The 144,179-nt window shown below is 34.7% G+C and overlaps 5 protein-coding genes across 8 annotated transcripts in view; 2 read left to right on the top strand and 3 right to left on the bottom strand.

The window, feature by feature from the left end:
• The window catches only part of LOC111052053 (C-1-tetrahydrofolate synthase, cytoplasmic), a 61,068-nt gene extending 7,878 nt beyond the window's left edge, over positions 1 to 53,190 (top strand). For both annotated transcript variants that reach the window (XM_039425793.1, XM_039425792.1), the window contains exons 4-19: positions 424 to 560; positions 3,056 to 3,148; positions 4,312 to 4,453; positions 4,851 to 4,962; positions 6,514 to 6,748; positions 10,383 to 10,556; positions 12,891 to 13,027; positions 17,780 to 18,112; positions 28,133 to 28,350; positions 29,642 to 29,852; positions 30,848 to 30,996; positions 39,113 to 39,216; positions 40,874 to 41,032; positions 46,805 to 46,931; positions 47,849 to 48,001; positions 51,677 to 53,190. In XM_039425793.1, the coding sequence (XP_039281727.1) occupies positions 424 to 560; positions 3,056 to 3,148; positions 4,312 to 4,453; positions 4,851 to 4,962; positions 6,514 to 6,748; positions 10,383 to 10,556; positions 12,891 to 13,027; positions 17,780 to 18,112; positions 28,133 to 28,350; positions 29,642 to 29,852; positions 30,848 to 30,996; positions 39,113 to 39,216; positions 40,874 to 41,032; positions 46,805 to 46,931; positions 47,849 to 48,001; positions 51,677 to 51,766 (2,574 nt within the window). In that variant the 3' untranslated portion in view covers positions 51,767 to 53,190. The remainder of the gene's footprint in view (positions 1 to 423; positions 561 to 3,055; positions 3,149 to 4,311; positions 4,454 to 4,850; positions 4,963 to 6,513; positions 6,749 to 10,382; positions 10,557 to 12,890; positions 13,028 to 17,779; positions 18,113 to 28,132; positions 28,351 to 29,641; positions 29,853 to 30,847; positions 30,997 to 39,112; positions 39,217 to 40,873; positions 41,033 to 46,804; positions 46,932 to 47,848; positions 48,002 to 51,676) is intronic.
• A 17,288-nt stretch (positions 53,191 to 70,478) lies between these two features.
• Positions 70,479 to 80,022, bottom strand: LOC111061192 (probable methyltransferase-like protein 15 homolog). The gene is made up of 2 exons (XM_022348878.2): positions 79,744 to 80,022; positions 70,479 to 72,991 (listed from the first exon to the last, which is right to left on the bottom strand). The coding sequence occupies exon 2, from the start codon at positions 72,428 to 72,430 to the stop codon at positions 71,213 to 71,215; it is 1,218 nt and encodes a 405-aa protein (XP_022204570.2). The 5' UTR covers positions 72,431 to 72,991; positions 79,744 to 80,022; the 3' UTR covers positions 70,479 to 71,212.
• LOC120348769 (probable RNA-directed DNA polymerase from transposon X-element) lies at positions 72,721 to 74,912 on the bottom strand. The gene is made up of 2 exons (XM_039427021.1): positions 74,230 to 74,912; positions 72,721 to 72,991 (listed from the first exon to the last, which is right to left on the bottom strand). Exons 1-2 carry the CDS (start codon positions 74,910 to 74,912, stop codon positions 72,721 to 72,723), a joined length of 954 nt encoding a protein of 317 aa, XP_039282955.1.
• On the top strand, positions 79,979 to 117,498 carry LOC111052051 (transcriptional adapter 2B-like). Of its 3 annotated transcripts, none has more exons than XR_005571056.1 (12): positions 79,979 to 80,094; positions 80,205 to 80,293; positions 80,959 to 81,018; positions 84,267 to 84,408; positions 94,276 to 94,523; positions 101,636 to 101,711; positions 102,826 to 102,973; positions 107,536 to 107,734; positions 110,318 to 110,362; positions 111,351 to 111,558; positions 112,723 to 112,785; positions 116,017 to 117,498. XR_005571056.1 is itself a non-coding variant. In XM_039425813.1 (12 exons), exons 1-12 carry the CDS (start codon positions 80,082 to 80,084, stop codon positions 116,095 to 116,097), a joined length of 1,380 nt encoding a protein of 459 aa, XP_039281747.1. In that variant the 5' UTR covers positions 80,030 to 80,081; the 3' UTR covers positions 116,098 to 117,498. The 3 variants fall into 3 exon arrangements, 1 of the variants encoding a protein (XP_039281747.1); XR_005571055.1 differs by having other exon boundaries at positions 80,030 to 80,094; positions 110,315 to 110,362; XM_039425813.1 differs by having other exon boundaries at positions 80,030 to 80,094; positions 110,310 to 110,362.
• On the bottom strand, positions 116,346 to 121,661 carry LOC111052050 (UPF0691 protein C9orf116). Its single transcript, XM_022338667.2, has 2 exons — positions 120,853 to 121,661; positions 116,346 to 118,517 (listed from the first exon to the last, which is right to left on the bottom strand). The coding sequence occupies exons 1-2, from the start codon at positions 120,959 to 120,961 to the stop codon at positions 118,327 to 118,329; spliced, it is 300 nt and encodes a 99-aa protein (XP_022194359.1). The 5' UTR covers positions 120,962 to 121,661; the 3' UTR covers positions 116,346 to 118,326.
• Between the last annotated feature and the right edge of the window lie 22,518 nt (positions 121,662 to 144,179).

The raw sequence follows: 144,179 nt of genomic DNA, 5'->3' as shown, positions 1-144,179 counted from the left end.
TAATAGAGAAGTGTCACTTTTTCACTCTCGATACTAAAAACTGAAAAACTCCCTAGGGACTAAAAGTAACTCCATTTTAAATTACATGGGAAGAATCTCTATTTTAAAATATTACATTGGATAGGGTGGAAAGTCGGAGCTCATATGAGAAACCATGATGTAGAGTTGTCATTGAGCCAAAATTCAAGAACTCAACCAGAAATTTGATCAATTTATGAAAAAATTATGTTTGTATGCAGTGCAAGCCGGTCAGCTGAGATAATTGTAAACTTTTTAGGTTACGTTGTAAAAGATTGACACCTGTCAAGTATTTAAACTTACGGGGATCAAACTATCTCATGGAGAAAAACCTGTATTTTTCACTCTAGAAAACAAGTATTATTGTTTGATTGTTAAATATTGAAAAAAAAATTGTTTTTGCAGTTGCTAACGAAATTGAGGAAACTGAATGATGATGTGAACATTCACGGCATCATTGTCCAAATGCCACTGGACACCGTCAATAAAATCGATTCACATCTGGTCACCGATTCAGTTTCGCCTGAGAAGGATATTGATGGGTCAGTTCCTATTAAATTAAACGTTCAGTGAGATTCAATTCAAACTGGTTGAATTTAGAGAATAAAATTGGTGTTATTTATAAGGAGAGTCAGCAATAACATGAAGTTTGTGCTTGTGTGAAATGAAATGAAAAAGTTCTTTACTAGACGGAGTTAGGACTTTCTAGTTCTCTCTGTCACTTAACCTTGTGTAATGACTCATATCAGCTGTTAACTGCTAGACTGGTCAAACAATCACACTGGGATTATTCAGTTCAGTATTTATTTCCTAAACATGATAATTTGGATATCCATCTATATAATAAGAGAGAGTAGGGTTGTGTTTGTTCGTTTGTTCGCATCAAAACATGTCAACTTGTGGATTGCATACCGGAAAACCGGGAATGATTTAGATCTCTAAATTTTGAACATAGATTCTAAAAATATCAATCTCGTGCACCTGGAAGCCCAAATTTCAATTTTCCTTCTAGATTTTTCAGAATTAGTGTTCAAACTTCATTAATCTATACTTATAAAATTCTTATCTCACTGACTCACTGATCACGATTTCTGGAAAACTACTGGATGGATTGCAACAAAACTTGGAATATAGCTTCCTTAAACGTCCTAGGTGCTCACTAAGAAATCTTTTGGAGATATTTCAACTCTAAGGGTGGTTTTTAAGGGTTTAAAGTTCGTCTTTTAGCATGTATATTCTCTTCTCCCAATCTCCTTATTATAATAGAAATGTCCATATCATTATGTTATTATAGATCTATAATCTAGAGAGAGAGTACCTCTTCGAAACAGTTGTTGACTGGCAACTTAATTAATAATTTTGACAGGTTGACATTAAGTTGAGATGACTTCATTAGGTTGACACCAAGTTGAAGAACGAATCAAAATGCATTTATCGAGAACAAATTGATTGGGCACTGCTGCTTCAATCAGAGCTATTCCTGGGAGATAGTTTTTATTTTTCATAAAACAAACTTTTATGACGGGAGTTGCTTTTATCAAGTGATCCTATTCTATCAAGACTAATTTAATTTTGTTTGTATATCCGATCGCGATAACTGCTTAAACAATTTCGATGAAATTATATTAATTCGGTATGATATATGGAGGGTATTTTCAAAACTTCAGAAGTGTCCGTTGTGGAATCTGTTTGCAAAGAATGAGGGAATTCGGACAAATTTAACTTGGGCGGAAGAAAGGGGTCATTTATTAAAACGGCCAAATAGCTGTTGTTCATTTTCCCAATATTCTACAAAATTCGCTGCAATTGGACTACTATTCTACAGAGCACTTCCAATACATCAATGATTAATCGAATGATTTGACTCAATAGTTTTCATGCCAAGTTGTGGCCTAATCTCAAAAACGATTATAACAATGTTGGTAGAATTTAGATTAATGGTTCACAAAAATAATCTTATCTTTCAATTCCCGAAGCGAAGCACGGGTGCCCTGCTAGTGATAAATAAAGAATTTCCTTCAATCTTCTCGAACATCAACAACACATAGAACTCTTAACAATACACTGATCTCATATTATCTAATACCTCGTTTGAACGTTATATGGCTTCTCTAGCATATCTAAATTGAATAAATTGTACAATAAATGAATCATTGTATTCAAATAAAATTCTACAATGATTCACTTGAATCATTTTATCTCCAGAAACGAACGATAATACTTCATCTTCAGACATTTCCCATGAGAATTTTCAGTTGATACTTTATGGATATTGTTAAAATTTCTTAAAACCCTTTGAATATTTTATGCCAATTCCCTTCAAGAATTATATCCATATTGCAGAAATATCAGCAAACTTTATTTTATGGAAATTAACTATCTAAGGTACGTTTTCGTTTGTGCGTAAATGCCTTCGTCGACCATGACAGGGTGGGGATCTCAGATTGAGTAGATTAAAATAATTTGTCTAAATAACCTAAAAGATTATGTTCAATGACGTTTCAATGGAGGAGGTTAAGTTTATAATGTTAAATGGCAATAAGTTGAAATATTTTGATTCTTGGATGATGAACTCAAATAACGAAAAGTTATTGGATCATCAGTTTTAGCACACATGAAATTTGGACAATATGAAAGTCTTTCGACAACAATACCTGTCGTCATCGACTGCGGATGTTTACGCACAAACTGAAACGCACCTTAACAATGTCTACATTACTTTGGTTTTATAAGTGGTAATGAAGAAATTTCAATTATTGGTATTCATTATATATTATTCATTATTAGTTAATCTATTCATTTGAAGACAGAAGTTTGTTTCTGCTATATATTTTTGCTATAGATGGTTCAGCCTCAAGAAAAATGTCGGCCTGCCTTACACCGCTGCAATATCAATCTTTTTTGTGACTGAATAATCTATAGTGATAGGCTATGTGGTGTCTATATATGTTTTGATAATCATTGCCTGTGTTTTATTTCGAGGTTTCTTATTCACTTTGTCATTAGTTGTAGATATATTTCAATGTTTGCTCATCAGGTTGAACACTTTGAATGAAGGACGAGTGGCGATTGGAGACTTTTCAGGCTTCATGCCTTGCACACCCAACGGAGTCATGGAACTCATCAAAAGGTAAGTTCCTCGAAAAGGTTTTCTTAGTATATTGCTAGAATGAGATTCAAGTTATAAAGTCAGCAAGTTATAAAGTCTGATTAACATTTGTTTGGTATACTTTGTCCGTCATCATGCAAAGTAAATAGCTTTCTCCCTTTCCAGCTTCGCACTTTTTCCAGATTGTTTTTAAACCTTTTAGATTATATTGATTACCGAAATATTCAATCTCAATAACTACTAAATGTACTATTGAATCATTAAAAAATATATTTCCTTGACATATTAAAATATAATTCATCATTATCAACTAGAATAAACAATTAATATTATATCTGATATACTGGGATGACCTGAATCGTGCTATCTACCATAGACGGCGGAAGAAATATGAAAATTGGCAAACCTGTAGTTGTTCAATTGGATACAATCAGGACCTATCACCTATTACTAATATCTCTATATATTTTTTAACTACTGAACATATTAGATTTTGTAATATCAAATAAAGCATAATTTGTATAATTTGATAATTCCATATCCATACTCTTTCGAGTCATTCATGGATCATAAGCTTTGCACACACCTACACAGGATGAATACACTAGACTTTAGCCTACTATTTGACTATAATTGAAAATGGTGCATCAAATAATAATAAAGAACACGTATAGTTTCTCCAGAATGTCAAAAATTTCAAATTCCAAAATGAAGACTATAACATATTTTCACTTACTCTGGAGCAAAATTGACCAGCCGGTGGACTGTTCATCGAAAAAATGGTCAACAATAACATGAGGTTTGTGCTTGTGTTCGTATAGAAGTAATGATTTAGCTGTTAATTGCTGGACTCGTAAAAACCAGTTTACAATGCTTTTATTCCCACTAAATCACGTACTATTTATTCAGTTCAGTGTATTACAAATATTTTAGGTGGCTATTGTAAATTGGTTTTGCTGCTCCAAGAACCACTCTCTTTCATGCATGTTGCTTACGTCGTCTCTTGGGTCCTAGAATCTAATGTAGGTCAATGTCAATATAACTCCAAATATCCACTGTTCCAATGTATTTTATACTATGTAACTCCTTTGTTCTTATATTATGTGTGTAGTTTGTTTTTTTATATTCTTGTGAATTTTTTATCTTCTCGTAAATAAATTATGTGATGTTTTTTTTTGTTACAGGAGTGGCGTTCAAATAGCAGGCAGCGATGCAGTGGTATTGGGTCGCAGTAAAATAGTTGGCACGCCTGTGGCAGAATTGCTGAAATGGCACAATGCCACAGTCACCGTCTGCCACTCCAAGACCAAGGACATTGAGAAGCATGTGAGTAGAATTGCACTTGGAAGTTTTACTGATTTGCCTAATACTCGATGCATAAACAGCCATTCTCGTGATCAATCAACCATCTAGAATTTTAGATTAACTGATGTGGTCATGTTACTGTATTTTATTTAACTTATTTTGAATCCGACTCACATTCTATGTGAATCATTGCTTAAACAACAGCCATTCGCATAGTCAAATAATCTTATAGATTGTGTTTTTTTTATTTAATCGATTTTCAATTGAATACTATACAATGCATTTTTTCATGTAATTTATCCTCATATGCTACGGCTTTATCATATTTTCTTCATATATCCATCTTGTTCCAATTTGTTTTACATTCCTTTTTGTTACTTCAGTTTTATTTTATTTTGTTATTTTTATTTTGGTTTAGACTTCTCGTGCTGACATTCTAGTGGTAGGAATCGGTCAGCCTGAATTTGTAAAGGGGAGCTGGATAAGGCCGGGTGCTGTTGTCATTGATTGTGGCATTAATTCCATTCCTGGTGAGTTTTAAAACCCTTATAATTCTCCCCAGAATTATAATTTTAACCTCCATAATCTCAATATTTATGTATATTCAAATCAATTCTTTCTGTATAAACAATTTTTCCTTTTAAAAGAAAAATTTTAAGAACAATACAGCTAAATCTTTTTCTATGAATTATAGCAAATTGCAGAAAAATACGACGATGATGATTACAATGATTATGAAAAATTGAAAAGAATATTATTCTATTTTCAATTACAACAACAATATAAAGCGATAAAGTTCGTCCCCCCTTCCATAAAAGTTGAAATCACTATACTGATCAAACTGAATTTTAATTTAACGTGTTTTGTTACTATTTATCTACGTTTCCTACTATCATTGTTATACTAAAGCTGATTATAAATATTATCAAGGATTAATAAACCTTGAGGCCAGCCTCTAGCGTGATGTCTCACCGGACCTCTAGAACACACAAACAGCGGTCTTCGCCACCTGTGCACCTGCGGTGACCTGTCCTGTGGAACGCTATGTTTTTGACTACTTCTACTATGATTATAATATATTATTCCTTCATTATTCTTGATTCGTTATCATCTCTTAGCTATTGGATAAAGACATCCAAAGTTTAACAGATTGCCATACAATCTTTCTAACTCGAAGAAGTTAGACCAGTGAATAATTATTTTTACAGTTGAGCTAGCCACTGACAAGCGTTTCAACAAGCCAACATGTCACTCAGAATGTCCTCCGAATGGCTAATAATTCTCATCAGCAGCTGATTCTCAGCCAATCGTAGAACTTTCTGGGTGTCGTTTTAGCTTGTTGGAACGATCATCAGTTGCCAGCTTTACCACAAACGACTTATATCTTAAAATCAAACAGACGATTGAATAAGAGTAGTGATTATTTCACGATTTATAAAATGTTCATCGAATATACAATTGAATGAATGCTTCACAATTACTTTCCTGAGTAAATGTGGTTATTTATTGCAGATCTCAACTCCAGAACATTACTTATATTCCTTACATTCAGCTGATTTTCAATCACTCTAGGCCCATTACACTGAGAATCAATACCGTTTGAATAACTATTTTACAATTTCTTTCCTCCACTGATTGTTGTCATATTTTGCAGACCTTTTTGCCGTTTTTTCGTTGAATTGTCTGATTGCCAGTGACTGGTTTTGGTTACATTTTGGAGTCCTTATGCAAAAGTTGTATGCTATTATACGACTGATTTCTTACATACTTCCATTACTTCTGAATGCTTTCTTTTTATATTGTTTAATTCCCTTCACTTTTTCACTCCTTATTCTTACTTGACTTAGTTTCTTTCCCAATTATGATCTTCATTGCACCATGACATTCTTTCTACGTCTTTTAGGTCAGTGTCTAAAAGTGAGATTCTCTGCAACTGTCAACATTCCTTAGCATTTATAATATCACATTTTTCCAACTGAACTAATGCTGCCACTTGGTAGTGAATTTCACAAATGTTCATGAATAAATAAAATTTTAAAAAACATAAAATAAATTTAATATATAGTGGTTGTGGTTTACAGACGCAAGCAAGAAGTCTGGCTACCGGCTGGTGGGCGATGTGGCGTTCGCGGAGGTGGCAGCAGTGGCGGGGGCGGTGACTCCGGTGCCAGGGGGGGTTGGACCCATGACGGTGGCCATGCTCATGCAGAACACAGTGATTGCCGCCAAAAGAGCCGCCTCCCGTCACTTTGGCGCCGCCTCCACTTGGCAGCAGTTCCAGCCTCTCACACTCAACACCACCACTCCTGTGCCCAGGTAATCAGTCCTTCTAATCTTATACTGTATAGTAAATCTTGTATAGTATTGCAGTGATATTATTATAGTAACTCTTGTATTTTTTTGTATAGTAACTCTATTCATATCGATATAGTATCACATAACAACATCATTCCATAAACTGTTCAATTAACCAGAGCAAATGGCTTTGAATTCGAAAATTATTCTGAAAAATGTCAAGAAAACATACAATTTCAAGCTAAAATATAACAATATTTATTAATTTATTTATTCATAGACAATAGATACAATCCAGGTGTAAACAGCAGGCAATCGCCCAAAGCTACTTTTAACTTTAATTTAAAATAAACAAAGTATTAATTCAAAATCCCTTCAAAATTTGATTGCTTCTAACAACTAATGACAAAATATTAACTCTGCAAGTATAAATTATAATCGAACCGATTTTCGCAAGTGAATACATTTTTGAGTTCTTCAATGTTTGAAAAACGTAAATAATTAGAAAACTATCCGTCAAAATATAATTCAAAAAATTGTTCTTTAATTTTTAAAAAATTCAATAACTAGAAAATCACCAGTCAATATATAATTCAAAGGATATGGTTGAAAAGAGGACGAAATTTCCAATAAGGTTCACAAATTTTGTTTTTTGTTTTTATATAATTTAGTCCTTCTGTGTTTCAAATGGCTAGTTTGATCTGCAAAATATCCTGTCAATGTGTAAACAGACTCATATGTACCAAAAGTGAGCTTATTCGTTTTCTGCCTACCAGAGCAGAAATTCGTTGGAAAACATTCAATACAATAACCCTTATACAGAAAAAGTAGTAGAAAGTATGCGCACTGTGATGGAATCTTCTATAGATAATATAAAAAATACTATACATTAAAAAAAGCATTCAACATTTGTTCAAACAAAAAGATAGCCTCAACCAAAAAGCCTCCCATCTTTATTTAAAACTGAGCTCAGAACTACGTCACATAGAATTTAATAAAATCTTATCACGCACTTAAGAAATAATAGATTCCATGAAAAACAAGTTGAAAGCCAAACACAACCTAAAGCTAGCTCAACTTATGAATACCCAGAACCCAACTGTAACATCCACACATAATTTTCACAAAAGAACAATCAACAACACTGAAATAGAATTCACAAAAACAGAAATGAAATTATCAAACAAAGGATTGAAACACAACATTAAAACAGACAATCCTAATTCACAATCCCAATTATTCATTACCATAATAGACACAGAGACTGCAATACAAACTACCTTACCTGACCAAGAATACTTGAGACAAGACATGACAAGAAACAGAAACAACTTCAAGTCATCATAACAAACCAACCCAGAACACTCGATATTGAAAAGCATAAAAAACAAGCAGAAACAACACAACTTAAGCTGGGTTTACACCAAAGTTATTAACAAAATGTTAATAGCTTAATCCTTATAGATTCTATTACTTTGAGCGCAACTTGACAAACACATATGTTTATCATATGTATGATAAGTTATGTTCAATCTAATAGAATCTATAAAGATTAGGTTATTAACATTTTATTAATAACTTTGGTTAAAACGCGGCTTAAGTCATCACTAATGCTGACAAAGGCAACATCACAGTTATAATGCAGAAAACAGACATAGACCAGAAAGTAGACAAATTCATCAATGACAATAACATAGTCAAACTTTCAACTGACGCAACTCACACATACCAAACAAAAATAAATGATGCCATCAACCAAACCAAGCACATAATCCCAAACTACCAGAAAAAGTTTCTAAAACAAATCAACCCACAAGCATCCAGACTCAACGCCCTCCCAAAAATTCACAAACAAGATTTACCAATAAGACCACTGATCAATCACGCAACAGCACCTGTCCACAAACTAGCCAAATTACTAGATACCACCATAAGAGACAACATAACTTTTCATAATCATACTGCAGTGAAAAACAACATTGATCTCACCATAAAACTTCAGAAAATCCAAATACCACAAAACTCCCCAATAGCTTCACTGGACATTTAAAATTTATACACCAATGTACAAATTCCCGAAACTGTAAAATTCCTTAAAACAATGCTGGAACAGAATAATATACCACCTGAACATATCAAAGAAATTGTAAGTCTCACCAACCTAGTTACCTCACAGAATTACTTCTGTTAAAATATCCAATATTATTTCCAGCCAAACGGTCTCCCCATGGGAAGCCCTATTTCTTGCATTTTAGCAGAGATCTTCATCCACAACATTGAACAAAAACACATTCTCAATCAGTTTGACAAAATCATCAGCTGGTTTAGATATGTTGATGATATTATTTTTTTATACAAAGGAAACACCAAACTGAAATATTTCATTCTAAACTGAACAAAATACACCCAAACATGCTCTTCACCATAGAACTGGAAAACAATAGTACAATTAGACATCACCATATTCAAACAAAACCATACTTTCAAAATATTTAAAATATACAGGAAACCTACCACAACTGACACAGTAATTCACAATTCCTCCAACCACCCAACCCAACATAAACTTCCAGCTTTCCACCACATGATCCACAGACTATTGAACATCCCCATGACACAACTTGATTACAATCAAGAGCTCAACACAATCAAACTCATTGCCCAACAAAATGGATACTCATCCACTCTAGTCGACAACCTACTCCACAAAATAAAAACAAAATCATCAATTAAGAATAATATGGAAAATGACCAAATATTCATCACACTTACATACTACAACAAAAAATCACAAAAAATAGCATCATCTTTCAAAAAACTTAAATAGAAAATTGCCTTTAAAATAACCAATTCACTGAGAAAACATTTCCAACATCACCAAACAAACAAACAGAGATTTGAACAACCAGGCATCTACAAATTGAAATGTAATGATTGTAATAAACTGTACATCGGACGTGACTTTCAAACAAGATACAAAGTGCACATCAGAGCCATTAATAAACCACTTAGCCACTCAAACTTTGCTGACCATTATATCAACAGACCACACATACACTGACATAGCCACCAATCTTGAAATCCTCCACATCTCACAAAAAAGCAAAAAACTCAATGTATTGGAACAATACGAAATTTACAACCACACAAAACAGTTTCCCAACAGTCTCCTAAATGATCAAATAAATTTATCTTCCCACACACTCTTTGACAAAATAGCCTACAGTTCAAAATTACCGCCCTACTAAAGCATCCACCAACCCCCAAAACCACCTATTCCTCCACCTTCATCCCTTACCACACATAACCATGACATCTGAGTAAATTCCTATAGTCTGATGATGACCAACAACAGGTCGAAACGATCGTCACTACCAATGTAAGTACATTTTCACTCCAACAGTGTTTTTTAAAATTCAAGTTTAATATAAAAAACTATCATAACTTCTTAAAAGTTCCCGACGTTCAATTGAGTTGAACTTTCACATATCAGAGTCTGTGTCCGGTTAAGTAAAAATATTCTTATGAAAATCAGTGAGTTATATTGATCCAAACCACCGACCAACCCTTTTGGTAAACCCTTATGCCTTATTGTTTATTTTAATTATACCGTTAGCAATTCAGACTGTGTAAAAAAGAATTAAATGTGTTTCAGCGATATTGAGATCTCTCGGTCGCAAGAGCCGAAGCAGATCGGCGAGTTGGCAGCAGAAGTGGGCATTCTGCCTTCGGAGGTGATTCCCTACGGATCGACCAAGGCCAAGGTCAGTCTGTCGGTGCTCGACCGGCTCAAGTCCACAGCCACCGGAAAGTACATCGTTGTCGCTGGGTCAGTGTCCGCTCTAATTTCATAACAAAATTGTTCATTTACCTGAATATGTTGTATTAATTAATACTATCGGTTAACCTGGTTACTTATGTTTTGTGTTATTAAAGGCAAACGGAGGAAAAGTGATCGAATGTTGCATCATACACAGATGTCAATCTGTCAGCATATGTCTGATCACGTCTGTATGCAGATTGCTGACTTTTGATTTTTTTCTATATTCGTCTGTCTATTGTGTGCGTTCGCTTTAAATTGGGATTAAACAAATATTCTATAGTCCTCAGAATAGTCGAATGAACAAGTTCAGATGGATTCTATCACCGATATTCATGTATTCTACGTTATATATATTTTTTAATATGTCTAAATTTCTCTAAATGCGGTTTTTAAACATCCTGGTGTCCTCAACTTGATACCAACCTAGTAAAGCGACAGCCCCTGAATCTTACTTGGAATTCATCCTCAACTTATCACCAATTTCACAAAATTAGATCTAATCTTGTCTGTTTTCTTTAGGGCTACTTTTAATACAAATAGAAATATAAATCTCAGTACCCTTCTAAATTATTTTGTTACAACATGTTTCTTTAATTTAAAAGGGTACAGAGATTCATATTTTTATTTAGATATAATCTTGTTTGGTACAGTAGCCATAACAACTTTTATCCACGGTAGTATTACATCTCGATGGCTACAACATGCCATGCATTTTAACTTATCTTGAAATTTCAACTCGCTTTTCACAGCTTTTAACAGTTCACAGTTGACTAAACCTATTTATACAACGTTGTCATATCTCTAGGCCGGCATCCAACTAGATAAGCCTCCATATATAGAGTGATTACTGGGAAACGCATGTTTTTGACTTGCGTAGTATACAAGGAATGTCGATTGGCGGCGTGCGGGAAGTTGTAGTGCTGTGGAGGGGGAAGCGTGCAGTTTCAGTTGTAGCCGAGATGTGGAACCTAGAGCATCGTACGTTCGTCATGCGACGGTTTTACGCAAATGGTGAATCAGTTACTCAGACTTAGCGAGACTTTTGTGCACATATTAACGTTGCACGGCATGGTGCTATCCCTCCCTGATCGTAACACGATATTGCGTTGGATACATAATGTTAACACAACTGGATCTTTGCTTAAGAAGAAACCTCCTGGACCTGCCAGGACAGTTAGTACCCCTCAGGCTGTTGAAAGAGTGCGCGTTGCAACAGTTCAGAGTCCTAGCCGCTCAATCCGGAAGCGGGCATCTTCACTCGGACTTCGCCCATCAACAGTGAGAAAAATTTTGGTCACAGATCTTAAATTCCATCCTTTCAAGCTGGCAGTATGTCATCAATCGAGTCAAGCAGATAAAAGACAGCTTGTCAATTTTTGTAACAGAATGAGTGAAATTTTGGAAGAAAATGACAATGCAGTTATCCTTATGATTGATGAAGCGCATTTCCACTTGGACGGAGCAGTAAATAAACAGAATTTACGATTTTGGTGTGCAGACGATCCTCAAATACTGGCAGAGAGACCTCATCATAGCTTACGTGTGGCTGTGTGGTGTGCAGTTTGTGAAAAGGGGATCATTGGTCCTTATTTTTTTTAAGACAACGATGGCAGAACAGTCACAGTGAATGCACAACGGTACCTGAACATGTTGGAAGAATATTTATTGCCTGAACTGCGCCGTCAACGTATAGAGATATGTAATGTATGGTTGCAACAAGACGGGGCAACAGCACATACGGCTTGCATTAGTATTGAATTCCTTTGGCGAACATTCCCTACAAGAGTGATCTCGCGTTTTGGTGATGTCACTTGGCCTTCTCGCTCACCGGATCTAACAATTCCAGATTTCTTTCTGTGGGGATTTTTGAAAGCTAGAGTGTACAAAAACAAACCATGAACAATACAGGAACTTAAAGAAGCTATTCGCCAGGAAATCAACGGCATTCCTAGAGACATGTTAGCAAAATCCGTAGCAAGTTTTAAAGAACGCCTTCAACAATGTATCCAAGCAGCAGGCGACCACCTTACAGATGTGATTTTTAAATAATAAATTGTAATTTTATTTTGAAATTGCATATTGTGTACACTGCTGTATTTTCACTAATAAATGCATTTTTTACTCTGATTTGCAACAGTTCTTTTTATTTGAAAAGCATGCGTTTCCCGGTAATCACTGTACACGTACATAAATAAATCTGAATAAATAGCCTATATATGATACGAATACTTAAGATATTTCTATATATACATCTGATAAATCATCTTTTAGTGTCTATAACTTTTATCGATTTATGATAGTCGGGTTAAATTAGATTCTAATTTATTAATTGGTTTTCAGAATAACGCCAACACCTCTGGGAGAAGGCAAAAGCACTACCACCATTGGCCTGGTGCAGGCGTTGACCGCTCATAAGAACAAGAACTCCTTTGCCTGTGTCAGACAGCCTTCGCAGGGACCCACCTTTGGAATCAAAGGTAAGCTGCCGCCTATAGTGTACAAGAGGGCTCCCTCAATAAATAATTCAAATGGCAGTCATGTCAAAAACAATCTGAATTTTTCATAAAATGAAACTAGAATCTAATCCCTTGGATGCTGCAATAAATTTTCATTTGAGCTTCTTTGTTACAAAACTTCTTTCATGAAAATAAATAATTATAGTACATTTATGGTGCTTCATTCATTCGAAAGCTTTCTTGTTTATCATTTGTCTTCAATTTTGTAGACCTAGAAGGATCTGAGGATTCAACGTTTCTGTCCTGTCTTGTATATTGTCTTTAAACTCCATTGTATACCTGAATGTATTTGAAATAATAATAATAATACGTTATTGCCAAAATTAATAGGTGTTACAATTCATAGTAGATATAGTAAAAAATTATCCATTAATTCCTTAGAAATAATTCGATAATGAAGATCAAATTAAAAAAAAATAAAACAAACCATTTTAAATACACTATTGGCATCACCCAGCAAAGGAATAATCCTGTCCGCTGAATGAGAGCATCAATTCAAAACAAAATCAAGCTAACATGAAACAAAAAATAAACCAAAGGAGTTAATAGTGAATAAATAAAATACAATATACTACTGATGTCAAAGAAAACGTTTTCAACGATCCAGTCAATGACTTCCGTTCCCACAGGGGAATAAAATATCAATTCTGTTACCGGGAATGAGATTTATTAGTTTAGTGTTAAGATAACTTATGTACTATTGTCAGATTAGTGTAATTGATGCTAAATGTGTTATGTGAACTCAATCTCTTATACAAAGCAGTATTATCTCTCAATTGGTATTAGCGAGTCTTGGTTGAAGCCTTCTTTGCCTGATTCAATATTCGAATTGTCTGATTACAAATTATTCCGTAATGATAGGCTAGGGAAGGGTGGAGGGGGTGTCGCTGTATACATACGATCTTTGCTTTCACCGAAACTGTTGCATTCTTCTCCGCAACCCTATTCCAAGTCACCAGAATTTCTCTTCATTGAGATCTCGTCGGATGATTGTAAGATTCTCATTGGTGTAGTATATCGTCCTCCTAAGGCGGGAAGGCTGTCTCTTTTTGAGAATGCCTTACTGAATTATATGCACTTATATCAGCATATAATATTGCTTGGTGATTTCAATTGTGATTTATTGAAAGATGGCTTCGAAAAGAATCAACTTATGACTTTGATTAACTCTTTGGATCTTAAGGTTATAAATTCATCAACTCCAACTTATCTTCTTCCCAATTCTAAAACACTTTTGGATCTGGTACTTGTTAGTGAAACTAATTTTGTTTCTCATTATGGTCAGTTTCCTGCACCTTGCTTTTCTCATCACGACTTGATTTTTGTTATTTATGACCTATCGGTACAATCAACTGCTGGGGAACATTTCACATACAGGAATTTCAGGAACTTTGATATTGAAAGGGTATTGAATGAGGCAATTGATATGCCTTGGCATCAAATTGGTCTTTTAAATGATATAAATGATAAAGTATCACTATTTAATCAAATGATTGTGGATGTTTTCGATAAGCATGCACCAATCCATGTTGCTCATACTAAACATAAACCAGTGCCATGGATTACTAGGGAGATTCTACAAGCAAGGCGTGAAAGGGATAGGGCAAAAAGGAAGTTCAAAAGGTCTAATAGTGAGGCTGATTTCAACAGTTTCAAAGTATTGCGAAATAGAGTTAAATCTTTATGCCGTAATGCAAAATTACGATTCTACCACAATACATTCAATTGTAACAAGTCTACTTCTTTTCTATGGGATAATGTCCGTCGTCTGGGTGCTCATCGGAATAAGAAGCAAAATATTAGCATTGATCTCCCACTAGATGAATTAAATGATTATTTTGTTGAACCCATCAACCCAACTACCCCTATTAATAATGAGGAGATAGTACAAAACCAATTAATCAACCAGTTTCTTCATGTCCTTCCAGATGAACCATTCTTTTTCTCATATGTTTACCCGGCAGAAGTATCTCATATTATCCTCAACTCAAATAAAAATGCTTAAGGGGTGGATGGTATTCCAATTCTTTTCTACAAAAAGCTACTTCCCATTCTGCTTCCCACAATCACCCACATCTTTAACTTTTCTCTGCAGTCAAGTGTTTTTCCTGACTTATGGAAGTGTTCATTGATTAAACCTATCCCTAAAACTAAAAATGCATCAGCTCCCAATGATTTCCGCCCAATCAATATTCTCTGTTCGATATCCAAAGCACATGAGAAGATAGTTCATAGGCAGGTGGTTGAATATCTGTCTCGTTTCAATTTCTTTGCCAAGTTTCAATCTGGATTCAGACCTCATCATAGTACAAGCACTGCTTTGATTAAGATAACTGATGATATTCGGGCTGCACTGGACAAGAGGTTGACTGCTGGTACTCTTTTGGTACAGTTTGATTTCAGCAAAGCTTTCGATAATGTGAATCATCTCATACTGTTGGGAAAGTTGAAAAATCAATGCAATTTTTCTCTCCCCACATTGGCATGGTTCAAATCTTACCTGGTGGGTCGATCTCAGGCTGTGGTGGGGACAGCTGGTGACGTCTCCTCTTGGCGTATTATCAATCAAGGAGTCCCACAAGGCTCGGTGTTAGGTCCTCTTCTATTTTCAATTTATATTAATAATGCTCCAATGATTCTCAACAATACCTCTTATCATCTATTTGCTGACGACCTGATAATTTATCCACATTTTCAAAAATCGCAGTTCACACATGTCATTGATCAAGTGAACAACGATATAGCATTGCTTGTTGAGTGGACTTCTGCTCATAGGTTGACGCTTAACCCTTCAAAAACCCGAAGTATTGTCATTGGACATCCTGGGCTGTTGAACCAATTGGACGTTACTAGTGCACCTCCAGTGACCATAAATGATACTAATATTCCTTATTGTTCCAGTGTCAGAGTACTTGGCTTATTAATTGATTGCTCATTGAGCTGGCGAGAACAAGTTACTCATGTTTGTAATAAGGTTTTTGGAGGAATGCATCAACTTGAAAGGATAAGAAGATTTCTGCCCAGAGCTGTTCGCACTACCCTTGTCATGTCCTTGATAATGCCATTCTTTGATTATTGCTGCATCCCTTATAACGACATAACAAATGAGTTGAATGGTCGGCTCCAACGCTCATTGAACTATGCAGTCAGGTTCATATTTGATGCAAGGCGTTTCTCGCGAATCACTCCATTCTTCATGGAGTTGGGTTGGCTCAAATTGGATAAGCGTAGACAGTATTTTCTTCTTTGTCAAGTATATAAAATTCTGGTCATGAGGGAGGGCCCTACTTATCTAGCAGATGATTTCATCCGTCTTGTTGATGTCAATCCAGATCGCAACACGAGATCTCATTTGTATACCGTGCAGATTCCAATTCATCGCACTGCAAGATACAATTCTTCGTTTGTGGTCACTGCTGCAAGACTTTGGAATGCTATTCCTGAACATGTCATTTTTTCTGCTTCACTAAGCGTTTTCAAGATGAGACTTTTCAAATTACTTTTGGAGGGCAACGAGTAGTTTTTTACTTTGTTTTTTTTCTCTACAGTATTTTATTTCAATTTTTTTTGAGTTGGGTTTTCTTTGAGCGCGCGCGCGTGTGTATGTGTGTGTGTGTGTGTGTGTGTGTGTGTATCTGTTAAGAAAATTTAATTTGAGTTATTTCATTTACTTTGTATTGATAGAATTTCATGTGTATTCCTCATTTCTATTCTGTAAACAAATAGGTTCTACTCTTTGTTTCTAAAAGTTATGTACTCTCATCTACATATTTATTTTCTGTTCTGAATATGTTAATTGTTCATTTTTTCCATTATAATGTAGTGCTAGTATGCAATGGGTCTTGCAAGACCTGGCAATACATTGTCATTTGTGATAAACAATCAATAAAGAATCAATGTAAAACTCGTTTTTATTTACCCGTATGTACTGTAACATTTTCTGTATATGTAGTTGTCGAATACTAATCACCCTGAATTGGTCGAAAGTGTCTCTACTGGGATATATGCTCGGTGTATTTAGGATTGTTTTAATTATCATTTTTTGCAATATAAATAGGCTATTTTTTTTAATGTAAACATCATATGCTCCACCCCATATCACCAACCCATACTGCAGAACCGACTGAACTTATGAAAAGTATAGACTCTTCAATTCATTAATATTCAGTATTTTACGGGTTTTATAGAATGAAATTGATATAAACTTGAGCTTTCTACAAATGAATTCTTTATGATGAAATACTTTTTGATCGGGCCAGGAGAACTCGCTGGTGAACTACTAATTTGTTTATTGGCAGCTTGATCATTACTCTGGTTCGTGCTTCTTGAACGTTTGGTTGCCTATCTTCTCCAAGATACAATTGATCAAGTAATTATTGTGAAGTAATGTTTGCGCATTAATCAATCAATCAAATCATTTTATTGTAGAAGGCTCTTGATATCGTCAAGAGTATTACAATAGTCAAAATATGTATTCAACTAGCTTTTACATGGCTATTATAAGAATTTAGCATAATATCTATATTATTTATTTAATCAATCATTCATTCAACATAACACAACTTCTAGAAGCACCACAGGCTTGAGCCCAAAACGGTTCCAATTCTAATTCATATGACAGTCCAAATGGAGCTAGTTTATGTGTTTCACATTTTTTCAATTACACACATTGAATTGACTAGTTTTTAGCTAGAATGTTTTGTTGTGGGCTAGGCGGAGCAGCCGGCGGCGGCTACTCGCAGATTATCCCGATGGAGGAGTTGAACCTGCACTTGACGGGCGACCTGCACGCGGTCACCGCCGCAAACAACCTGCTCGCCGCGCAGCTGGACGCGCGCATCTTCCACGAGCGCACACAGTCGGACGAGGCGCTCTACTCGCGGCTGGTGCCGCGCGGCAAGGACGGCCGCCACTTCACCAGTGTCCAGCTCCGGCGACTGCAGCGCCTCGGCATCGCCAAGACCGATCCGGACTCGTTGACGCCTGAAGAGTACGGCCGGTTTGCCAGGCTCGACATCGATCCCGACACCATTTCCTGGACTAGAGGTCAGTGTTGATCATATATTCATCCATTTTCTTTTCTTTGACTAAGTATTTGATATTTAGATGAGTAATGCATATCTGTACTACCATACAGAAAAGATCTGTTGTATGTGATTTACATTTTATAATATAAAACTAGGTTGCACAAAAGCCGGTTAAATTTTAATTATAATTAGCTTTACGATAACCAATCAGAGAAGGCTTTTTCAAAGATAAGGCTTCTCTAATTGGCTCTCGTGAAACTAAATCAAATCAAATTTATTTCCTCAAAAAAATACAACAAAAATATCAGCATTAAAAAAATATGCAATCGATATTATTATTATTATTATATAAAAATAAAATAAACGCTGAAATCAATTTGACTTGACTAGATAGAACTTAAAACAATGCTAGGTTTATGAATTAATAACAAGTTACTGACTGTAATAATAAATAATAACGAGAAAAGTTTACATAGACAACATATTAATAACGATTAAAATTTAACCGGCTTTTGTGAAACCGGCACATGGGCTTATGTTTTTGTTTTCAATTCTTCATTTTATTATTTTGTTTATTTATTTGCCTCTATTCTAATTTAATTTAAATCAAGTCAAGCTCACGATAATCTTATCTTTCTTCTACTCCCACTGGCGAACAAGGGTCATCTTATAATTTTTCACTTACCGTATATCATTAATTTTTAGTTGTATTATAATGCTGAACTTAATTTTGATTTTTGTAAATGTATGCATGTGTGTGAAATAGATTTGAATTTTATTCTGAATATGCACCATCTCAGTTTAAACAGAGATAAGTCAGTTGATCGCTTAAACCAGGAATGTAACACATGAATGCGATCATAATAATATTAAGTAATCGTGGTTTAGCGTTCAACTTATATCGTGCATTGTTTGTTGCAAATTTCATGTAGAATGTATGGTGCTTACTTAAAAACTTACATTAGAAATGGGTGAAATTTTCGGAGACTGTGTCTCCTTTCTCAACCGAGAAGACTGCAGTTTTGAATCCAACGGTTGTGTCTATAATGAATGAATATAACGTAACGTATATTAATGAATTAATATAACATAATGAATATAACGTTATATATATATATATATATTGTATTGTATCAACTTGAATTATAAAGCATTCTTTCTATTCGCTGTAACATATTAAATCTGGGCAGATAAAAAGCCCTAACAGAAACAGTAATAGGTCTGAAAATAAAGTAACTGGCTAATATCGCCAAATAGATAATAACTAAGATTAGATAGCATCAGCTTGTTCTGGCTAAATGGTACAAGAACCTAAAAAGGATTTGAAGGAAGTTTATTGCTCATAAATAGATTATTATATAAAATATTTGAAGATTGAGGTTATGTACATGTATTCACGGATCGGTGACCTAGAGATCGATCAAACCGAGGAACGTAGAATCTGACCAAAACCCTTGGCAGAGCTTTATTGCAATCAGATGGTGTGCAATATGAAAAACACCCGTCCACGTGGCTAATTATTAGGTAGCATGGAATTAATATTAATGTATAGAATATTAACTAGCATGCAAAGAGCATAAATAAAAAACCAAATAAAAATAATTTAATGTATTCAGGAAATAAGAGTTACCAGGCGCATGAATACCGAATAAAATTTGCATGCACCAATAGTAAAACGGCAGTTAATAGGCGGCAACTGTAGGCCAGTTCAAAAATATTTCTATATATTTATATAAATGTACTAGATTTTGTGTAAAAATTTGTGTAATCTATGTTATCGATATGGCTCGAATGCAAAGAAATTATTAATCATATAATCTAAGCAATATTTTGGTATTTTTTGTAAGATCTATTTGAACCTAAATGGCGGAGGACTAAGATATTTAAATTTTATGCTAATTTGAAAGTCGGAAAGAGGATCTGTAAAACTTGAGAAGGAAGAACCGGCACTCGCCAGCCAAATGCCACCATAAGAGGACCCCAAATATTTTAGAGCGTAGTACCTTACTAATGATTTTGTAAAAGTTAAAGTTAAAGTAAATTATTAAATTTCTTAAAAGACTTCGTGATGCTATTGTGAAGCAGAAGTCATTTTCATTTTGAATTAAACTTATAACCCTTTGGAGGAGACGATTCCGGCTACCATATTCCCGGACCACATGGAGTTGGATCGACATCGGCGGCTTACAAGAAGATTTTCGACACGTGAGTGATTAAATTTGAATTAGTGATGGGCGCCCTAGTGCTTTGAATTAATCTGATGATCAAAGCTAGCTCGCCGAAAGGGTTTTATTATAAATTGAGAAATTAATAAGAGTAATACTTGCGCAAGTAAAATTAGTATTAAAGGTATTTATTTGAAAGCAAAATATAGATCAATATTTTAGAAATTCTATTAAATCAAAGAAGTACGAAATCTAGGCTATTAAAACATATGCATATAATATTTAATTTTTTGCAATACAATTTGCGATAATTTATTATAGTTCTAATTCACTAGATGAATGGCTCTACCTATTCCGTCAGGTGCCGAATCTTGCACCCTGAGATAAAAATATATATTCGATACAAATAAATCTACTAAATACTAGAGATTTTAATATATATATATATTGGATTATTAGTGGCTAATTTATCAAGCTGATCTTAGAGCACACATTTTTGATTGAATTATCCAAGTCGACAAGTATTAGCAAGCGCATATCGCAACTACATGCAACAGAATGCATATGATTTTTAAGATAAAGGCACATGGTAATAATTCGTGCCATAAATCTAGAATATAAAGTTTAGCCTGTGATATTTTTATTGATTTCAATTATTGTTCTATTTTTATATTATATTTTTTATCGCTCTATATATATTTTTTGCCTCGATTGATCTTTGCATTATTTGTGTAATATATGTATGAAACTTCATGGTGTGCAATTTATTTTTATTCCTCAACACTATAGTATGAGTATCATATTTTTATATATACTTATTATTTATTGAATTACAAGAGTTACAGGAGAAGCCCATATCTAGGCCTATCAAGATTTTTTAAGACTGAATACTATTAGAAAACCACGCCCTAATTATATTAAATCTCATGCTTTACCGACTGATGCCAAGCAGGAGGCTAATCGTTATTTAAATATAAAGAATAACGTGACACAAAGACATGGCGCCCAACGTGGGGCTGATGATGAGAGCCAAGCTCATCGAATAATTATTCGAAATTAAGTCAATAACCATATTGAAAATTATAGATAACTTATACGAGTTGTGAGGAAAACTGGCGAAGGAAAATTTGTATTACTTTTTGGGGAAACAAGAGCTTTAAATAGAGAGAAATTATATGTTTTAAAGAAAATTTTATATTATTAGTACTGTGAAAAATACATGTCTGTAGAGAGAGATTATATTTTACAAGCCTAAACTGCTATTACTTTCTAGTCAAAAATATATTATGTGTTTAAGCCGGTTGGAAAATAAGTCGCAGCCTGTAAACTAGCCAAGAATAAATCAACAAAACATTGGGGGCGCTAGAGCATTATAAAAAACTTAAGTATAAATACCTTGTTGTAAGAGTATCCAAACACTTTACACATCACTGTTCACTGTAAGTCCCGGTTTGTGTCTCTTTTTTAAGCATTTTCGCTTATCATTTTTATCACTGTTTAATTAGCATTTATCATATTTGACATAATGAATCACACTCCCGCAAACTCTGAAGTTTCATATATGTACGGCGGTTGCACAGATCCCAATTTGTCGACTCCAAGCACATCAAACCCCACCACGGTAGATGCCAATACGCCACGAGAAAGGGAACCAGGAAGCGTCGGGTCGATAGTCTTCGATCCACCAGGTCTGCAACCTCTATCATCCACTCGAATCGACGCCGCTGACACACCATTGAATCAACGGATAGTAGAGATCAACTTTGAAGGGGGCGAGGAGCAGCCTGCCGAACCCGCATCTCCAGAGGCCGAGTCACATCTGAGCAAACAAAGTCTATTTTCAGTCACAGAGCTAGATCCTTTTCAAAAGGTAATGATGGAACAAACTAGCAGTATGTTCAATATTATGCTACAAAACACAATGGACAAAATGATGCAGGAGATTAAAAAAGAGAATGTGGAAATGAAAGAGGCAAATAAGCAAACAATGGAACAGGGCATGAAAGAGACAGCGGGCGCTATAAAATCAGTAGAACGACGGTTGGATACTATTGAGGCTAAAGTAGAGAATCATAGGGAAGAATTAAAAGCAATGATAAATCTACAGAAAGAAAGTCAGGATAAAGTTACGGCAGGATTATCGGAAAGGTTGGATACGGTTACATGTGAGCTCAACGAAAGGATAGATAACCTAACCATACAAATCACTACACCCATTCAGGATATAACCAATAACATTAAGGCCGATTGCCACCAAGAAATCCACAAACAAATTACCGTTGCCAATCAAACATTAACAACTACAGTTGACAAAAATATTAACAGTATTAAAGAAATACAAAATAAACAGATTAATATGTCCACAAAAATGAACCAACTGCAAGGTAGCATCAATCAAAATACTGAAACCTGTAAAGCTTTAAACGGAACTCTACTAATTCAAAAATCCACTCTGACTCAATTAAATCAAGAAGTAAACGCAAATAAAATTACACATAATAGTCAATGGCAGATAACACAGGAAAAAATAACAGCATTAGAAAATCATATTCAACAACGACCTCAAGGGATTCAAACAGACAACCTCAACGTACATAGTATATTACAAGGACTAGGAAAATTTGATAATACTGATCGCCATTTGCAACCTCAACCATTCATTGATCAGATAAAATTAGTACAAACTCTTGCACCTACCTCTTGGAATTTTTGGCGTCTTCGTTTGACTAATTTATTGATTGGCGAACCCCTGATGTTCTTTCGGAGTAGAGCCCATGAATTTACATCATTGGATGAGTTTGTAGCTGTCTTCCTGGAACAGTATTGGAGCAGAAGTAAACAGTTGGACGTGCTAGCGGACATCATATCATGCGAGTTCAACCCTAACTTAGACGGTGCATGTACCACTTTCGTCACTGCCCTACAGTTTAAAAATTCTCAATTGAGCGAGCCCATTAATGAATCGGCATTAGCAAGTATTATTTTAAAGAAGCTACCGTATCAAGTTAGAATGGCACTCGCCACACAACCCATTACTGATTGCAAGCAGCTGATTAATCATTTATATGGCATACAGTCTGCAATGGCAATATCAAACCACCGCTCAGACCAGAGATATGCATCAAATCAACATAATTCAGAATTTAATCCGCATAACAGCCAAAAATATGAACCGGTATCATATGATCGCTACCGATCTGCTCCTCAATTTGAACGCCGCTATGAGCACAGGCAAAATGGTAATTGGAATAATGAAAAATTTCAAAATCGTACAACCAACCACTATGCCCAGCAGAGCAATCGTAGGAATCACTATGATGGCCGTGATCGATTAAACTCACATAATAATCACACACAAAACAATTACAACCGAAATTATAAACCGCCACCTCAACAAGTAAGTACAAATTATACATTAGCACATGCAATAGGATTGAATCAACAAAAAACCCGGAACCCAACACCCAACGACCCGCCACCAGATATACAGAAAACTACAGCTAATAAACCAGGACTATATGATACCCCCGATATAACAAGCACAAGCTCAAATGAAACAAACCAAGAAAAGCAGGATATTTCAACGTCATACACCACATTCAGAAGTGATTTACCTAAAATATTGTTAGAAGAACCGAAGCCCATACAAGACAGCCTACCACCAAAAACCGCCGCCTACCATGCAATTAAAACCAGCCGTAAGCAACAACCCATTTTAAGTATCCTGTTCCCCAACGAAGAGCAAACCGCCACCGAAGAGTCACTGCTAAATATAAACAGCCACCAGGATCATGCTATAATTAAGGAGTTGATGAATATAGAACAAATTGAAAATGTAACAGATCCGCACACAGAGTCTACACCCGCGCATCATTCCACCACACGGCAAACCAAGGACCCCATGGAAGAACGAGAGGACGGCATCCAGGACAAGAGGGGCGACCACCGTAAGGCCCGGAGACGAAGGCGCCCGAGGACACCCGACCGGCATCAGGACGAGGAGGACGGACTAGCGGACACAAGAGGCATGCATCATAAGGCCCGGAGAAAGAAGCGAAAGAAACGGAGGAACCACGCGCGCGCATACCGGCCGCATGCACGGTTCAAACGCCCGAAGAAGACACCGGACCGAGACCATGATGGAGGACAGGAGCGGACCGACGGCGTGCATCCGCGGCACATACGCTTCAAGAGGGTAAACCAGCGATGTGACCAGCAAAATGGACCAAATGAATGGATTAAAAATGGAGCTGCTCATGAAACAAATATGGAATCATGCCTGGATAATAAGGAAATGGATTACTTGTGGAGATTGATGGACAGAAAGTGGTTGATAAAATCAAGAGAAATAAGGAATTATATTAAGAAAGTAAAAGTACCTGGATATTATATGATGAGAGATAATACTATTAAAAAGATGATAAATGTTTTGTTATGGTGTTTAATGTTTGTAATAATGGCTGTGATATTAATAAAAGAGTGTGTTGTAGATATGAGGGAAAATATTGTATTGTTGGTATTGAAAGAATCTAGTATTGATAATTGGAAATTTAATATTATAAAAATGTTTATTGTCTTGAGCCTACTAATTTATAATGAACCGAAATCAAGAGTATTAAATGAAAATGAAAGGAAGGATGAGTTAAGAGTACAGATTGATTGGAAAAAGAATGGATTAAAAGGAACTACCATTAATGAATCAAGGAATTATTTAAAAAAGTACACCAGATATAAGGGCTTTAAATTTATGATGAAAAAATTATCAATTAGGACAGCCTCACAAATCAACAGCAGATAACCTAGCCAGCCTACAACATCTACAAACAGAATGCAAGAAGATGCAAGTAAACCACGGGATTTTTACATGCAATATCGTCAAATTTGAAATAAATATGATAAGAAATCAAGGAAAACATTATTATCAAACCGATTACTAACCTTCCTTAATAAATCTAAGCTTGGTAGGACCGCGTGGCAACAATCCAATGTTTTAATTCCTTCCAACCGTTAGAAGCCTGCAATAAGAAAAAGAATAATTTTTAAATGTGTAATTAAATTAGCTACATCCACTAAAAAAGGACACAAGCGGGGATAGTAAAATTAAAATTTGTTAATTACCTTTTTAAGAGAAAAAATTGAGCAGTTAGGTTAATAATTATGAAATTCGACAGCAAATTATGTAGAACCAGTGACCAGCTGGGCAAGGCCACCTGAATCAAATATGTAATGCCTGCAAACATATGATTATGAAAAAGTATGGTAACCCAAAATTGTTATTTATTATTGTTATTTATTATATTTATTAATGTCGGTATATTTATTTATATGTTTTATATTTATTACTTTTAATTATGCCACGTTTGTTACCTGAAAAGAGTTAAAGTGAATACAAGCTACCAAAAAACCAAAGAGCCATTAGCAAAAGAAAAGTATTGTACCTGATGTATAGAAAATTATTTATATTAAGACCTAAGAAATACTATAAGACATAAGCCCAGAAGTTTGTGAATCGAAATTATTGTCTAAAAGGAATCATTTGTGAGAATTATGAAATGTGTGTAGTTAGGTTGGCGGCCCTGCAAGCGGCGAATTTAAAAATTACTATGTTTTAAGTGTTGTCAGGAGGAGTACGTTTAGAAGTTTATATTTATGATATTTTATGTGTGTTGAGGAGGAGAATTTGTTATTGTATTTGATAAAGGTATAAAGGAGATGCAGCAAATATGTCTGCGAACTGTGATAGAAGTATGAGAGTATAATTTATAAATAAAGTATAGTGTATATCGATGTATTGAAGGGTGGGTTTTCATTAAAAACATTGTGATTCTCAAATATTTTGAATTCAAACCCAGGGGCGCGTGTAACATATTAAATCTGGGTAGATAAAAAGCCCTAACAGAAACAGTAATAGGTCTGAAAATAAAGTAACTGGCTAATATCGCCAAATAGATAATAACTAAGATTAGATAGCATCAGCTTGTTCTGGCTAAATGGTACAAGAACCTAAAAAGGATTTGAAGGAAGTTTATTGCTCATAAATAGATTATTATATAAAATATTTGAAGATTGAGGTTATGTACATGTATTCACGGATCGGTGACCTAGAGATCGATCAAACCGAGGAACGTAGAATCTGACCAAAACCCCTTGGCAGAGCTTTATTGCAATCAGATGGTGTGCAATATGAAAAAACACCCGTCCACGTGGCTAATTATTAGGTAGCATGGAATTAATATTAATGTATAGAATATTAACTAGCATGCAAAGAGCATAAATAAAAAACCAAATAAAAATAATTTAATGTATTCAGGAAATAAGAGTTACCAGGCGCATGAATACCGAATAAAATTTGCATGCACCAATAGTAAAACGGCAGTTAATAGGCGGCAACTGTAGGCCAGTTCAAAAATATTTCTATATATTTATATAAATGTACTAGATTTTGTGTAAAAATTTGTGTAATCTATGTTATCGATATGGCTCGAATGCAAAGAAATTATTAATCATATAATCTAAGCAATATTTTGGTATTTTTTTGTAAGATCTATTTGAACCTAAATGGCGGAGGACTAAGATATTTAAATTTTATGCTAATTTGAAAGTCGGAAAGAGGATCTGTAAAACTTGAGAAGGAAGAACCGGCACTCGCCAGCCAAATGCCACCATAAGAGGACCCCAAATATTTTAGAGCGTAGTACCTTACTAATGATTTTGTAAAAGTTAAAGTTAAAGTAAATTATTAAATTTCTTAAAAGACTTCGTGATGCTATTGTGAAGCAGAAGTCATTTTCATTTTGAATTAAACTTATAACCCTTGGAGGAGACGATTCCGGCTACCATATTCCCGGACCACATGGAGTTGGATCGACATCGGCGGCTTACAAGAAGATTTTCGACACGTGAGTGATTAAATTTGAATTAGTGATGGGCGCCCTAGTGCTTCGAATTAATCTGATGATCAAAGCTAGCTCGCCGAAAGGGTTTTATTATAAATTGAGAAATTAATAAGAGTAATACTTGCGCAAGTAAAATTAGTATTAAAGGTATTTATTTGAAAGCAAAATATAGATCAATATTTTAGAAATTCTATTAAATCAAAGAAGTACGAAATCTAGGCTATTAAAACATATGCATATAATATTTAATTTTTTGCAATACAATTTGCGATAATTTATTATAGTTCTAATTCACTAGATGAATGGCTCTACCTATTCCGTCAGGTGCCGAATCTTGCACCCTGAGATAAAAATATATATTCGATACAAATAAATCTACTAAATACTAGAGATTTTAATATAAATATATATATTTGGATTATTAGTGGCTAATTTATCAAGCTGATCTTAGAGCACACATTTTTGATTGAATTATCCAAGTCGACAAGTATTAGCAAGCGCATATCGCAACTACATGCAACAGAATGCATATGATTTTAAGATAAAGGCACATGGTAATGATTCGTGCCATAAATCTAGAATATAAAGTTTAGCCTGTGATATTTTTATTGATTTCAATTATTGTTCTATTTTTATATTATATTTTTTATCGCTCTATATATATTTTTTGCCTCGATTGATCTTTGCATTATTTGTGTAATATATGTATGAAACTTTCATGGTGTGCAATTTATTTTTATTCCTCAACACTATAGTATGAGTATCATATTTTTATATATACTTATTATTTATTGAATTACAAGAGTTACAGGAGAAGCCCATATCTAGGCCTATCAAGATTTTTTAAGACCGAATACTATTAGAAAACCACGCCCTAATTATATTAAATCTCATGCTTTACCGACTGATGCCAAGCAGGAGGCTAATCGTTATTTAAATATAAAGAATAACGTGACATCGCTATTCTTCTCTATTCAGTGATGGACGTGAACGACCGTTTTCTGCGTAAGATCACGATCGGCAAGTCGCCGACTGAGAAGAACCAGACGCGCGACACAAGCTTCAGCATCACGGTGGCCAGTGAGATCATGGCCATTCTGGCGCTGGCCACGGATGTCTCCGACATGAAGCAGCGGTTGGCCAGCATGGTTGTCGCCATGGACACCAAAGGCAATCCCGTCACTGCTGACGATCTGGTCAGTTCATTCATTCAACATTATTACAACATAGGCTATTTTATCGAAACAAACACAAATACAAAATTATTATATTAAACATAAGATAACAAATAGAAATCAACAATCTACACCTTACAATATATTTTTAGCTACATTATAGAATATGTGAATTTTTCAAATTCATTTATTTGTAATAAAAACACAAATTGCATACAATTGAACAAAGTTAAATATATTTCATAATTTATTAATAATCAGAATAATAACAAGTTGAAAACGAGTTGTTTGCAACTGGTGCACAGCTATCAAGGCTAGTAGCGGCGGACTCACATTTGCGTCCAGTTCTACTCTTGTTACACCTGATGTGTACACTCGCAGTCTAGTTACACACACACACACACACACACACACACACACACACACACACACACCACACACACACACACACACACACACACACACACACACACACACACACACACACACACACACACACACACACACATCATTCATTCATTCATTTATTTACGATACAAAATGTGTTTGCCAAGCTCGTTCAAACTGGTAAGCCCTGCACATACACATCGATTTTTGTTGGTACGATATTTTGCCGTCGTTATGAATTCTATCAGATTAAACGGAACTTGACAAACATCATCTATTCAATCCAATAGCCGAAACTTAGCCGCCTTACTTGAGTCTCCCGCCAAGTCCTATTTTTTGAAAGCAAAAGGCAATAATTCAGCGTAAATCAAACGAAGAACTATACTATTTCACCCAGTGATTGATGATAATGTAGTCTAAAAATTAAAGATGTTAGTTGAAATGAATTGCGGAATCATGATCATTGACAACTCTGCCTCACAATGCTGGTGCAACCAAACCGCTTCTCAATCTAATGGGATGATTCCGATTATACACCATACAAACTCGACTTGACCACTAGTAACTTTCACTTTTGCCCAAACTCGAGACATGACTTTGAGGGTAGATCTTACAAACTAACGGGGAGCTCTAAAACAACGATATAGCCCACTTAACCTAATCTGGCGGCAGCATTTTGTTAGTTGTGTTTTGTTAGGCTGGTACACTGGTATGATAAATAACTCAACTTTCACAACCTTCGACAATAATGTTGAATAATAATCATAAGTGTAAGTAACTTTTAGTGAAAAAATTATTCTTTTATATGCACATTCATGTTTTATTTATGGTCAATCGTAGGTTGAAAAAAATGACCGTCGTAGATTACATGAAAAAATGGGTAATGGGATTAAAAAAAATAATTAATGGATTGATTTACATTCAGGCAATGACAGGTGCGATGACAGTGCTGCTGAAGGATGCAATTCAGCCGACCCTGATGCAGACGGTGGAGGGGACGCCGGTGTTCGTGCATGCGGGTCCGTTCGCCAACATCGCACACGGATGCTCGTCCATCATCGCCGACGCCATCGCTCTCAAGCTGGTTGGCCAAGACGGCTATGTCGCCACCGAGGCTGGATTCGGATCTGATATCGGTCAGCGCTTAGTAAATTAGATGATAATAATATTATATTTAGTGGCCTGGCTGATTCAGTTCTGGTGTCAAAGTTTTCAGGTCGCACCAGATCAATTTCAGGACCTCTGAGATAACCTAACGACGCCTTAACGTGTCCATCCTAAACACGGGAGTGACCCGAGAAAAATATCTTGCCCGAATCCGGGCCTTTGGATTATTAAGCCAGCATTTAATCCACTCAGTAAATTAGATATAGTTGTAATATTATGGTAAATATTTATGAACTATAGTGAGGTTCACATGAAACTGTCCGCATTTGTTAAATACGATTCCATGTTGTCGAATTTAATTTTGTTGGGATTGCACTGGTCTTGGGTAAATTTCATTTTTGAAGTATATTGATAATATTTTATTCGACTTACAACCTTGTCATATCCATTAGTCCTTTTAGAGGAGGTTATTGGATGCAGTAAAAATGTAAAATAAAAAAATAATAATGATTAGGAATATCTCAAAATTTTTACTCTGATAACACTAGCTTTTAATGTATTTCAAATGCAGTCCTAAAGACGTAGTTTTTGAAGTACCAACAGGAGTAGAGCGGCTGCATGATATGCATTGTGTATCAGTCACCTTTAAATTCCATGCCATAGGGAAAATGACATGGTCGCTAATGCCGCATCTACAAGTTGGCCCAATGCAGGCCAATGTCGACCAGCGCTAGTGTGTGGATGGGTGGTTTGCCAGCGCTGGCCTTCACTGGCTTCATTTGCCATCATTGGGTTACCATGCTGGGCCAGCTTACTGGGCCAACATGTGGATGCGGCGTAAGGGTTAAAACAAAGTGGAGTAGAGCGGCTTAGGTAGAATGTAGCATGTTGTAGTTGAATCACAAACTTGGGGGAGTCGTAGTTTTACTTGATCTGACAACGCTAATACTCTGTCGGATTTAGTCTCAACTTATTCTGCTCAGACTCTATATATAATTGTGGAATGTTTGTGGCGGTTTGGCAGGCATGGAGAAGTTCTTCAACATCAAGTGTCGTGCGTCAGGCCTGGTTCCCGACGCCATTGTGCTGGTGGCAACCATTCGCGCCCTCAAAATGCACGGAGGCGGACCTGCTGTCACCGCCGGACAGTCTTTGAGCAAGGAGTACACACAGGTGAGTGCAATTCACAACTATTCATCTTTTTTTCATTTTATTCAACGATACATTGCTATCCAGTCTAGGGACTAATGAGCAACTTTTTCTGTCCTATAATACTAATAAATATTTCATACAAAATAATCCTCCATAGGGTCTCCTTTTCAAATTGTAATATTATTAGTACACTGCTTATGACTGTACTACACAGGTGGGTTTCACTCATTTCCACTGCTCTGCTTTTCACTGGACACAAGACACTTGAATCAGCACTAGACCAGTTCAAATGGCTTCTTCCTTTTCAGCCTCCTCACCAATCCTTCATTTTCCAGCAGCTGGATTGCTTCGATGTTGTCGTGTTGGTGGAGTCGGGCCTCGTGTTTCTCTGCATGCCTCTGGATTTCGCTGCATACCAGGTCGACTTGCAGGTCTCTGTGAAGGTCGCTGCTTCTGACGTACCAAGGAGCATCAGCAATGTTTCTCAGCACCTTGTTTTGGAAGCGTTGTATGACTTTGATGTTACTGTCTTTGGTACACCCCCAAAGTTGTTTCGTAACGGGCAGACGACAGAATTCACTTTAAATTAACATTTGTTCTTATGGTAGTGTTCACCCATCGGCAGAAAGTTGAGCAGAAAAAAAGAACTGTTCAAATCAGAGACGAACTGTCGTTCATTTCGCCGTTCATTTTAAGGCCTATCATCACAATGCTATTTTGCTTCGACCGATCACTGCTCGTGAACCGTTTTGTCGAAAAAGAACTAATATCGGGATTCTGTCGACGGGAACAGACAGCTTCGAAATATTTTTCTGCTCTGATCACGTGACACCGGCAGAAGAATCTTTCTCTGGATCAGACGCCATGTTCTTTTTAACCTCAATCTTTAATTTTTGGATGGTTTGTTTTGATATATTATTTTGCTGTTGGTTGTCAGATTTCGGATTGCTACTATTATACTGTGAAATTAATTTGTAGTAGAAAATTGAGGTATAAAATATTTCCATTGGTTTCTTTATTCTTATAATTTTTACAAGAGAAATTGAAAATGGATTTACAACCGAAAGGCGTAAAATTCGTTATAAATTTGATGCGACAGTTCAAAGTTTTGTACTTTCCAGACCTGCACAACGAATTACCTATTTGAAAAATAGAAAATGGTTAAAAATTGCTGATGTGATAGAGGATTCAAGTAAGTAGACTTAAATTTCTCATAATAAAGTAGGCTAGATCTACCGTACACAATTTAATATAATTTTTATAAGTAGCCTACCAGCATGTTTACAATTTTTATTCAGGTAGTCTACTTTAGTAGGCCTTTAATAACCTAGTCTCTAGGTCTAAATTGCTATCTTTTTCATTTTTCAAGAAGTTAGAAGTTGACGAATTTTTATTTATTTATTTGAAGTATAACTTCTAGTATTTAATAATAATGTAAAGCCTAGACTAGCCAGTTTGTGTATGGTAGAGAATTATCACAAGAAAGAGAGAAATCTAATCAACTATTTAGATTTAAACTCATTCAAGCTTGCTTGATTAAATTAACATGAAATGATCAGATTCAAAACATTATTCAACCAAGATAACATTTTGAATTTTACATGATAAGATAAGATAGCATTTCATGCTAACAATCTTTTACACTTTCATTGAGTTGGCCTAATCACAAAATACATTTTTATAATGCAGCTAGTAGTTTTCACAAACCGATTTATTGAAAATAACATCATCATTTGACTTTGAAGTATTTCATTACATTCTAAGTCCTAAAATTCCATTATCATTGTTGCACCTCAAAATATTTCAACCCATAGTTTATCAATACAATAACAAAACTAACCTGACTATGAGAACATTTACTTTGTCTTTGGTACCTATCCATAAATTAATCTTCTTTTAGTTAATTTAAATTCACTTGGAAACAAAATTACATAGATTGTTATAGAAATAACTTGATCAGAGTCAGTGTAATTGAATATTGAAAGACTGCCATTGAAAAAAGATGAAATAGGTACTATTTTTCTGGTTGACCATTGCTACCAAACTCATTTAAAACTAAAATAGTAATGTATTTGAAACACTTATTCATGCTCTATTGATCAATATATTGCGTGATCTCAGGTATATCAATGTAAATAGTATAAATTAAAACAGGAGACACACAACATAGATGGATTAAAAACACTGAAAAACTTACATTAGAATCGGAAATTTTCGAGGAACTGTGTCCCTTTTCTCGACTGAGCAGAGAGTGTGTAATGTAAGTTTTTTAGTGTTTTTAATCTATCCATGTCATGTGTCTCCTGTTTTAATTTATATTATAAAACTTTAAAGTGTTTTCTGTTATGTGCTACAAATGTAAGTAGGCTATATACTTGTAAGTAGGCTATAGTATATAGCCTAATGTAAGTAGGCTATAGTATACTATACACTATGTAAATAGTTTATTGAGGCCCAGTTCACTTCTAATTTATTCAAAGTCCAAACTATGTATTATCATTGATGATTAACTTCACTTTATCTCCAAAATGGATATATGTTGAAAGATTAAATATGTTTCTTTTTTCAGGTACCATTTACAAACAAAATATTGAAGAGAATGTGCTCGAAAGGAAATTCATATGAATTCTTTTTTGTTGACCAGGATGGAAAAAGTCATTTCAACCCATAGTTTATCAATACAATAACAAAACTAACCTGACTATGAGAACATTTACTTTGTCTTTGGTACCTATCCATAAATTAATCTTCTTTTAGTTAATTTAAATTCACTTGGAAACAAAATTACATAGATTGTTATAGAAATAACTTGATCAGAGTCAGTGTAATTGAATATTGAAAGACTGCCATTGAAAAAAGATGAAATAGGTACTATTTTTCTGGTTGACCATTGCTACCAAACTCATTTAAAACTAAAATAGTAATGTATTTGAAACACTTATTCATGCTCTATTGATCAATATATTGCGTGATCTCAGGTATATCAATGTAAATAGTATAAATTAAAACAGGAGACACACAACATAGATGGATTAAAAACACTGAAAAACTTACATTAGAATCGGAAATTTTCGAGGAACTGTGTCCCTTTTCTCGACTGAGCAGAGAGTGTGTAATGTAAGTTTTTTAGTGTTTTTAATCTATCCATGTCATGTGTCTCCTGTTTTAATTTATATTATAAAACTTTAAAGTGTTTTCTGTTATGTGCTACAAATGTAAGTAGGCTATATACTTGTAAGTAGGCTATATACTTGTAAGTAGGCTATATACTTGTAAGTAGGCTATATACTTGTAAGTAGGCTATAGTATATAGCCTAATGTAAGTAGGCTATATACTTGTAAGTAGGCTATATACTTGTAAGTAGGCTATAGTATATAGCCTAATGTAAGTAGGCTATATACTTGTAAGTAGGCTATAGTATACTACACACTATGTAAATAGTTTATTGAGGCCCAGTTCACTTCTAATTTATTCAAAGTCCAAACTATGTATTATCATTGATGATTAACTTCACTTTATCTCCAAAATGGATATATGTTGAAAGATTAAATATGTTTCTTTTTTCAGGTACCATTTACAAACAAAATATTGAAGAGAATGTGCTCGAAAGGAAATTCATATGAATTCTTTTTTGTTGACCAGGATGGAAAAAGTCATTGGAACCCATAGTTAGAATAAGAATAAGTTAGGTAAGATAAAATTCCACTCATTTTTTAAACTTTATATAGGCGATGTCATTTTATACAGTTTCACATTTTTTTAAAAAGTTTATCCACTTCGATGTTTTATTATCGATCTGATGTTAGTTATTCAATTAGTAAGACATAAAGCTATGGTATGTGACTAAAATAATTAAAAAACTGACTGAATTTTGAAATCATTAATAGCTTACAGTATACAATATTTCAAAACAACGTGAAACCACATGAGATCAAGATGGACAGTTGAGAAGAGTGTTTAAAAAACAATGTATTCACTTATCATTCAGGGAATAGAGCTGTTCATAATATTTGGGATTCCTTCCATAAAGAAATAATTTATGTAACAGAATCTAATAATGTGATAACATTAAATACATAATTTGATGTTAAAATGTTATCACATTATTAGATTTTGTTACATAAATTATTTCTTTATGGAAGGAATCCCAAATATTATGAACAGCTCTATTCCCTGAATGATAAGTGAATACATTGTTTTTAAAACAATCTTCTCAACTGTCCATCTTGATCTTGAGTGAATTTTGAACTTTATGAATGACCATACATTAGAACTATGAATAGATGACTTCAAAAATTCACTCAGCAAGTGCTGGTAGAAAACACTGAATAATAGCTTTAATGACAGTGATTCCACCTTTTAAAATTTATGATTGAATTCATGAAATACCTGCATTATTTTGAGAGATTTATGTATTTACAGTTTGGTATTTATTTTCAAATCACTTAGTTCTACTTATAATGTTGTAGATAATCATCATTTCAGATTAAGCAATTAATTTATTGATTATTCCCATTTGTTTCATTAAACTTGTTTCTCTGAATGTAGAACTAATAATTACTTCATGCAGTACATTTTGGAAGAGTTTAGTAAACCAAACGGTTGAGAAGTAGGCCTACTGACCACAGAAATAAATGAATTGTTCATGGTATCCAAAAATATGTTGTTCACCAACAAGTTCTTTTGACCTTGGGGCACACTGATTAATCCCAATTCCTGCATGGAGATTTATTTATTTATTCAATCAATCATTCAGAATTACACAACTTACAGATTGATGCCAATAATAATTCAACTGATTGTTGGTTTATTGGAATTTCTCATATAATATTACTTTGTCATTATTGGGGGATTTCTTCCCAAGAAATATAATTAAAAACTTATACAGATTACAAACAATCAATTTCAGAATTCACTTTGCAAAGTTTTTTTTATAATGAATAATAAATAATTATCAATAACTTTTTGATTTCAGGCCTAGAGGTGTACCAGCCAGAAGTAGAGGATGACAAAGAAAATCAACTATGAATAATATTCCATGGATATGATTCATGTATGATGTAGTAGCCTACAGAAGAAAGAGATGGACTAATCTAAGAAATATATTCATTTTTTCAGTACATCTTGATGTTTTTATTTCATGTTATTCATAATAATATCTTCTTCTTCTGATCGCTCCTGCAAACTGCTTCAATTCAGGTAGTTTTGAATAAAACAGCAAGTGACATGAAGCTAATAAAATGAGTTTTGATGGTTTATACTTGAGGGATTTTTAAAATTATATTCAACCCAACAGCATCGAACTCTTATTAACAACTTTATTGGTTCTGTAAGGCTTCTACTTTTTTGGAAATAATAACATTATTTAACATTGCTGACTAGCAAATGCTAGAGGTAACGTGTAGTTAAATAATAGACTTGAATTGGATATAAAATAGGGTATCACAATTATGTATTGCATTAAGAATTAAGTAATAGTACTTATGTACTGCATTGAAGGGGTAATAATTCTTTGAATATGAAAAATAACTCAAGCAAAAGTTGAAAATATTATGTTCCAAGCCACATCAAATATAATGACTTTCAATTCTACCTTCTAGGCTATATTTCCAAGGCTTTGATTAAAATTAATAAGCTTTTAGAACATTATAGTAAATAAGGAGTTTGAATGGCTACTCTAGTTCTAATTAATACCCTAATAGAGTATTAATTTTGATAGGGCAACTTTAATGTTTAATTATAGAAAATAACTAGTAGGCCTACCCTAAAATATTCAAAATAAGCATGAGCATGCAGTTTCTAATTATGTCATTGTCAAGAGAGTCCTTATTGAACAAGTCGAAACTAATCATGTTTCATTTTGGAATATCACAAGGGTACTAGTTACCTTTTATAATTAATAGATATTTATCCATTTTAAAATAGGCTATGTGTTTTTTAAAGTAGGTACCATAACAGAACCTGTTTATTCTAGCAATATATAGTTATATCAACAATGATTATTAGAATTAGTTCGCCTGTTTGAATACACTTTGTACATGTCATATGTGTTACAGTAATCTATAATAATAATAATTTTTAATATTCGTATAGCTTTTACTGGTGAGGAGTCCCTAATTCAACCTTGCCTGAAAAGGCATATTGATTTAGGCAGGCAATGGGCCTCACGATTCTTATTTAAGTATATCAGCCGGGACCGTACCTATCCAATGATCAAAAAGGGGACTGCTAAAATAAAATTGCCTAAAAAACGTTTACAATATTTATTTCTCTTGGTGTAATATAACCCGTAGATTCCAAAAATGCCAAAAGTAAAACACTCATTTATTAATTTGATTTTTTTTCGATAGAGCTTCAATAGGCCTTTGAAGTTGAATACGGTACTCATAGTAGGTAGGCCTACCTATACACGATGTGATTCAAAGAACATGCATTGACTCTGAAGGCAAATGATTCTAGTTAATAAAATAATATCTTATTAATGATGAAGTCCATACTATGGCATTCGGACACCATTCTCTTTCACGTAAAAGGAGCAATGATGATGAAGATGAAGATGAACTATCTGCAAAAAAGCTATGCCAGAGTGATGATGAGGAACACCTATCATTGGAGAACTGAACAATTGGATAGATAAAGATGAGCTCATACAGGATGTACTTTGGAAACTGATAAAACACTTATCATCGATATAAATAGACATTGACGTCATTGAACTCATGAGATTTGTATAAAAGGAGGAGACATCATTTTATCATATTCATTCGATGAAAGTTGCGAGGTAAGCAAAGCAGTGATTGTGTTTAGTGTCTGCAATAACAGTGATTGTGGTTAGTGTTTGCAATGGCCGGTGATCTATCGCATGTCTGGGATTATGAACTTCAAATACTGAGATCATTCGAAAAATGGAGGAAGACTTCACCATTACTTTCTGCGGAGAATCTTGCTGCATAAGGCTTCTACTACACAGGTGAGGGTGATACAGTTTGCTGCGCATTTTGTAACATTTCTATTCATGATTGGAAAGATTCTAATAATCCAATACAAGTCCACAAATGTGCTAGTCCAAATTGAAGATTCATGTGCAATAGACTAACACATAATTCATTCATTGCCAATGAGATGAATGATTGTATGTTTCGTATGATGAACGTTTAAAGTCATTCGATGAGGGTGAGGAAAAAGCGTGCACACTAACTGAAAAAGGATTTTTTCTACACAAGCATGGATATGTGCAATGTGCTTTTTGCAGAATAGTTCTAGATAGTATCAGCTGCAAGCCTTTTCACATGGAATTCTGTCCTAAACGGCGTGAACAGAAAAAAGCAGAGGGAATGAGGAAAAAGACACGTTATCTATTGTGTGGAAGGAAGTAATAGTATAAAAGGTTGAGGAGGCGGCTATCAATCATCATTCTGTAATCTTGACGCCTACAAGCATCTACCAAGCAGCGCTCTGCCTCATGCAGGTACTTGGTGTCAGTGCACTGGATTCAAAGTACAAGACGAAGGAATTCCTTACATCAAGGGTGTATAGTCTGGATACATCAAACATCTTTCATATGCGGCAGTGCCTGCTAACATCCGTAAAGTTCAATCACAACATTCCATCAATGTACAGTGATGTCAAAGACTGGTACATGAAAATGGCGGGAAAACGAGATATGTAGGGGGCTCTCTGTCAACGAGTCCACTGCGCATACAATCTGAACATCTGTCTCACAATTGTACAATTGTTGTACATCTTATTCCATACAACCTTCAACTTCTAGAGTAAGCTTCATTTTTGAGAACCGGTATTTTCACTAGTCAGAGCTTGTAGATAATTCGATTCTAAAAGAAAAATGTTGACTATATATATATATATATATATATATTATATATATATATATATATATAATTCTAGAAGACATCTTTCTTTACATACTGATTTCACAAAATATGCCATTTTTATGAGTTGTCTCCTCTTAGTCATGATTTCTGAAATGTAGTTCTGGTACTATGCAATCAGTCAGTGGTAGGAATAAAATAGCCTACATTTTTTATTTTTTCAAATAAAGTTTAAGGTAATTTTCTTCTTCAATAATAAAATTATGCTATTCTGTTGTTCAATGTGATGAAAGATTTATTTTGTTAGGAAAATGTGGAGCTGGTAAAAGCTGGAGTTGCCAACTTGGTGAAACACATCAGTAATGGACAGAAATTCGGAGTTCCTCTGGTCGTTGCTATCAATAAATTCGAGTAAGTAGTCATTTCATTTCGTATCCTATTTTCACGCATCAGTTTAATTCGAAAAATCAATACTGTATTGCTATTTTTTCTGGATACATTTCCTATGAAGAAAATCAATTACAATTTTTTTGCATATTTTTTTCAGTTGACTCATGATTGTTTAACTGTTAGTTGTTGATTAGTTTAACTTCATGTAAACTTACAAAATATCAATTTCTGTTCTTGTGTTGTCCTAGTTGCACTTCTGCAGTGTAAATTCAGAAGCGGTGCTATAGCTTATAAACAGTAAATAAACATAAGGTTAATAAACCTGCTAACCACAGAACGGTGGGATACGCTGACGTTGCTTGCAAGAAGTTTGTAATGTTTAAGATCAAACTGAGCATCAATGTATCAAAATAGTATTAATGTTGAATATAAGGCTTTTCTTATCAATAAAAGAAATTTGGATTGTGTAAATAGAAACTGACACTTCTATACTGAGATTTACTTTGAATTGTTAGCAGTGGTTCCGAATCATTGGGTTAGTTGATCACCCGTCTAACTGGAGAATTAATTAAAACTAGCTGGCCCGGCGAACTTCGTACCGCCAAATAGCTAATGCACCTCATGACAAACTTTAGCTTGATACACACCTGAGGAGGCGCGATGCGGCATTTTGCATTCAGGTGCTTCTTGCTTATTGGTTTGGATGGAAGAACTCACACACACTGAATCGGGCAATCTCCGTAAGATCAACACTTTGTATCACCAAGCCGCGCCTCCTCAGGTGTGCTTAGCCTTAGCGTAATCTGATGCACTATATTTTTATGAAAATTATCCAACAATCAATATTTACATTTATATCTCAATATGGACTTCCTATGTGCTTAGTTAGTTGTTCAGCAGTTTGTATTTTTAGATATAGTTGAATGCAGGCAGCATGCTGGGAAATTGAATATGGCACAATTATCTCCTTGCTGCTGATTTTCCCGTGCATATTCTAAATTTACTGCATTTCGAGTTCTACGACCCAAGTTTGGTCGTCGTTCGTACCGCGGCATTATAAGAATTAGAATTTTGTGAATCTGTAGAAAGAAAATAGAAAAACAGATCTACCGACGGCTGTTGGATGACGCAATGATTATAACAGCTGATTTTTATTTCTGTGTGTGGCCAGCTCACAAATCTTCTCCCATAAGGATTACATGTAAACTTTGAAGGACCGTAGAAAATAGTCCTGAAGTCGGATTATGAATTTGATAGGTCATAAACCTGGTCCTGAACATAACGAACACAACTAAAGAAAATCATCAAATTCGGAGCACACATAAAAAAGTTATTGAATGTCAAAATTTGAGGCTCGATTTTTATTTATATAGATAAGCATAAATAAATATTAACTTTTTTGAGCGATTATGGAGCCAACTGCTCACCCTATGATTATTATTATCATTATGATAGTTCAATGATAATCAATTTTATACCTTGATTAGTCGATTACATTCTCATTACACGGAATCTTTCACCTTTTTTCTACTTCTTTTAATTTCCTATCATATAAAGCAACCTGTTCAGACAAGTTCTGACTAATCAAACTATTGTGTGAATAACTGTTTATCACTTTTTGTATAATTGAAACGAGCTCACTTTGTGAACAGTTGATGAGTTATTTTCGTGTGTCTAGGACTGACACAGAGGCGGAGATAGAGTTGGTGCGTAGCATGTGCGTGACTGCGGGTGCGGAGGCTGTCGTGGTGTGCAGCCACTGGGCAGAGGGTGGAAGGGGGGCCGGAGATCTTGCTGACGCCGTCATTAAGGCCTGTGAACAACCTAAATCCTTCAGGTGAGCCTCAACGTCTAGAAATTGTTCTCTATTTCTCTTGCACTAGCCAGCAGGGCAGCCAATTTGACGTACCTTTTCACTAGTCGACCTTCTTCTCGCGACTGAACCACCTTTAGTGATTTTTATTCTTTTCATTTTTCAGCATTCTACTGACTGAACTTCTCAAGGGGTAAATGGCCAAGTCCCAAGTTATCAATCTCCTATTTATTTTGTGCATTTCACAATACAAAAATAATCCCTCACTACAGTAAGGGCACACATCTATCAACTCTTCTTTCACTTCAACTCTACACATCTCATCATAAGGCTAGCAATAAGTTATAAAGCCGAATTCCAGCACTCTTCACTCTCCTCTCCTACATACTCGTTCGATGGATCTCTAAGGCTCTGTCTATTCCTAGTATTGTACGAGTGAACGACTCGGCTGTATTAAAATGATCGTTATTTCTGTCAATGAAACAAAGGTCCTCTAAAATTTATAGACCAGGAAGTGGGAGAATATTGAAATAAGTTCTACAACTTTTAATAGATTTACCCATTTTTGAATTCTAAAAATATGTATTGCATGACTTGAATTGCCTCAAAATACAACACAGTATGACAGAAGAGAATGTGACAGAGCAAAATAAACAAACACTTCTAAGGGCCGGTTTCCGAGCTCGGGATGTATAAGTTCTGGACTTACAGAGTCCAAGACTAAAATAAGCTTTCCGGTCTGAATTGACTTTCTGAGTCACGATTTTATCTTCTAAACTTCGGAGTCTATCTAGTTCTCGACTTATTTGAGTCCAGGACTTAAACGCAGTAAACATGAGGGAAATTCACAATATTTTGCTGTTGTATTGTTGGCATTATAGCAAAACGGAAAGAGCTGATTGAAGCGGGACAATTCAAATGAGCATGCTCTCCAAACTATTTTGTAAAAAAACTAAAAATACGTTTCAATTTCTTTGTAGGCCTATTCAAAGCAAAACCTTTGAAAGGTGAATGAATAAACATTTCATTTTACGTTTTGCTATTATTGATCATTGATCCTAACCAGTGATTTAGGAATAAAAATTTCATTAGGCTATTGAGTTTGAAAACGTATTTGTTAAAAAAACTGGAATAATAATTTATTATTGCTATATTATTATTATTAATATGTTGAATATGACATTGATTAATAACATTCAGATTGGAATATAAATTCCAAGGCAATCCTTGTATTATTTTGCTTGAACATTGAACATTTTTAGGTTATCTCACAGTCGTAAAATGAGGTTAGGTTTTTACGCATAATTCTGATACAATTTTATTCCAAAATGAACTTGCTAAGTATAATTTATGAATTTAGATGGACTAATCCAAATAATTTAGGTATTCCATGATATCTATTTGGCTTTTTATCTACTCCAAAACAATAACTGAATTGTGTTTGCTCAGTTAAGTCTAGAACTTGAATTTAAACCCTACCCCAGTCTAGGGTTTAAAATCACGCTGTTTCAAGTCCTGGACTTGACGATTTTTGATAAATCCTTGACTCGGAAAGAGGCGAGAATCTAATTCAAGTCCTGGACTTATAAGCCCTTCACTCAGAAAGCGAAATTATAAACTCCAGGGTCTAACGTGATCTCTAAACCCAGAGTCTATTTAAGTCCTCAACTACGTTAACGCTATGACTCGGAAAGCTAATTTTCTGACTTCAGAGTTCAAAGCCAGTTAAAGTCTAGAACTTAGCTAAATTCCGAGCTCGGAAACCGGCCCTAAGCGTTCCAGTATTTATCAATTTCTTCAAGTTTCTAAGACCAGATACTGCCCAGTTTAATTTGTTTTTTTTTCATGTAGTCGAAATGAGGTCTCCAGGAGAGTTCAGAGTCCTACATAATCAAATCAAATCGGTTTTTATTTTGACAAAAAAAACACAACTCAGTGAAATAAAGATATAAACTTCTATACAGTTAGTTCCTGTCAAAATAAAAATACTACTTGCCAAATTATTTACAATTTGTATGCAAGTAGGAGGTCAGTGAAAAAAGTTTTTAATGCTACATTCACACACACACTCACACATCTTTCTCTTTCAAGTTGGTATGTGCAAAAAAGGTAAAAGAAGTATTATAATAGAATGGGAATCAGATAATTACAGAAAAATAACTCTCAATAGTTTCAGGCAGACATCCAGTAAGCCATTTTGATATTTGTTTTTTCAAAAGAATTTGATTATCAATATTTCTTATATAATCAGGTAGATAGTTGGAAAATTTTGGCCCCAAAAAGACAAAGGATTTCTGAAAAAAGTGTTATACACTCTGGGGTGTCTAGCTAAATTTTCAACTACTCTTCTAGTTCTGTATACATTATCATTCTCGAACATTTGCCGACTTCGATTGCCTGATAACATGTAAAAGGATGATAAGACTTTGAAAACATATTTATAGCGCAATGGCAAACAATCGAAAAATTGAAAGAAAGGAAAAGAGTGTTCGTTCCTGCTCACACCCTTGATACACCGTACTATGGCTTTTTGAAGCACAATTAGAGGTGCTAGATGGTTTTTGTAGGTGGATCCCCAGCAACTAATGCCATAACTTAATTTGGAATCCACCAGAGCAAAAATGAGATGCCTGAGCACAACTGAAGGAATGAATTTTCTAAGGTGGTAGAATTTTTTTAGAATATGGCGGAGATAATTTTTTAATTTACAAATGTGATGAGACCAAGAGAGTTTCTCATCCACTACCAGACCTAGATACCTGATGAAATCAGTTTGTGCCACAGTACCACAATCACAATTGATTTGACTACAAGAAATTGTATGAAATTTTAATGGGTGAAGGAGTTGCCAAGGAGTAGACAATGTAAATAATATATATTTAGTTTTAGAGAGGTTTAGGGCTAGGCCATTCTTATTGAACCAGGAAAGCATTCTATTCAGATCTTCTTGCATAATTTTATTTAGGTTTTGCACGTCTGTATTACAATAAGAGAAAGCAGTATCATCTGCAAAGGAAACTGGAATACCATTAAAATTACCCGAGAAAAGGTCATTTATAAAAATGAGAAATAAAACTGGTCCGAGTACTGAACCCTGCGGGACCCCACAGTCCACTTCCAGGATCTCACTTTTGGCATCCCCCAGGGCAACATACTGCACTCTTTTACTCAAATATGATCTGAACCAATTCTGAGGCACACCTCTTATACCAGCCCTGGATAGTTTGTCAAGCAGTAGCGAATGTTTAACTGTATCAAAGGCCTTTCTGATATCTAAGAAAAGACCAGATACCGGAGGAGCAACTCTGGCATTCAGGCTATTATATAATGTTGACATGAAGCTCTCAAGAGCCATTTCCGTATTACAACCTTCACGGAAACCAAATTGACGTGCATAAAAAAATTTGTTGAATTTAAAAAGCATAATATTCTTTTTTTGACTACCCTTTCCAGAAGCTTGGAAAAAATCGATAACAGTGCGATTGGTCTATAATTATTGTTTAATTGAGATTCTGAACCACTTTTAAAAATAGGAATTACCTTGGCTAGTTTCATTGCTGTTGGAAATTCACCCCTTGATAAACTATAATTGAAAATATCAATCAGAATGGGAATCACAACAGTTGCAATAGACTTTATCATTTTTGATGGTACACCATCATCCCCTGGAGCCTTTCCTTGCTTCAAGTCGTTCATATACAAGAGGAGTTCATCATATGTTACTGGCTCAAAAAAATAGAATGTGGGCAGTGGGGAATTTGAAAGAAATCGTCAGTCTCTCCCAACTCCTGATCAGCACCGTTTGTGACTGAAGATGCTACTTCTTTAGAGACATCAACAAAAAACCTATTGAAAAGATTGGCCAAATCACAAGGATCCGTTATAATATTATTACCATGTTCAATTTTAAATTTATTGTTACTACTTTTCTTATTAGAGTTACCACATAATTTATTCAAGATAGACCACTTTTTTTGAGGTGGCAGGTCATTAATTGTGGAATAATATTTCTCTTTTTCTATTCTGATCCAGGATTTGATTTTCTTGGAAAATGATTTCAATTTGGCTTTTATTTGAGTATTTTCTGGATTTCTTCTAACTTTTTTAATCAATTTATTTCGGGAATGGATTGCTTCACATAAACCATTTGTTATCCAGGGTTTAAGTTTTCTTAAATGCGTCCCTCTTGCCACTATTATTCTAGAGGATTTAGAACATTCAATATATTCATTCAAAGTGTTTAGAAATGTATTAAATTTGAAATCTAAGTCATCACTGAAGAGAACATCACTCCAGTCATGAGAGCGCAACATTTCCTGTAAGCGCCCATAGTCTAGAGTAACCCTCTCCCCAATAACACATTTATTATCTAGCCTATTATTTTGACTGAGCGTTATGGCTACAGCTTTGTGGTCACCTATTGATGTTTCTATTACAGTACCTTTAACAAAATGGGAAACATTTTGTGATCTGAAATATATATGGTATATGCATGTGGAAAAAGAATCTGTTACTCTGGTAACATGTTTATAATTTGCTCATGACCGTAAAATCTCAATATATCAAGATAGCCATCAACTTTATAATCATTATAGTCATTATTTAGTATGTTCAAATTTATATCACCAATTATGATGGAATCGCCTGCCGGCAAGCTTTCTAGTACAGCGCTGAAACTTGTTAAAAACCGCTCAAAGTTGAAGCCATGCCAGCGATAGAGACATAAAATATTAAATTGGTAGTTAGAAAAGCTACATCGCAGAGTTATCAAATCCGCACCCTCGATGTAACCATCTACACTTTCACATACAAAATCAGACAATTCAATTGAGTAGTAAGCTATTATACCAGTAGCAAGAGTAAAAAAGGAAATACTGGGAATTTGCTCATAACCATCGATGTAGAATTGAGATGCCTCATCACTTGAGTTCAACCATACCTCGGACAATATCAGAACTGCAGGCCTGCGACTCCAACAACTGATATAAGTTAACAAGCTATCAAAATTACCTCTAATTCCTTGTATATTCTGATGAAATACGGTCAAATTGAAGCCACCCGAAATATGAGAGTCATTTACTTCGTCAACAGACTTTAGTAATATACAATTATTATTTAATTCTTCCATTCAGAAATTAAAAAATTAATACATTATTTAATAACTCCCAGTACCTTTGCATCATTTGCTGAACCTAAGTTGTCATCTCTTGTCTTTAATACTGTTTCACTGGCCGTTCTGAATGGCATATGCTTAGTTTTATTATAATAATTTAGTACAAACATATCGGAAGCTAGCAGCCATTCTACTAGTTTTTCAAGAGTTCTTCTTTAAAGGTAAGTCATTAAAGGAGGAAACACTCCCGTGTTTCGGATAGACACGTTGAACCGTCGGTCCCGGCTGCCTAAAAAGCAGTCATTAGGTGATGTCAGAGGCCCTGAAATTAATCAGTTGCTACCTGAAAACTCTGACACTAGAACTGAGCCAGCCAGGTCACTCGATATTATTATTATTAAAGGAGGAAAAGCAATTTTGCTAACCATTCGCCCTCCATCCTTGATGTTACAATGGTGTTACTTCCCATTTCTATTTAAATCCTTCTAAATGAAATAAAATTCAATTAGAAAACACCTTGTTCACATAGAAAGAAATTAATTTAGATGTAAGGTGACAAAAGTATCATTCGACCTAGTCATAGAACTATTATAATGTATGACTTTTATGTGACTGTAAGGTCTAACACGCTTCATTAGTAACAGGTAAATTGATTAAATCATCTCTGTTTCTTGTTTATACAGATTCCTGTACGATTTGAATTCATCAATTGAGGAAAAAATTAGAACTATTTCGGCTGAAATGTATGGAGCTAGTTCGGTTGAATTCACTCCAATTGTACGACAGCGTATGCAAGAGTATGAGAAGAAGGTGAGAAAATTCTCCATTTCTTTCGAAAATACTTTTTTTTAAATCTTTTGAAATAACTAGTATTAACCCCAGCGCAAAGCGCCGCTTGAAAAGGAACTCTGCAAGTAAGACTAAAATTCTTGGAAGTGGAAAAATTCGCAATTGAAATTTGGAATCTAGAATATGAGAATGTGGAAAAGGGGAACAGTTTTTGGCTGAGCCTCTTGTTTTCTCCCAAGCATTTTATAATTTGAGACTGTTTCCATAGATAAATAAGTAACTGCTCTAGGGAAAAAGCAAATCATTCATTCAAGTCTTCAGTTTTCAAAAATGATCAATAAGATTAACTCAGGTTGCAATAATGATTTCCAAATTTTGGCCTGTGTTGAAAACCCCTTGCTTGAAAGATCACCATATTGTATTGGTCTGTAATGTACTCCCACGGGATCTGACAAACACTACTAATCTATGAAAAGTTTGGAGTGTTGTTGAAAATGATGTTAATTGAAGGGTTTTTTGCAGCACTACTGATAGTGCACTACTGATAGTTTCAAGGCATAAATAACAATTCCAAATTCAATTATATTATAATCCACCGTCTGTTTTACCGTATATTCTGGGTATAATAGTGTAATGGATACTTGTTTTTTTTTTTACTGTGGGTGATGGCCACATGAGGTCGTGGGTAATGAGGCGAATGATAATTAGAGATGAGTGGATATACAGTTTAAGGTGGGTTCCGAACCAACGGGAAGCAATTTTACAACTTATGAATCATATTTAGAGAAGTTGGCTGAAGCAGTCAAAGAAGCCCTTCTAATGGGAGTAGCAGGCGCATGATTCTTAACTTATCCAAGCGATAGCTTATCAGTGAGTCAAACCGCTCCCTTATTCTATTCTTCCTCTTCCTCTTTTTCATTCTCTTGTTGTTGTTTTAGGGCTTTGGTAAACTGCCAGTGTGCATGTCGAAGACAGCGCTGTCGCTGAGCGGAGACCCGGCGCTGAAGGGAGTCCCCACCAACTTCGCCATCAACGTGTCGGACATCTACCTATCGGCCGGCGCCGGATTCGTTGTCGCTATGGTTGGCGAGGTATCTAAATCATTCCATTAATTATTTTGCTTTCATTTGAAGGGGTTCTGCTCAGTCGTACAGAAAAAAGTATACCATTGCTTCGTATGAGAGTGTTCAATAATATCGACAGAAATTCTGGCTGAGAAAACAAACTAATTTTGCTACTCAGAGAGCGATCTGCGATCCTATATTTTGATATGCGTAGAGAATACGTGCATTTCGCTTTTTATCAGCTGATGTTCAGCATTATATATATCTGTATTTTTACAGGAATAGTAAGATACAGATATAATATGCATCAGGTTATGGAAAGCGAAATGCACATGTTCGTGACATATAAGGCCGGTTGCAGACGAACCACAATCGCATGTGGAATGTGGGACTGACATACCACAGAACAATACGACTAAGGTCGGTTGCAGATTAACCACTATCGCATGTGGGAGCGATTATTTTCCATCTGTGGTACCACAAACGCAGCGCATATGGAATACATTGGCAGGCATGGCAGTGGCACTGATCTTCCACATGGCGTTGCGCGCTGTAGTATGCGATTATTTTCCTTGCGTTTGTCGTACCACTGGTTTGAGCACTACCAGGACCTCCTAAATACCGGACTTGCGCCTGTGTGAAAATCTAGGTAAAATGGCGCCGATATATGGTGGAGTATCAACTCAGCTGACACTGATATACTGTTAGTCCAGTCAAATGGTCGTTTTTCAGGAAACAGCCCCGAAAGAATTTTTCTCGACGGTTCTATATGTATTTTGGGGCGCTGAATTCGAATCCGAAATTTGCTGACACGCCAGAGGGCGACATTGAGTTTCTCAAGAAAAATCATTCTCGACAAAATTAAAGAAAATAGAATTTCCAATAAATTGAGTGGTCGCGCAGGACTCTACCGTTTTTGGTTCCGGAGCTAGGAATTTTCAAAAAGGGGTATTTTTAAGGGTTTTTCAAAATTATGCAAACTCACCACTTTCACCCTATACAACTTGGATATTTCATAGTAATGATGAAAAACCACACATCACCCGGAAATAATGGAATTGAGTGTATCTAACGGGTGATTCTCATAGAAAATGACCCTCTTTTGATGATTTCAGCCGAAATATAGTGTTTTCTGTTAGGAAGGCCTTGAAAAGGTATTATAATGAACAATTTGTATTTTACTGAGTGATTTGTTTTCTATTTTTGGGTGTTCCCACCACCCCCTCTACTAGATTTGAAAATTCCCAAGTAATCCTGTTCAGAATTAATTGCTCTTTCACGTGATGTGTGGTTTTTCATCATTACTATGAAATATCCAAGTTGTATAGGGTGAAAGTGGTGAGTTTGCATAATTTTGAAAAACCCTTAAAAAATACCCCTTTTTTGAAAATTCCTAGCTCCGGAACCAAAAACGGTAGAGTCCTGCGCGACCACTCAATTTATTGGAAATTCTATTTTCTTTAATTTTGTCGAGAATGATATTTCTTGAGAAACTCAAGGTTTTCGAGATTGAATGAGAAATTCGAAAAAAAGTCCGAAATTTTGGGGGTTTTGGGGGTGAAACCGCCCTCTGGCGTGTCAGCAAATTTCGGATTCGAATTCAGCTCCCCAAAATACATATAGAACCGTCGAGAAAAATTCTTTCGGGGCTGTTTCCTGAAAAACTACCATTTGACTGGACTATGTCATCTCATCAGTTTTTAGTATTTTGTTGTTGTTATGTGAAGTTTGTTTACAAATGTTACGGGCTTTATATAATATTTACCTGTTTTATAATTGATTAATTATTATTCTATAATTGATTATTTAAGATGTAATAGAGATTCAAATTAGATTTTTTTTAGTAAGTTTTAATGAATTGAAATTGTGAAAAGTAACGTTATAAGAATTCAAAATGTATACCTAGTGAGTGTTTGAGTATTTGAAGTGTATTCAAAGTGTTTTAATCAACAATAATTTTATAATATTCTACCGTAGATAATTTTTTTTAATCATCCCTAATTCAATATTTAGCTTCATACAACAACATGCTACAATGAGTAGGCCTATCGACAGTTTTAATTGAACATGCCTAGAAATTGTTGTGTCCCTTGGTGTAAATCGAACTATATTATAGAAAAACACCCTTAGTGACAATATTTACTTTTCCCAAAGATGAAGAGCTAAGGAAAAAGTGGACAAGGTGTATTCGTAGGAAAGATTATAAAGTCACTAGGTAACAATATTCGGCTGTGTGTATCAATCATTTTAGAGCATCAGACATTATTAAAGAAGACAAGTTCTTGTGTGAAGATGGTTCTTATACTATGTGATGGTGCCTTCCCTACATTTTTTCCAAATCAGCCTTCTTACAACAAATCGTGTGTGAAGGTTTTGGACGATATTGCCCAAAACCTTCAGTTGCCCAAGCAAGCAAAGTAGCAAAAATTGAGAACATTGAATTCTTAAGCTAGAATAAAACAACGATTATTTTATAAGCTATGTGCATGTGAATTCACGTGCATGAAAATGCTCTTGAATGCTATGTGCATGAGAATAAATAAAGTCCAGTTACCCTATCAAATAATTACTTTTTTAATAAACCTTAATTTATTAAATTGTTTAGATTAAATTAATTACACTAAACATAATTTAAATTCTTAAAAATGATTTTGAACAGTAATAAGTTATTAGAGAGAGCTGGTACATAGCTGATGGCAGTAAATTAGTCTACCAAATATGGCGACCATCTTGTTTGTATGCTCAGGTTCAGTATTTAGGAGGTCCTCGCACTACGCTTCCCCTAGCTTATGCACCACAATCGCAGTCGCTGTGACTTTGAAAACAGCTGTATGATAAAAACACCCGATTATGATACAGAAATCTGAGAACTGTTGCAATAATGCGCGTTTTCTCGAATGTAGTGTGAAAGTCTCTCTGCGTTAGTCGTATTTTTCTGTGGTATGTCGGTCCCACATCCCACATGCGATAGTGGTTCGTCTGCAACCGGCCTAACGCAGAGAGTCTTTCACACTACATTTGAGTAAACGCTCATTAGTGTAATATTGTGGTACAGAAGCTAGGGGAAGCAAGGTGATCAAACCAGTGGTACCACAATCGCAAGGAAAATAATCGCTACCACAGCCCATGTGGAAGTATCAGTGCCACTGCCATGCCTACCAATGCATTCCATTTGCGCTGCGTTTGTGGTACCAAAGAAGGAAAATAGTAGGTCCCACATCCCAGATGCGATAGTGGTTCGTCCGCAACCGGCATATGTCTGTATGCACCTGTAGATATCTTTATCTATCCTGATAATTCTGATCGCAGATCGGTCTCTGTGACCAGGCCCTATTTATAATCATGTTTGTGTCGTTTTTTTGCCATTCTTCCAGTGCCTAACAAAAATATGATAATATTGAATGCTTATTATTTATGCTGCTCTTTGTGATAAGTTTTGAACGCCTGAACTGTTGACTATAGCGAGATTCACAACAGATTATTGGAAATTATAGGAAGACATTGTAGCCAGTTTTCCATTTCCACCGCCTTCTATAATAGTAGATAGCTGTGTTTATAGTTATTTAACAGATATTAATTGTTGATTCTTGTTAATAATGATCAACTCTATCTCAAATATATTTTATTCGTCAGTTAGCTCGATTCGTTTATTATTAGAACTATTTTTAGTATTTGATTTTATATACTGTATTTCTATTTCAGATTACGAAAATGCCAGGCTTACCCACCCGTCCATGTATCTACAACATCGACTATAATACTGAAAAAGATGAAATTGAAGGCCTATTTTAATTAAATTGTACCTACCGGGTACATACCGGGAATGCCATATTTTTAGGTTTAAGATATTTTTTATTATTGAAAACATGTTCTCATTGTTATTTTAGTTTGTTGCAATTTTTGCAATATTAAACAAAACATTCCACATCACCTAAGAAAGAACAAGCCAATATTATAGGTATACGTTTATTATTTTTTATTTATATAACTATTCAAACTTCTTCTTTCTCTCTGCCCCGCTTGTGCCTCACAGCGTCGGGGTAGCCTCGGACCACCGCCTCCAGTTGTCCCGATCCACAGCCAGCCTCCGCATCTGCCCCACCGTCTTTCCTCTCTCCTCTCCCAATCTTCTAATGTGCTCTTCATACGAGTACCTGGGCCGTCCTCTCTTCCTCCCACCACTCACAACCACATTTGCATATTGTTTGGCTTTCCGTTCATCATCCATCCTCTGTATATGACCCCACCATCCTAATTGTCTCTTATCTATAACTTCTTTTATATCCTTCATTCCATTTTCCTCCCTGATCCGTTCACTTCTTATTCTATCTCTCAACGTTCTTCCCGCCGTTATTCTGTGGCACTTCATTGCAACTGCCCTAATTCTGCTCATTTGCTGTGATTTTAAGGGCCAACTTTCCACTCCATATAAAACTATAGGCTCTATGATGCTTCTGTATACTCTATTCTTCACTGTGGTACTCACTTCTTTCCAAAAATACATTCTCTTGTACCATAGAAAGTCCGACTAGCTTTAGAGTTTCTATTTCTTATTTCTTTATCCAATTTTCTATCTTCATTGATGACTGTTCCCAGATACTTATATTCAATTCCATTCCTTTCCTCTTTATTTCCTCATTCCACTCAGTTACAGCTTCTTTCAATTTTCTTTGTGAGTCTGCAATCAGCACTATGTCATCAGCAAACAACCTGGCTTGAACCAAGATTGGCCCACCATTGTTCTTTCTGTCCTCCGCTTGCAAATCGTATGTAATTATCCAAACAAATGATTTATTTTTACATTTTCTGTAATAATTTATCTGTGAACTTCGTTATCAGGGTTCACTCAGTATCTTATAATTATTATTGTTTTAGCTCTATTTTGTTCTAGTATGACAGCTCTAAACTTACTTGATATTACTAACTTGTTCTTAAACATTCATTGTTCAATTGGTTTCTTTCCTAGTGTTTTAGTTACTCTCATGATTGCAACTATTTTTTTGTATTGTAGACTATTGCACTGCCTCAAAGATGCAGAAATCAGTTATTTTAAGAAAACATTTAGGCTGTTGAAAAAATCATGTTTATCAATCAAAGGGTATATAATTATATATAATATTACCAATTAGTTGATATTTTAAAATATTACTATTGTATTAGAATAACAACTGTATTTTATATTATTTTTATATCAATAAAGATGGAATTGATTATAACTTTGCTGTTTTCTAGTTCATGTAATACTATAAAAATACAATACTACAATATACAATAAATAGCTTTTAGTTGATGGATGATAGTTCGAAAGTTGCAACGCACACAACCGTCCTATCAGCATATGCATAGGACAATACGTCTGCATGCTGATGGTTCGAAAGTTGCAACACACACACAACCGTCCTATCAGCATATGCATAGGACAATACGTCTGCATGCTGATAGTTCGAAAGTTGCAACGAACACAACCGTCCAATCAGCATATGCATAGGACAATACGTCTGCATGCTGATAGTTCGAAAGTTGCAACGCACACAACCGTCCTATCAGCATATGCATAGGACAATACGTCTGCATGCTCGATTCGTTTATTATTAGAACTATTTTTAGTATTTGATTTTATATACTGTATTTCTATTTCAGATTACGAAAATGCCAGGCTTACCCACCCGTCCATGTATCTACAACATCGACTATAATACTGAAAAAGATGAAATTGAAGGCCTATTTTAATTAAATTGTACCTACCGGGTACATACCGGGAATGCCATATTTTTAGGTTTAAGATATTTTTTATTATTGAAAACATGTTCTCATTGTTATTTTAGTTTGTTGCAATTTTTGCAATATTAAACAAAACATTCCACATCACCTAAGAAAGAACAAGCCAATATTATAGGTATACGTTTATTATTTTTTATTTATATAACTATTCAAACTTCTTCTTTCTCTCTGCCCCGCTTGTGCCTCACAGCGTCGGGGTAGCCTCGGACCACCGCCTCCAGTTGTCCCGATCCACAGCCAGCCTCCGCATCTGCCCCACCGTCTTTCCTCTCTCCTCTCCCAATCTTCTAATGTGCTCTTCATACGAGTACCTGGGCCGTCCTCTCTTCCTCCCACCACTCACAACCACATTTGCATATTGTTTGGCTTTCCGTTCATCATCCATCCTCTGTATATGACCCCACCATCCTAATTGTCTCTTATCTATAACTTCTTTTATATCCTTCATTCCATTTTCCTCCCTGATCCGTTCACTTCTTATTCTATCTCTCAACGTTCTTCCCGCCGTTATTCTGTGGCACTTCATTGCAACTGCCCTAATTCTGCTCATTTGCTGTGATTTTAAGGGCCAACTTTCCACTCCATATAAAACTATAGGCTCTATGATGCTTCTGTATACTCTATTCTTCACTGTGGTACTCACTTCTTTCCAAAAATACATTCTCTTGTACCATAGAAAGTCCGACTAGCTTTAGAGTTTCTATTTCTTATTTCTTTATCCAATTTTCTATCTTCATTGATGACTGTTCCCAGATACTTATATTCAATTCCATTCCTTTCCTCTTTATTTCCTCATTCCACTCAGTTACAGCTTCTTTCAATTTTCTTTGTGAGTCTGCAATCAGCACTATGTCATCAGCAAACAACCTGGCTTGAACCAAGATTGGCCCACCATTGTTCTTTCTGTCCTCCGCTTGCAAATCGTATGTAATTATCCAAACAAATGATTTATTTTTACATTTGCTGTAATAATTCATCTGTGAACTTCGTTATCAGGGTTCACTCAGTATTTTATAATTATTATTGTTTTAGCTCTATTTTGTTCTAGTATGACAGCTCTAAACTTACTTGATATTACTAACTTGTTCTTAAACATTCATTGTTCAATTGGTTTCTTTCCTAGTGTTTTAGTTGCTCTCATGATTGCAACTATTTTTTTGTATTGTAGACTATTGCACTGCCTCAAAGATGCAGAAATCAGTTATTTTAAGAAAACATTTAGGCTGTTGAAAAAATCATGTTTATCAATCAAAGGGTATATAATTATATATAATATTACCAATTAGTTGATATTTTAAAATATTACTATTGTATTAGAATAACAACTGTATTTTATATTATTTTTATATCAATAAAGATGGAATTGATTATAACTTTGCTGTTTTCTAGTTCATGTAATACTATAAAAATACAATACTACAATATACAATAAATAGCTTTTAGTTGATGGATGATAGTTCGAAAGTTGCAACGCACACAACCGTCCTATCAGCATATGCATAGGACAATACGTCTGCATGCTGATAGTTTGAAAGTTGCAACGAACACAACCGTCCTATCAGCATATGCATAAGACAATACGTCTGCATGCTGATAGTTTGAAAGTTGCAACGAACACAACCGTCCTATCAGCATATGCATAGGACAATACGTCTGCATGCTGATAGTTGGAAAGTTGCAACGCACACAACCGTCCTATCAGCATATGCATAAGACAATACGTCTGCATGCTGATAGTTTGAAAGTTGCAACGCACACAACCGTCCTATCAGCATATGCATAGGACAATACGTCTGCATGCTGATGGTTCGAAAGTTGCAACGCACACAACCGTCCTATCAGCATATGCATAGGACAATACATCTTCATGCTGATAGTTCGAAAGTTGCAACGAACACAACCGTCCTATCAGCATATGCATAGGACAATACGTCTGCATGCTGATAGTTCGAAAGTTGCAACGAACACAACCGTCCTATCAGCATATGCATAGGACAATACATCTGCATGCTGATAGTTGGAAAGTTGCAACGCACACAACCGTCCTATCAGCATATGCATAAGACAATACGTCTGCATGCTGATAGTTTGAAAGTTGCAACGAACACAACGTCCTATCAGCATATGCATAGGACAATACGTCTGCATGCTGATAGTTGGAAGTTGCAACACACACAACCGTCCTATCAGCATATGCATAAGACATACGTCTGCATGCTGATAGTTTGAAAGTTGCAACGCACACAACCGTCCTATCAGCATATGCATAGGACAATACGTCTGCATGCTGATGGTTCGAAAGTTGCAACGCACACAACCGTCCTATCAGCATATGCATAGGACAATACATCTTCATGCTGATAGTTCGAAAGTTGCAACGAACACAACCGTCCTATCAGCATATGCATAGGACAATACATCTGCATGCTGATAGTTCGAAAGTTGCAACGAACACAACCGTCCAATCAGCATATGCATAGCACAATACGTCTGCATGCTGATAGTTGGAAAGTTTTAACGCACACAACCGTCCTATCAGCATATGCATAAGACAATACGTCTGCATGCTGATAGTTCGAAAGTTGCAACGCACACAACCATCCTATCAGCAAATGCATAAGACAATACGTCTGCATGCTGATAGTTGGAAAGTTGCAACGCACACAACCGTCCTATCAGCATATGCATAGGACAATACATCTTCATGCTGATAGTTCGAAAGTTGCAACGAACACAACCGTCCTATCAGCATATGCATAAGACAATACGTCTGCATGCTGATAGTTCGAAAGTTGCAACGCACACAACCGTCCTATCAGCATATGCATAAGACAATACGTCTGCATGCTGATAGTTCGAAAGTTGCAACGCACACAACCGTCCTATCAGCATATGCATAGGACAATACGTCTGCATGCTGATAGTTCGAAAGTTGCAACGCACACAACCGTCCTATCAGCATATGCATAGGACAATATGTCTGCATGCTGATAGTTAGAAAGTTGCAACGCACACAACCGTCCTATCAGCTTATGCATAGGACAATATGTCTGCATGCTGATAGGACGGTTGCTGATAGATCGACGGTTGCTGCGTGCTGATAGTTCGAAAGTTGCAACACACACAACCGTCCTATCAGCATATGCATAGGACAATACGTCTGCATGCTGATAGTTCGAAAGTTGCAACGCACACAACCATCCTATCAGCAAATGCATAAGACAATACGTCTGCATGCTGATAGTTGGAAAGTTGCAACGCACACAACCGTCCTATCAGCATATGCATAAGACAATATGTCTGCATGCTGATAGTTCGAAAGTTGCAACGCACACAACTGTCCTATCAGTATATGCATAGGACAATACGTCTGCATGCTGATAGTTCGAAAGTTGCAACACACACAATCGTCCTATCAGCTTATGCATAGGACAATATGTCTGCATGCTGATAGTTCGAAAGTTGCAACGCACACAACCGTCCTATCAGCATATGCATAAGACAATACGTCTGCATGCTGATAGTTCGAAAGTTGCAACGCACACAACCGTCCTATCAGCATATGCATAAGACAATATGTCTGCATGCTGATTGAGCCACAAATGGCGATCATGTGCTCTCCTAAAATTTAAAAATTGTAGATATATGTTATTTGTTGCAACACGTGCTCTGAACATATTGTATTTAAGAATATGAACGCTCGAAGAGCTAGAATAATAAAAAGAACCATTTCTCGAAACTATTGAGAATCCATTTGAATAGCCTACCTAGCTAGACAGACGCTGGGGTCATTATTCTTTTCAAAATAGTTTGAGACAAAATCATTCTTTCCTAGAAACGTAACATTGTTCTAATGTCAGTCACAGACACGTTTACAATAGAAACCACATGGCCCACTGTGCTTTGTGTCAGCCCTTGTATATATCTATAGCATAAGTTGATGGCAGGTAGATGAAGATTGTGAATAGCGATATAGATATATAGTTAGGAGAGAAGTAAATATAGATATGTAATTTTCAATGTAACCACGTGGTCAGCATATGCTACAATTTTACCACGTGGTCAGCACATGGATATTATTGAAGCAATTATTTGATGATCAGTTATTTGAATGGTGATCACATAAAACGATAAACATGATATATGAGTAGATGTATTTATAAATTAGGTCATGAAGTAGATTAGGCTATATGTATAAAGTATTCAACAAATATAATGTTATATAATAAATTATAATTTAATAATTATTATAAGCTAATTAAGTTAGTTGAATCCGAATTCATAGGCTAAGGACAAATTTGTAAATAGAATAAATTGGTATATTTGATTGAAACATGTTGACAATGAGTATAAGAAACCTGCTTAATTAATTAAGTAGTAATTAATTGGTATCTCATTAGTTTGATTTATTCAACTCAATTGTAATGATGTACTGTATGACATTGTATTTTGTTCATTTCATGTATTTATTATTGAAGTATTTGCCATATCAGATTTATAAGATTGATCACTGTATTAATCAAATTTGATGAGAATGTATTCAAAATGTCAGTATCCAAACTTCAGAGTTTGAATATTGATAAAATATATGATATCATTTGTTTTAATAATGAAGGGGAGCCATATTTTAAAATGATATAACATAATAAACATTATAGTGAATTCAAATTGATATTTGAATCCAATTTGTAAGCAGAATATTAGGCTGAAGAGTTTGAGTGTAGGCGGAGCTAGAGGGCGAAGGGCGATGAGGGGTGGAAAATCGTGGTTCTAGTATATAAACAGGCAGACCATGCCTTGCAAGTTAGTGGCATTTGAGTGGCAGTTGAGTTGCTGTGAGTCTCTTGGATTTTGGACAGTGTTCAGTGTAGGAGTGAGTTTTTGGTCTCAGACTTCAATTATCCTATAGGGAATTGACTGAGCCAGGTAAAGATTGTATTTAGAATTTTCAATTTTCCTCATTTAAAATCCACACCACCCCACCCTAAAAAGCCCAAATAAGTATATAAAATTTCATAGCATTATAGTAAAGAGCAAACTTAATTATTACTTCTTTTTAAACTCATATCTAAAGACACAATCTTAATTAATTTCTTGAAGCTTACAGTTGAAATTTTCTTCTAAGCACAAATAATAGTTTCTTAAAGCAAGGCTCCCCTAATCAAATTCATTCTTCAAACTTTATCAATTCTCTTATTTTTGACTATAATCATATTTTTTACTAGAGTTGTTCAATACTTTGATTTTATATCTTATTGTTCAAGTAACCTGATAAAAGTAATAAGAACTGTTTGTTAAATTTTGTTGTTTAAAATTAAACTTGAACTGTTGTACTTTCAAAAACTTAATCATCTTGTATTTATATCTAATCATTACTATATTTTTGATCAATTTTTTATAAATTCATATAAATTTAAAGTTCAATAATAAATTCATAATTAACCTTTGTTTTGCCTTTCACTTCGTACATTCCCTTACACATGACCCTGATCTATCTCTTTTTATCTTTTCTTCTATACTATTATTAGTTCAGTGAGTGAAATATAAGTATCCACACAGTGAGTGAAATTATAGTAGAGTAATTATTTTATCAATCCAAAGTGATTGATTGGCGCCGGGCAAAATACCGTATAGAGTGAGGGAGTTCGAAACCCACTCTAAACAAAGACGGAAGTGGGAAAGAGTTCAAAATGTCGCCGCAACTAGGGGCCAGATTCTGAGTTAATCTGCTGAAGTGTATCAAGTGAAAGTGCATAATAGTGAATTGGTATACATAATCATCTTCATTTGTGTGAAATTCTTATTGAGTGTGCTACAGAAGTGTGATAATTATTGTTATTAGTATTGCCAGGTAGGAAAGTTATCCATTTAAATTCTTCAATTCTCAGTGTTTAACCTATTCACTTGATTATTTTGTTTATTAATTTTTGAATTCGTATTTGGTGCGCTCAACTATATGTAGATTTTTATATTGGTTATAGGAAAGTTGATATTATTTATTCTCATTCAATATTACTTTGGGTAGCTTTATTTCAAAAGAGTGTTATTTGGGCTCAATCATCATTCATTATATTATTTTTGTGAACATAATTTTGGGTTATATTAGTAAATTGGGTTTAGAAATATAGAATAGGAAGCCCTGAGTATAGTATCATTTATATCTCTTTTATATTATTCTATCCAGTCAAGCATTATAGAAAATCAATTTTGAATTATTTATTTGTGGGTGTAGTTCATTAAACAGTATTTCATTTTTGTGTGTGAACATTACTTGGGTCATGTATGAGCTTCATAATAAGTAGGATTAGTAATAGGTTCGAAGTATAGGTTATGTCAGGATATTTTCTTAGAAATAGGGTTGTAAACACACTTCAATCAGACACAATGGCAACAATGAGAGCAGCACAACAAATTTCGAAAGCAGTGAGGGCAGCACAGACAACACCATTGAGAGTCAGGAGCAATATTCACCGGAGATGTTACCGAATTCTGACATGGTAAATCACCTGGTGACTCTCACGACGACCAAGAACAAATTCCGAGTGAAAAAAGCGGTAAAGTAGGACTATCAGGGAACGAAATGGACAAGATTTTCAACTTACTAACAAGTATGAGGAAGATATGGGTGCCAGTTTCGAAGAAAACAGTAAGAAATTGGAAGAAAACTGTAAGAATTGGAAGAAAATAAGAAAGAAATGAACGAAAAGTTAGAAAAGTTAAGTAGCAATGTAGAACAGCTGGAGAGAAGATTTGAGAAGAAAATTGAGGAAAAAACTAAAGAGATTTGTGGTGAAATAGCAATAAAAATAACAGCAGTTGAGAAAAACGTCGAGAGAATAGATAAGAGACTTTCAACAGAGATCGCATCGGTGAGAAAGGAGCTATCAGAGAAATCAGGTGGAATGGATAATGCAGCCTTTAAAAGATTTGAGGAGCAGCTCGCGGAATTTTACAGAGAGAAGGAAAGGATGAGAACGGAATTCGAAAAGGCCAGGACACAACCGATTATCGTCAACACCAGCTGTAGGGGATTGGATGAAGTGCCAAAATTTGAGAAATATCTGGAGAATCCTATGCAATTTTTGATTAAGTTGAAAGAATATTTGCGGCGTAGTGGAAAAATTAACTGGAGTGAGCAATCAAGCATCATTGAAAAGTCATTCGATAGTCAACACTCAGCATGGTGGATGATTATTCAGGCTAGCATTGACTCTCTTGAACAATTTGAGGAGCGTTTCACTAATAAATTCTGGAGCCAACTCACTCAAGATTCAGTGCGAGAGAGATTGAGAACCGGAAAATTTATTAGAGGGAGGAAATTAAACGCAAGTGAGTACTTCATAAAGCAGATGCTCATTGCAAGGAATTTGACACCGGCACTCTCGGATGAAGAAATCATAATAAAACTAGTCAAACACTATGGAACTGGACTGGAAACAGCTAGATTCAATAGGAATGTTAAGACAGTGCCCGAGATGGAAAAACTATTGGAAGAATGGAGCTTGCAAAATATCGATGTTGAGAAAAATGAATTAAGGGAGAAGCAAGAACAAAAAGAGAAGAATGTATGGGTAAAAAGAGAAGAGAGAAAAAGTCCGCAAATGCAAAGGAGAGAGCAGGAGATTGGTAACGGACAGCAGCACAGCAGCGTCGGGACAACAATCTGACTTTCAACGGCAATAAGGGAAGAGGAGGATTCATTCGAGATGGAAAATGGAATAGCGACCAGAATGCTAATTGGCAGAACACCAATGTGTCAACAAATGTGAATTGGAGGAGGAGAGACGTGAATCAGCCACAGCCACGCAGTCAGCAGAGTCAAGCAGGAGAGAAAGGAGAAAAACAGCAAGAGAATCCAAAAAACTAAACAACACGCAGAGTGAGGCCCGATCACTGTGTGTTACAAATCATCTAGGGCAACGCAGTAACGACACAAATAAGAAGACAACTGTAAATAATAGATTAGGAATAAACAGCGTAGGTTTAAGGAATAATATTGACATGGAAGAAGAATTATTAGAAGAAGACAGGCCAAGCAATGAATCAATAGAGGACTATAACAGAGCGTTAACAATGTTTGTAAATATAGGAAATAAGAAAGTGAAAGTGGTTGTAGATACCGGTGCAGCAGTTTCAGTCATGACAAAGGGGAAGTTGGATGAAATCGAAAGGGCCATAGGGAAGGTTAGGCATCTACCTGCTGCGGGACTCAGTATATTTGGTGTAACGGGAGTTCGTGCAAAACGTATTTTAAAACAAGTGATGATTGACATTCATGTACAAAATAGGTTAATGCCCACAACGTTCTTAGTGGTAGATATGCTTAATATAGATATTATTGTAGGAATGGACACACTAAAGGCCTATAGAGGAATCATTAACGTGGGAGAAGGAGAGATACGGCTTTGTATTGACAATGAATGGGTGACAGTGAAAGGAGAAGGGTTGAACGAGGAAGAGAGAAAGCTGGTAGCAAGTTGTCAACTGGAAATGGGTACACGAGAAGGAGAGAAATGGAATGTTTTCATGGACGAAATAGCTGGACAAATAAAAGAGAATCATCCGGAAATCAATGCTACTAATCTTTTTGAAATTTTAGAAAAACATCGCACCCTGTTTAGAGAAGAATTAGGTTGCATAAAAAACTTCGAATATGATCTCAAATTGAAGAATAATGAACCATTTGTTTGTAAGGCTTACCCCGTACCACAAGCGAAAAGAAAAGCAGTTAAAGAAGAGATACAAAAAATGGAAGAGCAAGGAGTAATTCGACAGTGTTCATCTCAATTCATAAACCCTCTCGTTATTGTGCAGAAGAAGGACAATTCAATAAGAGTTTGCATTGATGCACGAGGACTAAATAATGCTTTGTTAAAAGATCACGTAACCCCACAAACCATCGATAATATTTTACAACGTTTTCATCATAGACAGTACTTCACCAGCATCGATTTAAAAAGTTCTTTCTGGCAGGTAAAATTGACAGAAGAGTCGAAGAAACTGACAGCATTTCGCTTCGAGGGTCAAGTGTATTGTTTTGAACGAGTTCCGTTTGGTTTGTGTGTTAGTACGTCGGCGCTTGTGAGAGCTATGCATCATGTTTTGGGGGAAGAGTTCGCAGACAAAGTGATTATTTACGTTGACGACTTATTGATAATAACAGACACCTACCAAGAACATTTGTATATATTAGATCGAGTATTTAAGAAGCTAAATGAATATGGAGTTACAATCAATCTAGAAAAATCAAACATTCTAAAGAAAGAAGTATTGTTTCTGGGACATATTATTTCTAAAGATGGAATTAGGATGAATGAGGAGAGAACACGCGCTATCATATCTTTCAAAACTCCAAAGAATAAAAAGAACTGCAGTCTTTTCTTGGAATGGCAAATTTTTACAGAAGATTTCAAAGAAATTATGCTGAATTAACTGTTCCATTCAAGCATAATTTGAGCAGTAAGAATAAGTGGAGATGGGAAAAAGAGGAAGATGAAGCTTTTCAAAAAATCAAGGTGAAATTTCTAGAAAGTGTCGTGTTGAAGCACCCTGATTTCAATTCAAAGTTTATAATTACGTGTGATGCAAGTGGATTTGCAGTCGCTGGTGTTTTATCACAGATAAACAAAGATGGAGATGAAGTTGTTATCAGTTTTGCCAGTAAAACTCTAAATCAACAGGAGATAAACTACAGTACAACAGAAAAGGAGTTATACAGCGTGGTGTTTTCCTGTATTAAATTCAGAGAGTATATACTGGGGAATGAATTGATTGTACGCACTGATCACAAGGCAATTACATTTCTCAGGTCATGTAAATTACCAACAGGGAGACTAACTCGTTGGTCGCTTATATTAGCTCCCTATAATATTCAGTGGGAATTTGTGAAAGGAACGGAGAATAAGGTAGCTGACTGTTTATCTAGAGAGAATGAAGAAGTAGCAGAGCAGATGTTAGAAGATCGAGCATTTGAAGTGTACCTCATAAAGATTGAAGACTCAGAACTGAGAAAGAAATTGAAGAGAATAAAAGATTTCCAATGAATGACGCAGCATGTAAAAATATTATTGAATGTTTAGAACAAGGGAAGGAAGTAGCAAAACGTTTTCACATAATAAAAAATGACATTCTATTTAGCAGAAAGGATGATAAACAGGAAAGTTGGAAATTATGTATTCCTGCATCATTGGAAAAAGATCTGATCCTAGAATATCACAAAATATTAGGACATTCAGGCATAAACAAAATTTATCATGCACTTCGAGAAACGTGTTACTTCAAGCAGATGTATAGAAAAATTTTCGACTTAGTTTCTTCCTGTGACCTGTGTCAGAAAGCGAAACCATCGAATAAAAAGCAAGCTGGACTTATGAAATGCATTCTTCCAGAGAGGAAACTACACCAGGTATTCGCAGATGTATGTGGACCGCTACCAAAGTCGAGATTCGGCAATGAATACATTTTCATCATGCATGATGCATTTACCAAATACACGAAATTGTATGCAGTACGAAGATCCACGGCAAAACAACTTTTGAACAAAGTAAAACAGTATATAGATGAAATAGGGAAACCGGAATTTCTTATCACCGATCATGGAACATACTTTGTCAGTAACACCTGGATAAGTGAGATGACCCGATTGGACATTAAAAATCGTTTGACATCTGTGTACCACCCTCAGAGCAATTTGAGTGAGAGGAGTCTGAAAGATATGGTGACACAACTTCGAATTCTGTGTCATAAAAAGCATTCCAAGTGGTCAGATAATATAATAAAAGTAGAAGAAGTGATGAACAGTACATATCATGAGAGTATTGGGATGACACCAATTGAAGCAATGTTAGGAAGAAAACCAGAACAGCCGCTTGAACAATTAATCGTTTATCCTTTGGATGATAGAGAAATGCTATCAGAAAATCAAAGAACGATTAGAATACGAAGCAGATTGGAAGAAATGGCTGAAAGAAGGAAAAGGAGACATGACAAGGATATAAAATCTCCTATTCAATATAAGGAAGGAGATTTAGTTCTTATTAAGAAGAATATCCACTCAAATAAGGAGGACAAAATAATTTCGAAACTGTGTCTAAAATATGAAGGACCGTATCAAGTTTCAAAGAAGAAGAGCGACAACTGCTACGTAATTAACTCTATGGACGATAAACTAGTTGGTGTGTACAATATAGAGAGAATGAAGGCATATAAAAAGGCGACAGGAGAACGTGTAGACTAGCATTTAGTGAAGCTCACGATAAGGGTGGATTGAGTAGCCCTTAGAAGGAGTAAATCTAAATGCTAATATAGTCTATGAAGAGATTGTAAATAGATAGGGAATTGGAGATGAATGGAGCAGCTGACTAAGTTGACATCATCAGCTTACGAGAGTCACTAGGCTAACGGCCAGTCAGAATTCTACATAACATGCAGCATCCAATGATCTGGTTGTACAGCGATGGAGAACTACAGTGATCTTCAAACTTCTAGACCGTCCATATGAACTCATGTTGTGGTGTCTGAAGTGTGAGAACATTAATTTCATCACGTAGTTTACTCTTAATAACCATCCTTTTAGTGTTAATATCGCAAAGACTAAACTCATGTTTCATTTAGTATTTGCTCTTGAGAGGGGGGTTTTGAGCCACAAATGGCGATCATGTGCTCTCCTAAAATTTAAAAATTGTAGATATATGTTATTTGTTGCAACACGTGCTCTGAACATATTGTATTTAAGAATATGAACGCTCGAAGAGCTAGAATAATAAAAAGAACCGTTTCTCGAAACTATTGAGAATCCATTTGAATAGCCTACTAGCTAGACAGACGCTGGGGTCATTATTCTTTTCAAAATAGTTGAGACAAAATCATTCTTTCCTAGAAACGTAACAGTGTTCTAATGTCAGTCACAGACACGTTTACAATAGAAACCACATGGCCCACTGTGCTTTGTGTCAGCCCTTGTATATATCTATAGCATAAGTTGATGGCAGGTAGATGAAGATTGTGAATAGCGATATAGATATATAGTTAGGAGAGAAGTAATATAGATATGTAATTTTCAATGTAACCACGTGGTCAGCATATGCTACAATTTTACCACGTGGTCAGCACATGGATATTATTGAAGCAATTATTTGATGATCAGTTATTTGAATGGTGATCACATAAAACGATAAACATGATATATGAGTAGATGTATTTATAATTAGGTCATGAAGTAGATTAGGCTATATGTATAAAGTATTCAACAATATAATGTTATATAATAAATTATAATTTAATAATTATTATAAGCTAATTAAGTTAGTTGAATCCGAATTCATAGGCTAAGGACAAATTTGTAAATAGAATAAATTGGTATATTTGATTGAAACATGTTGACAATGAGTATAAGAAACCTGCTTAATTAATTAAGTAGTAATTAATTGGTATCTCATTAGTTTGATTTATTCAACTCAATTGTAATGATGTACTGTATGACATTGTATTTTGTTCATTTCATGTATTTATTATTGAAGTATTTGCCATATCAGATTTATAAGATTGATCACTGTATTAATCAAATTTGATGAGAATGTATTCAAAATGTCAGTATCCAAACTTCAGAGTTTGAATATTGATAAAATATATGATATCATTTGTTTTAATAATGAAGGGGAGCCATATTTTAAATGATATAACATAATAAACATTATAGTGAATTCAAATTGATATTTGAATCCAATTTGTAAGCAGAATATTAGGCTGAAGAGTTTGAGTGTAGGCGGAGCTAGAGGGCGAAGGGCGATGAGGGGTGGAAAATCGTGGTTCTAGTATATAAACAGGCAGACCATGCCTTGCAAGTTAGTGGCATTTGAGTGGCAGTTGAGTTGCTGTGAGTCTCTTGGATTTTGGACAGTGTTCAGTGTAGGAGTGAGTTTTTGGTCTCAGACTTCAATTATCCTATAGGGAATTGACTGAGCCAGGTAAAGATTGTATTTAGAATTTTCAATTTTCTCATTTAAAATCCACACCACCCCACCCTAAAAAGCCCAAATAAGTATATAAAATTTCATAGCATTATAGTAAAGAGCAAACTTAATTATTACTTATTTTTAAACTCATATCTAAAGACACAATCTTAATTAATTTCTTGAAGCTTACAGTTGAAATTTTCTTCTAAGCACAAATAATAGTTTCTTAAAGCAAGGCTCCCCTAATCATATTCATTCTTCAAACTTTATCAATTCTCTTATTTTTGACTATAATCATATTTTTTACTAGAGTTGTTCAATACTTTGATTTTATATCTTATTGTTCAAGTAACCTGATAAAAGTAATAAGAACTGTTTGTTAAATTTTGTTGTTTAAAATTAAACTTGAACTGTTGTACTTTCAAAAACTTAATCATCTTGTATTTATATCTAATCATTACTATATTTTTGATCAATTTTTTATAAATTCATATAAATTTAAAGTTCAATAATAAATTCATAATTAACCTTTGTTTTGCCTTTCACTTCGTACATTCCCTTACACACGACCCTGATCTATCTCTTTTTATCTTTTCTTCTATACTATTATTAGTTCAGTGAGTGAAATATAAGTATCCACACAGTGAGTGAAATTATAGTAGAGTAATTATTTTATCAATCCAAAGTGATTGATTGGCGCCGGGCAAAATACCGTATAGAGTGAGGGAGATCGAAACCCACTCTAAACAAAGACCGAAGTGGGAAAGAGTTCATGATAGTTCGAAAGTTGCAACGCACACAACTGTCCTATCAGCATATGCATAGGACAATACGTCTGCATGCTGATAGTTCGAAAGTTGCAACACACACAACCGTCCTATCAGCATATGCATAGGACAATATGTCTGCATGCTGATAGTTCGAAAGTTGCAACGCACACAACCGTCCTATCAGCATATGCATAGGACAATACGTCTGCATGCTGATAGTTCGAAAGTTGCAACGCACACAACTGTCCTATCAGCATATGCATAGGACAATACGTCTGCATGCTGATAGTTCGAAAGTTGCAACACACACAACCGTCCTATCAGCATATGCATAAGACAATACATCTGCATGCTGATAGTTTGAAAGTTGCAACGAACAAAACCCAGGACCATCAGACACAGTGCACAGTATGGAGGAAATAAGTGAGAAACTGGATCGCATGGAACAGCTTCTGAAACATATAGCAAACCTAAATACCTCATTAACACTGCTACAACAGGGGGTTACTGGAATGACAACTGAAATTGAAGGCTTGAAAGAGGCATACCGCAAACTAAAAGAAGACAACAAACATCTCACGCTACAAGTGGACCGTCTTGAAGGCTTTTCCCGTCGCTCCAATCTCATATTTTTCGGAATAAAAGAGAAACGAGGCGGAACTTGGGACGATAGCGAGGGCTTCATCAGGCAGATTGTCAAACAGGAAATGCGGATTCATCTGGACGCAAATGACGTTGAACGAGCGCACCGACTGGGCGAACGGCGTAACACTAATCGACCTATCATTGTCAGTCAAATTCCTAAACTACAAAAAGAAGACGGAGGTTCTCAGAGCTGGTCCACGACTGAGGGGCTCGCAAATTAGGGTGGAAGAGGACTACACTCACCGAATAAAATGTGTTCGAGAAGAATTGAAATCCTATATATTCTCAGCTCGAAAGGAGTTCTCGGTCATTTTGCAGAGTTGCGCTATAACAAACTCGTAGTAAACGGTCGTAGTTATACGCTAGAGGAAAATCAATCATTGAAAAAATCAACATCAACTTCAAGTCATAATTCGCCCAGAATAGAACAAGTAAAAACTACAACAAATGTCGATTCTCACTGACCACCAAAGACTGTTCAATCAGAAGATAATAAGACAGCCGTGCAAGAACAACAGCCGGAGAGTCCAACACAGCAGCTGGAGGGAGCAGAGGGGCAGCCAGGGCAGCAGCGACCGCAGCCACACCAAAAAAAAACTGACTTGAAAGCGTGAAGCGACTTGTGAATGAGTGGAATCGCGCAAGTAGCGGCGGTCCGATTGACTATGATGCTATTCAACGCGAGGAGAGTGTGTTCACGGAGGCAACCGCATCAGGTAGAAACCAATTCAAGAAAGGTGACATACGCGGCTGAATGGCTGAAGGTGCGATTACCAGGAGTAGGACCAGAGATGGACGTTCAAATAGTAACACGGTATAGGATGAGGCTCAGGCAGATATAAATCAAGATAACGGTTAATGTTAATAAAAGATGAATTGATAGTAGATGTAATGGAATCCAAAAAGGAATTGATATTTGCTAGCGTTAAGGTAAACAGAGAAATTTTTATTATTGCAGTTATATTTTACACCAGATAAGATAAAAGAATGTCTTGATTCTCTTTCAGAATTATTCGAAAAGTGGGAATCGTTGTTGATAAATAGCAAAGTCATAGTGGGGGGTGATTTCAATGTAAGAGTGGGAGAACTAATCAATGACGTTTCTTATCCTATCGTCGGTTCCTCTTTATCAACAGAGAGAGAGTCTTGCGACAAACTTTTAGGCAGACACAGCCGTAGACTAGTTGAGATAATGGAGAGTAATATGTTTACCCTGATTAACGGTAGATCGGTCAGCGACACTCCAGCAAAGTACACGTTCCATAACAGTAGAGGTAAGCCGCGTTTACACCAAAGTTATAAACATTTTGTTAATAAGGATTAAGTTATTAACAGTCTGTTGATAACTTTGGTGTAAACGCAGCTTTAGTAGTGTAATCGATCTGATATGGGTTGACAGAAACATGATTGGATACATTGGGGATATGTGGGTGTCCGACTTTGTTCTTACTTCCGATCACCTTCCAATAGTTTTAGATTTACCTCCTTATCAGGCGCTGATCGAATCTGACGGAGGAAGAAATAAACAGAGTTTTCATCTATGTGGTTAAAGTATTAGAAATAAGACAAATGATATGTGATCTTGTTTGAGAGTGATTACATGCTATTTAATTCTCTTAGGAAATATTGTATTATAACCTTTACCATCAAAATTGTGTAATATTGTTGTTTATTATATATTGTTATGTAGAGAGTTTATTTTTTTACTATGTTTGTTGGCTCAACTCTATTTGTATGATTAATGTGAACAAATAAATTATTATTATTTGGAGATTTTTTTGGTTCATTCAGATAATATACAAAAATCACAATAATATAGTTTTTGAAAATTCGACTGAGTTATTGTCAATATTGTAGAACCGTTCCATAATTGAATAAAAACACAAATATGTTGTCAAATCCTACACTGTTTTTGAAAAACAGTTTAGGATTTGACAACATATTTGTGTTTTATTCAAATATTGTTTTTGAATATTTTGCGGTTTATTATTAAATATGGAGTCTGCAATCTCATGGCATTAATTTTTAAATTCTCAATGCTAATTCTATTTACTGAATACTTTTCTGTCCTGGATGCAATTTTTTAAATATAAATGAATTTGACAAATAATATAAAAATTCCACCTCGAGTAGAATTTATATTTTTGCTTAGTTATTGATCTGAACAATATGAAAGGCAAGAATAATGAATAGCAGGCTGTTTGAGAATTGAAGTTGATTAATTGATTCACCAAAAGATGTAGCTATTCAATTAGAATAGAAACAGACATATTTTTAACCGCTTAAAGGTCATTTTGGTTGAAATTATAGTTATAGTTATTAGGTAGAATTGGTACTGCACAATAATACTACAGATTGAAACTTTACAACTTTAATCAAACATAACTAGAACACAACTACTACAAAGAAAAACATAACATACTATTCATACCCCATTTCTCTTGATTGAGGACAATTTTGAATGCTAATTAAAGTTCTACTTCAATATCACAAAAAAATTATTTTGAAAATACAGAAGATGTAAAAATTTAATCAAACATTCCTACACAAAACATTTCTACAATAGCTCTTGAAGAAGCTTTCTACTACTTCAAATTCCAATACTACACAAACATATTGTGCTGGTAAATACAGGAGGAAAAATCCTCCCAAATTTGATAGAACATACCTCCTATATACTAGACATAGATTTTTATAGGATTCATGTTATAAATGAACTTTCATGATAACAGTTCTTGCATGTAATTTTATAATTGAGATTTCACCAGTAAAATATGCAAGCCATTTGCCGGTTTAAGCAAATATGATTGTGGTAATTGCTGATAAATTTATTATATTATGGTTGTTGAACATTAATTAAGCCGATAAGGAGAAAACATCAATACGGTAATAATAAAACTATTTTAGGACTCTAAGAATATTTAGCTTCATTTGATTTCAAAACGTAAAACGTAATATTAATAATTTCAGCTTTACTTTTCAAATACACTGTTTTTATTGTAATCCAACAAGTAGGTACTTAGAAATCAATAATAGTACATTGATGAGTTTATGGCAATCTATTCTATTAAATTACAAATTTATTGAATCTAGCTGACTCTAACGGCAGCCCTCATTTTGGCCGACCTACTTCGAGGATTGCTTTCGACCTCATAGTCAGAAGGCACGAGCACATGTTTGAGCAGAGGCTGCCAATGGGAGGAGGTGAACTCGTCAATGGACTGCCTGTCGTGCCACCGGCTGTTATCGACATACTGCAGCGGCAGCATATTTATCTCGTTGTCAGTCATATTGCCGGTGATGTGACGCTTCACGATCAGGTCTTCCAGTGAGTGGAAACAGATGGTTATGAGCCGACCGCCGATGCGCAGGTAGCGTTGAGCTAGCAACAGGCCGTAGTTGATTTCGTTGAGTTCATTGTTAACAAAAATGCGCAGAGCTTGGAAGATTTTGGTGGCAACATGCGTGTGACGGTCAAGTTTGTCGGTACGTGTTTCGTTGACGAGGACGCTGGAAATGAGGTCGGCCAATTCTCGTGTGGTTTGTAGGGGCGTGAACAAGTATCTAGCCTCCACGACAGCTCGAGCAATCTTTCTGGCCTTCTTTTCCTCGCCGTAGACCTTGAAAATTTTGTACAAATCGTGTTCATCAGCCGTGGCCAGCACGTCGGCAGCGGTCGGGTTTTGTGGGTGCCGATTGCCGTCCATCCTCATATCGAGTGGCCCGTTTTTGCTCACAGAAAACCCCCGTCCTCCCTCATCGAACTGCATCGACGAACATCCGAAATCGAACAGAATGGCGTCGAAATAGTTCTGCCTCGCATCTTGTTCCTTGAGTAACCCAGGCAACTCGCTAAACTTGCCCAGCAGTGGCACAACTCTTTCAGGGTATTTGGTTTGCAAGTCGCATGCCATCTGGTATGCCACCGGATCCCTGTCCAAACAGTAGGCCTTGGAGCTGGAGTATTTATCGAGAATGCTTTGTGTGTGTCCACCCGCGCCGAAAGTCATGTCTAAGAAGACAGACTCGTTGTTGAGGCCAGCGTTTTCAAGCACCTCTTCCTTCATAACTGGGATATGCAGCGGTTTTTCTTTGGTTTCGGAGAGTTTTCTAGCTGACAATGCTTCTGGGGTTTCTTTGTAATTGGAAAATTTTCTAGCTGAGACATTAAATGGATTTCCTATGCAGTTGGAGAGGTGTCTAACTACCCGATTAGTAGAATCAACGCATAAACTGTGGCCAATAAACTTGAGGCAAACAAAATTAGATCCTAGGCGACTGTGATAGAGATACGTCACCGAAGGCATGCTTTTAAACTTGACTTTTAAACAACACCAATTCAAAATTGGATTCAGATATTTGAAATCAGATTGTGCAAGATTTGAACCTCAACTTACAACCTCACAGTTCACTTTTCGAATAAAAAAAATTAAAGGACAAAAACAGACAAATTTAGTTCCCTTCTCAAACGAGAGACCCTGGTATAGATCTCCTACAACCTTATACCAAATTCAAGACGTCAATAACGATCCTACCATTCATAACAAACAAAATCCAACCACAAATCACCCAGGGTGCTGAGCATTTTACCAGCCACCTATTTGTTGACTTTGATCAGCACCGACTTTCGTTGTTCGGCGAGGTGGTCGAGAAATTCGTCGGACAGCACACTGTTGCACTGCTCAGCGGTGAGTCCGGTGGCTGAAGAATTCGCCGACCGCCTGTAGACGTTTTTGTGATGGTTGTCGACAAGTCGCTTGAGGCTCACAAAACGCCGATCGCACTTCTCCTGGCAGATGGTTGGGTTCAGCTCACCCGAAGCCGAGAAATGCAGCTTCAGCTGCTCGCGAATGTGTAGGCCGATGTCTCTGCAATGAATATACAATTGATTATTAGTCTAAACAATTTATATGTGAATTTGATTTATGGAAAAAATTGTTTTGTAATTTTTTTCTGAGGGTGATGCCCAAATCCGTGGGTAATGAGGCGGATGATAATAAGATGAGTGGGTAGATTGATTGGTTTTTATTATGTATTTTTGAATGACCTCAAACTGTAACAACTGGTAACTGAACTGTTTCACAACTTGTCGGTTCAAAGCAAAGTCAACTATACATAGGAATTGCGCGCCCTTAGAAAACTGGCAACGTTACATATTAATCATTCAACTTGTCAGCCCAAGTTCATGTTGAATGGCTAATGACAGAGATGGTGACGTACAGTCTTAACTTACACCGTTTAAAGGAGTAAAAAGCGAATGGTAAGACCCTATAAGGGTACATTTGAAATGCATTGAGTTCTTATACATTGCATACATCATACAAGCCGCATGATGTTGAACCTACTTTCATGCCACATCTGCACATTGCCCAACCAAGGCCAATGTCGGCCAACGCCAATGTGTGGATAGGTGGTTTACTAGCGCTGGCCTTCATTTACCTACGTTTAATTACGTTTAATTACTAGACTGGCGAAGGCTGGGCCAGCTTAATGGGCGAGCAACTGGACCAACAAGTAGATGCAGCATTTCAGTGTGGTCAACTTGTGCATATTATTATCAGAGGTAACTGTGTTCAAAGGAAGTGATATTTACCGTTATTAGTTGATGTCAATTATTTAAATTTACTACCAATAAAATATTAACTGAGGTTGTAATATTTATGAGCTTTGCATTTTAGTCAAGTTTTTGTTTAGAAAAAAAATAAAAATAATCTGATAATTCAATTCAATTTTCATTCAATCCATGACCAGTCTTACACTGGATAGATTTTGTCAGAGAAATTAAAAAACAAACGTTCATAAAATTTACACTATCGAGATGGCAAGCCAAATAGACAAATAAAAGCGATCTTCTCTTCATTCAAGGAATAGAGTGGATGTTTGAGCGAGTTTATCTCGAAACACATTTTTAAATTGTTTATCTTCCAATTCACGGACCCACAATGGGAGCCTGTTGAATATTTTCAGAGTGCGAATTGGGAAACTGTTGTGTGATCTGGCCAATCGTAATTGTGGCAGGTCTACATCATCACGTATTCTAGTGAAATAATCATGAACCTGGCCTCTCACTTGAAATTTATGTAGCTGTTCTTTTAGAAGCACTAACGAGCTAAGCAGGTACTGACTGAAGACTGCAAGGATCCACAGTTCTTTGAATAGTGGCCGGCAATGTTCTAGGTATGGCGAGAATGTAATGATGCGGATCACTTTTTTTTGAAGAAGCAGAATCCTTTCACAACAACCCGCATGTCCCCAAAGCACAATCCCAAAGTTAATATTACTGTGGAACAAAGCATGGTATGCAGTCACCAGGTAGTTTCTCGGCACGATGCTCCTCAACTTGCGCATCAGGTAAGTCACCTTGGAGAGCCGATTACAGATCATGTTGATGTGCTGGTCCCTCGACAGTGTGGCGTCTATCATAAAACCAAGCAGCTTAACTTCAGGCTCACCAAAGCAAGGCGGTCCACATTTCAAAATGCATAAAATGTTCAGCGTATTTGTCTGGTTCATGCACAGTCTATTTGCTCCAAACCACGAACTGGCCTCTTCAAGCAGCTGGGCAGACCTGAGGATGGCCAATTGGGGATCTTCATCCTGGCCAACAAGAGTGATGTCATCCGCAAACAATAATGCTTTTAGATTCATGCTGAGATCGTTTATGAAAATGAGGAAAAGAAGAGGGCTCAGAATAGATCCTTGGGGAACTCCATGGTTCACTTGTAGTGCCTCAGATTTGGCTCCATCCAGAGTAACCACCTGGGTATGTCCAGACAGGTAATCCTGCATTGTTCTCAGAACGGCTCCACCAACACCATACCATATATCATAAGTTTTCCAAGCAATATATCATGTGAGACACAATCAAATGTTTTGATTAGATCGCAAAGGGACATGGCAACTGAATGCTTGTTCTCCATTGCCCTGAGTATAGAATCAATCAGGGACTGAACGGCGCCTGTAGTAGATCTTCCTTTGCGAAATCCAATTTGATCTCTTGTGAAAAGCAGATTCTTCTCAAAATAGGTAGAGAGCTGGGTAAACATTACTGATTCATAGATCTTAGAGAATGCTGATATTAGAGATATGGGTCTGTGGTTTGGCAGCTCTTGCGGGTTACCTTTTTTGAAAACTGGTCAAGTCCTGGAGATCTTCAATAAATCTGGGAAAAACACCCTGTTTCAGGCAGCTGTTAATCAGATCACTTAGATGAGAAGCTATTGATGCTGTTGCAGACTTTAATAGAGCTGTTGATATGCCATAAACATCAGGACTATTTGAGTTTTTGTATCCTTTCACAATTTGTATAAAATCCATTTTGGTTACTTGCTTCCATTCAAAAATACTGTAGGTGTGAAATGGGACTCTGCATTGGGATTTTTAGCATTCCATATAGTTCGCTTGATACTGGATTTCTTGGCATCAACGATTTCCTGATGATAAACTCTCTTGGCTCTAAGATATGTATTGTAGTACCTTGACTTCATCTCGGTACACGTGGCAAACTTGTACAGACTATCAACAACAGTAACAAGAGCTCTAATGTTGGCTAATTCCGGTGTATACCACAAATTTCTAGAATTTGCTTTTAAATTAGATTTACTACCTACAAATACAGAAGGGCGCTTTGATCTCAAAGGAAAGAAATCATCAAATATATTCATGAACTTGTTGAAGAACAGACTGAAAGCCATAGCAGATTCACTTACACCGATATAAGTCTCCCAGATTACTCTTTTCGATACAGATCGCAACATTTGACTCATCAATTTTTATATGAGTGAATTTGTATCTTGAGAACCAATCTGGTATATTGTTTACAGCTTTACTTAGACCAGAGACCTTCCTGATTAGAGCATGATGATCAGCCACAACAGGGTGCACTACTTCAATGTTGTAATCCCATGAATTCAACGTGTATACTGATAATCATTTTAATGTGCAAAAAGTAACAAAATACTTGACGATGCTGCTTCAAATTTACTTAGAAATTCAGCTAATGATAGACCAGATACCAGTAGGCTAATCTAGTAAGATAATCTAGTAAACCAGTAGGCTTAGTAAGAATACTAGTCTCACAGTCATAATGCAAGTAAAGGCCTAAAGTCTACGATATTTAAGAATTATCTCAACTTATTAAAGATTATTTCTGAACATTTAAAAATGTACAAGTAAATGCAATTAATTCTTAATTGCTTTTTGTTTTAACTTTAAACGAAATAAGTGAGAAGTATGCAAATTTACTTTTTAAATGATAGGGTTGAAATTGTAGAAAGTTTCCAGTTTTCGTCATCAAAGCCCACAACAAGCAAGTTGTATACTGCTAAGCTAAACGTGCAGCTTCGTGATTATTCAAACGTTACCTATGATATTAGTGATAGAGTTGGGACAGAATTAAAATCCATTTAAAATTTTAAATCTGAGAAAAGAGAGTTACATCCTGGTAAAATCGTGAATGTAAAACGTAAAACATCGACCCAAAACCCGGTAAATAAGCATTTAAATGATGCGGTTCTATGTACTGGAAAAGATACCGGACTAAAAGATAGGCCTACTAGTGAAATTTTTCTGTCTAGAATTGATAAAAGTGAATCTATTGACTCGGTAAAAAAATTTTGGACTGATAAAGACTTGAACAAAATTGAATGCATTGAACTTCAAACAAAGTTTGAAAATTTTAAATAATTTAAGATTATAGTTCCTACCGAATCTGTGGATAAATTGCTCAATGCTGATTTTTGGCCTTCTGGTGCCTTGGTTCGAAGGTTTTTTGTGACAAAAGCACCAGTTATAGACACTCGTGTTTTTTTAGGGAGACAAACCCATTAGTGTCAGCACCTGTGATTGGATGTTGTGAAGCCGAAAAACAAATCTTGTTCTAGGTCATTGGAACGCACAGAGTGTTAGATCTAAGCAGGGTATTCTTTCTGTATTTGTTGAAGACCAGAAGCTCGATATATTGTGTTTATGTGAGCATTTCTTGACGATGGGAGAGTCAGATTTCTACTCAACAATTTCTGATCTTACAAATTGCCTCAATTTATTGTAGAACTGTGACCAGATGTGGTGACTCTGCTATTTACATTCGGAACAATATTGACTTCACCGGAATTGTTTCTGTGTTTTGTATAGAACTTGACTTTGAAGTTGTGGCTGTGATGGTGCCCACTTACCATATTATTATTGTTTCTTTGTACCACTCTCCCAGTGGTAATTTTGACAGGTTTTGTAACCTATTTGAACGTTTATTGTCTTTTTTTAATCGACACCACTCCACATATAGCATTGTGGTAGCTGGTGATTTTAATGTGAATTTTGTTGGTGATGACTCAAAGGCAAGATATATTATCGAGCTTCTGAAATGTTTTGGCCTGTACATTACTTGCACCGAGCCCACCAGAGGAGTCTTCTGCCTGGAAAATGTTGCTGTGAGCTTTCAGCCGGATGTTTGCAGCACAAGTCATTGAACTTCATGGTGATGACCACTCTGCACTGGTATCAAATCTTACACTGTGTGGCCCATCCATGGTGAGTGATGAAACACCTACTTGGCATGAAAACTATATTTTCAGATCAAGGCCTGTACATGAAAATACATTGATCCTTTTTAAAAACAATATGGCCAGCACCCCCTGGGATGTAGTGCTCCAGAACCCTGGTGACTCTGGATTATTTGGAACTTTCTTCAATCATTTTTATGGAAGATTCAACCTCTTTTTCCCTGAGAAACAAAAACCATATCGCTCTGAGCAGCTGCAGCAGAAACAGGGACAAATGAGAAGTCATAAAGAGTCATATACTGATGATCTTGCCAGGCTGAAAGGACTTATGCTTGCTCTGAAGGATAGGTGTGAACATGGCAACGATGACGACAGGGAGAGATACCGACGTGCCAAATCCATTTATAAAAAGCACATCGAGCAGGCTAAGAAGCTGGCAACTGCTGCAAAGATTCAAAATGCACCGAATCGCTGTAAGGCGGCATGGGATGTGATAAACTCACATCGGTCCTTGCCAAGGAGACAGCTTGATTTCGCGAGCCCTGATGCATTCAACAACTTTTCTGTTGAGTCGGTTGACAGCATCGTGAATAATCTGCCCACAGTTGCTGGTGATCCAGTTGAGCTGCTAGCTGCACGAGTTCCACCAGTGAATGCTCATCTGTGTTTCTTCCACCCCATCACTCCGCCTGCCCTGAGGAAGATTATTCGCTCATTCAAGCCATCCCGAAGCCCTGATGTGTATGGCATGTCTGTATTCATGCTTAGAGAGGTGGTGGATGTTATTGCGGACCCCTTGCTACAGTAGTTAATGACTTCCTGAGATCTGCCATTTTTCCTGACTTCCTGAAAACCTCGAGAACCGTTCCTGTGTATAAGAAGGGTGACCACCAGAACCTAAACAGCTTCAGGCCAATATCTATGACTCCAATCTTTGGAGAGGTGGTTGAAGCGGTCATAAAACCCAAACTTGAGGAGTTTTTTGAGAGAAACAACCTTTTCTCAAGTATGCAGATTGGTTTTCGTAGGGGAGGTCGACTGTTGATGCAGTGAATCGTGTGGCTGAGAAAATTGGACCAGTGTTTGAGGATGGTGTGTTCCTGGCACTTACATTGTGTGATTTGAGCAGAGCGTTTGATTGTGTGGACAATCACATACTAATCAAGAAGCTTCGCTATTATGGGGTTATGGACTCTGCTCTTGACATACGAATATGACTCATATTGGAGTCATACCTGACTGGGAGGACGCAGGTGGTATCATTGGGTGGAGCTGTTTCATGTCCACTCCCTGTCAGGTTTGGGGTACCTCAGGGTTCAATTCTGGGGCCAATCCTGTTCATCCTGATGATCAACGACCTGGATGACAATGGTGCAACTCTCCTGTTTGCTGATGATACATCATTGCTGTCGTCTGGCATTGACCTTCAGCAGGTGCTTGAGAAGTCAGCGGAGCATGCTAGGCTGGGTATTCCTACTGTAATCAGCCACTTTCTCCTTCTCTGCCTCATGTACGTGAAGAAGAATCAACAAAATTTGTTGACTCGGACTGATGTGCATCACCACAACACCAGGCATCGAGAGCTGTTTGACGTCCCCAGGGTGCGCCTCCAGAGATCGCGGGTATGCTATCTATAGGAGTTCAGCGCTACGCTACTTCAACAGGCTGCCTGCAGGGGTAAAGCAGTTGGACCTTAACGTGTTTGAGAGAGTTGTTACCGGTTTTCTGAGAACCAGGGCTTATTACGATGTCCAGGAATATGTGAATGATGACCTGTCTCAAATATTATCAGGCTAAAGTGCCATTTTGTTAAAGAGCAAGGCCTCATATGATATAATTTTTTTTCGATCTGAACTTGATCAATTTAGTGTTTTTTATTATATTTTTTTATTCATGACATGACGCCATCAATCCTACAATAATTGTGGGTAATGGATGAAGAAAAAGGTATGAAGGTACCTCAAGTTGCATAATATTATTTTGAGCTATACTTTGCGCAACATTGGGAAATAACTAAATTATTTTGGTAAAAAGCTATGACAAATTTGTCGTTATAAGTGGTTCAATTATTAAGCAAATTTTTCTCACAAGTAATGTTATATAATTAAGTTGAAACTTACCGTTTCTTTTTTGTTGCATCAATTGGCCACTTTTCAAGCAAGCGTAGAAAATTTTTGTACGTTCCTGCCATTCAGTATAATGGAAGTAGGATCATGTCTTTTTTAAGTATGGTAAAATAGAAAAAAATGATTAGAATCACAAAAATTGAATTTGTATTTTTTCTGCAATTTATTAAAATGTTAAATTACACTTTATAACCTCTTTAACCTCACTTTCAATCTTTCTTGTGTTCTTGTCCAATGCCAACTGGAAAAGAAGATCAAATCATGAAATCAAACAAAGCCGACAGCGACAGCGACAGACTATAGGAAGCAGTGCACCGTTATTCTTAAAAAAAATGGCGTCATCAGGTTAGTAGAAATTCAAAACTTTATGTTAATTTTTTGTTATTCATGTTTTTTTAAATATTATTCTTGTATCTAATGAAATGTAAATGATAATCCTTTTCATTTCTTTGCAGAAACAATTACTTGCACATACTGTGAAAATGAAATTGTGGGTCTCCGAGTCAAATGCTGTGAATGCATCGATTTTGAAATGTGTTTACAGGTTAGTAATAATATGAATTTAATGTATTTTGTTTGATTTTTTCAAAACTACTCATATTTTTTCATAATTTAAAATTGTTCTACATCAATGTTTATCTTGAATCAAAATGCCAATGATTGTAAGGCACTGACCTAACCTCCAATTATTGTTTGGATTTATCCGTTTATAAACTAACCTACAATCTATCAAATCTACAGTATTATGTGCCGGTTGGACAGAAGCCGATTAAATTTTAACCGTGATTAATTCCACGAGAACCAATCAGAAAAGGCGTTATTGAAAAGACAGCTTCTCTGATTGGCTCTTTTGGAATTAATCACGGTTAAAATTTAACCCGCTTTTGTGCAACCGGCCCTATGATTGGTATTATTTTTATGTTTACTCTATTAATTTATTGTTAAGCCAACAGTCATGTAGTTGGAGCTATTCATGTTTCCTATACTTATTCTGTGTAACTATTGCCAATGTAATATTTTTTAGATGTAAACATCTTTTATTATTTCAACGCACAAATCTTTTAGGGTCCAACTCCGCCGACTACTTCAACCTTCAAATTAAAATCTAGTGGAGTTTCATCAATTTGAATTACTGCATATTTGGATATTAATCACTTATTAGATTTTGGAATTTTTAAAGTGTATACAGTAATTTCTTTACATTTTCAGTGTTTCGCTGCTGGAGCAAAAATTGGACCCCATGAAAACACACATTCCTATCAATTTGTGGTAAGTTCCCACTTTATAATTTCGATATCTTGTCTTGACTTCATTCCTGTAACTTATCTTTAAGTACAGATCTTGTTGGGAAAATCATCTCATTTAGCCATAAATCAACACTTAATATTATCATCTCGTTACTTGTTACATACTTATTACTTGTATTTGTTCTCCTGACAGTAATTTAGTGGCCATCACCGTGTTTAGCCATCTATGCCATTATGTTTTATTTTTTTGACGTGACAGTGTTGTCAAAAACTTCCGTGTGATATTGTATTTTTGACGTGATGACCAACCCATAATGGTCCTACAAATGAAGATTGAAGATATGATGGCTGAAGAGTTGTCATTATTTTACTTCAAGACGTGCGATTTCCTACATGAGTATTTTGTGTATGTTGAAATGTATGCTATTCAACATACCCTGATTCTGCGTAGTAGGGCCGGGCCAATAGGTATGACTTCAGGCCCCTGGTAAATGCTGCTTCGTCATCTATGTCCTTCAGGCTCGTGGGAGTGAATTGAAAAAGTATGATTCTTCATTTATGTTGGTGAGCAGCTCTATTTCTTTAGTCTATATTGTGGCAGATCGAAATTTTTGTTGTTTCAAAGGTTATAGCAGTGCTTTTCCTGTCTTGTGGTAAGACCTTTCTTCTTAACCAGATTTATTGCTTTGAGCAAGTACAATAATCAGGTACCCTACAATAAATCGTGTTGCTTTAATAGAAATATTTCAATCTATAGGATAATAAGTTTAATATTCTATAAAAGCCATTTTTACTTTTGCCATAGAACATTGCAGATTAGGACCCTGTTTCTTACATTTATTGACCGGGCGAAGTGAGGTCTAAGATTCAAGTTGACGGTTTTGCATTTCTCTTTATGTTTATAGGCTATTCATGTCCCGCATTTACGGCGAAACGCGGCAATAGGTTTTCATGACATTTAATAGGTATGTTCCTTTTGAATATCGCGTCGACGTATGTATAAGGTTTTTTTGAAATTTTGAATTTTAAGGATAATCAAATAAAATAAAATTTATTCATCAAAAACAATTTCATTACAAATTAGAATACTATAGAAATTAATACAATTAAAATAATGAAGTTTTATGCATTGAATAATTTCTTAATAGGCAAAGATAATAATTATAAAGACAATATTTATTCATTTATACACCCCACTATAAATGATTTTTGTTGGATATAAGTTATTAGTTCATATTCATTCATAATTCAATGAATAAATACACACCCCACTATAAATGATATGTGTTGGGATTTAAGTTATTAGTTGCTTGTTGCTTGTTATAATTACTATTTACAAACTTCATTCACTGATATGGGATTAAAGTTTTTTAGCCCCCTGTGGTTTGGGGGAGCTTTGAGTCGATCATCGTACTCAAGAATGTGTTGAAAACCAGAATTCACCCACAGCATCCATGCTTGTCGTAGGAGGCGACTAAAATGGACCTCAAGGCAACTCCAGAAGTTGCCTTGCCTTCAAACCCACGGGATCTGCTCCATCAGGGCAGTTTCGGAGGGGCAAAAAGATAAACCCAAGAGACCAGAGATGGGTGAAACTCCAGGCATAAATGTGGGTCAAGAGGCTGAGTCAAGGTTGGCCGGGCGCCGGCGCCCTAGAGGCAGTTTGGCGTCCCCTCTCTCAGCGGAATGACTTACAAAAAAGCCAGGAGTGGAATTCACGTAGGTTTGTGGGTGGAGAGGCCAAAACTCTCTTAGCGGAAGGACCTACAAAATGGCCAGGAGTGGAACTCACGTAGGTCTCGAGGACTAATCATTTTGAAGAGACTGCCAAGTATATCACACTGGATTGCGACAAGGATTGCAACCAGGTAATGAATGGAATGTTAGTATAGGGAAAAACCCCTGGTTCTTGTAAAGGACATAGGTATTGGTTTGCCTAACTAACATACTACTTGGGAACACAATAAGCTTCGGTTGACGTAAGGGGTTCTTTGAACCTTTGGATCCTTGAATCTGTCCCTTCAAAACAACAAAGTTTTTTATATTGAAATTAGTAAAAATTTATAATACAAACAAAATTATGAAATTAGTAGATAAATATTAATGTTCTATTAAGGATAATAATAAGAAAGTTAATTTTTAGAAAAATGAAAAACTATTAAGGAAAAGAATGAAGAATAAATAGTTTCAATATTTAAAGTCTAACTAAATTTTCACAATTTTCTACTTCAATATCAACTAACCAGGAAAATAAACTTTTCTTGAACCTGTGTCTATTGAATTCTTCCCTAATGTAACTTGGTTTTGAATTGTAAATTTTTGGTCCCAAGTATATGTAGTTTGTTTGCCCAAATGTAGCCTAGTGGTCATCCTTGGTACTATTAAATTCGTGTTTGTCTGCCTGGTTATCTGCATGGTTATGATCTGCCAGTCTAATACTAAAGGAAAAGGAGTCTTCTTCGAACGCCAATATTACCATGAATATCAGACTATAGAATTATTCATCATAAATCAGCTGTCAAGTGGATTATTAATTGCATGCAATTAATATCTCAGTGTAACTTGGTAAAAAATCTGGTGTGGCGCACTCACACAACTTTCCTTGCCGTGATCACGCGCATTTCAAGTCTACTATTCAAAGATCTGAGCCAGCTAGTGACAGGACAATAACGCTGGTGACACACGAATCTGCTATCTCTTCATAGTGAATGATTTAATAGAATCAACAGTTTGCAATTGAATAATAACATTTTCTCGAATTTCGAGCCTATTTTCAATTTTTGGTGAAAATTTTACTGAACATTTATTGCAGATATTTTCATGCTCAATCTTTTCCACTTGATTTTTTTTGTTTAAATTGTATCTGAAGCCTGATGATTGGGAACTGCTTTCAACTCGGGCTGACCTGTTGCCAGTTTGTCTTGAAGAAGATTAGCTTTTGATCTTGGGATTTTTTATACATCAACCCCAACAGCCATTAGTCGTTTTCATATCGATATCTTGCCGACACGACATACAGACATGATTTACTCTGATGGACAGTATAAGAAGAGGCTGTGGCTTATAAATGCGCGAGGTCTACTGTTCACAGAACTACTAGTTAGATAAAATGGATCAACAAATCTATGGGTTCAATGATCCAATACATTCAATAAGTCTCTTGGGAACCAGGCCGAAATCAAAATTGAATTTGAAATATGTTTTCGTGCACGGAACGTTATTTGATAAATCTATTGAAAACTTACTGATACTTTTCTAATGTGTTTCCAGCACCCTGGACCAATAGAGATCTTTAAGGATAAAACTGGTTGGTCGGTACAAGAAGACATACAATTGTTGAACGCCATAGAGCGATATGGCTTTGGAAACTGGGATGACATCAGTAAACAGCTCAAGACACGAACTGCGGATGGTATGTTATCATCCATCTATTAATATTCAAGTTTGCTTTTTCCTCTTATTATGGTATCCTAGCCTTCTTGAAATATTTCATTCCATTTGTAAGTATTTCAATGCACTATTTCATTTGAAATGAAACTGTTTTTATTTATTGACAAATGTTGGACTGTGTCTTTAGTGAATCCTTCAAATCTAATCAGCTGGTTTAGAAATCGAACCGACATATTCAAGGCACAGTTCAATAAGTTGCGGTTGACCGAAGAGGTTCTCCTGGGCCGAAAGACCAGAACGACGGAAGTGGCTGGCACACTAACCTTTAATATCCGCTTCAGGTGACCAGAGAAGTCACACACATGCGAATAGTAGCTTACATGAATCACAAAACTAAGACAGGTTTGACGATAGTTGTTGCAAATATTCATACCGATAACTTGAACGATTACTTTGGAAAAATAAACAATATAGAAAAAATAATGTAATTTCTATAAGCAAGGCGTCATAGGTTCAGGACTTGAATGTTTTGCCTGAATCCTTGAAGTGCTGTCAGCATGGGTTGAATGAGAAGCATTGATAAGTCAGACCTAATACTAGGTCAACACGATATGCACGAAACAATATCACAAGTCAAAAGTTATACAAATGAAAAAGGAATACAAGTATGTATAGGCTCACATTACATATAAACACCTTCACAAATTCACCTAAAGTAAGCATAAAATTTTCATTGAAATTCAAGTCATTAAACATCAATAATAATTCCATTATACAGGAACTCCTGTATGGAATACATTGGTGTTTTCACTAACTATTTGAAAAGTTTTATTTCAAGTTGATCTGCTGTCTCAATTATCAAATTTTGAGGTAACTCATTGTTCTGTTTTAGTCCAATAATATTGTACTTCATTGATTTACTCAAACAGCATTTGGAAGAGTATATATTATAGAGAAGATATAGAGATAGAAGAGTATAGAGGATAAGACAAATGAAGACTTACAGGTAAATGGTGAGACGGAACCGAGGTTACAAATGAAAAAACTATTACTTCTAACGAAGAGAGTAATGTTATGGACTTCTTGATAATGGGAGATTAGAGATAAGAGACGCACCAAGCATTATAGAAGACACTACTACTCAGGAAATCATAGTGGAAATAATCCCATGTGCAACAATACAAGATGTCAGTAAAAGATTAAAACACAAACAGACTCTACCTAAAAAATACTTTTAAATGTAGGCTCAAATAACATCTATGAATCAAAGACACCCAATCAGGTGATGAGGCCGCTCTGGTACACCATTGAGGCAAACAGCAAGAGATTCCCTTATACAAGATTTTATGTCAACTCAATTCCAATTCGAAACGACTGTAATGAGAGATTTATCAATGATACAAACGATGCCTTGAGATTTATGTGCCATCAACTAAATGCAACATATATGGACAACTCAAGACTCCTGACTAGAGACCACCTGAAATGGGACGGAGTCCATCTAAACTGGGAAGGATCAAAGATACTAAAAAAAGCATGATAGGAGCACTGGTGTCATGTTGAACAAGAAAGGACACCCAAACGGAAAAATAGCCTCAATCATGCCTCACCCAAACTAAATCAAGTTTTGCAAGCAAATATCGGGAAAAGTCATGGAAGCCATACTGAATACGCAAATATCAAAACAAATAAAAACAACAATACACAAAAAAGATCTAATATGAAAATTATGTTTTTGAATGCACGATCCATATTTAACAAAATAGAAATGATAGAATCGATATTGCATGATGGGACATTGTCTGCATAGCAGAAACCTGGTTAAATGATATGAAAATGAAGAAATTTAAAATTGAACATTATAGTGTATCTGCTGAATTTCACAGGAGGAAAAAATCGGAGGTGGTGTAGCATTACTAAATTCGGTTTCCAGCATTACAAAGTTGAGTCCTATAACAAAACTGAATTAGATCTCAAATGAGGAAGTATTTGAATGTTGCGGAGCTCTCGTGAAGTGCAGTAAGTTCAAATTCATATTATTAAATATATATATAGGCCACCTCATCAGACAAACTTCAATCATTTTATGGAATTGTTGGAGATTACCATCGATATGATCAAAAATGACTATTGCGATCTACAAATTGTGGTGACTTAAATATTGACAATTTTGGTGGATGATTTTGACAAGGAAATTTTTAATGATTTACTAATGTCGCGAAATCTTCAAATCACTTTTAAACATCATACAAGAATAGATACAAGAACTGAACGTCACAGCCAACTTGATTATTTCATAACGGACATTCCAAAACAGCATTACACAATTGAGTTATTGCCACCAATTCTTTCTGATCATGACATTTTTGTTCTAAATCTTGATATAGCGACATACAGAGTAACGAAAAAACTGAGAAGAGGAGATTTACAAGACCACAGCAGGACCTATTCAAGTATTTATTGGCAGTTCAAGATTTGAAGGTTGGTTTCCATGACAGTGTTGAAGATAGTTTTAATCACTTTACTATCGACTTTTGACAACTGCTTCCCAAAATTAATATTTAAAGACAAAGACAATTCACATGTTAAATGGGTTAAAGAGGAAATTCTTGAAGCACAGGAGCAATTGAAAGACTTGTACTGGCATGCTAGGTATGAGAGAACATTGAACTCTAAAGAGAATTACAGAAGCGCTAAACAAAAATGCTTAAATCTACTAAATGAAACAAAAAAGAAAGTTCTATAAATTCAAGATTGATAGCGCTAAAAATGTTAGCAAGGTTTCCTGGTCCATCATAAGAAATTTAACGTGTGATGAAACTGTAAATAATTGTAATATAGATTTGAAAAGAAGTGACGAACTCATTACAAACCCGGCAATCGCTGCTAATATGTTTAATGATTATTTCATGTCTGAAATTAAGAAATTGACTTGTCGGGGTGGAGAGAAATTGAGTGTGATTGACATTGAGATGCAGGGGAATGATTTTAGTTTGTGGCCGGTGACTGAGGGTGAGATAGCAAACATAATTATTGTTCAAATTGGTTCAAAGACTAGTGCGGGGGTGGATGAGGTACCTTGTAATTGATGGAATTAAATAGAGAATGCATTTATTCTAATGCTAATTAATATATAATTATTATTGAACGAAAATCCTAAATAAATGCTGCAAATCACCCCGAAGACCTCTGCTACTGCAGACATTGACAGCAGGGCTACAGCTAGATGGAAATTCGATGAGAACTACTATCCAAAAATTAGTTGCCAGCCCGGGCTGTTAGCCCTGTTGTCAATGTCTGCAGTAGCAGAGGTCTTCGGGGTGATTTGCAGCATTTATTTAGGATTTTCGTTCAATAATAATTATACCTTGTAATTTGTTGAGTGTCTGTATAGACACTATAGTAGAGCCATTGACATGTATTGTGAATAAATCATTTGAGCAGGGCGTCTTTCCAAGTGCAATTAAAACATCTAAAGTGGTTCCAATTTATAAGACTGGTGATAAAAGTAAAGTTGAAAATTTTAAACCAGTGTCAATACAGAGTGTTTACTCAAAGATCTTTGAAATTGCCTTCTTAAAACGACTCATTCCATATCTGGAGAAAAGGAAATTACTAAATAACAGACAATATGGATTCCAGAAAAACAAAAATACAACGGATGCCATATTTGACTTGTTAATACGAATATATGAAAATCTGGATGAAGTGGGTGAACAGATATGTATATTTTATGACATGACAAAGGCATTTGATCTTCTATCTCATGTAAACCTTTTGAATAAATTATCAAGAATGGGAATCAAAGGAAAACCTCTGAAATGGATAGCCACTTACCTGGAAAATAGAAAACAAATTGTCAGTATAAGACATTCAGGACATGATGGTATGACTCAAACTTATAAATCCACTATTTCGACACCGATAAACACCGGGGTTCCGCAGGGGTCGAACTTGGGGTCAGTCTTGTTTCTGCTATATGTAAATGATTCACCTGAGAATGTTACTACAGGAAATATATGGCTTTTTGGAGACGATATCAGCCACTTGAAATAGGACCAAAATAAACACAGCCTCCAAGTTAAAGCACAATCCGGTTTAAATGAAGTGAGTAAATGGTGTCATATGAATAAATGATTGCTAAACAAAGGGGAAACCAGAATTCTGCAGTTCTACAATAGGAAAATGTATGAAAGTACTCTACTCCCCAGATTGGATGGATGTAATGTGAGTGTAGTGGAGAGTACAAAATACTTGGGCATATCCATATCAGATAACCTGGACTGGCGACTACACATTGAGAACCTTTCAACAAGATTGACACTTATTTGCTATATGATGCGCCGTCTTCAAACCACTCCTAGATCGAGAAGTACTTATGAATTACTACGGCTGTTTTCATAGTATAATAAATTTCGGTGTACTATCATAGAGAAACAATAGCATAAGTAGATATCCCATGGTATAGGGCGTTTATGTCGCAACTTATACTGTTATCTCAAGCTGATAGTCCACGTAGTTCTTTCCTGTGAAGTTTTATGACGCTGGTAGTCTCTCATATTGTGCCGTTCATACACTCTTACCCGGTCAAAACAGTAAAAATCGACAGTAATCGGCTTGAGATAACAGTAAAAATTGCGACATAGGTAATTCCCTAGGTATATCCCTATACCATGGGATATCTTCTTACGCTATTGTTTCTCTGTGGTACTATTCTGGGGAAACAGTCCACACATGGAAAGAGTTTTACTTCTGCAGAAACGAATTATAAGGACTATCTTCAGGCAACCATACCTCGCCCACTGTAGACCCTTGTTTGTGGAGGCTGACATTCTAACACTACCTGCCCTGTTTGTTTTGGAGGCGTGTTTGATGACTAGAAGGAAGCCAGATATTTTTTTGAGCAATCAGCAATATCACCACTACAACACCAGACGAAGGAACGACACTCATGTGTCAGTGGTACGATCTAGACTGACCCAATATGGACCCAAATATATCTGCGCAAGGATATACAACTGCTTGCCAAATGATTTGAAGACCTTGGAAAACATGAGTCAATTTAAAAATGAACTTGAAAAATTCCTCACAAGACCATACTATAGTTTACAAGAATACTTTGAGGAAAGAATCTCACCACACCGACACCAGGAACAGTAAGGAAATTGAGCTCTACATTATGATCTCATTATGAGCTCTACATTAAATCTGACGACCACGGCGCAAACGCGCTTCCAGTGGGAGAATATCAAGTAACAAGTATCAAGAATCAAGTATATTCAGCCAATTTCTATGTAATTAACACTTGGCACAGAAATGTTGTGGAATTTCTCCATATTAAGGTGAAATGAAAAGATATTGTCAATTCCACATAATATATTATTTGAGTCCAAACTAGTTTCGATGCACTTGGCATCATCATCAGTGGTAGTGATGATGCCAAGTGCATCGAAACTAGTTTGGACTCAAATAAATTATGTGGAATTGACAATATCTTTTCATTTCACCTTAATTTCTATATCGTGTTGCGTGGAAATGTATGATAGTTTAAATTATTTCACTGTAGATGAACGCACGTAAATGCCTTCTACACAAGGTAAGACCTTACAATCTTATTATTCATTATTCTGCATTTTTTTTATTCCTTCTCTCCATTGGTGTAACTGCTAACATTTTTTACAAGTTCCAGATCCCTTGTATTAGGAGAGCAGTGGATGCTATTCAATCTTTCTATCTTTGAATTCAATCAGCAATCAAAATATTGTTATGTGCTTGTATGACTGAATAAATAGAAACAAATGACTCTTTGTTGTATAAACAAATAAATTAATAATCATAATCAGCAATCATCTCTTGATTTCTATCTAGATAAGAATGTTCTGCTTCTTATTTTTGTTCTATTCAAATAACGTTTTTTATTTACACTTGTACATTTAGTGTACTATTTTTTCAAATTTCTGGTCATATAATTTCTTGTTTTTGAAGTTCTCTCTTCCGAAGGTTTATTGTTAGTTGAACTAGTTCTGACTCATGTATGCGCACAGGTTACACACATGTGCATATTGTAGATTGTGTTGCAAATTAGTTTGCATTTACGTGCGTTCATCTACAGTGAAACTAATTTAAACTATTATACATTCCCATGCAACACGATATAGTAGTATATCTCTTTCCTGGGTTATAACTTAATGTTATTCTATCTCATACAAGAATTTTTTTGCAACTTGTTATAATGTAGATTCCTTGTATTCTGCCTATATTCTTCTACTGTGTTTTGGGAAATAAATTAGTTTTATTTTCAAGTTTCAAGTTTTATTGTTTACATCAGCAATACAACAAAATAAAAAACATCTCATCAGATACCTAAAACTAACAATTTAAAGATACTAAACACTTCTGAAAGGTTAATTTGGCACTATTATCATAATGTATCAATAATACAGTAGAAATTAACTTTAAACTTATAAGTACACAACTCATATAAACATTTTTGAATAATGTAACTGATGATGGAAATGAACCTTAACATTTTATGTGAGAACCGATGCAAACAAAAATACTATTCACAAAAGAGCTTCCGCAAAGCCCTTGTCCGTGAATAGGAGTTTGAATAATGGGACATATGAAAACGATAAGACACATACACACACGCATTCACACAGTCATCAATATTCGACAATTGACACATCAGAGCATTCCCCTCATTACTTATATCTCATAGTGATATAAACTTCATGTGAACAGTAGGGAGGAAGCCACCACCTATAAATCGACCAATAGGTATTTTAAGGCAGAAAAAAGAATTTAAGACAGAAGAGAGAAGAAGAAGAAAAAATGTTTAGGTTTCATGACAATTTATTTACTTAGCTTACCACTCTGAAGAAATTTTCAATTTCCAAAGGTGAATGAAGCCATAGCCAACACTTCGTTTTACGGATGAATTGTTTGCAAATTTTCAGTTTCCTTATTTCCTCAGGAAGGATATTGTGAAATTTTGGTCCCAGAAAAATGAAGCATCTTTGAAAGGTGGTACAGTTGGGTTTGGGAAGTCTCACCAGCATTCGTGTAGTTTGCCGTGTAACCAAACTGTCTTGTCCAATATTTTCCATCAAATATCTATCCCCACTCATTTTATAAAACAGGGATAGAACTTTCAACACATACATATATCTAAAAGGGAGAATCCCCAATGATTTAAACATAGGGGAAGTATGAGCCCGTCTACTAGCACCATAAATGACCCTAATGACAGATTTTTGTAGAACTATAAGATTTTTAAAATGTGACATGAATGTGGAAGCATAGCAAGAAATGCCATACTCCAACCTACAATTGAAAAAAGCAAAATACATCATACGAAGAACAGATACAGGGAAGAACTCTCTTAATCGATAAAATGTCTCTACTAAATATAGAAGGTACCTTTTAATTCCTCTTATGTGAAAGTCCCAAGTTAAACTCTGGTCCAAAATCAATCCTAAATATTTGACGGATTCTGATTGTTTTATAACTTCACAGTCACAACCCATCGAATCACATCCAAATTGATGGTATTTAATAGGATCTGGGAAATAGAAAGTTGCTGACAAAGAGAAGTTTATGTAGGAGGTTTTAGCTGCATTAATTGCTAATTTGTTGCAATCAAACCAACATCGCAGATCAAATAGATCATGCTGAATCATTCTATGCAATTCTCTTTCGTCTTTGGCTGAGTATGCTAGGGCTGTGTCATCAGCAAAGGATGTAATGGATCCATTAAAAGTATGAGAAAATAAATCATTAATGTACACTAAAAATAGTATCGGACCCAAAACTGATCCTTGTGGGACACCATATTTAACCATTGCCAAATCACTATCACTGTTAGAAATTGAAACATATATATTGCTTGCGATCTGACAAATATGATCTTAGCCACATGTTAGCCACCCCACGGATTCCAGCAGCACGAAGCTTTTCCAAAAGGATATTGTGCTCTACAGTGTCAAATGCTTTTCTTATGTCTAAGAATAGACCTGACGTTCTGTACTTATGAGGTGTATTGATCCCGTGATAGATATCTGCCATGAACTTGTTAAGCGCCTGCTCTGTACTTAAGCCCTCCTGGAAACCAAATTGATCCCTATGAAAGAACTTTACTCTACTGAAGAAGGATATTATTAAAAGTTTTTCAAATTTTTTTGAAAAAACTGAGAGTAATGAGATGGGTCTGTAATTTGAGATTTCCGTATTAGATCCACTTTTGAATATCGGGATCACTTTTGCAGTTTTGAGTCTAGTTGGGAATTTACCCTCTGAAAAGCTCGCATTAAAGATGTGACACAAAATAGGTACTATTGCATAAGATATTGATTTTATTAAATTAGATGATATATTATCCGGTCCCGGAGACTTTCCTTTCTTCAATATTTTTATTTCAGTTAATAATTCAAAAAAAGTTATGGGTTTTAGAAAGAAAGAGTTACAGAAATTAATAGTTTTGAATTTTCTATTATAATTATCATTCATCGATTCATCTGGATCATGTATAGAAGAAATTATTTCTTGTGGTATGTTTATGAAATATTCATTGAATTTATTTGCGATGAGTTTTTCATCAATCAAAACACTATTTCCGCAATGCAGATGGATAGGCTTTTTTTAGAAGTAGCTTGACCACAATGATCATTGACGATCTCCCACTGCTTCTTTACAGGAAAAGTCTTCAATTTTGAAAAGTATTTATATTTTTGTTCTTTTATCAATTTATTTATATTACTCTTTGCAGTTAAAAAATCATGTTTATAATTATTATTTTGGGGATATTTCTTGTGTTTTTTGTAAAGTTTATCACGATTTCTAATTGCAAGGCAAATGCTATCTGTCATCCATGGTTTCAAGTGCTTATTATTTTTAAAAGAACTTTTGCGCTGGTAAGTGCACTGATTTATATAGTTGAGGAGTACATCTATGAATATGGAAAACTTGCCATCAACAAGGTTACAATCATATAAATTAGTCCAGTCGTGTTCCATCAATAAGTCAACTAACTTCTTGAAATCTGTTATATTTTGAACTACTGGAGTAGCATCACTGTCTCTATATTCAGGTATTGACAATGAAGCTGAAATCGCTCTGTGGTCAGTAATGAGCGATTCAATCACTGCACTGCGACTTCAAACTTACATTCTCGCTCTCAACTAGTGACAATTTCTTCTCAAGACTGTCGAACGAAGTTTTCATTGACGCCAACGCCTCATGAAGAGATGCAAAGTTCGCCGACGATTCATTTTTATTAACCTCCATCTGACTTTGTATATTCTTCAACATGCCCTTAACGGACATGCCACTATCGGCTTCAGTGGTGTTGGATGGTATTGTCCCAGTGTCTGTGGTGTTCGATGTTGTCGTCCCAGAGCACTGATCACATCTCCATGATGATCCGCTCGCGAGCATGGCGTTTAGTTTCGCAACCGTGCGTATTCGACAGCACCCTGGGTGAAATTTATTAGCACATGATGCACACTTTGCAACGTCCTGAACGTTTTTGAAAGGCTGCTTGCACATGAAGCAACTCATTTTAATACCTAGTATTATACAGACGATATAACGAATAAGTTTCTTCACTCAAACGACAGAATTTAATCACAGTAAAGCAACAGATCACAAACTCACTCGAAACCTAGTCACAATCGACAAATTCTCACTAGAGTGGATTATTTTAAAAGAAATATTATAAAAGAAAAAATGTGTAGGCAATAATAGTAGTCAGCCTTTAACTTGTTTACGGAGTCGGTAGGCCGGCACGAGCTATCTTATCTACTACCGTCCAGTTCGGCTGTCCGAATTCAACTGAATTCGACTGCATTTTACTTGTTTGAATGGATGTTTGATTTATTGATTTTTGCAGAGGTGCGTGACGAATACATCAGTCGCTTCCTGGTGGGCACAATCGGCCGATTGACTTGGGCGCAGGCCGAGAAGCAGCGACCGCGACTCAATGGCGGTGGCGCAACCTCCACTCAAGTGACGACAACTGCGGTGGACACCGCCGGCAGTCAGGGTGGGGGTGGGGGTGGTCAGCCACCCAGTTTGCACTTCAGTGCCGATGAGGCGTCGCAGTTTGTCTTCACATCGCTCAACGATGAACTAGAAATGGTCAGTACCCACTTTTGTGATCACTCATGTCTTTCTGTAGATAATACAATTTAGAATTAAATGAATTTATTTGGAGCTCTATATCTTCCTTGAGTGCTGAGTTACAATTTTTCAAAAAGGAGTTCAATTTTTGGAAATATCTAAATTTATTGCAATTTACAGCTAAATTTATTGCAATCGTGAATGAATTAGTATCCATAGTGTAACGTTTTCATTAAGGCGAAACAGCATAGAAAAAATTGTGATTCTAGCCCTATAGATAGCAGCACTGTTGGGGTCAAATTACTTCTTGTGATTACTTACTTATTTTTAGTCCAATATGGAAGACCAAGACTGTTTTGCAATCAGCTTAAAGTTTTAAAACTCGCTACCATATGCTATTTTTTCCAATTTAAATAAGTTTTTACAATTGATCATTTTTATATTAAGAAAAAAATCAAGTAATGCAAGTACAGTAGTCAAGGCAAATTTTTTTCAAGAATTTTAAAATTAATTTCAAACAAATCGGTTGAACGGTTCAGCCGGAAGCGCGTTTTTAATTCCAATGCATTGTTCAATTGTATTGTATTGTTCACGCTTTCAGAACAGTAGCACACGGTCAGTTCACTGCCTAAGCTCAACGCACTAATTGAGCGCCTTCTCACTCTTCTCTCTCTCTTTCTATCTCACTAGTTCCAGAGCTTTCTTTCTTTGGAGCTGTAGTCAGTGACCATATCGTGGTTATTGTTGTGGGACTGAGTGATTGACAAAGTTTGCAATTCACTTGATACATTTTTTTCTATCTGAATAAGTTTTTACAATAGATAACTTTTATAATGAGTAAAAATTTAACTAATGCAGGTAGTCATTTTAAAGGCAAATCTTTTTCAAGAATTTAAGATTTAATTTCAAACAAATCGGTTGAATGGTTCTTTCGAAAGCGCGTTTTTAGTTCCATGCATTGTTCAATTGCAGTGTATTGTTCACGCAGTCAGAACAGTAGCACACGGTCAGTTCACTGCCTAAGCCTAATGCATTGATTGTGAGCCTTTTTACTCGTTCTCTCTCATATTCTCTCTCTCTTTCTCATTTTCTTTCTATCTAACTAGTCTCAGAGCTTTCTTTCTTCGGAGCTATAGTCAGTGACCATTATCATGGTTATTGTTGTGGGAGCGATTGACAAAGTTTGCAATTCACAAAATATATTTCATTGCGTAATGGTTCAATCAACAATTTTACGATTATTGTGCAATGACAAAAATAAAACAAATGAATAGCTGTAGTGTGAACTTGAGTGTAGTTTTGAAACATCAAAACAATGAAGGTGAGCCCTCTTCTGTCAACATTGTCCTTCTATAGCGTTGTCCTTTGTCCTAACTTCTTTCCGTTTCCATTGTCATTGCAAATTCAACCCTCACTAGTCGTCACCACCTACCCATTTCACACCCGCTCATCCTTTGTCCATCACCACCTACACCTCCAATGTCTTTCTTCCCTTCACATGACTGTAGTGAACCTCCCGAGCTGTAAAACTCACTCAGGAAGTTTTGTACTAATTTTGAAATCCGCGATTTGTATAATAATATTACTCATCATGTGTTTGTGAATCTATAGAACTTTATGAATACTTTATATATTATGGAATAAGTCAAGACAGACAGCTGAAATCACGTGTTGACACATAAACGACAGACAGTCTGTGTGATTACTCGCAAAACACATACACACATCAACTGGTTTGGTGATGTCACCACACATTTTTTCTTACATAATTTCAAATGTTACCCTGATTCCATACCTGCTATAACTTAGAAATAGCTTTCTATTAATAGTAGGTATTGGTAATATCCTCAATAACGTATGTCGTCAAATCATGTTATAGTTTTCGTTCAATAACTGCAAATATACAGGTTAATCAAGTTGGAAATCGTATAAATTCGACTTGTATACAATGATGGAATAGTTTATGATAAGAAAAGTTGTACATACTGCTGATATTTTCAAATATTTTTTGTATATAATTTCAATAGAATAGTGAAATAAGAGCGATATTGTCAGTTCCACATGATTTATTTGAGCCATATTGGTTTAGTTTATTCTTCAAATAAATTATGTGGAACTGACAACATCGCTTTCATTTCACCTTGATATAGAGAAATTCCACAGTAAATTTTAAAAAATATTATTATCTTGATTTAATTTTAATTCCAACTGTATTAAGTTTTTTCATATACCTTTAGGTCTATAAGGTGTGTGGTCAACGTTTTTAATCCATGTTCTTAATTTTTAAAGTTATTACAACTGTTTATTTTATAAGAACTAAGAAGGACAAACAAAAAACCAATAGATGTGATAATTTTTAATGAGACTTTATTTAAAAATGAGAAAATGGGATTGATGGCTCCCTGATTGCCATACTGCGGCAAGTTCGAGGATCCAGTATCTCTGGCAAAACAAGGCGTGATAGTAGAAATAAATTAACTTTTTCTCCATCTTCTCGATCCAAAACCTGTCATCCCTCTCGATCTTTTCAATATGGATGTCTTTCTTTGTCCATACTACAAAATAACAGATTTTTTTTCTCAGCTACATGTAGTTGCCCTTGCACCTAAAAAATCAAGAAACAGCACAACTTGAAAAATTCCACACATTGTTGAGTAAACGTGCACTTATGAAACTATTTATCATCCTATGGTATCATGTGGAGCTACTATTTTTTTTAATGAATCAGCCAGTACCTTATTGAATCTTGTTATTTAGGCTTGCTCAACATTTTTCGAAAAATACTGTCACTTTCAAATGTCAATTCTAATGAATTAAACCATAGAGAAACAATAGCATAATTTACGCTATTATTTCTCTATGATTAAACGTAGACAAACTAGGATAATAGTTATTCATCCTTGGTAAAAAGCTGATAATTTCGACGTCTGTCGATAACTGAAGATGGGAGTGCCTGTGTAGGAGTGAGACAGAATTATGTTCAGCTGTTGAACTATTGCAATCAATCAGTTTATCCCATGAGAAGTATTATCTTGCAATATTGATTAACAAAATATCGGGGCACCGAGCTTCGCTCGTTATTTATTTATTTATTGATAAACAGAACTCAATTCTTTAAAATGATTGGGGAAGGACTAACAGGCATAGCCCAAAACTGTTTCTTCCCCGAATTTTGATTTATACACTATAAATATTCCAAAAAGTAGGTTATGTTCCATATACTTGAATTCAGGTCAAATTTTCAGTTCAAATATTTGAAAACATAAACGTTCTAATTTAGATTGTTTACAAACCAAATTTAATAACAAAATAACACTCACTTATCACTTAGAACTGTATAATAATGATTAACTTTTAATATTATAATATACCATCTCATGTCAACAAATCGGATTATTTTGATCGAGTCAATTGAAATTTCTAGATTTCTCGCGAGATACGGTAAGCTAATTGATTACACAGCTGATCTCCCACACAGGCACACGCATTTTCTGTTATCGACAGACGACGAAATTATCATCTCTTTTTCCAAGGATGAATTATCCTTTTCATGTCCTTCAGCGAGTTTTCCCAGGGATGAGACCTAGTGCAATCGAATTTCTATATCATAAACCTACTTTGTTCAAAATTTCGTGAAAATCGTTAGAGCTGTTTTCGAGATCCGTTGAACATAAATAACCAGATGCAAATATAAATAAATAACCAGATATAAAAATACATAAATTACTTGCTTAATATAATAGGCTATATCTGATTTGTTGATATGACCAACGATATGATTTTATTTAAGATCCAACCTTTTTTTTATTCAAATTGAAGTACCTTCATCAATATTTTCAAAGTCAATAATTATTTTACAGTTTTAAGTGATTAGTGAGTGTTATTTTGTTATTCAATTTGGTTTGTAAAAATTCGAAATTCCAACTTTCCTGATTTCAAATTTTTGGACTGATAATTGAACTTGAATTCAAAAATGTATGGAACACAACCTACTTTTTGGACTACCGTATTTATAGTGATATATATGAAATTAGTTGTAAGTTGAGATGATGACATACCTTGTTAGTAAAGTATCACAGACGTTACTCTCCACGTAAGAAACTCTACTATTTCGCATTGAGGTGGTATCAATCTCATGGTTCGAAGCTGGTTGTAAACCAATTGAGGGGATTGGTGGCACAATTGTAGCAAAATCAGGGGTGCCATCAAGGACGCTGTTTTTTAGATTCGACTTTAAGGGCCGTTTGCACAGTGACAGTTTAAACTAAATTTCATTTTAAACTGGATTAAATCCATATCAAGTCTCGTTTGTTGTAATATGATTCATTTTGAGTTTAATCCACCAGCTGATTGAATTCAGTTCAAGTTTTGACTGTACAAACGGCCCTAAGGTGGAAGAAGATGTTGATGGCCCAGATTTTTCTTCTTCTTTAGATTTCCTTTACAAAAAAAGAAAAGTTGATGGGTCTGATGTATTAATTCTCAATGAATTTAATTTAAAATGAATATAGTTTGGGAAATAATTAAATCATAGTTAAAGAAATGCCTGGAAACGTTATGTTTGTATAAGAAATAATATCATATAACTTCGAATGTGAATATCTATTTCAAGTATTATTATTCAAATAAGTGTTTTTTATATAATGTATGTGTTGGCTTATTCGTTTTTTCAATTGTCATTTTTATTTATCAAAAAATAACCGGTTGTTTGGTAGATACAAGGATATGGACCATAAAAAACTTCACTTCTATTTATAGAGGGAGATAATCATTCACTATTATACTCGCTGATAATTATATTCTGTAAACTATTAAGTTACTTACTTTTGCTGTAATCTCCATTTCATCAAATGCACTGGTACTTTTCTTTTGTGTGGTCTTCTCTTCTTTCCTTTAGGATTTGACGTTGCACTGCAATTAAATTTAGAAAAAATTATTCTGGAAACTTGTAATTATGGGATATGAAAAGAAAGTGTATGAAGCAAATGGATTTGTAAATTCATATTTCCAACACAGAGAATGGGCTACTGTGATACTAAATATTGTCTTCATAAGGGTATAATTGTATTTATGGTGAAGGGTGAATTCCTATAGGGAATACTTATAGAGAAGGATCAGACAACCATGAGACATACAATTTTAATTGAATACATTTGGCTATTATTAGCATCTAATTACGTTATTAGAAGTAATGAGCATTGGGATCGGGAACATTTCCAATCACAATTTCCTTTATTTAATTCACTTCATGTATAGGTGATGCTTATAGATTCTTCAAAGTTGAATATAAAGTGTTGTGAGTCGCAAACTATTCATTGTAAATTCTTAACCTGTCATAACATAATATAAGTGAGATTGTGGAAACTCGAATCTTGAAATTACAAAGTTTACCTGGGTTGAAAGTTCTCAGTGGAAACAGGAATGGCATCTGCTGAAACACTATCAGCCTGGGAAGATGAAGGCACTTCGAGCGGTAAGGTTTGTTCTTCAATCCTGAAATGTTCAAAAATCACTTTGCAGACCTTTTTTCATATATAGTCTATATAATTTGCAATCTCTCTACACTCTTTTCACTGGTTCTTTATTTCCACAGAAATCACAATGATCAGGAGAGAAAAAAGAGCTTACATTGAGCTATTTTTCTCCTAAATTTAGATAAGATTACAGTATTAAAAATAGGTTTAGTCTATAAATTCAATTTAGGTCACATCGTTAACAGTATGTTCTGACCAAAAATATTGTACAAAACCGATTCTTGAAATATCTAGTCGCATTTGTATCACCTTACTATAAACATTACTTTTAAATAATAGGGTACTGTGAGTTTTGAAAGATCAATTCAAATTTGCCATGCTTTTCTATCACCCGGTTGCTCTCTGTAACTATCCATTCAGACATATCTTGCATAATTATGCGAATAGCGTTGTCAATAACGTTAAAGTCATTCATATCACGCTTGTGATAATACGAACTGAGAATAAAATTAAATTTACATAATAACAATATTAATTATTCAAAGCATGATTTGCTTCATATTATAGTAGGCCTAAAGTACGTGACATTTTAATTTATCTAATTATATGAAATGAAATCAACTAACCTTCTACGTCTGTTAGAATGAAATTCTGGTGGTAGCCGCCTTTTCATTCTCCTGGCTGAAAGAACCAACTTCTTCTTTCCCTTCACCGTATGTCTTGAATCCATTTTACCGGCCGAAAATGCCAGAGAAACATATATAATACGGAAATCTAAATTATATAGGAGGTGCGTCTGGAAATACTATGTCCAAGGACTAGCCACGATCACTGTCAATATGACAACAAGTGAACAAGCTGAAGAACTAAGAAAAGTGACCAGCCTGAGCACTGAGAATGAAGGCTGATTTGTGGGTGGGGTGGTGGGTGAGTGACGTGTGTAGGGGTGGAAGGTGCCTGAGTGACGTGTGGATGGGGTGGAGGGTAGGAGCGCATAAAAAATCATAGAGATAAAACTTGTAAATATGATTCCGATGGAACCACTGGTTCGATCTTCAAGCTGAAAAATGATAAAAAAATTTTATCATCAAATTTTCAAAATGATTACCTGTTTTTCTTAAAAAAATTGTTCCCTTTGAAATTTATTTTTGTTTAAATAAAAAATATGAATAAATCGACATGGTAGCGGCATGGAGATAGATATTAGAAGAATAAATCAGTTTTCAAAACAATTTTTACTCTAATAGTGAGCGAGTAATAGCATGAAGTATTTCGCACGATTTTAAAGCGCTACGTGGTGGCAATTTTTGAACTAGGGCCTGCGGTGTTTCGCCTTAACGATTGTTCACAGATATTTTCAAGGAAATAGAATTTACGAACTGTTCTTCTAATGCTCCCTTATTCATTTTAAATATTTAAAGCTCTATTCAACTTTTAAATATTCAAAGCTCTATTCAACTTTTAAATATTTAAAGCTCAATATTTTCGGATTTTTTCAATAATTAGATTTGATTCATTGTATTATCTATTACATATCTATTGATTAACAAACAATTATAATACTTGAGAAAGAAGCAACAGGCTTGCTACCTTAAACTTGCCCTATCCTAGATTTAATCATCGTGCAAACCTATAGTATTACTTTATTGTCAACAGGAGTATGATAATGGCGCCGAAGTGTTGATCTCTTCTTTGAAGGATAGCAGTATGGAAGATGACGAATTAGACACTGGTAAGTAGTTTATTTCAACTGTGCAAAGTAGAAATCTTAATCAGACAACATTTTAAAAATAGCTAGATAAACATTAATACCAGTTGGGGCAGAATGGACTCCCTAGTTTCAAATAATCACTGAAGAGTGCACATGTGGAATAGCGGAGTGTTACAAGTGACGTTTGGTGGGGGGGGGGTGCAGTTGCTGTATCAAGTAATGATACAGTAACTGTATGAGGGGGAATCATGTATTTTTGAGTTTTGGTCAGGTTTTATCAAGTTTTTTTGGAAACATGCTGTCTCCTTTTGCTTGGACACAACTCATACATCAGGCTGTAATTGTTGTACAGTGGAATGATTGCCTTGAGAAGTGTATTCAAAAAGGCTGTGAAGAAACAATCAAAGAAGTAAAGAAGAAAAATTAACAGATTTTCCCAGCGATCACTTATAACTAAGGGTGAAAACATAGTGGAGCGGTGAAGGTAGAGGGTATCAAATAAGATGGAAATAATGCATGTAAATGTCTCTGCTTTCCTCTGCATTCTAACCTTTTGCCGGTCCACTACGTTCTGACTAGATGAATGTAACGAATACATGCATTACTTTTTAACTACCTCTCTCCCAACTCAGCTACCTTCTTCGCGACCCTCTACGTTTACCGCTCCACTATGCCTGACCCTCGAACAAAACCGAATAAATGTGCTCTACGATCAAATAGTATTACATTATAGATGGTATTTTCCACTTGGTGAACTGCAATGTTATAAGTGTTACTAAGATGACAGCTACAATTATTCTTGTTAAATGTAGATCTTAAGTTAATATCACCTCCACCATTACTTATACAAAAAGTTAATTTTAAATGAATGAAGATACGTCAATAAAGTATTCTAATAGGGCTAACTTGAATTGTCTAATTAATATAGGACTAATTACTTAGTACCCTTTTTTAAACTTTTTTATGTAAACATACTAGTTTCAGCTTTCAAGCCATTGAAAAAATATTAATCTGAAGTGAAAGGAACATCTTTATCAGCTTATTTAATGTTATTTGTGAAACACTACACCTTGAATTATTTGTGTTTAATGTGCTGTATATGTTTAAAAAATTCACTTTCTCCTGTTTGTTGCAGCCTTGAAACTTGCTCACGTAGACATGTATACGATCAAGCTGAGAGAGAGAGCGCGCCGGAAAAGAGTGTCTCGTGATTATCAGCTGGTGGCTCAGTTTTTCTCCACGAAAAAGGACAAATTGAAAAAACGAGGCCTTAGAGAAGAACGGTGAGTGATATTTGATATTAATTAATTCAAATTCATTTTATTAAGCCAAAAAATAACATACAGGCCAAGTCAAAACACAAAAATAGACAGAATAACAATGTATAATTAAAAATTTAAGCATATAACTATGGTAAGAACACATTTATGATACAACAGCAGAATTCAAGTGTCATCATTCAGAAATTTATCTACACTATAGTAAGCCCTATTCACTAAGTATGCATAGAGTTCTCTTTTAAAATTTATTGATGGGGTATATAAACATTTTGGTAACTTTTTAAACAGTCTCAAACCAATTACACTAGGACTTTTGTCAGAGAATCTTAATCTGTGGTGATTAATAAATTGGTCCCCATTGCCACGAGTAGAATAACCATGAACATCACAATTCTTTTTCAATGAATTAATCTTATTAGCAATGAATAATACTACTCTGTAAATATAAATACACGGAAAGGTGAGTGATTTTAGTTCTTTAAATGCATTCCTGCACGAATGATTGTAATCCAGGTTTGCCAAGTACCTCACTGCACGTTTTTGTAAAATGAATAATTTCTGACAGTTTAAACCAGATATACTTCCCCAAAGTTCTACGCCATATACCAGGTGAGTGTAAATGAGAGAGAAGAACACACACTCTATCTCTATTTACAAATCTTGTATATTAATGACCCTTGCTAATCTTACCAGCTACTTCATCAGCATGCTCTCATTCCATGACAATCTTTCGCCTACAGTCAAACCAAGTAAATTTACTGCATTAGCATTTTTAATAGCATTATCCCCTATCATGACTAGGTACAGGCTCGAAAGAAAATATTCTCCTTAAATTAAATTGTATAGCAAGGCTCTTGTCGGGATTAACGGAGAGAGCACATTCATAAAACTGCACAACCTCATTTGAAGACAAATTGGCTTTTAGCTCCAGCTGGTCAATACTATTGCCATAGAGTAACAGAGTTGTGTCGTCAGCATACAATGTAATAGCACAATCATTTGAAATAGACGACGGCAGATAATTTATATACAAAACAAACAGTAGAGGACCGAGTATAGAGCCTTGAGGAACACCTTTTGTTACGTACAATTTCTCAGAATCTACAACTCTACCTCCATTCTTAATACTAACATACTGCATTCTCTTTGACATATACGACTCTATCAAATTATTTATAATACCCCTCATACCAAGAGAGTGCAGTTTGTTCAGTAGAATTCCTTTATCGACACTATCAAAAGCTCGTGATAAGTCGAGCAGAACCCCCATAGCAGCTTTCCAATTGTCCATAGCCTCAATTACACTCTCAATAAATCTAGTTGCTCCTGTGATAGTGGATTCAATAAATCAATTTTTTGTAGGTAGTCAATAATTCTGTCATAAATCACCCTTTCAAAAATCTTGGATAAGACTGGCAGCACAGAAATGGGTCTATAATTTTTCATGTTTGCTCTGTTACACTTCTTGAATAGAGGAATTATTTTTGCAATTTTCAATGCATCAGGAAACACACCACTCTGAAAGATTCAAAATGAAAACAAGAGGATCAGCAATTTCATCACTGCATGCCTTTAAAACCTTGATGGGAATATTATCGTAACCAACACTATTCTTATTTTTTAAGTACTTAATTATTTTTAAAATTTCTGTTTTGTTTGTGGGACTCAGATAAAAACTTCTTGGAATATTTCTATGTGGAATTCTTCGTGTACCGGTATTAGCAGACTGTGTTTCAGGAGCCATGGAAATAAAATACTCATTAAAAAACTCTACAATATCTTTAGGATTTTCAACTCTCCTGTCATTCACATCAAGACATATATCCCTTACACTTGCACCACTCTTACCTCTGAACTGATTGATTATGTTCCAGCTCGCTTTAAACTTGTTAGTGGAATTTGAGATGAGACCTCCATAAAACTCCATCTTCGCCTCAATAACTCTATTTACATACTGCTGTTTAACCCTCCCCAATATATCTTCATCAATTACTAGTCCATGCTCAATTCTAAATTTTGAGATATCTAAAAGAGCTCGTAAGAAAAGATTAATTTTGATAAAAAAATATTTCACGTCTGTAAACGATGAAAGGCTTTTGACCAAAATATATTACATTTATTTATTCATTAAATCGAGTTATATAACTTGCGAAGTTACATCTTGTGAGTTGTGAGATTGGACTCTCAATAACAACAACAGGCATAAGCCCAAAACTGTTCGTTTTCCAATAATAAGAAAGTGCAAAAATGTAGGTGATATGTGTATATTAAGCTCGGTCCAGACGCTCAAGTTTACCATCAGTCTTTTGCTCAAGCAAAAGACGGATGTAAAATTGGGTCCACACGTATCCGTCTTATGTCGTCCGTTTTCCTATTTTTGCTCACAAGCTCAGTTGGTCATCAACTATGGAAGAGCTAGCAGCTAGTACTGTTGGCCACTTTTGTTTTGTGTGTAAAAAAATAGGAAGAAAGGTAGAGTTGATGGTTGACGTTGGAGTAGGGACTGCGGACTGGTTGTTAAAAAGACACAGATCTTCTCACGTGTTTACATTGCTTCGACAATTGTAAAATTAATCTGAAAATATGTTTTCGCCCCACTTGGATGTAATGAGCTGGTTTTCGTGCGTCATATGGAGGCCGAAAATGATTGTTTTCTGACCAGGCCGGTAAAAGTTTTACGGCCCTAGGGCTGTAAAATAACCTTGAAGTCAGCTGATTCTGATTTGATGTGAACGTGTTTACAAAATGGTTTATGAAACGGAATCAGTTTATGCTTCTAGAATTGAATAAGTACCATATTCTGCAATAAGATACTATCATTTTATTTGGATGAATAAAATACAGATAAGATATATATTATAAACTATTCAAATTCAACTTTCAGAGTAGGATAGAACTTCTAACCTAAACTTCCGAAGTCAACGACAACAAGCATTGTTGACGTTGACATTCAGATTGGCCAAATTTCAAGTGTGCTAAAACAGCTGATCAAAAAACTTCTCATTATTTGTGTTTATTATTCAAGAATCAAAACATTCATAATAATATCATCTTATTGAAGAATAAAAAGTATAAACTCAACCTCTTACATAATTGAACATAATCTTTTAGGTTATTTAGACAAATCAGAATAAAAAATAAAAATACTTCGACAATTTCCTGATATTCAGATTACCTCAGATTTGCTAGAGCTATGACCTTCCTGTTTTGCTTTCGGAAGTGCCTAATAAACAATTATTCTCATATTCATATTGTTTATTTTTCTGTGTGGCGAAAAATAACGTTCTCACCATGGGCAAAAATGTTTTTCCGGCTCTCAATCTTTTCTAGTCCTCGGCCTACGGCCTCGGACTTGAAAACCGATTTCGAGCCGGAAAAATCTCATTTTCGGCCCTAGGTGCGAAATATACTATATTCTACAGTTACGTTGAAAAGTGGCCATTGCTGCACTGATGTTGCACAAATAACTATTATCATTTTGTTTATATGTTCCTCATTTACGGTGAAACGCGGCAATATATTTTCATAAAATTTGACAGATATGTTATGTTCCTCTTTGAATTGCGCGTCGACGTATATACAAGGTTTTTTGAAATTTTGCATTTTAAGGATAATACAAAAAGGAAAAGAAGTCTCTTTCGAACGCCAATATTACCGTAAAAATCAGACTATAGACACATCATAACATAAATCAGCTGTCGAGTGGATTATTACTTGCATGCAATTAATATCCCATTGTAATTTGGTAAAAAATCAGCTGTCGTGTGGACTATTAATTACAATCAATGAGGCATGCAATATTGATAACTCGATGTAGCTTATTATTTTTTCTCCCGACTTTTCTCTGCTTTCAACTCGGTAAGCTTTTAATGATATTAGCATAGTTGTTTAAAACAAATTATTAGCATTCTAATGCTATTAATTATTTTTAATATTAATAATTATTGACGATACAACTAAAATCATAATATCAACATCTAATTCTGAGAGTATCATGAGAATCAAGAAAGAAAAAACCGTTATATAAAATCGATAAAAAAAACTTGCTTATTTTAAAGTACTCGCGAGACATTTTATTAATTTGAGGGCGCCGAATCCGAATCTGAAATCACAATTTCTCTATCTCCATTTTTACGCGATTTAGGTTTTGGTGGATAGGCAAAAGACGGACGGTTTGATGGAAAAAGATTCCCGGCCGATACATTCTAAGTTTGACGACTTAAGCTTGAACACCCATCCGTTTTACCGTCCAGACGCAACTACTTACATGTTCCGACTTTTGCTTGAGCAAAAGACTGAAGCTAAACTTGAGCGTCTGGACCGAGCTTCATAAACAATCCACTACAGGAAGGTCCCAACCCAATTAAACCTAACCTACCCCAACCCAACTCAACCTAAACTAACCCAACAATGACTTCCTATCCTAAAAAAACCCATTCGACATGTTGTGAGTTTCGAGACTGGACTCCCCAACAACAAGAACAACAGGCTTAAACATAAAACTGTTATTTTTAAATTTATACAATGCCAGAGTGCAATAATGTAGGTGATTCGTGTTGTTGTAGTGAGCTGGAGGAGCGGCTGCGGTCTCTGAGTCAGTTCCATACGGCGGCCGAACACGAGCAGGTGGTGGCCAGTGCAGTGCGCTTCAAGGAGCTCAGTCGTCGCCTCACCGAACTCATTAACTACCGCGAGGCAGGCATCACGCGCATCGACGAGCTGCCTCACTACGAGCAGGCGCGCCTCGCGCACCACTCAAGATCTGTAAGGCTCACCATAACAGTCATGGCGGAGAAGGAGAATAATGAAATGGAGACGGAGAAAAAGAAGAAGAAGAAGACAGAAGATAATACCTGTATGACTTGGATCACAACTATCCTCTATTGAAGGCGTGGTAACTATGCCGTCTCCTATGATTAGCAGTGACTTCATTAGACTTAATTTCCTACCGTTAGTGGCCAGGCTAAGACTCGCCATTCACTATATCACTGCTAATCATAGGACGGCATAGTTACCACGCCTTCAATAGAGGATAGTTGTAATCCAAGTCATACCGTTATTATCTTCTGTCTTCTTCTTCTTCTTTTTTTTCTACGTCTCCATCTCATTATTCTTCTTCTTCTGTTCCTTCTTCTTCTCCTCGTATCACTCTATTCTAATTCGTCCTATCCCTGCTTTCTCCGTATTCCTCTCCGTCAGCTTTCCAATATTAGGTACCTATATTTTTTTGAAAATGAATTATTGTGAGATTAACTTTATGAAGTCAGCAGAAATTATAGGATGTCATAGTGGTTAGTTTTCTTTTCCCACCGCCTTCTATAGTAGATAGCTGTGATTCAAGTAATCCCTTTATGTCTCATATAATAATAATTGTAGATTCTTGTTAATAATAATCATTCAACAAATATTTATATTTATGATTATTATATTTCATATATTTATATTACATTCACCAAGAAAATATATCTTACCATGATTTAATTTTGAATGCTCATAATTATTGATATTAAATACTGTATTTCCTCATAGCTAGCCCACAAACAATTTGGCAACATTACGTTGTTGGAAAAGGATAGTTATCTGCTTTGTCTAACTACAGACAAGGATAGCAAACCAATTTTAATCAGGTGCTAACTTTATAACGTGAATCTCACTATAATTGTTTATGCTATTTCTTGTTTATGTTTATGTTTTGAAGGGACGGATTTAAAGATTCAAAGGTTCAAAGAACCTCACACGTCAACCGAAGCTTATTGTGTGTCCTTTCGCAATCCAGTATGATATGCTTAGCAGTCTCTTCAGACTGATTACATCTGGCTTTCATTTCTGAGTCCAATTGTGTGGAGATGTTTCCCGAAGTGGCCATGTCCAGTTATCAGGGCAATCACCTGCTTGATCTGACCTCTACCTAGACTCACCAGCCAGCTGGTGAAGCGAGGGCTTGCGTCTGCCAGCAGCCTTTTGCCAAGTGCTTGACCAGGGTGACCCTGCCATTGCTGGTGGTGTAAGTCCCTGGACCATTTACTTATTGTGTGGATGGCAGTTGTTTTACTTATGCCGCAGCCCGGCTATGGGCCAAGGAATGGCATACTAGAACCCCGCTTAGCAAGCTCATCTGCACGCTCATTACCTCCTATGCCTACATGGCCAGGTACCCAACCAAGATGCACAGAGTTGAGCGTTGCAAGCCTGCTGAGCGTTTTGTGGCACTCCCACACCAATTTGGACTTGATTTCATTGGAGTCAAGAGCCTTGAGGGCTGCCTGACAGTCTGACAGGATTACTATATGCTTATTGCAGTAGCGCCTGGCAATGCCTATGTTGGCACAAGCCATGATGCCCCAAATCTCTGCCAGAAAGATGGTGCAGTGTTGTCCCAGACTTGCATAGACTTGTGTTCTAGGTACACACCATAGCCAGATTTCCCTTCAATGAGAGGACCGTCTGTGTACCAGACAAGGCTGCCACAGTGAATTATGTCAAAATAAGTCACAGTGAATTATGTCATTTAGGACCAGACCATACGTAGCGGTTTTTGCATCGTGCGGCGAATCAGTCGGAGGCTCTGACAAAGAGCCTTAAATGGAGCCTTCTACAAGCTGGATAGTAATTAAATTTACATTGTTCGAGTCGCCGACTATTCAGAAGACTCCTCCGCCGCTACGTATGGTCTGACCCTTATTGTTAAGTATTCGACTGAAGAGATTCTAGGCCTATAAATTCCAATCCAACCGTTTATGTCGCAATATTTTTTATTTTCTACTGTAATTTTCCTTCCGATTCCAAAATTTTATTTTTATTGAATATTGCAGCTCTAAAGTATAATGGTATTCAAAAATATTTAAATAGAAGTCAATATCGTAGTCTTGGTAAAATCTCTTGTACAACCAGCATATATGAAAGTACTGATATTCGATTTTATTCAGTGATGAAGGAGAAGACAGCAGATAGAAGTCATTACACAGTTTGCATTGAATCGCAAAGTTGTTAGATGTCGTCTGTGCAGTGCACCGAATAGGAGGATATATATTCAATGAATGAATTATTTTCTGCCAAAAACAAAATACGAAAAGCTTTACAAAAAATAAATATAAGCTACTGCGCTAAACTTAAGTACATAGATTAATATTCAGGAACTGGCAATTTATTGAACTTTATACGATGCATTTTCATAAACGTTACTATTTTGTGATTGATAACTTTTTTTGTGATTTATTCATTTCGACCCATTTTCAATAATAAGTCATGTATTATAAATTCATCTTGAAACTCTCAGTACATAGGTAATTTTTATGAATTTATTATGATTTACAGTTGTATCAGTATTTCTTTTTCCTAGGGTAGCAGAACTTGGATATCAGTCCTAAGGCATTCCCATATATTCAGAAGAAGGTGAGTGATGACATACTTGCATTCAGTTATTCTAATATTATCTTTAAGATTTGAGTCATAGATTTAAGTGCAGTTTATTCATAATACTATGTAATGTTAAATAGTTTGTTCACCACTCTTTACTGAAAACATACTGTGTAATATAAAATATATTCAGGAAACTTTTTAATTCCTTCCAAAAACTGTCGAGGACCTCTCATTTTTTTCATATGAATAGGAGTCTTTCTAATGAATTTCAGGCCCATAAACGTTGGCTTTCAAAAAGAGCTGTTCTCTTTCTACAGGGAGGAATAATACCTTCTAATTCTTGTAAAATGTTTTTTTTTTTGTTACAATGCACAATCACTTCATAGATGCAAAGCGAGGGAACGGTGTGTATTCCTACTTTTTAAAATCGGCCTCTGCATGATTCAATAGACATAATTATTCTAATATTGTCCTTATAGGTTTTTCTGGAGCCTGAACACTCTTTCTAAACTCCGACATCACCCACCCCACTCAATAATAGTTTGACGAATGGGAGTGAGAGGTACACTGCCATTGTCAGATTCCAGTCATTTAATTTTCTGAATTGTCGGAGTGCAAAATCGCCTGAACAGATCATATCAGAGATGCTATTGATCCAACAGAGCTGATCGATATTGTAATCTAAAAATCTAATGTCATTTTGACCATTAGGATTTCACACTTCATTCATTATTTTATCAACAGCATGTTTCACAAAATTGGTTCGATTTCCGTTGAAGGTAAAAAAGATTAAAAGAAAGGAAAATGAGTTTCTTATACATTTAAAAGTCAATAATTCCTATGGTGCTACTCTTTTCTGAGAGCATATATTTATTTTGTAATATTCTACATACTGTTTCTTTTTTGTAATATCCTGTATTCATTTTGCAATGTTTTTATATAATGGCTATAATTAATTGTGATAAATTCTTTTCTTCTGTTTTTTTTAATTAGATAAGTGTTGTTAATAATTTGTTTATAGAGAAAAAGAGGACGAGGACGCACCTCATTCAGTGTGCACCACAAAAAGCAGCTGCAAAGGTACTTTGGTCTCGGCAACAGACTCGGGGGCGGCAGGGGGGGCGGTAGGGGTGGCCGGGGCGGTAGGGGGGGCCAACCCCCACCACAACTCACATTGTCAAATTGACCTCATCGCCAGCCGACATCTGCTATCGCCCACCGAAACTCAGGTAAGCCTACCATTCTTAATAAATACCATTGGTTCTTATGGAAGTGTTCAAACATTGAAAGAAAATTTCGGCACATAATACTAATCATTCTGCCGTTCTTCTAAGGCCCATCAAAATTATACTTTTCCTTTTGAACGATAATTCTTTAATAAATTCCTTATTAGAATAGGACCTCAGGCTGGAACATGAGTGATACTATCAACTGCACAAGTCCCATATCTGTAAAAATTTCAGGAGCTCCGCTCCATCTATGCTAAGTTGGATTTTAGATTCCCAATTATCAGGCTTCAGATACAATTTTAACAAAAAAATTCGAGTGGAAAAGATTGAGCATGAAAATCTCTACAATTAATGTTCAGTAACATTTTCACCTAAAATTGAAAATAAGTTCGAAATTCGAGAAAATGTGATTATTCTATTGCAAACTGTTGACAACTGTCGATTCTATTAATGATTCACTAAGAATCTATTGCAAACTGTTGACAACTGTCGATTCTATTAATGATTCACTAAGAAGAGATAGCAGACCTCATATCTCTCCAGCGTTATTGTCCTGTCACCAGCTGGCTCAGATCTTTGTTTATAAATAGACTTGAGATGCGCGTGAACACTAGCGTCAGGTGATCAATTCTCATAATAGCAAGGAAAGTTGTGTAAGTGCGCCACACCAGATTTTTGTGTGTGCAGTCGATCCATGATGCTTCAAATGCCTACTCAAATATAGAATGGGCATGTGTAGAATAAATTGAGCTTATTACATTGAGATCTTTAAGTTTATTAATTTTGTAAAAAATGTGAATTAAAGCTTAGAGGGTGTTTTATGTTCATTTTTTTATGTTATCAACTGAGTCCCATTTTTTTAATATTTGAAGTGCAACATTTCAGTCTACTTTGATGTTCTGTATTTTTATTAAAATATCAAATCAGTGTACAATAGTAGACGTCTATAAAAAACTTCACAATTTTGTTTTTCCCTATTTTTCTTTGTAATGTATTCTGCTCATTTGTGATTCAATTGAACATTTTAGTACTAGAGGGGAACTATTTACAAACTGTACTTCTCATTGAAAGCAAAGCAACGCAAGAAACTCGAAGTTTATATTTTCAAGTGTAGGTTATCTTCAATTTAATTCATATGCATTTTATGTCTTCAATTTTTTTCAGATGTGCACTTCTTTAGAGCTTACACCTTCACAATTTATATCCATGAAAGGGATGATGCTTCTTGTAAGTAAACTGAAATTCTAAATTTAGGGCCGATTTCCGTACTCGGAATTTAGCTAAGTTCTATACTTTAAACAGCTGGACTCAGAAAATTGGCTTTCCGAAATGGGGCGTAGTTTGTAGTTTTTATGAATCTTTATTTTCTCATATTGGAATCTCATATTGACAAAATGAAACATTCTTAAATAATTCAAAAATAGCTGAAATTTTACACTATTTTCTCTTTATTTTATTAGAGAAAGATTTACATATTTCTATTTTATTTTGTAATTTTCTAGTTTTTCAAAATTTAATTTGAACGTTTCGGAAAGCCAATTTTCTGAATCAGCTGTTTAAAGTCTACAACTTAGCTAAATGTAGTGATAATCTTATGTAGTGATAATAATATTAATCATATGTACAATAGAATATGTAGGTATTACAATGTTATTTTCCCTTTAAAAACTAGACTGGCAATGTGCATCGCAAAGCACCACATGCTGTGTGAATTCTCTTGTGAAATATCATCTCTTATTACCAGATTATAATCATTTTTCAATAATTCTAATGCTTTGAATGCGAGACCAGCATTTAATTATTCCAATTATGAAAAATTATTTTCTGAAGCCTGCAGTTTGATTGGTTTGTTGGCGTTTCTTGTCTCAGTCACTTTGACCTTGGAGTGATAGAGATCTAGTGGATAGAGTGCTTTCCTAGCACTTCTAGAGATCCCGTGTTCAAACCAGCTCAAAAGTGTTTGACCAGACACTCCCGTGTTATCGGAAAAGTAAAATAAAAATGATCATCCATCTATCATCTTTTATACTATAATAAAGGAAAGAACTGGTTTATACACGTATAGGCCTATAGGTGTAAAGTATAGGAAAATTATGTTTTGACGCATCATCACGTCTGAACTACTGGAATGATTAACTTGAAACTTTGCATATAGATTCTTGCTTAACCGAGGATGGTTATAGACCTATTTTAAATTCTTCAAGATTTGATTACATAAAGTTTTTAGTTTGTCAAGTTTTCAATTATTTGTCATGCTTCCAGTTGTTGTATGGAAGCAGCAGAACATTTCTCTTACAAAGGAAATTAGAAGATAGGTATGATTGGGGATCCTTTTCGAATGATAAAAACAGATATTCCGTCGCACCCAATTTTTTTCCGCCATTTTGAATCCAATCTCTTTTTTTAATTGAAAGGTGGTCATATGATACATGATTCCAATACAGGATTTCCAGAGAAAAGGTATGGTAAAACCGCACATCGATATCTCAAACCTTTTAAAATGTATTCTCATTCATTTCCTTTATTATAAATAGTATAGAAAATGATAGATAGATATATCCATCTATCTATCATCTTCTATACTATCATAAAGGAAATGAATGAGAATATATTCTGGATATATCCATCTATCTATCATCTTGTATACTATAATAAAGGAAAGAACTGGCTTAAACACGTATACACGTGTAAAGGATAGGAAAATTATGTTTGATGCATCATCACGTCTGAACTACTGGACTGATTTACTTGAAATACTGCATATAAATTTCTTAATCAACCGAGGATTCTTAAAGGCCTATTTTCAATTCTTCTAGATTTCATTACGTCAAGTTTTCAGTTTGTCAAGTTTTAAAATAGACCCTTGCGAAGCTCGGGTTACCTGCTAGTATCTATATAAACGTGCGTACAGATATACGCGCCGCGAACATGAGCAATTCACTTTTAATCAGCTGACTATATCTGTATTTTTACAGAGACGGTAAGATACACATATAAAAAGCTTGGCATCAGCTGATTAAAAATGAATTGCTCATGTTCGCGGCGCGTAAATCTGTACGCACCTTAAGAGAGAATAGGGTTGTGTTTGTTTGTGTGTTCGTTTGTTCGCATCAAAACATGTCAACTTGTGGATTGCATACCGGAAAAACGGGAATGATTTAGATCTCCAAATTTTGCACATAGATTCTAAAAATATCAATCTTGTGTACCTCGAAGCCCAAATTTCAATTTTCCTTTTAGATTTTTCATAATTAATGTTCAAATTATGGGACATACGATTTCACATTCAAATGATATAAAAAAAATTAAAAAAAAAACAGCTGTTCTATTATTGATTTCTACCTGATTCAACTTAACCTCAATAATATTGTTTTGATAATTGATAAATATTTTATATTTTTGAAAATATATTTTATATTTTTTCAATTGTCTAATCACTATCCTACAACCGTTCACCTCCTTTCTTTCAACAATATTTGAATACATTACCACATACCAAAAGGTTTTTCTTTTCCTAAAAGTAGAGTCTCGCATTCAAAAATTACATTTTCCTACAGTTACCTTGAAAAGTGGCCATTGTTACATTGATTACAGAACGCAAAGAATCACTTTTCCGCTCTAGTGCGGGAAAAATTTTTCCTGCACTCCAGATTTGCAACATGGCAACGTAAAATAGTTAGTAGGTTATATGGAGCACCAGTGCAGCAAAATCAAAATTAAGTTGGTAACAGTGACTGTGGTGCACGTTATAAGAATCTTGAGGTGGTGGACAACAGTGGATGACAGCAGTTGACAGCACACAGCCGCCCCGCCATTCAAACACACATACATTATTCTATTTTATTTATTAATAATAAAATTACACAGATATACATTTGATGCATTTCAGGGAATTTTACCCATAATTACCCACTTTTCATATTCAATGGTAACTGTAGGAAAAACTTAATGTGAAATACGTGAGCAAAGTTCCTCTGCTGCACTCAAACCGTTTCTTTCGGTGAAGCAAACTGTCACTTTGCGCACTAGTTGCACAAATTAATTTATCTTTTTAATGATTTATTATTATTTTCGTCATACCAGTATGTAATCAATAACTTTCCAAGCTATCATGTTCTTATTTGGATTAATCTAATTATTCTATCATTATTTATTTATTAATAAAATAATTATATGGATTCTAACAGTAATAAGTAATATTCATGTCAATAATGTGTATTCTTGTGAGTATATAAGAATGCCACTAAGAACTATGCTGACTTTTTGAATATACAGGTAAAAATGACGCATACAGTACTTTATTTAAACGTAATGTACTATATTTTTTAGGACCCTACTAGTACAATAAACGAAGTGTTATAGAGGGAAAAGTTTGGAAGACAATTTTTGTTCCCACAGTTCTGTTTAGGATAGTGAGGAGGTTCATTAATTACAAAAGTATTGTTTGTGTTTTTTCAGGATCCAATTGATAAACTAGAATCAAATACGGAAAAGGTTATAATGGACCATGTCTCCAACAATAATTGGATCGCCAAATAAGCTGAGATTATCCTAATTTATTGTTTAAATATTTTATTGCTCTTGTATTATTACAAGTCATTACCTTATATTATTGTACTTATAACATATAAGAATTGGCGATAGTATCAGCTAAACTTAGAATTAGGCTATCATTCAATTGAGTTCACTTAAAATTTGATCAAATACTTCGATTAAATCTTAGTAATATTATGTTAATAATGAATCTCAGAATATTGTCTACCTAATTCATTTGGTATTCAGTGTTGATTTTTTTTGCATAAAATGTCAATGATCTGTTAAAATAATATATAAAGAAACTACAATAATAATAATAATTTGATTACGAAACGTTTTGGTTTCTGAATAAGTTTGAATCAATTAATTACTCAACTTTTATCGAACTACTTTTTTAAAACTGTTCAAACTGAATATGTAGTGAATACATAAAAACGATACTCAAGTTTTCATGCAAGCATTTTTGGAAAGATAATACTGTATCATAGAAAACCTATTAACTAATTATTTATTTGAAATATGTTATCGGGTTTTCCTGTCTTGTACAATAATCATTAAAATCAATAATATCATAAATTATGACACCCAGCTATTCAATTCAATAATAATATGAAAAATTGAAATAAAAAAAGATCAATAAAAATTATCAATGTCTTATTTACTATTCTATTAACTCTTGAAATACTGTTTTAATACTTGAAACTTTTTTTTGTATTGGGTATTATTTTGGTTATCTATTGTGTATACAACAAATGATTTTGAAGTATCTTCATTCATGGATTTAATTTATTATAAGCACAAACACGTTGTGATTTTTTGTAATATTATTAGAGGAATACCAAAGTAGTAGGCGGTTTTATAAACAATTCTCAATAAATCTTTTAGTTGAGCATGTTATGGTTCACTAGCAACCAATAACAGGAACCAATCAGATCAGTTCTAGAAGCTGGTTGTTAGGCAGCTTTCTTGGCAAAGATCATTTTTGCGACCGTTTATTAATTCCCTAAAATGGCAAAGGCAGAAATGCCGTCGTTATAGCAATAATTATATAGTAAGAAGTGTTATTGTTGAGTTGAATTTTTTGTCAAATTTATAAATTAAAAAAATGAATCCTGTTATTGACTTCATCCATGGAATTTGTCTAATGAAATAGGCTACCTTGAAAGAAATTCTAAATCTTGTGTTATTGGCAATGACAATGCAAAATAATTTTATTATTTAAGGAAGAAAACTACTTACCATGATAAAATAGTACAATAGTAGTAAGACAGACTCATTGATGCAATTGTATGGTAATGAATATTATTACTATTGTATAAAAATTATTAATCTTAAGATATTCGTGCCTTCTCCGTACTGATTTTTATAGTAATTTGTGAATAAATGAATAATACAATATTGAAAGACTGAATAATTTATTGAATTCATACAATGTACAAAAGCTAAAATTTGCCTTCAAGTAATTGAAATAGACCAGTTACATTGTAATTTGAGATTCAATTAAGAGTTCTAAAAACTCAAAAAAAAATTTATAATTTTCTGTGGAACTATTACTTTTACCTAGGATGGTTCATGATTATGAAAAGTCGATTTTTTTCCTACCTTTATTATTATTAGATTATAATCAAATTCTTCAAAATGTCAACTAACTTCTATTCCAACTTCTGTTTTTAATCAGCATCCACAATGTTCTATTGATTTTTGACAATTGTTTCGTCTATCTTATTGCATTTGATTCAGCAGATCAGACATAAAAGATTATCTTTATTCCATCTAAATAAATTTATTTTATTTCTATCTAAATTATTAATTTGAGTCAAATTCAGTTAATTTTGGATAAAACTTTTATCTATTCTGTTGCATTTTCTCAACTATATTACTATTTTCTTTCATTCTTTGAAGAATATTTGCCTTTGCTTTTCTGTTAACTTTTCACAATATAAGTTCACTTTCTTCTCTTAAATGTTTGAAAGTTATGCAAAAGTCTCTCAACTATCTTTCACTTACCAATCAAGTACGACATTCATTCCCATTTATTTTCCACAATTTCTCCATTTGTCTTAAATTTCTAGATGGTTTTCGATTTTCCTGTTAATCCCAGATGGTCCTCTTTGATTATTGTTAGTTTTTCCTTTTCGGTCGACTATATTTGGGCTCACTATTTCGTTTTCAATATTATTGTTATTCAGACCGGATTTTTTTCGACTAAAGATTGAGTTGATTCAACTTGATCTAGAGGTTGAGCGAATAGTTGCGGTACATGCCGCATTTGGCCAGATGACTGCTGAAGCGCTGTGAGCGCGGGTAGAAGCGGAGGGGTACCGTGTGCAGGGAGGGGGGGTAGTAGCCCACCTCGGACGCAGTTGTCACGTAGAAGGGGTGCGGCGGTGGACGTCTATGCACGCCATAGTTGCTAAAAAACTCTAAAAACAAACAAAAGTTTTACAATAAAAAAGATTGATCTGTAGAACATAATGGATCTAGCAGAGAAGATCGCTACAGCAATACAAATAAACGGACTGACCTCAACATCTTTGCTGTAAATAAATGAGAACAGGAGAGACTGGTTGGAGCATGTTAATGGAATGAATGATAACCGGATCACAATTTTTCAACATATTACTGGTTGGTACAATTACTATTATTTAATTTATCCAATCGCCAAAACTAATACAAGAAGTACCTAATAGTTTCAATAAATAAGTACCTAGATGATAATAGTTATTTCACTCGTGATATACACAACATTTTTCCTCCACCTACATTTTTTATAAAAACTGCTAATAAAATAATTTTTAAAAACGTATGTGACCAAACAATGTGTTGTAAACAGCATAATCTAAAAAGTAAACAGAAACAGCTGGCTTGTAATCACAGTTCTCCTCCGACAGCACTATCTGTCGGCTAAAGTTGTAACAACAATGACAGCCAAAACTACAGCTATGATGAAGTTCCCGTTTCAAATTTGATTAGTTAATAAGTAATATTCGTTGGCTGATATTTTGAATAACATGGAATAAAAGAAAAAAATATATACATTTTTTCTAGTATAGTGATATGAAGTTTGTAATAATAATTATTTCAGCATATAAACATAAATTTTATATATCGATCAAATGTCTGGTTGAGGTATTGAATTTAGTTGGTTTAATGTACTCTATATGCTTCCTCATCTAAGCTTAGACCTTCTGACCTATTCCAAATGTACGTTTTTAAAATAGAGATGCTTCCCATGTTATTTAAATGGAGTTACTTTTCCTCCCTAGGGAGTTTTTCTATTTTTTACTACCGAGAGCGAAAAAGTGACACTTTAGTATTATGTTTCAGGGAGTAAAGTATTTTGGACAGTAGGTGGAGGAAAAATTCATTTTAATATTAGAGTTTCAATGAAGGTTGGTAGATAACTCAAAGTGTGAAAACAAAAAAAAAGTTTTTTTAATGTTAGGTAGTGATAATTTCAAATTGTTTATATTAATCAAATTCATGGTAGATCCTAAATTCTGAGTTTTGCTTACTTATCTTAGCTTGTAAGTGCCATATTTAGCTGCATTTACAACTGCCAACAAAATGTTTGTTTTTTTTTGCAGTTCTATAGCGGACTATTCACTATCTGATAATTTTGTCCAACCACATTAGACCTTTTACCATTCACGCTTTGGCTGTTGAGTCCAATATCCCTTATCACGTACTAAATTAAACCTTCCCATCCGGGACAGGTCAGGGGATCAGTTAACCAGAATCATGTGGCACCATTTGCCCGCACATAACAACCCTATTCACGGTCCGACGTCGAATCAATAAACCTCAAGCTGAACAAAATATCGGATAGTAAATGACTTGGGGGAAAACATTATTGTGCTGCCAAGGTTTGATCGTAGAATTATTTATAAACGGCAAAAAACATTTTGTTGACTTTTGGTGTAAACGCATCTTTTGAATATCTCAAATCAATCGATTTGTGAATTGAGTTACATTATTTATTCAACTTGACCACCAATAATACTTTAATTAATTCGATTGAAATATTAATTTTAAAACCTTAAAGTTTATAGTTATAACTTATAATAAAATATGTGTTAAGTAATAAAATTAGTTGAATACATATTGATATTGTAGAATTAAAAAAATCACTTATAATAGCTTTTAGGATTTTTATTTTTTATTTAATCTTCAATACCATGAAGAATTTATCCGCAAAATTTCATGAATTCATCTCTAACCAAATTTGAAATTATCTGTCCAAAAAATTCAAACATTAGGTGCTTATATCTTGGAAAACAATTATTCTGATAAAACTTTTCATTTTAATAACTTGGTAGTATACAAATCTAAAAACTTGTATAAATATTACCAGTAAAACTCATTTTGGCCTGCTGCACAGCTATAACAAAATGATTGTAGGCCTATTGTCAATTCTATTTTAACAAAATTATTGTAGAAATGACAAAAAATGATAGTGTCATTGACAATATAAATTAAGTTTTCCAAAATATGATCACATAATCGATTTATTTTGTAGTCAATGTCACAATCACTAAACAGAAATGATATAATTTTTATTGTATTTATTAAAATATTATGATTTTTTAATTTTTATAAAATGATTATCAACAAATACTGTAAATTGCACCAATTTTTATTATGTCAGCTAAATGTATGTAGCATACAATTTTTCAAACTCATTTTTACCTTTAGCAATATTAATCTTTTCTAAAAAAATCCTAGATTTTTCAAACCACTAAATGCATGCTTACTCACGTGGATATTCAAATCGGCCAGGCAGATTAGTGGTTTTGTAAAGATCCGACGTTTTTGTGTTATCAGTGGGGGCATCAACTCTGGGGGCTGGGGGAAATGTACACGCCATATCTCAATCAAACTACAAATTTCCACTTCAAAAATACTTCTTGAACTGAAAATTTTCACTAAGAAATTGGACAGATCAGCTTGAAAAATAGAGCGACTGTATTCTGGAAATATTTAGTTTGATCGTTATTGTTTTGAATTATTGCTATGACAACGGAATAGTGGTTGTAATTGTATTTCCCAATGTACCTAGAATATTCTAGGTACCTTGGTATTTCCCATTTCTACTGTAGTGAGAATCACTTAAAACTATAGTAAGTTACAAGTTATAATGGCAGTATTTGATATCCGCATTGTTGAAATCCTTGTCTACGGTATCATTTAATGAAACAGATAGCGTTTTCCATTTCTAGCTCCGCAACGTAGTGAGATCGTTTTTCAACAATATTATTAAAAATATATATATATACAATTTCAATATTATAGAAATTTATTTTAAATACAAAATTATTTTTTCTTGGCAATTAAGATATAATTAACTATTTTAAACAATTATGAACAGTTAATATTATCACGTATACCAGTATAAGTTCTCAGAAGACAGTGGCAAGGCAACGCTGTCCTCCTATCTTTCTCTAATACCATTATAACGTGGACCTCACTATAGTAGCATTAAGCCTACTTATACATAAGTATTATACATAAGTATATTGGGGTCGAGAGTGAATGTATTACGAGTCGTCCTACTCTTCCTCTTCACTGCACTGAATTGTTTATAGGATAAATAATACTGTAATACTATAGGCCTAGACCATTGTGCTATTACACAAATATTATCCTCATTTGAAACTTGTCTGAATGTTGCTGAGTCATTCTTATCTAATGTGATTTGTTATCTAATGTGAATGTGAACTGTTATCATTTGTTGAATGAGAAGCTTATTTTGACGTTATTACTATTGTGAGGTCCACGTTATAATGACAGTGCCGTATTTTATTTACATTGGTGTCGCTATCCTTGTCTATAATTCAGCAAAACAGATAGCGCTATCCTTTCCTAGCTCTGCAACGTTGCCAGATCGTTTTTCAACAATGTGAAAATATAATTAATTCGAAAACGCTTCATGTAGCTTGGCTCTTAATCATAATTGAATTTGCTTCATCCAGTGGCTCATATTATTTTCTATAGCTTTATCTACAAACATACAAAGACCATCGCTTTCTAGAGTATTGACCAGAGTTATAACATAAACCAAAACCCCTCAAAGGGTGAAAGTGTGGCTGGCATAGTAGGGGTGGTAATGTCTCTCTCAGCTCATCACCTCTCGCTCAGCATTAATAAGGCCAATGTAGGGAGGTTTCGAAGTGAGGGTACCGGCTACCGAGAGCAAACTAACCAAACTCTTCCCCCACCATAAATAATGCACAGTTGAGTCTCATCAGGTGCAAGTCAAAGATTCATGTTATTTAACTCACGGCTTAATATATCTATAGGTAGATAGTTGTATTATCAATCCTCAATCCTACAATCATGCTCGCATCTGTGATCCAAGTTTTGGTCAACAATATAATTTGTTATTTAATTTGTGCTCGATATAAATAACAAGAAAATTCTTCAAAAATTTCCCTCATGGATTGGATGCTCGGTTCTTCACTCGCCTGCGCTTGGTTGCCCTACGCTTGATTGCCCTGCGCTTGGTTGCCCTGCGCAAGCGAAGGCGAGTGCTGGCATAGAGTGGTCATCTACATTCATATTGTTATTGTCATGGTCGTTATTCGTACGCACTTGGCAGGGGTGTAGCGCCTGGCATCAATCAGGGTTTTTAATTTTAGTTGTAGTCCAGTCACTTTATACATTGCTGGTGCTTGCATTTTATAACGTAGTTCTGATTTTTTAATATTTATATTGTATGGATACATAAGAGAAGTCTAGAACCAATTTTTTCATGCAAAATTTCCTTGAGCTAGATACTGAATAGCTCAAAGACATAATATGGTAGGATATGCGATTTTAGCGATGGTAATATTCTATTTTGACTTATGATATAGGGCCTAATATCATCTTATGAAAGTAGTCATGTGATTAATTAAAAAGGAACATCGTTAATAGAATAAATAAACAAGTTGGGTAGTTTTTACGAGAAAAGTTCAATGAATATGTAAAGAAAAGGTAAAATGTGAATGTGTGGAATTAATAAAAGTTTTATTGATTTATAACAGGATATTGATTAAAAGAATAATATCCTACATTTTTGGGGCTCGTCCGGGATTGGATTGAATTGAACGGGATATCTGAAGTTTGGTGTGAAAAATGTCATATTTAGTAAGGTCAAAGAAGTGTGACTTGCTGAAACCAGCAGAAGAGTTGAATATTTATCTGCCTATCAATCTGAGAATAGTACAAATAAGTAAATTGATTACCGAATCAGAAGGCTACGACGAAGAGTTTACCAAGAATTTGTTGGAGATAGTAGACAGATAGAGAAAATGATGAGATAAAGGAACGAAAACGTGAAAAAAAGGAACGAGAACTTGAGGAAAAGGAACGTGTAGAGAGACGAGAACGTGAGGAAAAGGAACGTGAAGAGAGATGAGAACGTGATGAAATATTTATTTTGCAACTTAAGGAGCAATTTGAATTGAGAAAATTCGAACTTCGAAACAGAGTTTGTGGTAACTATAATCACAATCAAGAAGTTCGGTTAGTCTTGACGCGGAGTTGATTTCTAACCATGGTAAGTTGGAACATTTTTCAAAACCTAGATTTGAATACCGAAATCAATCTAAAAATTTACAAGCATTTGATCTAATTCCTTGTAATGACAACTTGTCAAATCCTTGCAATGAAGAATTATTATTGAAAATTGATGAACAAAAACTTGAAAGTATTACCGTAATGGTTATGTCAGTTTAAAATTTGTAGCCCACAATCATCTGCTCAATGGAAATGGTGAAGAGAGGAAGAACGAGGGTGACGATGAGGTGAAAGAGAAACTTAGATGGAATAGTGGAGAGGAAGATGCAATTGAATCAAATAATGAAATCAAGGAAAAACTTTGAGAACGGGATGAGAATGAACAAAGAATGAGGAGAGATGAGAAAGATGTAGGAATAGAAAAAAGTCAAAATATGAATTTAGAAAGAAATAAAAAAGAAATATTGGCTATCATTGAAAAAAGTGAAATTGATAAGCGTGAAGATTTAGAAAGAGAGGAAGTAAAGTTAAATGCTGATGAGGGAAATATGATGAATGAAAATGGTGTAGTTGAGGCAAATCCAGGCACAAATTTTGATAATATTGATGGTTTGAATGGAATTGACAAAAACTGTTTTGGAAACGGTATGAGAAAAAAAATTCTGTAATAAATAATAGTGGAAGAAGAAATGATAGAAGTGAGAAACGAGGAAATAGAAATGATTTAATAACTAACTCTGATAACAGTGAAGATGATCGCAATAAACGTAGGTATGAAGAAAAACGTATGTATGAGAAAAGAGATATAAACCAGCAAGATTGGAGAGAATCATCAGAATTTGATGGAGCTAGTGATGATGAAAAGCGTAGGAAGAGTGAAAAGAGCTATATATAAAAATTCAGGATATACCCAAAGAAAAATCTTGGAAAGGTTTTGTCATCAGACAAACAAAAGGCGAGCAGCAATCTTTGAAAAATAGCAATCAGTCAAATCGAAAGCATTCAGCTTGGATGAAAAAGAGAAGAAAATTGATGAAAAAGCAATTGAATATGTACCCCAACAGCCAAAGGAAGTCAGTCTTATCAGGCAGTGTTGCGTGTAATGTGTGGTGTTAAGTTTTGTTCACGTTCGTTTCATTTTGTATGTTTGTTTTATTTTGCATGTTTTGTTTTATTTGTTTCATTTAGTAAATGTTTGAGAGCAAGCCAATTTGTCAGAATGGCCGAGTGTAGGACATAAGATTTTAGCTATGGTAATATTATATTTTGACTTATGATATAATATCAACATATTATGAAAGTAGTCATGTGATTAATTCAAAAAGCAACATCGTTAATAAAATACAAGTGAACGAGTGAGGTAGTTTTTACGAGAAAAGCTCAATGCATTTAGAAGATTTAAATGTAGGCTGTATGCTCTTGTTTTTGGTTATCACCTGTATAATTGGTTTTAACACGTAATTATTCAATTCTTATCATTGCATTATTTATAAGAAGCATTACTATAATATTTATTACATAGCTATATTTTTTCCATTTTTCAGTATTGCTATAGGCTACTTCGTACTGTTTGCTTTATGAACTCACAGCTAGCGCACACGTTTAACTTTGCTGGCTGTGCCAAATCATTCATGTTTTGTAACTATTATGTAAAAATTTGGCGAAATAAACATTCTTATTCTTATTCTTGATGGGTAGATTAAGAAAATGTGAATGTTTGGAATTAATAAAAGTTTAATTTATTTGTATCAGGATATTGATTTAAAGAATAATATCCTACAATATGTTTGCTTCATTTTCCAGTTTTTAGCTATTTCTGCCAAATCTTTCAATCGGACAGAAAAATTTGCTCGTGCATTTTTTCCAATTATGTTATGAAATTCCTGATAAAATGAGATCATTATTGGAACTCTCTATCTTCCACAAGTACCCTACTGAATTTAAAAAAACACTGAAAAAATATTGAAAAACATCGAGAAACATCGGAAAACATTGGAAAACATTGAAAAACACTGAAAAAACATTGAAAAACACTGTAAAAACATAGAGAAACATCGAAAAAACATTGAAAAACACTGAAAAACATCGGAAAACATTGAAAAACATTGAAAAACATTGGAAAACATCGAGAAACATGAAAAAAAACATTGGAAAACATCAAAAAAACATTGAAAAACATAAAAAAAAACATTGAAAAACATTGAAGAACACTGAAAAAACATTGGAAAACATCGAGAAACATCGGAAAAACAATGAAAAACACTGAAAATACATTGAAAAAAATCGAAAAACATTGAAAAACACTGAAAATACATTGAAAAAAATCGAAAAACATTGAAAAACACTGAAAAAACATTGAAAAACACTGGATAAAAATTGACAAACATTGGAAAACATCGAGAAACATCGAAAAAACATTGGGAAACATTGAAAAACATCGAAAAAACATTAAAAAACATCGAGAAACATGGAAAAAACATTGAAAAACATCGAAAAACACTGGAAAAACATCGGAAAACATTGAAAAAACATTGAAAAACATTGGAAAACATCGAGAAACATGAAAAAAAACATTGGAAAACATTGAAAAACATCAAAAAAACATTGAAAAACATCAAAAAAACATTGAAAAACATAAAAAAAAACATTGAAAAACATTGAAGAACACTTAAAAAACATTGGAAAACATCGAGAAACATCGGAAAAACAATGAAAAACACTAAAAATACATTGAAAAAAATCGAAAAACATTGAAAAACACTGAAAAAACATTGAAAAACACTGGATAAAAATTGACAAACATTGGAAAACATCGAGAAACATCGAAAAAACATTGGGAAACATTGAAAAACATCGAAAAAACATTAAAAAACATCGAGAAACATGGAAAAAACATTGAAAAACATCGAAAAACACTGGAAAAACATCGAGAAACATCGGAAAAACATTGGAAAACATTGAAAAACATTGGAAAACATTGAAAAAATTGAAAAAACATCGAAAAAACATTGAAAAACACTGAAAAAACATAGAAAATTATTGATAAACACTGAAAAAACATTGAAAAACACTGAAAAAACATTGAAAAACACTGAAAAAAAATTGAAAAAACATTGGAAAACATCGAGAAACATCGGAAAACATTGAAAAACATTGAAAAACACTGAAAAACATCGGGAAACATCGAAAATCATCGAAAAACATTGAAAAACACTGAAAATACATCAAAAAACATTGAAAAACACTGAAAAACATCGGAAAAACATTGAAAAACATTGAAAAACATTGGAAAACATCGAGAAACATGAAAAAAAACATTGGAAAACATCAAAAAAACATTGAAAAACATAAAAAAAAACATTGAAAAACATTGAAGAACACTTAAAAAACATTGGAAAACATCGAGAAACATCGGAAAAACAATGAAAAACACTGAAAAAACATTGAAAAACATCGAAAAACATTGAAAAACATCAAAAAACATTGAAAAACATTGAAAAACACTGGAAAAAACATCGAAAAACATCGAAAAACATTGGAAAACATTGAAAAACATCGAAAAACATCGAAAAACATTGAAAAACATCGAGAAACATCGAAAAACATTAAAAAACATTGAAAAACATGAAAAAAACATTGAAAAACATCGAAAAACATTGAAAAACAATGAAAAACATCGAAAAACATTGAAAAAACATTGAAAAACATTGGAAAACATTGAAAAACATGAAAAAACATTGGAAAACATTGAAAAACATCAAAAAACATTGAAAAACATCAAAAAAACATTGAAAAACATAAAAAAAAACATTGAAAAACATTGAAGAACACTTAAAAAACATTGGAAAACATCGAAAAACATCGGAAAACATTGAAAAAAAATTGAAAAACACTGAAAAAACTTGAAAAACACTGAAAATACATTGAAAAAAATCGAAAAACATTGAAAAACACTGAAAAAACATTGAAAAACACTGGATAAAAATTGACAAACATTGGAAAACATCGAGAAACATCGAAAAACATTGGAAACATTGAAAAACATCGAAAAAACATTAAAAAACATCGAGAAACATGGAAAAAACATTGAAAAACATCGAAAAACACTGGAAAAACATCGGAAAAACATTGAAAAACATTGAAAAACATTGGAAAACATCGAGAAACATGAAAAAAAACATTGGAAAACATTGAAAAACATCAAAAAAACATTGAAAAACATAAAAAAAAACATTGAAAAACATTGAAGAACACTTAAAAAACATTGGAAAACATCGAGAAACATCGGAAAAACAATGAAAAACACTAAAAATACATTGAAAAAAATCGAAAAACATTGAAAAACACTGAAAAAACATTGAAAAACACTGGATAAAAATTGACAAACATTGGAAAACATCGAGAAACATCGAAAAAACATTGGGAAACATTGAAAAACATCGAAAAAACATTAAAAAACATCGAGAAACATGGAAAAAACATTGAAAAACATCGAAAAACACTGGAAAAACATCGAGAAACATCGGAAAAACATTGGAAACAATGAAAAACTTTGGAAAACACTGAAAAAACATTGAAAAACATCGAAAAAACATTGGAAAACACTGAAAAAACATAGAAAATTATTGATAAACACTGAAAAAACATTGAAAAACACTGAAAAAACATTGAAAAACACTGGATAAACATTGAAAAACATTGAAAAACATTGAAAACATCGAGAAACATCGAAAAACATTGGAAACATTGAAAAACATCGAAAAACATTAAAAAACATCGAGAAACATGGAAAAAACATTGAAAAACATCGAAAAACACTGGAAAAACATCGAGAAACATCGGAAAAACATTGGAAACAATGAAAAACTTTGGAAAACACTGAAAAAACATTGAAAAACATCGAAAAACATCAAAAAACATTGAAAAACACTGTAAAAACACTGAAAAACATTGAAAAAACATCGAAAAACATTGAAAAACACTGAAAAAAATTTTAAAAACACTGGATAAACATTGAAAAACATTGAAAAACATCGAGAAACATGGAAAAAACATTGAAATAAATAGAAAAACACTGGAAAAACATCGAGAAACATCGGAAAAACATTGAAAAACATTGAAAAACATTAAAAAACTTTGGAAAACACGGAAAAAAACATTGAAAAACACTGAAAAAACATTGAAAAACATTGAGAAACATCTAAAAAACATTGGAAAACATTGAAAAACATTGAAAAAAAATTGAAAAAACACTGAAAAAACATTGGAAAACACTGGATAAATATTGAAAAACATTGGAAAACATCGAGAAACATCGGGAAACATTGAAAAACATCAAAAAACATTAAGAAACATTGGAAAAACATTGAAAAACATCTAGAAACATGAAAAAACAAACATTGAAAAACATCGAAAAAAAATGAAAAACACTGAAAAAACATTGAAAAACATTGGAAAACATCGAGAAACATCGAAAAAACATTGGAAAACATCAAGAAACATTGAAAAAACATTGAAAAATATCGAGAAACATTGAAAAACACGGAAAAACAATGAAAAACATTGAAAATCATCAAAAAACAATGAAAAACACTAAAAAAACATTGAAAAACACTGAAAAAATTATTGAAAAACACTGGATAAAAATTGAAAAACATTGGAAAACATCGAGAAACATCGAAAAAACATTGGGAAACATTGAAAAACATCGAATTACATTAAAAAAACATTGAAAAACATCGAGAAACATTGAAAAAACATTGATAAACATCGAAAAACACTGGAAAAACATCGGAAAAACATTGGAAAACATTGAAAAACTTTGGAAAACACTGAAAAAACATTGAAAAAGAACGAGAAACATCGGAAAAACATTGGAAAACATTGAAAACATCGAAAAACATTGAAAAACACCGAAAAAACTTGAAAAGCACAGAAAAAACATCGAAAAACATTGAAAAACACTGAAAAAAATTTTAAAAACACTGGATAAACATTGAAAAACATTGAAAAACATCGAGAAACATGGAAAAAACATTGAAATAAATCGAAAAACACTGGAAAAACATCGAGAAACATCGGAAAAACATTGAAAAACATTAAAAAACTTTGGAAAACACGGAAAAAAACATTGAAAAACACTGAAAAAACATTGAAAAACATCGAAAAACATTGAAAAACACTGAATAAACATTGAAAAACATTAAAAAACATTGGAAAACATCGAGAAAAATCGAAAAAACATTGAAAAACACTGAAAAAACATTGAAAAATACTGGATAAACATTGAAAAACATTGGAAAACATTGAAAAATATCGAGAAACATGAAAAAACATTGAAAAACATCGAAAAACACTGAAAAAACATTAAAAAACATTGGAAAACATTGAAAAACATAAAAAAACATTGAAAAAACATTGAAAAACATCGAAAAACATTGAAAAACATTGAAAAACATTGAAAAACATCGAAAAACATTGAAAAACACTAAAAAAACATTGAATAACATTGAAAAACATTGAAAAATAACATCGAAAAAACATTGGAAAACACTTAAAAAACATCAAAAAACATTGAAAAACACTGAAAAAACATTGAAAAACACTGAAAAAACATTGGAAAACATTGAAAAACATCGAGAAACATAGAAAAAACATCGAAAAACATTGAAAAACATTGAAAAAAACATCGAAGAACATTGAAAAACATTGAAAAACATTAAAAAACATTGAAAAACACTGAAAAAACATTGAAAAACACTGAAAAAACATTGTAAAACACTGAAAAAATAATTGAAAACCACTTGATAAAAATTGAAAAAACATTGGAAAACATCGAGAAACATCGAAAAAACATTGGGAAACATTGAAAAACTTTGGAAAACACTGAAAAAACATTGAAAAAGAATGAGAAACATCGGAAAAACATTGAAAAACATCGAGAATCATCGGAAAAACATTGGAAAACATTGAAAAACTTCGAAAAACATTGAAAAACACTGAAAAAACATTAAAAAACATTGAAAAACATCGAGAAACATCGGAAAAACATTGAAAAACACTGGAAAAACATAAAAAAACATTGAAAAAATATTGAAAAACATTGAGAAACATAGAAAAATATTGAAAAAAATCGAAAAACATTGGAAAACACTGGAAAAACATCGAAAAACATTGGAAAACATTGAAAAACATCGAGAAACATGAAAAAACATTGAAAAACACTGAAAAAACATTGAAGAACATTGAAAAACATCGGAAAAACATTGGAAAACATTGAAAAACATTGAGAAACATTGAAAAAACATTGAAAAACATCGAAAATCATTGAAAAAAATTGAAAAACATCGAGAAACATCGAAAAAACATTGGAAAACATTGAAAAACATTGAAAAAAACATTGAAAAACATTGAAAAACACTGAAAAAACATTGAAAAACACTGAAAAAACATTGATAAACATTGAAAAACATTGGAAAACATTGAAAAACATCGGAAAAAATCGAAAAAAACATTGAAAAACAGTTGGTAGAATTTTAAGAATAAATCAATTTTGATTTTATAGGAATTGGTAATTTCTTGTGGATTAAACTACTACCTAGTTAAATTGTACTCAAGAATGAATTTTCCATTTTTCGACCAAATTTGACTTATGTTGCATGATTTTGAACCGCCTTGATGAGCCAAGAAGAATGAGCTGTGGTGTAGGCTGATAAAATGAGACCGATCATTTAGTCCAGTCAAATGGTCGTTTTTCAGGAAACAGCCCCGAAAGAATTTTTCCCGAACAATTTCGATCAAATGCAATTCAAGATGGCGGCTGAAATTGCAAAAATGTTGTCAAAAACAGGGTTTTTCGCGATTTTCGCAAAAACGGCTCCAATAATGTTGATCAAATTCATACCTAAAATACTGTAGTCATTGATAAGCTCTATCAACTGCCACAAGTCCCATATCTGTAGAAATTTCAGGAGCTCCGCTCCATCTATGCAAAGTTGGATTTTATATTTCCAATTATCAGGCTTCAGATACAATTCAAACAAAATAATTCAAGTGGAATAGATCGGGCATGAAAATATCTACAAGTAATGTTCAGTAACATTTTCACCTAAATTTGAAAATAAGCTCGAAATTCGATAAAACGTGATTATTCGATTGCAAACTGTTGATTCTATTAAATTATCCACTATGAAGAGATAGCAGACCTCGTGTGTCTCCAGCGTTATTGTCCTGTCACCAGCTGGCTCAGATCTTTGAATAGTAGACTTGAGATGCCCGTGAACACTAGCGTCAGGTGATCAATTTTCATAATGGCAAGTAATATTGTGTGAGTGCGCCACACCAGATTTTTTGGTTCCGGAGCTACGAATTTTCAGAAAAGGGGTATTTTTAAGGTGTTTTAAAAATTATGCAAACCTACCACTTCTACCCCATACAACTTAGATATTTCTCTAGTATGGATAAAGAACCACGCATCACGTCAAAAAACAATAATTATTTCTGAACACGATTCCTTAGGAATCTTCGAATTTAATAGTGGTGGGAGGGGGAATACACCCAAAAATAGAAAATCATGTCCTACAGCCAAAATACAAATTTTTCATTATAATACCTTTTCAAGGCCTTCCTAAGAAAACATACATATTCTGGCTGAAATCAGAGAGTCGGAGTTGAGACGGTAGAAGGCAGACGTTTCTGCAGTGCTCCGTTATCGGAAAGATAGTATTCGCTTTTAATACTGTGTACTGTGAAAAGTATTGTTTGTTCGTGAAGTTTGTTCTATTCTTTTTGCTAATGAATGTTTCCGATTCTTCGAATAAAAAGCGGCTTAGAGAATCACCGGGTGGAAAAAGTATAGTGAAGAAGTCCAATAGTGAAGCAATGGCAGGGAAGATAGGGGAAATGTCTTTGGATCAATTAATGGCTTCGTTCAGTGAAATTCTGGATAATGAGTTATCTAACGTGGCAACGAAAGACGATATAAAAATACTTCCGGACAGAGTCAGTGCTTTAGAGGATGAGAATTCACGTCTTAGAGAAAAAATTATGAACTTAGAAAAATTAAGTGAAAAAAAGTGAACAAAGACTAATCGATTTAGAAAATCGCTCTCGCAGAAATAATCTAATTTTCAAGAATATACATAGTGTACAGGGTGAAAACTGCGTAGCTAAAGTTAAAAAACTTTGTTCTGAGGTATTGGGAATACGTGATGAGATATTAGTGAATCGTGCTCATTTCCTGGGGAAAGACAATAAAACTGTAATTGCGCACCTCCCAAAAGATGAAGACATTAATAAAATTTTTGATAATGTGAAGAAATTAAAAAACACTAATATGGTCGTCCACCGAGACTACGCTCGTGAAGTGAGGTTCAAAAGAGGAAAACTTTTGGCATTGAAAAAAGAACTATCCAAGTTAGTCCCGGACGTTGATACACACCTTGGCTTCGACTTCTTAAAAATTCAGGGAATTCACTTCTATTGGTCATCGGATATGAGGTTGATGGCCGGTAAGGAGGACGGCATGGAGAAGCTGAAAGCAATGCTACATGTTGATTTGAGCAGTTATCTATCGAGTCTTATGGAGGAAGCTGTCAACTAGGGAATTCCCACTACTCGACAGATTATTCACGAAGTGAACGAACAGTCATCGACCGTGAGAGAGAGAGAGATGATCGCCTAAAGTTACTCTACTATAATGTGTGTGGCCTAAAAGGGAAGGTGAGAAATTTTGGTTTTAGAGATTTTTTAAGAAACTATGATATTATTTTTATTTCTGAAACTCATATTATGGAGGAGGATGCAGAGTGTATAGGTGATTATCTAAATGATTTTAAACTGATCTGGTGTTATGCGCAAAAAAGCTCTCAGTATGGTCGTGCTAGTGGAGGTATGTTACTAGGTATTAATAAAACCTCAGATTTCAGAGATAAGTTGAATTTTAAAAATATTGATAATATGAAAGCAATTGTTATAAAATTAGATAATTCTGTTTTCCTAAATGTATTGCCTGTATATATCAACTGTAATAACTGGGAAAGAGATTTTCAAGAGATGAACAATGTATTGCTGCAAAACTCAGATGAGGGATTTCTAGTGATAGGAGATAAAAACGTTCGAATCGGTAAAGAACAGAAGATGTCTAGTTATGTAGGTCGGACTGTGTATAGTGGGTTAAGTAGTGGAAGAAATTCAAAAGATACTATAGTTAACAGTAGGGGGCGTAGATACTTAGATATGTGTACAGAATTGGGATTTATTATATTAAATGGAAGGATGGAGGGCGATCTAGAAGGAGAAATGACGTTTGTTGGAGCAATGGGCAATTCTGTAAATGATATTGCAGCTATTAATTTAGATTATTTAAATTATGTAGCTACCGTAATTTTAAAGTAGTTCCTCAGGCTTTTTCTGACCATTTGCCTATCGAAGTTGTATTGAATGTAGGTAAGAAAACAGTTGATAAGTATCAATGTTTACCGTTACTGCCGAAATTGGCTTGGAATAAAGTTATCGGAGAAAAATATAAAGATAAGATAGCTAGTAGAGTTAATAATGTAGTATTAAGTGATGATGTCGATCAGGCAAGCCAAACTCTCACAGAATGTATTCGAGAAGTGGGTCTTGCTCTAGGAAACGGTCAAAGTTCAATTAGTTTTGAACGAAAGCAAGCTTGGTTTGATATTGAGTGTTGGAAAGCCAGAAGCAAGGTTTTATCTCTTTTGAATTTGTATCGCCGTATCAATAATGATTGCACTAGAAAATTGTACTTATATGAGAGAAATAAATTTAAAAAAATATGTTACGAGAAACGTAAAAGCTATGAGAAGACTCTAATAAATTCAATTTCTGCCGCACAAAACTCTAAGGACTTTTGGCAAGCTCTGAATAAATTCAAATTAAGGAATAATATTGTAAATAACGCCATAACTCCTCAAGACTGGGTAAACTATTTCCAACACCTCTTGAATCCCGAAATGTTAGCTTTACCTCATTTCTATGCTGAACCTTACATAGTTGACAACAGATTAGATAGAGATTTTAGTAGGGAAGAGCTGAGTAGAGTTTTAAAATTAGTAAAAAATAATAAAGCGCCTGGTGAAGATCAGATCCCATTCGAGTATTATAAAAATGCACCTGATAACTTTCTAAACAAATTGCTGAATGTCTACAATTCTATATTTACATCAGGTAGAGTCCCACATAGCTTTAAGTCGTCAATAATTTTTCCCCTTTTCAAGAAGGGTGAGTACGATGTAGTAGCTAATTCCAGAGGCATTAGTTTTTTATCAACATTTTTCAAAATATTTGCAGGGTTAATTCTTAATAGACTCAACTGCTGGGTGGAGGAAGATAAAATCTTGAACGAGTTTCAGGCTGGCTTTCGTAAGGGGTACTCGACCATTGATAATATATTCGCCCTAACATCCATCATTAGTCTGCGGCTGGCTGAAAAAAGGGGTAAACTATATTGCTTTTTTGTGGATTACTCTGCCGCGTTCGACTCAATTGATAGGAATGCACTATTTTATAAGCTTAGTCTTTTAGGTCCCTCAACAAGGACATTGAATATTTTGAGGGCATTGAATGAAGGCACAACTTCTAGTGTATGGTGTACTGCCAATGGGGGTCTCTCCCAACGTTTTGAAACGAACTCAGGCTTGAGGCAAGGTTGTTTGTTGAGCCCGTTGCTTTTTTCCCTATTTATGAATGACTTACATGATGAATTAGGGGGAGGATTAATAATAGGTGGTAAGAGGATTAGGGTTTTATTGTATGCCGATGACATAGCTTTGATTTCGGACTCGCCAGTGGGACTCCAGTACATGATAAACAATTTAGAGCGTTACTGTGAAAGGTGGAATTTAAGAGTTAATTTAGATAAGTCAAAAGTAATGGTTTTTAGGAACGGGGGAAAAATGGCTAGGAGCGAGAAATGGACATATAAAAATGAGCAGATAGAGTGTGTCAACAGGTATAAATATCTGGGGGTAGTTCTAACTCCAACCTTGAATTTTGAAGCTCAAGTGAGTGATAAATTAGACAAGGCAAAATTAGCATTGAATGTGGCATGGAAAGGTATTTTAAATAGTAGTAGTGTAGATTTTTCAGCAAAATGTAAGTTGTTCAAAGCTTGTGCAAGGGCGATCTTGTGTTACGGAGCACAGGTGTGGGGTTTTAAACAATATGATAGTGTACAAAAGTTGCAGCGCCTTTTCATCAAGAAGATTTTTGCACTTCCAATAAATACACCGAATTATATGTTGTTTATTGAAACTCAACTAACACCTCTATTCGAATATTGCCTTAGACTCCATTACAATTATATTCTAAGAGTTATGAAAATGAAAGATGAAAGGCTCCCTAAATTCCTGGCTCAACAAGTTATTCAAAAGAAATGTTTCTGGTTCAAAGAGTGGAAGAAATTAAGTAATCAAATTGGTATAAATATGATTAATATAATATTAATATAATATGTATTAATATTGATATAATTATGAGTACGAAGTTAATTGGGATGACTCATTAAAAAGAATAATCACAGGTTTGAACAAGATGCATAGGGAAATTTTTTTGCGGGATGCTCAAGATGGGCGTTTCCACACATGGTACAAAACTCTCAATTTGGAACTGGGTGACAAAAATTATATAAAAAATTATAATTATGAAATGTGGGTCATGAGGTGGATACTTAAAGCAAGGGGTGAACTGATCCATTTAAACTACAAGCCATGGGTTGCTGATGGGAATTATGATTGCTCCATGTGTAATCTGAAAGAAATTGAGGATATTTATCATTTCATAGCTCGATGTCCTTGTTTAAGAGAATGGAGAAGAAAATGGTTTGGAATTGGGGAGCTATCAAGGGATGATTTCGTTTCTTCTATGAATGGAAGAGATTGGGTAGGGTTGGCCTCCTACTGTAGAGATGCCTGGCGTTATAGGCGATTACTTACACAGGAGTTTAACTGGTAACTTAGTATAATAAATTGAAACTTATTTATTGAATCTGAGTTGGGTAGAAGTATCGTGTTATAATATAATACAATATAGGTTATTCGAATATTCTCAGGAGGACATCATAGGAAGACGAAATGAAAGGGAATATTAATTCTATGTTATGATTTCCCAACTGCTGACAGTTATTATCATAATATAAAAAGTATAGCTTTCTTTTTATATAATTAATGGATTTTGTTTGGAATGTAGGTTACTATTAAAACTAATTTATGGAATATTCACTTTATTGAATTCAACATTATTGATTTATTTTGTTTCTAAGGTTGTTTTTTCTGTTTTTGTTTCACTATTTAAAAGAACATTCTGCATGGCTTTGGTTTATGTAATAATAGTATTATTGGGTTTTACCGACTTTCCGGCTGACGATTGTTTAATCAAGCCGTATAAATGTGTGTTTTCTCATTCATTGTATGTTGCAAATTTGAAGATTAAAGCATCATTTCTATTTTATTCTATTCTATTCTGGCTGAAATCATCTCACGAGGGTTATTTTCTATGCGAATCACCCGTTAGAAACATTCAATTTCAGTATTTCCTAGTGAGGAGGTACGTCATAGGATACGTGAAGGATCAAAACTTTAAACACTCATAACTTTTGACAGAATGATCAGATCGCCTCGTACTACAGCTCATTCATCTCAGCTCGTCAAGGCGGTTCAAAAACATAACTGGAATTTGATGAAAAAAAAATTTCTCCTTCAGTGTATTTTATCCCATATTTAAATACACAGAAAAATGGCCAATTTATACAGAGTGATTCTTAATTATGGTAAAATAATTCAATACGTGATAGGAGAGGTAAAATAATAAAAAAAGTTCTCATAAACATATATATATATATATATATATATATATATATATATATATATAATATATATATATATGAATAGTTGTTTACTAAGCACTTCCGAATGCAGAAGTGGAAGGTGATAGCTCTAGCAAATCTGAGGTAATCTGAATATCAGGAAATTGTCCAAGTATTTTTATTTTTTATTCTGATTTGTCTAAATAACCTAAAAGATGATGTTCAATTATGTGGGAGGTTGAGTTCATAGGTACTTTTTTATTCTTTCAAATGACTATAAGATGGTATTATTATAAATGTTTTAATTATTGAATAATGAACACAAATAATGAAAGGTTTTTTGATCAGCTGTTTTTTGATCACCTTTCTTAGTTCCATGTTAGCGGCTGCAAAGTGTACTCTTTCCGGCCTAGGCCGGAAAGAGACCTGTTCTGACGTCAGACGAGAGTTGTCTGCAAACAATGTCTTTCAGATCTACTATAGGGACTGGAAAACAGCTGCTTTCTGTGCAGTGTGGCAAAAACTTTTGTTTCAAACTCTGGTGTAAACGCATTATAATTTATTTACATTAGATCAGATGAAGATCATTATATTAATGATCACACACATGTTTCAATTCAAATTTGAAGACAATTTTTTGCTTTTTATTCCGGCTGTTATATCAAATGAATAGTCTCGTTAAATGAAATCATATGGATGAAGTAAATTATATTGATATCAAGATCTTGTTAATAACAAGGAATTTTCTGTTAGAAACAGGAGTTATTAACTTTTGTCAAGAGAAATTTTTGACGATTCAGTCAAGTTAATAACTTTTTGTTAATGACTTGTGTTATTAACTCCGGTGTTAATGCAGCTTCACTGTATTTATAAAAAAACTAATATATTTATAGGCTCAGATCAGAGAAGGTGGTCAATTTGCGTTATCTATTTTGTAGGTTAGTTCTAATGTTATTAATGATCATCATTCTGGCTCTACTCAACTGAAAAATTCTGTTGACCCAGCTGTTGACTGCTTGACCAGTTGAAAGTTGATCACTGACCAGTTGAAATTGACTGCTGACTCGAAATTGATAGTTGAATATGATGAAGAAAATGGATGAATATTTATTTTTTTCATTTATTATTTCTATTAAAACTAGTCACTAGGACTAACCATTAATTTTGTTCTCTTATTTCATATCCTAACATATTAATTTTTATTGCTCAAGTCTTCCAGTGAAGCCTACAGTTCTAATCTATAATTATTCCTCTACATTAAATTCTTTCGCTACACATTTATCTAATTTATACTTTTTTCACTTCACTAGCACTACACCAGCTCGAAGGGCTTTGTTCTCTTCAACCTCCTTGTGAGTTCAGTGCTGTCTAGTAGTTGGATGACTTCGGTGTTGTCCTGATTGATGAAGACGTGACTGCCAATCGTCTTATTTCACTGGTCGCATAGGGGATGTGCAGATCTCGGTGCAAAAAGTTGTTCCTTATGAACCAAGGCGCATTCACCATGTTCCGCAGTATGGTATTCTGTTTTGAAATGTTTGAATCTGATTGATGTTAGATGTTCTAGAGTAGCCCCATAGCTGAATTCCATATGTCCAAACAGGTTTTAGGATTTGTTTGTAAATCAATATTCTGTTGTCCAATGAGAGATGTGATTGTCGGCCCAACAGCCAATAGATTTTACTGTATTTGAGTCCCAGCTCGCTCCTTTTCATCTTGATTTGCTCTTTCCATTTCAACTTGGCGTCAAGAGTCATTCCAAGGTATTTTGCTGTGTTGCTGAGTGGAACTACATTCCCATTTAGATTTATTCAAATCGGATCAGTGATATTTTTGTTTGTGAAGTTGATATGAATGGACTTCATCTCATTCAATCGAATTCTCCATTTTTTGGTCCAGTCACTGAATTTGTTGCTAGCATTCTGTAGTTTTGTGGTTGCTTCTTGTACAGTTTCCCCTTCTGCCAGTATTGCAGTATCATCAGCAAAAGTAGCAATTGTCACTGCATCCAATTCAGGAAGATCGCTTGTGTACAGCACATAAAGAACTGGTCCAAGAACACTACCTTGTGGAACTCCAGCCCTTATTTCCTCCAATTCAGAGACGTCGTCACCTTGTTTTACTCTGAATAATCTGTTGATTATGTATGATTTTAAAAGTTTTACAAGTTGAGTGGAAAGAATTTTATGAAGTTTACTGATCAGTCCTTTATGCCACACTTTGTCAAATGCCTGTGCCACATCAAGGATGATTGCTGAGCATATACATTTTTTCTCTAATTAATTCTCTATCACATTGGTGATTCTATGTACTTGGTCCAGGGTTGAATGCTTCTGCCTGAAACCAAATTGATGGGCTGGTATCAGATTCCTGCTAGGCCTACTTATGATGGGAGTCAATCTCTTCATTAGCAATTTCTCAAAAAGCTTTGAAATTACAGGTAGAAGAGTCCAATCTTGGGCGGTATGATTTTGCTTCTTGTGGACATTTCCCAGGCTTTTGTAACATAATGACTTCTGCCACCTTCCAAATTTTAGGAAAATGCTGTAATGGGAGTGATGCATTGAATAAATAATTATGTTAGCATTATAATACATTACCTTGGGAGTTTCTTCATGATTTCACCTGTAATCAGATCAAATCCAGGTGCTTTTTTGGTACTCAGATTTTATTTCTTCTTGAACCTCATTTATAGAAACTATAGATCAATCTCTGTATCTAAATCATCTATTATACTTTCTTCAGGATCAATTTAAGATTGAATGTTGTTTGGCTGAAAGATTTCTTCCAGATGATTAGCAAATAAATCTGCTTTTTTTCTCTGTTGTTTCTTGCCCAAGTACCATCTGGTTTTCTAATTGGAGGGGATTGTAATATTGCTCGCTTAATTCTTTTTGTTACTTTCCATAATAAATAATCTGTACTGGCATCAGCTTTCAAATTTTGAATGTTTTAATGGATTCCTAAGTTAGTTTCCTTATCTCTCTTCTCAATTGTTGTGTTTTGTTATTCAAGATATTCTTGTCAGCAGGATCACGAGTTTGTTGCCGACTTCTTCTTGCCCTTCATTTTTCTAAAACAAGTTGCCGAATCTCCAGGGTGTAATTGCATCCTTTTGTTTTCCTGGTGTTTGTCTGGTGTTTTTCCAGGCTGATTTCTGGATTTGCCACATTAAATTTTCTGCTGCTTCATCTAACTGCTCAGCTGATCTAAGTGGAATATTCAAGTTCATTTCATTCTCCAACTCCACTTTAAAAGCTTCCCAGTCTGTTGTCCTGTTGACTAACATTGGTCTGTCTTCTTTCTTTATTATTCGTTCACTAAGTGTGAGAACTACAGCTGAATGATCTGGATCCAGGTCAAAGCTCTCTTCAATGTCAATAAAATTACTGGATATTCTCTTTGTTATGAAGAAATCAAGAAGATCTGGAGTTTTATTCAAATATGTTGGCCATAAGTAGGTGTCCCTGTTGAATGGAATTCGCAGCCCAGCTCCTGGATAGCCTCTCTGAGTTCTTTTCCTTTGGTAGTTGTGAGTCTTGAACCCCAATCCTTATGCTTGGCATTAAAATCTCCACCCACTATGAATTTATCTCCAAGCTGAAGAAGAATATTTGTGTAATCATTTTTCTTTAAATTGTGGCGTGGTGGAAAATATGCAGCTCCAACAAGTATTTTCTGGTTGATGGACTCTATTCCAACCACAGTTAGCTGTATTTTATCACTTTGAATACTGAAGTCTTCATAGTGTTTAATATTCTCCTTCACTATTACAGCACTTCCACCTCTTGCTTGATTTTGAGGATGAATAGTTTTGTAAACATTCATTCATTTATTTTATGAAATACTATAATCATAATACAATTATGACATTGGAGGAAAAACTAGGCTGAGCCTGTACTATTTCTCTCCAAAAATTTTGATAAAATGTTAATGTTGTCCAAAAGATAAGGTTATGTAATCACACACTGCATCGTCACTTGATTTTAGGTCCAAGAATGATGTTTTAAAATTTTGAATTTTGAAGGTTGATTTCATACTCTAAATAAATTACAGAATGTATCACAATAAATTAAAAACTTTAGGAATATTGCACTTATTTAAAAAATTTGAATAGAAAATCAAAAAACTACTCACTATTTTTTATTCACAGCTGAAAACCATTATATATCCATTGATTTTGAAGTGAGTCTGCTCAGTTGAATGGGTTTCAGAGATTAAGATTTTCCGATTTCAATGCCTCTTTAATTTTAGAATACTCTTGAACATCGCTTAATATGACTGGTGGAGGCTTGTTTTTCTTTTCTTTCGGTTTTATACTTGTGGACTCAGTTGCAGTCCTTATTGTTTCTGGTGAGTCATGGATTTTCCTCTTCTTATGTTTAGGTAAAATCCATGCAGTCTCTGATGTTATTTCATTTTCTCTTCTTCCTCCCAGTTCGGTGGTGAATAACTTTTATTGTTATTTCTAGAAGATGCTGGTTGCATTGTACTAGAAGCTGATGATTGGAGCTTCCGTGTTGTTGAAGATGCTGACGAAAACATCTCTTTCAGCTGATTGATCTCTGACCATGCTTTCTCCAACTCCTTTTCCAGCTTATTCATTCTTTCTCTCTCTTCACTTTGTTGGCAAGTGACTTCTTTCCATGCGTTGTATAAAAACTGCTCCATTGCAGTTTCCAGTTTGTTCGTTTTTAGAAACAATTCTGGGGAACTGTTGATGTTGGAAGTCAATAACGTTTGTTTAACACTCTCTTAGCCGGTGTTAGTTGACTTGTCATAGTTGTGACGTCATCTGTTTCCTCCTCCTCTTCGAACTCTGGCACATGGAAGGTCGGCAATCTTTTGGGAGTCGACATTCCTCACATTCCTTACATTCCTCAGCTGGATTATATGATAATTCAGCACTGAACTGTTTTTTCAGCGCAGGGCACTGAACTCGCGCACAACAATCAAAAAACTGAACTGAGCACTTCAACTATTGCATACACTATTTCAACTACTCTCATTAAAAAAAAACTATATCTGCTCGCTTCAACTGCTCGATCAATACTCTGATGATTGATGAATATGATGAATAAAAAAAATGTCCTTTATAATATTCAACCAACAATATGATTCAGAACTCATTGACAAAATAATCATCTACAGCTCTGTAGAAAGATGCCACTTTCGATGAGTTGGAAAATGCTATCAACGTTTGGTCAATAGAATTTTTCGGCCGGGGGTGGTAGATTTCCGCGAGTAAACCCACAGAGAAGAGGAGATCACAATGTTATCCTACTTTGTGGTAAACCAACCTTGTCATGTGCGTGAAGCGACAAGCTGGATCAAAAAAAGACCTAGTTTGTCGTCGTCCCAGTTCAAACACAAAGTAGGAGAACATTATTCTCTGTGAAAAATAGCACAATTTGTCTCATTTTTTTGTTTCAGTGGTTTTCAGTGACCCCGTCCCAGTCTGTCGTGTGCGTGAAGAAACAAAGAACAAACTCGCATGAAAAAGTGGTCATTTTTGTCGTAATTCTACATTGTCGCCATTCCTGTTCATCGCGGTTTCAAATATTGTAGATCCCTGGAACTCAAAATAATTATTATTACTCTTGACGAGTAGACAAGTAGTCAACAAAAAATTATCACTCATACCAAAGATAGTCTATTTTATAGTATTTGCGTTCTCCATTTTTCAATTGGAGGGTCAGTGTTACGATCTAATGTTAGGGAAAAATTTAGTTGAAAATCAAGGTTAGCGATTAGGTTAAAGCTTCCAAATGATAATGTGCTAGTGAAGTCCACGTTATAATGTGAAGTCCACGTTATAATGTGAAGTCCACATAATAAATTTTCATGATTGAGATAAAATATTTTGTCAATTAGTAGATTCTCTACATTGTTGATAAACGATGTGGCAACATCGCAATGCGTGAAAGAGATAGCGGCATCTGCTTTGTTGAACGATAGACAAGGACACGAATGTAGACAAGACTACACCATTGCAAATCATACACTGCCATTATCAGGTGGACCTTACTATTATAGTATTGATATGCTAGTTTCAATGTGATAGTATTGATATGCTAGTTTCAATGTAATAGTATTGATATGCCAGTTCCAATGTTTTAGCATTGATTTGCTATTTTCAATGGTATAATATCATTTTTTAATAATTATTTCAGAATTTTAACTCTGAAATTTTTTGTTTTTGTAGTTGACAAAACACCCACTAGAGTGCTAAAAATTATACCCCGTTGCCCCGTTGTGATCTTTAGCCTTTCGACTGTCTTCCCTCTTCACAGCACAGCTGCTTCTCTTTGTCACAGAAAGAGAGTAACGGCCAGCAACGTTCACAGTTACCACATAGTTATTCAAAAGTATTCTTTGAGTATCTATAGTGAGGTTTACGTTATAATGGCAGTGTGTGGTTTGCAATGGTGTTGCTATCCTCGTTTATCATTCAACAAAGCAGATGGCACTATCTCTTTCATGCATTGCAAGGTTGCCACATCATGTAGAAATTCAACTAATTGACATTGTAGGGTTAAGGGTTAGGTTATATTCAATAATGTTTCATAAGGATAGGTTAGGTTTTTGCTTTGAAATTGCAATATGCTAGGAGGGGCTAGGGTCCAGGTAGAGTTATGTTTTGTTGTTTCAAAGGTGAAAGGATAGGTTAAGGGGTTAGGATTTTGCTTTGAAATCCAAAGTATTGAATGTGAAAGGGTTAGGGGTAAGGTTTTTTCAAGTTATATTTAATAATGTTCCA

This window comes from Nilaparvata lugens, chromosome 4 (assembly GCF_014356525.2).
Source record: "Nilaparvata lugens isolate BPH chromosome 4, ASM1435652v1, whole genome shotgun sequence".
In the NCBI taxonomy this organism is placed as follows: Eukaryota; Metazoa; Arthropoda; class Insecta; order Hemiptera; family Delphacidae; genus Nilaparvata; species Nilaparvata lugens.
This window is presented reverse-complemented; position numbering and strand designations above follow the sequence as displayed.

Coding starts and splice junctions, on each gene's coding strand:
- LOC111061192 (XM_022348878.2), bottom strand. CDS start 72,430: ATGCCTTCGGTGACGTATCTCTATCACAGTCGCCTAGGATCTAATTTT.
- LOC120348769 (XM_039427021.1), bottom strand. CDS start 74,912: ATGCAGGATTACCTGTCTGGACATACCCAGGTGGTTACTCTGGATGGA. Junction 72,992..74,229: donor AGTCAGTACCTGCTTAGCTC/GTTAGTGCTTCT, acceptor TATTCATTGCAG/AGACATCGGCCTACACATTC.
- LOC111052051 (XM_039425813.1), top strand. Junction 84,409..94,275: donor CAAGACACGAACTGCGGATG/GTATGTTATCAT, acceptor TGATTTTTGCAG/AGGTGCGTGACGAATACATC. Junction 111,559..112,722: donor TATCGCCCACCGAAACTCAG/GTAAGCCTACCA, acceptor AATTTTTTTCAG/ATGTGCACTTCTTTAGAGCT.
- LOC111052050 (XM_022338667.2), bottom strand. CDS start 120,961: ATGGCGTGTACATTTCCCCCAGCCCCCAGAGTTGATGCCCCCACTGAT. Junction 118,518..120,852: donor TGGCCGATTTGAATATCCAC/GTGAGTAAGCAT, acceptor GTTTGTTTTTAG/AGTTTTTTAGCAACTATGGC.